The sequence below is a fragment of the Mizuhopecten yessoensis genome, unplaced genomic scaffold (assembly GCF_002113885.1).
Source record: "Mizuhopecten yessoensis strain PY_sf001 unplaced genomic scaffold, ASM211388v2 scaffold11075, whole genome shotgun sequence".
NCBI classification, from domain to species: Eukaryota; Metazoa; Mollusca; class Bivalvia; order Pectinida; family Pectinidae; genus Mizuhopecten; species Mizuhopecten yessoensis.
The window spans coordinates 1-111953 of NW_018408867.1; the positions used below are offsets into that span (position 1 = coordinate 1).

The following is a 111953-nucleotide window of genomic DNA, read 5'->3' on the forward strand; positions in this document are numbered from 1 at the left end:
TCCTAAGGGAATCATCACTTACTTATGATCTGTCCTGGTGTTCCTTTCAAACCTCTAAAATGAAATAGCGATTTTTTTTTGAGTACATGAATGTTAAAAACGCACGATGTAGTGATCTTGAAAAAGTACAAAGAAACTAATAAGACAACAAAAATATTCAACAATGGGTTTTTATCAACTGTTTTACAGCCAAGTCTTCAATCATAAAGGCTGGTATGTCACTGCACAGCTATTTCAACATTATTATGTTCAATTAGAAGAAAATAATAATAGAATCCATCCCTGATATGAGGTATGGATAAGGTAATTCAAACCCAAGGGATAAAATATTGAGCAGGAGACCCAAGGCTTTGCCGAAGGTCTTTTGCTCAATATTTTATCTCATGGGTTAGAATTACCTTTTCTCACACCTCAGACAGAGATATCCCACGTCATACCCCATGCTTGACTTTTCTATCTTGTCCAATCTGTCTTGTACCTTTACGTGACATTTCGTGACCTTTTTACACTGCGATGTATTTATCTGCATGTTAAGTGCTTGAAATAGACAATTTGCATTATCAATGTTCTGTTTTGTCGTTATATGTATGGTTTCGACGTTGCAAGATATTTGATGTTGTAGATAAAATATAATCAACACTGTGAAATACGTTGTAATCTATGTAAGGACGGACTACGTTTTTACGTGGAAGCATACAAATGTAGCTTAAGTAGTGAAGAGGTCATCATCACTTGAGGCCCAAGGTGGGATATTTGTAGTTTTTAGAAAAATTGATTATTTTTTTTCGAATTGAAAGGTGCGAGAAAAAATTCTATTACCTGTAACTGAGCAAGATCAGGATATCTCAGTCTCGGGCTAAGATTTTGTAACATCCCAACCTCAGCTTACGCCTCGATTAGGATTTGTTACAGAATCTTAACCCTCGACTGAGATAACCTGATCTCGCTCAGTTACAGGTTAATAGATTTTATTAATCCATACCATTCATCAGGGATGGATTCTATTTCTTGCTTATAACATAAACCTGAAAAACAGCTGATCTTCTAGTAAACCTGTAAACTGTCCACACAATTCTCATTTGCATATGAAGCCTTGATGGCAATTGTTAATGACGTCAATGACCCTGACTGACCCCAAAACATCATAAAATGACGTCACGAACAGTAGCGTGACCCCGTAAGACTATTATAATTCCCTGCCGGCCTGCGCATGTAAGCGATCCAGACCCGTGGGTCGAATAGAGTTTTCCAACACCGCCGGAAATCACAGTCTAGTATGCAAGAATAATAATTGTCACCTTATAAAAATAGTGGAATGTTGTGAATTACATTTGGATTAACCTGCTTTCCAGACGGATTTACTGTAGTTTTTGACTTGTTGTTAGAAAACAATTAAGTGTTTTGCGTAAAAATCATGTTTAAATGCACAACTATCAAATCAGTCCGATACTTACACCATTGGCTTCTCTAGTTTACCACCAAGGGCACTGACAATTTCTCCCAGTGTGCATTCAAGTCTACCAAGGAAGTCCTACATGTCATGTTAAAAAAAAAGAAAAATCAACAGGTTCAATTAGAATAGTTTCACACTGAACCAATCCTTTACATGTTAAATTTCACAGTAAATAGTGCTTTTTTTTAGATAGTTTAAAAGTGATATTAACTCACTCACCCCTGAAGACACATTTGAACTCTTCCAATTCAAAGGTTGGAAAAGGGCATTATGAAATTTCAGGGGTGAATTTGTTAAAGTGACAATTACGATAGGCATGCTTTACTTTCATTGATGATAAACACTTACATGTGCATCTAATCTCTGACTCGGGGAATCAACATCATAGCTGAAATATTATTGAACACAAATTATATAATATACGTTATCATTGAATACATATTATATTATACATTCATGATTGTATACATCAATAACTACACACTGTATTACATTCAATGTGATTAAATATACAGTATGTACTCTACAGTGTGATTTATTGTACAGTATATCACATACAATCATTGAAATAATTTAAGTACACAGTTTATTAGATACACTACACAGATGTATCAATAAATGTTTACAAAATTATTTTTGAAATACCAATTCTTTGAATGACCCAAATCCTTGGATAAGCTTGAATTTTCGGTCATCTTTTTTTTTAATCTGAAGCCTACTACTGTCATAAATTTCTATATATAAAACATTTCTCATCAACTCTTAGCATCCTTACGTTTTTGTCAATCTGAATTAAGTTTGTTAGACATTAGCACATAATTTTCAAAAACCCATTTTTTGCTTTTACAGACATAATGGTTTAATTAATATGGCACCAAAAAGAACCAGAAAATAAGACCAGAAATAACTCATACATACACTTCAAATTTCAGCTTTTGACTTTCTTCAAAGAAATAGTTCATAGTGAACTTCTTCACGAATTGTGGATTAAGGCAATTCTTCACCATTTCACTTCTTCCAAACTGAAAAATAATTGAAGCATTTTGATTACTTTTTTGCTCTGTAAAAGATGTGCATTGATTAGGTTGCCTTACAAGCGTCAGCTGTAGGGAATTTCCCTTTAGCTCAGCAGTAGAGTATCGGGCTGGAGAGCCAAGGGTCGCGGGTTCGATCCCAAGCAACGGCACTACCTTATCACTATTCCTCGTCCTATTACAAACCGGTGCTGTTGACCCTCCCCGATCAAGGTAGGAGAATCCTTGAAGGGAGCCCAAGAACCTGGGTTGGTGTTTGAAAATAGGGGGGAATAGTGTAAAAAATAATTTCCCTTTAGCTTAGCAGTAGAGCATCGGACTGGAGAGCCAAGGGATGCGGGTTCGAGCCCCAGCGACTGCACCATCTTTATCACTATTCCTCGTCCTACTAAATATATAGCTACACTTCAGTAAATATAATGTCAGCCTTTCATCGAAATATGTTGCGTTCTTATAATCTGCGAGGTGAATTTTTCATCCGTGGTAAATTTCATTTATGCAACTACATTGCAGAATTTTATCTTACCTCATAATATGAACTTGTTCGGACATCTTTCGTGGAAAGAACGACAATTGGATCTGATTTTGAGAAGGCATCTTTGTCCCTCAGGTTTCTGGAAAAAAAATGGTTACAAATCATCTGTAAAATATTAAACGTTTATATCAATAATATTATATACAGAATGTACATGATCACAATGGTCACTTCTGATTTGATTATTACACGGTCGGACAAGAGTTGTTTGATTCAAGAAAAAGAAACAGACCAGTAGCATGAGTGTCTTAGCTTTTCATGCCTAGAAATCAAATACATGTATGTGGTAATTATAATAAAGCGTGAATCTCATGATCAGCTGTTTACATGCTTTGATCCATGGTTGATGTAAAATCCCAATCCAAATACTTTTCAAGCTTTTATGGTGATAGGGTGGGGATTTCAACTGTTTCCAAGTTATATTGACCCATGGATGAAGCTCCAATGGGTCGAGCTTGATCCCTTGCCAATCCTGTTATATGATTGTATTCCTCTCTTAGAGTGTGGATCACAACTATTTTTAAGGAATTCATTGAAAATCAAGGATGTGTGAATTATCAGTATCTCTCAACTGCCATTTTAATTGGGTTTCAAATTTAATATGACAAGATTTATATAATATGAACCCAAACTGGCCTCTAGTTTGGAGTTATCTGCTTGTATGTATGCCCTTTCTCTAGGCACGAGAGCATAAACTATGTCCAATGTGGGTTCTTCAAGCACAATACCTGTCAGAAAGTAGATTACTTTTAATATTTAAAAAAATGGCATTATACCTATTTTGATAATTTGACGTCACTTGATGATGATGTTAATACATTAGTGTAAAAGCGATTTTTATTATTTTAACAATTCCTGCTACCGTGGTTATATTTTTGTAAAGGGTATTCCCCTGATTACGTTAGTTTATAGTAATGCTTATATAAATATGAGAATGGAAATGGGAAATATAATCCCTGTTTTGTATAAAAAAAATATATCATGGATACTTTTCATTATCAACACAAACCTCTACAAAGTGAAAAACCTCATAATTCTTTAAGTTACATCTAATGATCTATGATAAGACATTCTGTCCTCCGAGGACACTCATTCTTCCCAAATATGCATTTTTATCGACGTATTTCGGTACTTTGTACTGTTACGATCGACCTTAAATTTTGCACACACCTAGATAAATGAACAATATTTAGAAATCAGAAGAAAAAAGTGAAATAAATCTTATAACGAATTCGCGGGGGCGCAAAAACCTCCGAGGACACTCCGAGGACACTCATTACTCGGAGGACACTCATTAGGGTGACCGCTGTCAATAACCATCATATGACATATCCCAACCAGCCACCTTAAAAGACGTTACGTTTGGACCCCGATTTATGGTCATAAACGCTATGTACGTTATTTATGAAGTATCATTTAGCAATAAATATAATAAACAAATATACATACTTGCAAGCAACGCTGATTTCCACTTGTGAAGATGGAGCAACGGCGGTTCCTGGTTGGAAGGAAGCCATATTTTTTTCTGAATCATACAAACGCTTTGAGCGTACACTATAATAGAAGAAAACGGAAACAGGAAACAAATCTCCTGAATGGTACATATATATAGCTTCTGTTATTTAAGGAATGATTTTTATTTTTTCAACATTTATGAGGTCATAACAACAATGGGTTTATGGACATATTGAATGAATCGCGTTAGCGATTCATGTAAAATATGTCCAAAAACCCATTGTTGTTATGACCTCATAAATGTTGAAAAAATAAATATCATTCCTTATATTTACATTGACGAATCCTTTCAGTGGATCGATATAACAACGAATAAAACAAATAAACAGGGTTTGTTCCTGCTTATACACGGGTGCAACGCAGTGGCGAGAACAGTGTTTTTTCGCGGGGAAATGTGACACTATCGTGAGAGATCTTAGCAACCGTCAACAACAATAACACAACAAAATGTAGTTCCATATTCAATGTTTATTTGTAGCACAGGACACGTGAATACGTGGATATTTCACAAAGCACAGTTCAATAATATTTTAAGATGTAAGAATTAAGCATCTAGGTCGGTCGTTCCGAGTGAGTAGTTTTTGTAGTGTATTACTACGCAGTGTGATCAGGTTACTATCAGTTCCCACGTGCTGAGATTCTATGAACACCTGTGTTATGCATTTATGAATGTAATTTTTGTCAATGGGTCTAAGCATACAGAATGTAAATATTCACTTGTATTTTTCGCAATATTCTTGTGATTCGCTGAGCTAAATGGGTAATATACAGTATTTATTTGTATGTAAATTATATATGATGAGTTTATATTTCAGTTTCCCAATCTTATATTTACCTTTTAAATTACGTTACGTTTTCCTTTGCTAGCCTCTTTAACTGTATTAAACTACCAGAAAAGTGATAGATTAACAGTCCTTCGAACAGACGAAGAGAAGCACGCCTCTCCGTGGTTATAAACTGAACAAAACAACACACTGTTCTGTCCAACAAAACTGGCATCCTGAAAACCAAAAGAGCGACAGACAAGATTTTTGCATGCATTCTACTACCAAACATTTTCATACCGTAGAACCATATATTGAACCACAGGGTCACGGTTCAATTTATCAATTCATATCTGAAATATGTAGAGTAAACAAGGAGACCTCAGATATAAATTGATTAATTGAACCGTGCCCCTGTGACTGAACAGATCTAACTGACCTCCTCTAATTTGTACTTTCATCTTTTAGTTGAAACGATAGATAAAGGGAAAAGTTCATAAGTAAACCGGAAATTTTCCCACATCCTGATACAAACTTAAATAGTTAAATATATCATCAGATGAATTCAAAAATATTTTTGTTATGTATTTTTCATTAATGATTCTAGTAGATTTAAAAGGATGGGGCGGCGTATCTTGACCCCGATTTAATTTATTTTTAGCACTGATTATAACTGCTATAAAAGTGTGTACTTTTGTTTTTAATTGATAATTCAGGATAATTGAGGGATTATACGCCTGGAAACAGCCCCAGATCACAAGAAGATACCGCATAACCTAATCGAGAGATCACTATTGATTTAGGAGATATCAACAATAAATATGTCTCGCATCAGCAAATCTAAATGGGATATCTCTATAAAATTAAGATGATGAGCTTATGCATATCGTAATCGGAAACCCCAATATGGCATCGCCTTGACTACATCTAATTTATAACAATTCTTTATACATTGTAATTTCATTACTAAACAAAGAAAGATAACTCTGTCTAGCTTACCCTGTATCTTTTTCGTTTCAGAATTCCTGAAAAATTCTTTGCCATTGACATAACTGAAAATAATTTTAGCATAATAAAATCGGGATCCAGTACTGTACCCTAGATTCCGAATACGCAATACATAACATCGATTATTGGTAGTCGCTATGGAAATCTATGGTTTATCATAATGGATAATAACAGCCAAATTTATTTGTGTAAACCGCACTAACATTTTATCACCATTTGCGACCACATACAGTACATACACAGGTTAATGTGGAGGCAACGGTGTATTTGTGTACAAGTATAACACTATCTACAATTCATAACAAAGGCAGTTACGCTCCAAGAACCACAGTGAATAGTCAGAGCTATTCGTAAATTCGTGGGGTTATCTAATCTAATGACTTTTCATAGCATTATTTGAGTGTTATATTAAATAAATATTTCTGCGTTTTTCATCTAAACTCTATGGTTAATTATGGCGAATAAAAACAGCAAAGTGTATTATACCGTACAAGCGCAAACAATCCCTGTCTTATTACAGATATGCATATGCTAATCAGCAGCAATAATTATCAATCATTCATGCTTTATATATTACATATTTTTAAACAATAATTTTAACAGTCCATATAGCTACAGGGCATTATTTTCGCACTGTAACAGTCTAGAACTTTATATAATGGTATATGGCTTACAGAGTTGTCGCCCTTGTACTTATCGCCCTTGTACTGTATCATAATGCACTATGGGTAATAAAGCATGTCGATTCATAGCTATCTAGTCAGTCATACGCTATTACACGCAGCGGCACGTACACGCGTTGTGGATTTGTTGGTCGACACGAATAACGCTAGGAAATATCAGGGTTGTGACAATGGGGAACCAGCAGTGGACATTGCGTATAACGCGGGGTATACTAGAAAAACGAGAAATTTACTGGGAAACCAGACTTGTTATCCTTGCCACAGGGAACTGAGAATTTGTTACTGTGTTCAGAGTAATTTTACATGTTTTAGGGGTTTAGATGGACTTTCGGTAAAAATGACACACCAATGATTATATATTTGCCCTAAAACATGTAAAATTACTCTGAACACATTTAGGTCCAGACATAGCTAACAAATTATCAGAATGAGATCCCTGTGCTCCTAGCCGACGGCAAGCACTCAAACACACTTTTCCACAGATGGTATTACGTTGGTGCCTGAATAGGGTTCCAATTACTCTAAATATTTCTAATATGTGTACATTAGATACACGATTAGATATCACTGTACAACGATGTACTTACTAGTGCTGATGTCACCGAAGAAATAACTTCCTTATAATAAACAGTACTTTTGATTTCCCGCCAGATTTGTGCAATATCCCTACAGACACTCAAATAAATCGGGTTAGACGTGACGTCAATGCAGCAGACAACATCTGGCGCTATTCTCTGCGTGACGGTCACGTGATAGTGTCTTAGCATGTCCTATGGATGAATCATTCGCCGTATTTGACGTGTAATACTGTGTTCACGCTTATCAGAAATAAAATAAAGAAATTGTACTATACAAAATATATGAGCGTAACCAGATGAGTATGGACCGCAACCTATCGGTACTTCTAGTATTTGTTCTCATCAATCAAAGGCGTAACTGGAAATATATGAACTGTATTTGTTTATGGTGGGCTCGTTGAATCTGTCAGTTTATGCTGATTGTACCTCCTGCTTCACGACTTCGCAAAACAAAAGGCAAAATACTTCAGCATGCTAAATTTGATATTCTCGTACATCATTTAAAACCTAGTTTGATGTACAAAGCACCAATAATTGATTTTTGCTACTGCCGATTATAATGTATGTAGTAAGAAAGAGGTTTAATTATTCTCATGTGTTTGACGTATACGTTAGCGGCATAAATGAAAACAGTCTATCAAGAAGAAGAATTTCGTATATACCCATTGAAATATTAACTATTCGCTATACTTAATGTAATATCATTTAAAAAAACACCCAGCTACACAAGGTATTATGTAATCATTACTGATAAGCCTTTTTTTTTCTATGATAATATCAATGCTTAAATTCTTTTCATTATTAACCATTTTTTTCGCCTAATTTTACTTTTATCATTTTGTATTTATTTTTATTTACAGTTATTTGAAGGTATAAATTGTCATTTTATGGTCAATCTCATTTAAACATTTGTCATCATACAGAGTTATTATTCCATGTTTTACGGATTTCTACATGGTTTGGTAGTATATATGTGTAACACAAGAGATACATCTCGGCCAGACCGGGACTCGATCCCGGGACCTCCGAACTCTAGACAGACTACCTAACACAGCCCCCGGGACCTCCCGGCGAACTCTAAACAGACTACCTAACACAGCCCCCGGGACCTCCGAACTCTAGACAGACTACCTAACACAGCCCCGGGACCTCCAAACTCTAGACAGACTACCTAACACAGCCCGCGGGACCGCCGAACTCTAGACAGACTACCTAACACAGCCCGCGGGACCTCCGAACTCTAGGCAGACTACCTAACACAGCCCCCGGGACCTTCCAACTCTAGACAGACTACCTAACACAGCCCACGGGACCTCCGAACTCTAGACAGACTACCCTACCTAACACAGCCCTCGGGATCGCCGAACTCTATACAGACTACCTAACACAGCCCCGGGACCTCCAAACTCTAGACAGACTACCTAACACAGCCCGCGGGACCGCCGAACTCTAGACAGACTACCTATCACAGCCCCCGGGACCTCCGAACTCTATACAGACTACCTAACACAGCCCCGGGACCTCCAAACTCTAGACAGACTACCTAACACAGCCCGCGGGACATCCGAACTCTAGACAGACTACCTAACACAGCCCCGGGACCTCCAAACTCTAGACAGACTACCTAACACAGCCCCCGGGCCCTCCCGGCGAACTCTAAACAGACTACCTAACACAGCCCCCGGGACCTTCCAACTCTAGACAGACTACCTAACACAGCCCCGGGACCTCCAAACTCTAGACAGACTACCTAACACAGCCCCCCGGGACCTCCCTGTGAATTCTAGACAGACTACCTAACACAGCCCCCGGGACTTCCGACCTCTAGACAGACTACCTAACACAGCCCCCGGGACTTCCGACCTCTAGACAGACTACCTAACACAGCCCCCCGGGCCCTCCCAGTGAATTCTAGACAGACTACCTAACCCAGCCCCCAGGACCTCAGAATTCTAGACAGACTACCTAACACAGCCCCCGGGACTTCCGAACTCTAGACAGACTACCTAACACAGCCGATATATCTAGTACCGCTATATTCCTCCATCCTTCCCTGACGACACCACTCTTTATAACCCAGGGTCGGGTTTTCCCTTGCCAAGAATACACACAGCACTGGAAATAAGAGTTGGTCACAGGATCCATTGTAAGAGGAAAGGGAACCAGATTCATTCGAGTACTAGATGAACCGATAGAGCTACCCAGTCCCCGGTGATAAACACAGTCCAGTTTCACTTACTTCCATCAATTGCAGCTAATACGGGACCCTGATCACGCTACGTTTCACGGGATTACTTACAATAATGGGAAGGTATCGCTTACCATCCCCCCCCTCCCGACAAGTTGTTAAATCGGTCTCCGAAGCTTAACTTTACCAGCATGTACAAGCTGCGTTTTTTAAGAAGGCATAACAAAGTCGTTTCTCATGTGCTTCAGATTATTAGCTATAAAGCCTACAAACTATACATGTTGTGTCGTCAGTCAGAAACTTACTATTATCTGTGCACCAGTTTTAAAATGAAGGCACATGTAAGTTTCACACTGTATTTCAAATGGAAGATTAATATTTCTTTTTTTAAATACAAAGATGTTCAAATATGGATCCAATGGGTACCGTGAATAATGAGCCTTTTTCCTACGATGGCCGAAGGGGCCAATCACATTTTCGTTCTGTACCACGGTACACTATTTTGTGACCGAGAGTGGCCACTGATAGCAAATGACTGAAAATGACCTTGAGCTAAAAATTTCCGGTTAAAAAATATTACGGACTAACGCCGTGGAACGTGAGGTCTGGTGAAATTTGAGACTTATTTTGTACTCCTGATATGGTTTATAACAATACAAAAAACCTATTTACTTAACAGCTATATTATTCGCTCGTGATGCTGTGTTAATTAGGGTGCTACCGTGTGACCCAAACACGTAAGGGTCGGTTTCATATCGTGTTACTATCATGAAATTTCCGAATGCCGAGCATTCCACACTCTGGTTGGGTACAAAGGTCACTGCACTGTAGAGCAAGCGTGTACCACAGAAGTGTAACGCGGTACAGAAACAAACAATACAATCGTAGAGCAAGCGTGTACCACAGAAGTGTAACGCGGTAAAGAAACAAACAATACAATTGTAGAGCAAGCGTGTACCACAGAAGTGCAACGCGGTACAGAAACAAACGATACAATTGTAGAGCAAGCGTGTAACACAGAAGTGTAACGCGGTACAGAAACAAACGATACAATTGTAGAGCAAGCGTGTAACACAGAAGTGTAACGCGGTACAGAAACAAACGATACAATTGTAGAGCAAGCGTGTACCACAGACGTGTAACGCGGTACAGAAACAAACAATACAATCGTAGAGCAAGCGTGTACCACAGAAGTGTAACGCGGTAAAGAAACAAACAATACAATTGTAGAGCAAGCGTGTCCCACAGAAGTGTAACGCGGTACAGAAACAACCAATACAATTGTAGAGCAAGCGTGTACCACAGACGTGTAACGCGGTACAGAAACAAACGATACAATTGTAGAGCAAGCGTGTACCACAGAAGAGTAACGCGGTACAGAAACGAAGTATAAAGGCTTCATTTGACTAAGAAACCTTATTTTTTTCACAGGTCAATGTCCAATGTATTAATACAGAGAATCCATCATTCTCTATATATTGTGTATTGTGTATATATATTATGTATTGATGGGCCTAAGGTAACAATACAAAAAACCTATTTACTTAACAGCTATATTATTCGCTCGTGATGCTGTGTTAATTAGGGTGCTACCGTGTGACCCAAACACGTAAGGGTCGGTTTCATATCGTGTTACTATTATGAAATTTCCGAATGCCGAGCATTCCACACTCTGGTTGGGTACAAAGGTCACTTCACTGTAGAGCAAGCGTGTACCACAGAAGTGTAACGCGGTCCAGAAACAAACAATACAATTGTAGAGCAAGCGTGTACCACAGAAGAGTAACGCGGTACAGAAACGAAGTATAAAGGCTTCATTTGACTAAGAAACCTTATTTTTTTCACATGTCAATGTCCAATGTATTAATACAGAGAATCCATCATTCTCTATATATTGTGTATTGTGTATATATATTATGTATTGATGGGCCTAAGGTAACAATACAAAAAACCTATTTACTTAACAGCTATATTATTCGCTCGTGATGCTGTGTTAATTAGGGTGCTACCGTGTGACCCAAACACGTAAGGGTCGGTTTCATATCGTGTTACTATCATGAAATTTCAGAATGCCGAGCATTCCACACTCTGGTTGGGTACTAAGGTCACTGCACTGTAGAGCAAGCGTGTACCACAGAAGTGTAACGCGGTCCAGAAACAAACAATACAATTGTAGAGCAAGCGTGTCCCACAGAAGTGTAACGCGGTACAGAAACAACCAATACAATTGTAGAGCAAGCGTGTACCACAGACGTGTAACGCGGTACAGAAACAAACGATACAATTGTAGAGCAAGCGTGTACCACAGACGTGTAACGCGGTACAGAAACAAACAATACAATCGTAGAGCAAGCGTGTACCACAGAAGTGTAACGCGGTACAGAAACGAAGTATAAAGGCTTCATTTGACTAAGAAACCTTATTTTTTTCACATGTCAATGTCCAATGTATTAATACAGAGAATCCATCATTCTCTATATATTGTGTATTGTGTATATATATTATGTATTGATGGGCCTAAGGCCTAAAGTTTGAATGAAACTTGAAACTTGAAACACAAAAGTGTACCGGGGAACAGATATGAAGTAAACATGCTTCAAATGTGCCTGGCTGCCTTTTGCCGTCCTCGTTTTCACTTTTCACACACTTTCCCAGATATAGACACCTATAATTACTGATATTGAAGTAATATCTGAGCCAGCTACGCTACTTTTGTTTGTTTGTGGTAGAATACAATGATCTATTCAATCGCATGCTTTGGAGACGTATTGGTCTCGCCTTTATCAACTCTTTCTGGCCATGGGTTTACAATTTCAAAGAGAGCAATTTCATAGTAATAATCTTTCTGAAACCATCATTGATATAACACGAAGTAGTGTATAAGTACCTAAATACGACGAAGTGACAAGACATACAAGGTATGCGTTTCTCAAGGATCTTGTACAAGACACTGCATCAGTATAGTTTTATCAAATTTCCATTCACCAAGAACTTCCCTGACGTAATACTATGATAGGGAACATATGATAAATGCCTGGTAATATGGGCAAATGATGAATTCAGTAATCATATGTTTTAATCCATCCAGTAGATATGAGGTCATCAACTATTCTTTGAAATTCGTAAACAGAGTTCCTGTTTTAACTAGTGGGGTGGAGATTATGTATCTAATAAGAGGTATGGATTGTCAACATTTTCAACGTTTTTAGTTTTATTGAATGTTTCACTTTTTGTTATAGAAATATACGTTTCTAAAAAACCCAGAATCAAAGCATTAAAAGAACGTTAAAAAACCGAACGACTACAGCATCGGTTTCTTTCCCCGCTATCATGTGAAATAATAATTTCGTAACAATACAAAACAAATAGACATCTTTGCTAAGCATTTTGACCAAATCCGACACAACTGCACAGAAAAATTGCTCACATGAGTCAAACATTCCTTATCACAACGAACCGAAACAGTTGTGCCAACAGGCAAACAATCTGGAGTGCGTCAATCAGGAAGATTCAAGAATATTCGCAGACGACTGCACACTATACATAAAACAACCTAATAACGATAGTACACACAAACTGCTAGACAACCTGTACGTTCATCTGTAATTATTTATGTCATCTTCGTAGTAACCAACCAGTAGTGTTTGTATTACATGCCTTTATTGCTGCATATCTGTAAAAAAAAAAAAAATAAGAAATAAAAAATAACGATAGTTTTAGTGTAATTGATAACATGGTACTAACTCACTTTAGGTGAACGATCTTACAGGGGCATGACAATCAATTAATGTGTATAAGATTGGACTCTTTCATGAGAGAGTATTATCATACGTTTTGGTTCAACTTCGGTTAGAATAATCCCTCAACGATGGAATATGTACTGATAATACCCTCAACATATCGGGAGAGGTTCAAACTTGTTAAATACATGGACGGGAGGATGAGAAGAAATTAAAGCTTGACAAAATGGAATGATCCCTTCGAAACTATAATATAATATTTCAGGAGAGTAACGTTTTAGTGTAGGACAAGTTCAAATATTAATTGTTGTTTTTTCCGCTTTCGGCTTTAAAAAAAGAAAAGAAAATAATTTACACGAGGAGAGAAAAACATTTCTTAATAAGCATTTTTTTCTCTCTCTCACAAATATGATATAATCCTATTAGTGCTTATTTAAAACAGAGTTTATTATAAAAATAAAAGTAAGTAAAGAAAGCGGAAACACAAATGTTTCTTTTTGTGTGTAAAGATGTTAAAAAATACGTCATTAACCCGGAACGTTACAGGGATCTATATTTAGAACGTCACTAGTAGGGTCAAATGAATTTTATTTAGAACGTTGGTATTTGGGTAATTGCATACTTGTGTAGATGCCAACAATTTTCTATCCGTGAACGATCCTAGATCCTATGCCTGATCAAGGAAACCAGACTATATTCTTTAGTGTAGATATATTAAGGGCAGTAAACTTCGTAGTGTTCGCAAGATATATTAATTGGCTGATAACAACGATGTACGTACTGAGTAATTCCTTCAGCGCTCATTTCTCACGTCTCTTTGACAATGGTTAACTTCATTAAATATACAAACTACATCTAACTGAGAAAGAGTTTTTACTTTTTCTTAAAATGTGTTAATCAATGTGTTAAGTTATGAAGCGTGGTTTCGGACAAAGAGAGGTTTTATCGGCAAAAGACAGTATAAATATTTGAGTACAAATGATACAGTTATGATAACAAAGCAGAAAATAAATAATCCAACACAGGTAGATGTTAATTTTTGATAAGCAGTGGTATTGAAAGTTTGCACTATATGGGATAGGCAAGAGTTGTAGAGGAGTTATTATACTGACAAACAAACACATAAAATGTGCCTTATTAAGAAAATAAGATCAATGTGATGAGATTTGACATAGAAGATACTCTTGTCTTATTGATGAATAACTATTATTTTCACGATATGGTTAAATAATGTCCACTCGTTGTACACATTCATAAAAATTAAAAAAAGTCACTTCTAGAGTGAAACATAACTGTTATTATCAAAAAAGCAAGCTTATAACGTCACGTCCTTTAAAAATGATGAAGCCCATCCCCCGCTTATGTGTATTTATTTTGCTGCAGATCTATTCAATTACGAAATAAAACATAACAATAGTCTTAGTAATGTTGAAACATCGCATGTACATATTGTACAATATTCTACGTAGTCCGAAGTAAATAAATTATGTATAAATGTACGTGTATCTTACAAAATGACATACTATATACTCAATTATAGCATTCCGTTTGTGCATGAAAATTGTACACTTAATTAATGACAAGCCATACATAACAGTCATAAATATACATGTATAAACAAAAGTGGTAATTGACAAAAACCATTTGCCTCATTATCTGATCCTTTGAGAGGCACGTGATAAGTCTACATTCAAGGCAATATGATATAAGTATACACAGGAATTCCATGGTATTATGTTTCGCCTGTCCCCGCCGCTTTGATCATTAACTACATCAGTTTGAGAAACGGAGCTAAACACAAACACTTTATACTGCTGNTCCCCCTCCCTCTCCCCTCCCCTCCCTTCCCCGACAATGGCGAAACTTCAGTCGTTCTATACCTACACTACACAAAATATAAAACAAGCGTTTTTAAAATTTTAAATTCTGCCATTTAAACTTTTAGAATTTAAACCCGAAGTATCGATTGGACATTTTAAATTCCAACATAAGACAAACTTTTAAGGTTAACTCACGGGTCCTTATTTTCAAATAGAAAATAGACAGATTCGAATTCGAATTACATTAGAATTTGAATGATTTAAAAAAAAAATGAAATGAACAGTTTAGCTATTTTACACAAATAATGGTCCGGTAATGTCCATCATTCAAAGCAGACATTAAGATGCACTACTAATAAGTCAAGTCTAGTTGGTCTAGGACTTGAACTTTCGAGACACAACACAACACAACACACAGCTAAACGCAAAATATCAATATGGATGCTGAAATTGTCACTGAACTATGGAATGTAGACCACATTCAGTATCTGATACATTAGAATGGTGGAAAAAATGCTGAACGTCAGAGACCTCTGTCGCAGACTAGACAACCCTCCATCACAAAATACTCCCAAAAACAATAAACGAAAAAACAAAAATCTAGCATACATATTCATAATAATAAAACATAAATATAATAATATGTGTAATTTTTATGTGTAAAAGTTAACGTGTAAATATCTGTTTATATTTATATACGTGTATCTATAAAAATACATAAATTTGATTTTAGTTCAATGTTTTAGTATACAGTTAAAGTATGGGGTTGAGGGATATAGCAAGTTTCAGGTGTCCCGAGACCAGGTCTATTTCCCGAGGCGAACCAGGTCTATTTCCCGAGGCGAAGCCGAGGGAAATAGGCATGGTCAAGGGACACCAGAAACTTGCTACATGCCTCAACCCCATACTTTAACCGGTTTATTATACCGATACACACTGGAGAGATAGTTTTATCTAGAAAATATTTGTAAACCATAAGCTGTATAAGCTTCACGTCCCAACTACCCTTTTGATGGCAATGAAGCCAAATGCTTCCGAGTTCGGTAGCAAGCTCCGCCCAACTCGCCCGTCACTGCCGAGTTCGGTAACAAGCTTCGCCCATGCCACCTCTCGCCTGATTGGCTCGGCGGAAACACCCGATTGTAGGTGTGTTTTAGTTCCCAGACTAACACACAGGACTAAAACACACTCATGCAAAAGTGGGGATATATTCGATTTAACCAATTACTTTTATATAGAGTAAATAAAGTAGAGGTGTAATAATTAATGTTAAATGATTTAGTAAATACAGATGAAAGCATTGTTATTCCCAGTGTCATTTCACCAGATGAGTGGTCCAAAATAACAAACTGGGATTAATTCTGAAATCACTGTGTAGTTAAACCAGGGGCGGAATCATCTATAATGATCTGTAAAAGATAGGTATGCCATGGATTTATGAGACAATATGAGCAATTTGAAAATAGTGTTGATTTCGGTAGACTGTAGGTAATGAAAAGTCAAAACAAATTATTTTTGTGCTTTCATTTTCGGCTCCAGAAGAAATGAAGACGTAAGCAAAACTTTTCAATTTGCAAATTTATTTTTCAGATGTATATATTGTAGTTTACATACCAATGCTTTTTTGGAATTAATAAACAAAACACCCATATTGTTTGGCCTAAGGATGCTAACACTGAAGTCGGTGGCCCGGAACATTTCAAGGATCTTTATTTAGAACGTCACTATTTGGGTCATTGATAGAGCGTCATCATTTAAATCATTTTTACCTTGATAAGGACGCCCATTATTTTGTCTATATATGTCTAGGACAGGTATATAAATGACAATACACTGTCTACGTATAGGAACATAAAGATCAACTACTTGATAGTCACGCCACGGCTCTCGTTCTTCGTTACTTCAGCAGCTCATTGTGTGTGAAATTACCGTTGAATTTTTTTAAACGAACATCGTTAAAAACGAATCTCATTTGATGTGAATTCCAAATTGATAAGGGCTATAAAGTTCTTTAAATAAAGCATTAAATTTAAACGACCATGTAAGTCACTTTAAGCTTCTTGCAATAAGTTCTTTTACTTAATGGAATGTAGCTTTTTTACAGGTTGTTTATTCGGAAAAATGGTTCATCATTAGGTGACACATAGATATCTTCTTTTATGGACAAAAGAAAATTTGTTTTATTTTATGGATAGTTACTGATTCTAACATGTGATTATAATACGTAGAGTAAACAACACTTATTCTGTTATAGCCTGCGGTGTACATAAAGTAATATATCTAACTTAGTCTAGGCTATATCATCCATTTAACCTAACCTATGATTGTTATACGTAGGGTAATGCATTTGTTTATCTAGCGTTTGCTTTTCGTGTAATTGTTTTAGTTTTCTAAACCTAGCACATGGATAAACCTAAATGTCTATCTCTAGCGTGTGAGTTTTACGCACAGAGTGATTTTTGTATATAGAGCAGTTCAATTATCTAAATCTAGGGTGTGCGTTTTGTACACAGAGTGATTTAATTACATGATTTAGCCTGTGATTCTGTATACAGAGTAAATAAATGATCTGATTTTAGTCTGTGATCTTTGGACGTTTAGCAATATAAAGAATAATGATTTATTTAAAAAAATAAATAAACGGATATTGGTCTATCGACGCAATGTATCATAGTGTCCGATCAAACGAAGTAGGTTTGATATTTGGTTTAAATAAAAGTAAATTATATTTATGTGTGTGTGTGTGTGTGTGTTAGTGTGTGTGCGGTGTGTTAGTGTGTGTGTGTGTGTGTGTGGGGTTCAGACCCCCTGACCTTTGAACCCGCCACGCGATGTAGTTAACTACCAAAATGATTTTTTTCTAAGTACGGTAACACTTTGTCTAGTTGTCGTGACCGACAAGCCAAGCTTGTATTTGCGGCGTAGCCGGTCCCAAGTCTTTGTATATGGAGAAATGATGGGGAGTAATGCGTCCCTCTGACATCCGTCTCTGCCCTCCGCCTACACACTTAACACCTCCACAAGTTCCCAGGGTCGTGTGTACGGTATAACTGGGATAAGGATATAAAACCATCATTATCAATCGTCAATCACGGTCTTTTCTTGAATTTTGTTTTTCCGAATCATCTTTCAGGGCATATGGAAATTTTTATGTTGAATCATTTGGATAATTTCGACTAACATTCAATATGAGACCACCTGTTGCCTAATTTTAGAAACACAATTCCTGACATAAATCAGATACATCGTCTCTAGCAGGCAGGTATCATCATGGCGACAATCTCATCTGTCGCTATGACTGGCGTTACCTAAAAGATAGTCTGCTTTAACTTACGTTATGATTTTATCCGTAGAAAGAGGGTTACAAGTTATGTAGTGTGAAACTCTGTCGGAAATGTCTTCGCATTATTCACAATATAAAATATAAGGTAATACAATTGAGCGGCTGTGAATACAGATAGCTGCACACTACCCAATGTTGTAAGCATAACATTGCATTTCAGCAAGAGAAAATATGGTCGTGCAATATACGTGTACTGTCTACAACAGCATTAGATGTACCATAAGCAGTGCAGCCACTCTCATCTTTAAAACTAAAATATTCACATTTGCTCGGCATCTTTCCATCTTTTATAGATGTGTAACTAATCTACTCTTTGAATGTGTGTGGAAATACTACGATCAATGCTTTCATACTAAATCTATTTCTCTTTAAATATATACATCATTGTCAATATGAAATGTACTATTTACCTTTTTCTCTCTGACTTGTATATTTACCTATTGGAGCGTTCTTCTATAGACTTGCCTGTTGTTCAATCCATTGGTTATTGAAAAATAAAATTTGTTGAAATGAAATAATATAACATGTTTCAATACAATAATATGTATCTTTAACGTTGATTCTTTAATTAATAATTTTCATTTTCTAACAATATACATTAGTGGTCTACCTAATTTATAACACACAAGCGTATATCACAACACCTTACACCATTTTGCATGCTTTTTACAAGTATTAAGTCTCTGCTCCCCGCACCTTTTTAAAAGTCCCACACTTTACTTCCACACCTAATATACAACCAATATAAATGTCAAAAATTCGGAAAGATGGACTCACATAAAAAATAAGGCAATTATCTGTTGACATAGTATATGAGATATGCCCCGGACAAAGGGACGTACTGACAGTGAGACTGATGGACGGAAGTTTTTTTTTTAGATCTCCTACATTAACTTTGGCTAAAGTCCAATTGTCTCTGATAATGAATAGGTCTGCGTTATAATGATACCTCTCCCGAGAAAAATCTGATTTTGAAACAGAAAGTTCGTTTTGGTAAAACTATCGGTGTGTACGTTTTTCTATATTTATCGAATCGCTTTTTCTAAACCGAAAATTATAGTAGGGGATATTTTGATATCTAATACTATGGCACATAAATTATGCCAGGAAAACTATTCCTATATGTATTAAGTCTTACCATTAGGTCTTGCGACTCAAAACTTACCCTTTAAAGTTTAGTTTCAGTTTAGGAGGGATTTTTTTATTGGTTATACACTAAAACAAATACAATGTGAGAATGCAATTTGACATAAAATGTCTTGAACTAAAGGGAAATTAAAGCAATATAGCAATATTTCAGCAAAACGTCTACAGATCGACCGCTCATTAATTGCTCCGAAAGAAAAAAAACTAGGAAGAAAGGGCACTAAGATTATCGCCGCAAAGAATGAATAATTTTGTGTGTGCCATGCAAAACAGCAGTTTCTGCAACGCGATCTCTTACAGAATACTGCGTTCTGCACGGCGAGATTACCCAGTCACATTCAGTCAAAGAATCAAATGCCGTGCTATTAATGCGGCCTGTTCGATTGATAAATTTTTTAAATGTATTCATGTAAGGCAAGGTAAACCTTGTTAATCGTTTATATTTAAAACATCAAACTATTTTATATAATATCATCCTTTTATTATATTGTGAGACTGACTGAGTAAAAATTCCGCTAAATGTCACGAAAAGGTACAAGACAGATCGGACGAGGTAGAAAAATCTAACATGGGATATGACTTTGAATATCTCTGTCTGAGGTGCGAGAATAAACAGTGTCCCCTCTTCTGACCGATTTATTTCTGTTTTCATATGTGGCTGAATTTATTGATAAGCTTATCAGGACTGGTAACAAAAACCTAGCCAAGTTCTTTATTTTTACATTGAAACATATCAACGATATGCAATCTTTAAATAACATAGAAACTAACACCTCGATCGTATATACCCTCCTGTGATTGAAATCAAGGACATAACAGACTCTTCTACTTCCGTCGCGTTCCTCGATCTTACAAAATGACAACAAAGGGGAGGTTTACTACTAAGCTGTACGATAAGCTAGACGATTTCGTAGTTCCTATCGTGAATATTCCCTTTCTTGATAGTAACATCACTGTTCCTCCTACCTACGGTGTTTATATGTCGCAGTTGATTCAGTGCTCAAGAGGTTGCTCCGAGTATCATGTCGTCCGTGGTAGCTGTCGACTGCTGACGGACAAACTTACAACACAAGGTTCCCAAATACGCAGGTTGCCGCAGACTATTGACACGTGTTATGGTCGCCATTAGGATTTCGCAGAGAAATATGAAGGTCGATGTATATTATTGTACTGATTATAGTGGGCCTTGTGGTTTTGTTGTCTCCTCCCGAGTTCTCGATGTAAGGATGTGACATTACTTGGATTCGTCTTAGATTTAAATGACAGGTATCGTCGAGGAAGCAGAAGACGTTTACCCTTCCTGACACCTGGTCCTAATCCCTTATTACTTTTCAGAGGACCCCATGTAAATCTCTTCCTGTGTTAGTTTATGCCCGCGTTTTATCGATTTTGAGTTCGAATTCCCTTGTTTATCTCTTTATCCGTGTTTAATAAATCGAAACAAGGAATACATATCAATTATATTAAAAACCACAGAAAATTAGCCGACCAAATCAGCATTGTATCAACAGGTTCGCAATTTAAATACAGAACTATGCCATATTTTACAGTATAGTTTTTGCTTATATTGTCGAGTGACTCGAGGTCATTACTTGCTTTGTCATGGACCGGAAATTGTCAATCATGTGGGTAATGTAATACGAAATATAAAACCTTGACGGTTGTCGCAGCTACAATTGCTATTGTGTTACGGTTTGATGGTTACTTATAACATTAAAAAAAGACAACTGTAAGAGTTCGCCCCTGCTCCCCTTACCTTCACAAAATCTTTGATCGTTTAAAAAATATTTATTTTGAAATAGTTCATACAACAACCGCAATAAGATCATTGGGAATTAGGACAAATATATATAACGTTTCTTTAGGCACACGATAGTAGTGTAATAATACAGATAGAACCGTTCTGCGTGTAGCACTGCACTAGATCCCTAATGAGTTTCTTTATGAAGCCCGTTTCTTCTCCATTCAGTGTTATTCATCCATTTACCTCTGGTATTGTTAAAGTTAATGAGTGATTGTAGTGTCTTTGCAAATGTTATAAATTATTTGGGTTAATGAATTATGGCAAATATCAATGCGTAACATTCTATAAAAGAAAAAATAAGGTTGAATATCTAGGATATATATCAGGAGAATGTTTATAAAATGGCAGAAACCCCACGACCAATTCATAATTGTTGGGATAAGAGCACATCTCGTTTTTTGTGGACCCAAAGCTCAACATAATGTGGTATTTTGAACAATAAACGCCAAACATACATTACAACATTGTTCTTTCTTCTCTTTTTGTCTCTAGATTTTTTCTATAAATGAGTTGGGCATTCAGAGGAATAGGACCTTCAATTATGAAAGCATTGCTGATTTAGGAAATAGCGGATACAAATTATTGTTCATTGTTGACGAATTGTTCAAAAGTCATTGAATGCTAAAAACAAACTGAATCGTGCTTCAGATGAATTTATAAATGACAGTATTGACGTAGCATGTTGTCTGTTATCTGAGGCACTACGGGGCAGGTTTAAAGACACATTGCATCACATACACTTCTAGATACTTCAGAGAACATTTTCATATATTTAAGATTTCATGACCTTGGTTGTGTTTTACACACACTGACAGTGGGCACATCAAAGTTGGCTTAATACCAAAATTGATCTTTATGTATTCTATTGTGTGTGTTAATAGTACAAGTCATAATGAAGACCTCTTAAATGTATCTTACAAGGCATTCTCATAAAGTATTCACTAATTTAAAATGTTATCCTAACAACTTTTTGCTGATTTAATGATTTAAAACGGATGTCCTATCATATTACACAAACACATTTTATACTCACTGTAGGGGAGAGGTGTGATTAATATTTGGTTCAAATTGACCGAGATTTATACATTCGTGCCTTTCGGTTGGATGCTAACCGGAAGTTATATAATGACATTGACAAATGACTTCCTGTATCATGCGACTGCTTTATATATATAATGAGACTGATATACTCTGTGACTGCTGTGGCGAACACAATGTATACCAAGTGACTGACATATAAAGTGACTTTTTTGACTTACACACAATGTATACAGTGTGACTGATATACCAGTGACTTTGTAACTAATAATGTATACAATTCGACTGATATACCAGTGACTGTTGTGACGAACACACTGTATATAATGTGATTGATATACCAGTGACTGTTGTGACGAACACACTGTGTATAATGTGACTGATATGCCAGTGACTGTTATGACTAACACACTGTATGCAATGTGACTGATATACCAGTGACTGTTGTGCTAACACAATGTGACTGATATACCAGTGACTATTGTGACTTACACAGTGTGACTGATATACCATTGACTATTGTGACTAACACAATGTATATAATGTGACCTATAAATTCCATACAACAAGAGATTAATATGGTGAAATATATGAGACTAATACAATGCGTAAAACATATAACTGAATCAATACATAAGTGTGACTAACATAATGTCTATTATGTAACAATATTTACTTGGAACTGATACATTGTATACACTATGACTAATACAATGTTTTCTATGTGACCAATACAATATATACAATGTAACTGATACAATTTGAATTAAGTGACTGATACAATGTTTCAATGTGACTAATAAATCTGTACGCGCTGCTCGTCTAAATGTTAAGCTGTGGTGCCGCTTACGTACATCTGATACAAGTCGGGATTAACACATTTCGAGTGCTGCTCGTCTACATATTTTAGCGTAAGTGCCGCTTACATACATTGAATAGAAGTGGGGATTTACAGAATTCGGGAGATGCTCATTTTAGCCGTTTACGGGCGGTGTGCTCATACAGACACAGTGTCGCATACATACACAATCCATTTACAGTCTAGCTGTTGAAGTGTGATGATGCGTGGTTTAACAGGTAATATACTTTTATTGTTTTATGATATCTATTTGATATAAGAATGGTACTGTTTTTGTGTTACGTTACTGTTACGTACTTAGATACCCGATTGGGAAAAATATTTAATCCATTATTAGAATAAAACCTCGGAGTCTGTATAGCCATGTGCAACGTATATCATATTTATCGAAATCAAATAATGTCATTAATTTGATAAACAATATAAATTTTAATAAAAATGACGTTATAAGTGGAGAAGTATGATAATTTTTATTAATTAATGAAGTCAATTAGTCACCCATTATTGTTCGTTGTTTATTGATACTTTAATAGCAGATAAGTTAACATCATCGTATATATTTAAAAGATTATGGCGTCTTCACAATCGCCATTTGTTCTCATTATTTCGGAGTTTGTGATAAATGTTAGGCCTTAAGTGTGCCAAATTGACGGAAATTTCAAAAAGCACACCATTCGAATAAATTGTTATGAAAATTTTGATGTCTTTCAGTTTTCCTCTAACACGGATATTATGCACCAGTAGTTCAAACGTTATATATCAGCTGTATTCTTACAACTGAACGTTTCCTGCATAACAGGTTACTTGTTACATGCATAGTTTGTTGGTGTTTTTTACTGACTTTTGTCACATCTCATTTCCATGTGTAGAATGTATATATATTCTTACACATCAAAGTGCCATCTGTAGAATGTGAGGTTATGATAGAACTGTAACAATACAGATGTATATCATGTAAGAAAAAAATGAAATCTTCGGGATTGGACTCTTGTCGTTCCGTTCCCTGTTAAAGTACGTTTCATTGTATATCTTTACCGGGCATCTGTGTTGTATTACTTTATTGTTAGAATGTTGATTGCTTTGTCCGAAAACAATCTGGCAAAAGCCACAAAAAATGATCAGTGTTAGTAGCTGGGGTTTATTGATGTGTAGGCGAACTTTACAGGAGAGGGGTCTGGGGGCTGGCTGCCTAAGCCGCCAGGGTGTCCGGGGCACATCAATAGCAGGCAGGCGCGTAGCTGTCTCTACGCTAGTACAGGGTGTCCGGGGCACATCAATAGCAGGCAGGCGCGTAGCTGTCTCTACGCTAGTACAGGGTGTCCGGGGCACATCAATAGCAGGCAGGCGCGTAGCTGTCGCTACGCTAGTACAGGGTGTCAATTTGTGCGTTCTGGTTGCTCACAGATAAGGTCTGCACATACATACATCGGGATGATGCTGTCATGATATGACATGAAATTGAGGTTAGCTTGGAGACCAATCTGATAAATGAAGGGGTATATTGGGGGACCAAAATCTACAAATGACCTATTTTTGACAAAAAGATATGTTATTTGCCTAAAAACTTACAGCTTAAGTTGCACATCGTTGATAAGAAATTCCCTGTGACCTTGTTATATATCAGCTTAATCATGTGAACGATTCTCACTTTGTTGTGCGTAAAACACATTTGAACGAAGTTAGTATGGGATGGGGGTTAGTTTCCTTGTAAATTCATAATTACTACGTTTTTGGCACAAAATCCATACAACAACTGTTTTCTTTTATTTATACAACCATCGACTTTCAGATATGTAAAACCAAAATGAAAGAAATATATCTGAAGACTCGCTTTTTGATATACAACATGTCAGTATGCTTTAATCTACATGGCTGTAAAAGTTTTTTTCTGTCATTGCGTGGAGTCAATTCCAATTTATTTATAGAGCAATAATAAAGGATTGAAATAAATGGATACATTGGCTAACATCATATGATGTATTACCACACCCTGACACACACCTAACCTATTAACTTCGGCACGGAGCTCCAGATATCTGTGAATAGAATTGTCTTCATACATGTAATGTACTTGCCTCTTAGTCCGGTATGTAGTAGTTGACACATTCAATACCTGGCAATTGGACTTATATTGTATTATGAGATACTTTTATTGATACTCACTTGTTTGCTATCCAATTTAGTACTCCTTGAAACAGTCTTTAAAGTACAATATATGTAATACTTGTATAGCTGAACTATAGCTTAACTACCAGACAATTACATTCTACTTACAGTTATAAGGACCTCTACCAATATAAATATATTAAGTGTGTGTCAGAGGTGGTGATATATCCTATTGTGTCAGCTAAAATTTCAGTCAAAACTTTTATACTTTTATGTGTATTAATTTATTTTAATTATATTTATACCACTGTAGACTGTTTTAAACCTGAGGAAAGCACTGGCAGAAATAAAATTAGTATCCTTATTACCATAACGTAGCGTTTTATACTTAAAATATATATCAAATAAGTTACTACTAACGTATTCAGATACATTTAATTATTGTTGTCTTACGTATCTGAAAGTAGGATGCAAGTCTAAATTTTATTGTGTGTTTAGCCACAAAATGGAGAGAACCGTTGACATGATTAAGCCGATAAATAAAAAGTTCTGGGTAACTTACTTATCAGCTATGTGCTACTTTTGCGGTCATTTTTTTATCATTTGCAGCTTAAGTGTTACACAATACATCAAAATAACATAGGAAGTTTAAAGAAAAGCAACGTGTGCTTTTGTCAAAAAGAGGCCATTTCTAATTTCCGCCCCCAATTTCCGCCCTCATATCTCAGAATGGTCTTCAAGCTGACTGTAATTTCATGTTATATCATGACGGAATAACCCGGATAATAAGGTATGTAGATAGCCACCAGAAGGCCCAAATCGGCACCCATCCTTTTCAAACAGAAAAAAAAACCAAACAAAAACACGTGTTTTGTACCCTTCTGGTTCCACACCAATGCCCTGCCCTCTGGAGCCGCCCTTAAATGAATCCATTTCGAAATAGGGCTAGTTATGCGTCTAGTAGGGACTCAGGTGATAATCCTCCCTCCATAAAAACTGATTCTAAGGGTTGTTATATACTGATCAGTGTCAGAATGAGTTTAATAAATCCAATAAGACATGGACACTCATGTAAGATCCTCTGTTTAGTCAGATATTGATGTGTTAATCTAACATGTTTTTCTTATGAAACTTTCAAATTTAGAATGCCTCCTAATGGGGTTATTACTTTTGTATATTCATGTCAAGATGGCTTAGTAAGTGACTGCGTCTGCTGTCTTTCATAAAAAAGCCAATGTGTGGTTAAAAACCACGTAACTGTGTCACTTATCGCCTTTTATATAGAATAAATTGTCGTGTACATGAAATGTAAGCTTTTCTTTTTAGCCATTTTCTTTTTTGAGTATAGGAGAATTAACGTATCTTTTTATTTATTATTGTGGTTAAATAGTGTATCGGATATCTAACATACATATACATCGGTAACAATTGCTGCTTTTACAAGTTTGTGAAGGGTCGGAAACACTTCATGTATGCTATACCTGAATACAGAGACCCAATTATACTTTTCGATGATGTGAAGAATATGTCACATCCCACAATATATTAGTTAATTACGTAATTCAATTCGCGCATCAAGTGGTTCATAAGGCGTCCAAGAGAGGCTTCCACTTATGTCGGTCGGAGGCCTGTCACGTGTTTCCTGGTCAGGCAACGTGTCTACATGTTCATTCAAGGTCAATCGACCTTTGTTATTCCCGCGTTTATGATACTTAGTATGTAATAATTCGGTATGATTTAGTAATTCAAATCGATCGGCATGCTTAGACGTCATCAAAACAGGATAACACGTATACATGTAATAAATTGGCTCAAAAAAGGCAATAAAGTCATCATAGACAGAACATATAACTTCCTTCCGGTTAATGTTACTGTCACTCGACCTCCATGTAGATCTATCTAAACGAGACACCACAAACCACATTCAGCAGAGACCCATAAATATTTGTGGAGGCAAAGTGTCAAGAAATGTAACACCAGCTATTTAGCACGTTCAATTCGTACGTAAGGAAAGCCATAGTATGATAACACAAATTGTTTAGACAGCTTTAGATATTGCTTAATAAAAAAAGTAGCAATGTTCTACCAATTCACATTGTTTACATAAAAAGCAACAAATGTTTATGGCATGTCGACTATGATCTCATATAATGTACAAACGATACCGATATATCATATAGCGTTCATTTGTATTACACTAGAATTGGGAGACTGTATACCAGGTAAGCACACCGTGTCTGACATTCCATTGGTCCAAAACTAAGGCAAATACTTTTTAATGTACGAAAGACTCGTTAGTGTATTGTGTACAACACAGGTTTTAAGGTCCTTTATAAAATCATCGAAGGAAGTGTTCTTCCTGTCCTTACATATATTATGTTAAAGTCGAAATAAGAGGTCAAACCTCAATTCATGTCTGAAACTTCACAGACAAATGTATCTTGCTGCACTGTGCTTCGCGTACCACTTTACTATTTGTACACCGAGATCAAAATCACAGCAAAAAGTCAAACAACTTTGGCAGGGCTGAAAATATTTTGATGAGGATGAATCATGACCAGAAAATATGTCACATATCACTGCCAGGCCTGAAACCTCATTATCCCTTCAAGGCGCCATATTTTGGTCGAGAATTAACACTTTTAGCAACTGAATGTTATTTAGATAAATAACAAAATGCATTATAGTAACTCATAAACTACTGAATTCATTGTGTGATTCTTACCTTCCATGTGTCTTTAGCGTCAGGATCATCAAGGAGTCAAAAGTCAAATAAGTCTTCTCTTGTCCTTGTCCTTGAATAATTATCATCAGTAATTGGATTATTTGCTTTTGCAATTACACTATAAAAAAAGCTATTAAATGATTTAAAAGTATTTTCAAGTATGTTGTCATCACGTTTACAGACAGCTCTGTGTGTTCTAACTAGGCGTATGAGTTTCTTAGTGTATCAAATTGTCCTTAATAGTTGTGACTTTTGACATGAAAATCAATTTTATATAATATTGTTTATGTTATATAGATTGAAGAAAGCTTTTACCAAGAAATTTTGCAAAAATAAACATAGCAAGTACATTGCCTATTTAACATATGAAAACGGTTAACGAAAAATTCGATGAAATTTATAAAAACAGATTGAGCAGTTAGAAAAGAAAACGAATCTACACTTTATAATGCGGAGTGTCACTGTTCATATGCTAATGCATGTGTATGTGTGTTTGGTTTACGTGTAGGTAAACAAATATGAATTTAAATCACAAAAAGTAAAAAACAAACCACAGAACTTCTACACCCACAGCTGATACATCAATACACAATTTCTAAGTATAATTAATTATTGTCAGGGGAAAGGGTCAAAGATTTTGGCAACATGTCAGTATACCTTAATGTACTTTGCTGTAAAAACTTCATCTAAATTATGTCTTAAATTATACATATGTTGTGGTATACAGAAAGCAAATCACCCCAAGAGGCCCTGACATGGTTTCTAAATATTTTTATTTTTTTTTAAATTTTCTACACACAAATGTTTATATTTGACATTTTTTGAATGCTTGGTATTAAAATGAAAATAATAAAATGACGTTGATGATCTCCTCTGCCTAAAATCCACATTATGTAGTTGTCCTATTAATATTTTTTTCGTGAACTCTCAAAACGTATTAAGATAGTATTGCTTAGTTTTAAACTTTGATTTCTTCATATAAAACATATCGTACATCATATATACAGGATTGAACATAAATGACAAAGAAACAGAAACTGTTACCTTATATCATGAAACAAATATTAACAACTATAGCTACAGAGATGGGCCTGTAAGCAATTGTGATTTACACGGCGTAGGCATGACAAGAGACACCAGGATTAATGACAAGTGTAGGCTAATACAACCAGATCGAAGAGACCAATCCACGTTCGTTTCACTGCACAGACACAATAATGAAAGCATTGTTAGGTTTCCGTGTTGTTCACTAATTTTGGAAATATATAAATATCATAAAAAAATAGAATAACTTTTGCGTCAGAAATTTTTTATATGATCCTTTGAAATCCTGTGTGATGTTTTGTTTGCAGTTATTAGTCGTATATCAAGAAAAAGTCTGACCCGATCTCAGATTTGTGAGCTTGTATATCTATATTTAGGTACGGGTCAACAGTCACGTTACTTTATAAATAGAAACACCCCATAGTAAACGTGTATGCTATTTTAAGATTTTGGAAATTCCCATGTTTTCGCGTCCTTTTCATTGGTAGTCGCCATTTAAATCGACGTCGAGGCTACGTTATATCAATTGTTTCTTCATAAACAAACACTGGATTAAGGAATATCATAAACAAACGATGTTGTTTAGAAAAGGTGAGTTTCGTTTATGATAATCGCATTATTTCTTGATTTCAAAATTAAACATATTATAGTTAAATGACTTTGTAAATAAATACATAATTTAGGTTTGTAAAATCATATAATTAAATGCTATATTCTAAGGTATAAAGGTAATATTAATTTGAAGCAGTTTTAAAATACATGAACTAATCTAAATTAATATATCGGTGAATTTAATGACAACAATTTAGGCGGCAATTGAATACTTAAATATTGTAATACATAGTATATCATAATTTCGATAAAAATATGCCTCTTGAAATAAATGAACAAGATGCAAACAAACTAAACGAACCTAAAACAAATCTGCGCTTTTCAGAATTTAACCGTCAGAATGTAATATATTAAATATTAAAACTTCTGAAATTATTTCCATTTAATATTATTTATAAGAATGCATTTAAATATTTCAAGCACCCGTTTAAAGCACAGTAGGAAATATAAACATGTGTAATTATCTATTGTTACTAAATGGACATGACATTTTCTGTTGAAAAATATCCCTATTTTGATAGATAAGAGCACTTTGTGTTTTAAAATTAATTATGATATCAAAAATATAAAATAAAAAATGTTCAATAAAGTATATGCATGTATTTTATTAATTTTATTTCTAAATAGTCATTAATGGATTAAACGGCATTACATAAAGAAAGGATCAGAATTAATAATACAATGAGAATGATGTTTTTCATAATATGAAAGCTATGGTTCTTAACTATAGAGCTAACGAAAAGTGCAATAATGATCACTTAGTGATCACTTATTTTCCGTAGCATAAGTACATTATTATCGATCGACGATGCAAGGTCTATGAATCTGACACCGTTCAAAAAGCTTTTCAACGATTTCGGTAAAATAACCATTAAGAAAAACGCGTACATTTTGTTTAGATTGTTTATGTAATTCGATTACGTACAGACAGAGTGATATTACAGTGTATCAATATATACATTTAAATGTTTACACTTTTGACTGATTGAGAAAATCAAACCATACACTACCCAGTACATACTAGAAAATTAAACATATTATAGTTAAATGACTTTGTAAATAAATACATAATTTAGGTTTGTAAAATCATATAATTAAATGCTATATTTTAAGGTATAAAGGTAATATTAATTTGAAGCAGTTTTAAAATACATGAACTAATCTAAATTCATATATCGGTGAATTTAATGACAACAATTTAGGCGGCAATTGAATTCTTAAACATTGTAATTCATAGTATATCATAATTTCGATAAAAATATGCCTCTTGAAATAAATGAACAAGATGCAAACAAACTAAACGAACCAAAAACAAATCTGCGCTTTTCAGAGTTTAACCGTCAGAATGTAATATATTAAATATTAAAACTTTAATATTATTTATAAGAATGCATTTATATATTTCAAGCACCCGTTTAAAGCACAGTAGAAAATATAAACATGTGTAATTATCTATTGTTACTAAATAGACATGACATTTTCTGTTGAAAAGTATCCCAATTTTGATAGATAAAAGCACTTAGTGTTTTAAAATTAATTATGATATCAAAAATATAAAATAAAAAATGTTCAATAAAGTATATGCATGTATTTTATTAATTTTATTTCTAAATAGTCATTAATGGATTAAACGGCAATACATAAAGAAAGGATCAGAATTAATAATAAAATGAGAATGATGTTTTTCATAATATGAAAGCTATGATTCTTAACTATAGAGCTAACGATAAGTGCAATAATGATCACTTAGTGATCACTTATTTTCCGTAGCATAAGTACATTATTATCGATCGACGATGTAAGGTCTAGGAATCTGACACAGTTCAAAAAGCTTTTCAACGATTTCGGTAAAATAACCATTAAGAAAAACGCGTACATTTTGTTTAGATTGTTTATGTAATTCGATTACGTACAGACAGAGTGATATAACAGTGTATCAATATATACATTTAAATGTTTACACTTTTGACTGATTGAGAAAATCAAACCACACACTACCCAGTACATACTAGAAAATTAAACATATTATAGTTAAATGACTTTGTAAATAAATACATAATTTAGGTTTGTAAAATCATATAATTAAATGCTATATTTTAAGGTATAAAGGTAATATTAATTTGAAGCAGTTTTAAAATACATGAACTAATCTAAATTCATATATCGGTGAATTTAATGACAACAATTTAGGCGGCAATTGAATTCTTAAACATTGTAATTCATAGTATATCATAATTTCGATAAAAATATGCCTCTTGAAATAAATGAACAAGATGCAAACAAACTAAACGAACCAAAAACAAATCTGCGCTTTTCAGGGTTTAACCGTCAGAATGTAATATATTAAATATTAAAACTTTAATATTATTTATAAGAATGCATTTATATATTTCAAGCACCCGTTTAAAGCACAGTAGAAAATATAAACATGTGTAATTATCTATTGTTACTAAATAGACATGACATTTTCTGTTGAAAAGTATCCCAATTTTGATAGATAAAAGCACTTAGGGTTTTAAAATTAATTATGATACTAATAATAAAATATAAAAAAAAATGTTCAATAAAGTATATGCATGTATTTTATTAATTTCATTTCTAAATAGTCATTAATGGATTAAACGGCATTACATAAAGAAAGGGTCAGAATTAATACATAACAATATATAAATACAATATAATACAATGAAAATGATGTTTTTCATAATATGAAAGCTATGATTCTTAACTATAGAGCAAACGAAAAGTGCAATAATTATCACTCAGTGATCACTTATTTTCCGTAGCATAAACACACTATTATCGATCGACGATGTAAGGTTTAGGAATTTGACACAGTTCGACCCTAGTGTATCAATTCCTGTCCAAGTTTTAAGAATCAACGACCAATTGCAGAGTAAATCGCCTGATGTTAAAACGTTATATTGTTTTGTTTAAAATAGAGCAAGATAAAGACAAGATGGAAGGTTCTTTATCAAATCGAATCTCAAGCACGTTTTTCTCTTAGTTTTATATAATTATTGTTGTAAATTAAATTATGGTATTAATAGATTTCAAAGACAAACGACAATTACAAAATAGATTGATAGACTGTTTAATATGCATATATAAATCAATAATTAATGAATATATGTCGTGTGGAATATAGTGTGATATAAGGTATAATCAAGAAATACATATTATAAAGTGTGTGTTTTATAACGTAAATGTTGTGATTCTACTATAAATCTTGTTATTTTTATTTAAAACAATGTTCTTTAGCTTATTCGATAATGGTTATTAATATTCTATATTGTGTGATTACATGAGATTACCAATGCTTCAAATATTGACGACACATCCAAAGATTTACAAAATAAATCATTAGAATGATTAGGAATTTATAAAAATCAGGATTTTTAATACATCTTTCATGTTTCCAAGCATGAATATATTTCGAACTTTAATTGACAGTGACCCATACATCTTTAAAACATATAGTATATGTATACGGGCCATTCATATTTCAGGTAGCTACTGTGTGGCAGGTTCTTACGCACACAAAAGAAAACATGATGTAGCACGGCATTTAGTCTGTTATTTTAAGCTATGGTTCACTAGATCTAAATAGAACAACGCCAAATGTCTTAGATATTTCAGGATACAATAATTCCTCGTTAAGCAGCTTAATAAATGACTGTTGAATTTATAGGAGTATTGCAAAGGAACTCAGGAATATGAGATACCATTCCTACTGCATATAGTTAGTTGTGCAATTTTTCTCATATGAATTTAACCATTAACATGCTGATTTATTTACGGCACATCAAAAACTAAACAAATAAATACCCGATCCATGGAAGTTAATTTGAAAGATGATCACATAAAAATATCTACTTTAGAATTAAAATTTGAGTTTGTAAGGGTTAGTTCATTAACAGATTAATTTTGTATTTTCTCTTCGTTTGAATCAGGCAACAAGAAGAAAACGCTTGCTGGAGGAGGACCAGGTGAGCGTTTTTTTTCTTTCCCTTTTTTCTTTTTTATTTGTTTGGGAGTGTGTAATGGAGGCCGGGAGTTGAAAGGATGTGAAGGGGATGATCAGGTGGGATGGGGAATGTAGGGTTATTTAACCTTAGCTTGTTTAGACAAGGGACCGCTGTATAATAAGAAAATGAGGGGAAAATTGTGACGTTACCACTAACAAAAGCTGCTGTTAATATTCATCACGGCCCACTGATTTATTCCTCTAATATATCAGTTTTATTTTCTCTGTAAACAAATATTTTATATCAAGGCGTTAAACGGTCAAAGGAACTGGTTTCAAATGCGAATCAATTTATTATTTTGGCTACTATCGAGTTAACTAATACAAGTATCTCATATCCGTTCCTAAGTGCCGTGTTTGTGCTTTATTGCTGATCACTTGTGATTACACTTGTGATCGTTTCACACGATGTATAATAATTGTTTACCGACATATCGAGCTTACTGCACTCGTGATTACCCTTGTGATCGTTTCACACGATGTATAATTATTGTTTACCGACATATCGAGCTTACTGCACTCGCGATTACACTTGTGATCGTTTCACACGATGTATAATAATTGTTCACTGACATATCGAGCTTACTGCCCTCGTGATTACCATTGTGATCGTTTCACACGATGAATAATAATTGTTCACTGACATATCGAACTGACTGCACTCGTGATTACACTTGTGATCGTTTCACACGATGTATAATAATTGTTCACTGACATATCGAGCTTACTGCACTCGTGATTACACTTGTGATCGTTTCACACGATGAATAATAATTGTTCACTGACATATCGAACTTACTGCACTCGTGATTACACTTGTGATCGTTTCACACGATGTATAATAACTGTTCACTGACATACCGAGCCTACTGTGTATCTATTGGAGACATCGTCACTAGCGAACTACCATATGGCACAATTTTTTTAAAAATGTTATTGACAAATTACGTATAATAAGGAAATGAGGGACGAAATTATGGCGTTACCTTATGGGTATGGTGTTTCAGCGTTTTTCCTGTTTTTCCTATTTACAATAAATATCTATGGTTGATAGAATTTAACATTAAATCATGCTTAAAGTACTAATATTAAATTAATGTTTGGGAATAGCAGTCGTGTATTAAGCTGTTTTATGTACTACGATTAACTAAATTGGTGTGTAGGCACTTGGCTTGAAACAAAAATTAAATCATTTGTTTGTTACAAATAATTAAAATAAGGAAAGCAATACTACAATATAATTTCACACAAAACTGATAAATAACTAGTTTATTTCGATGTAAATACTAAGTTATAAATTTTTACTTTATGTAAAAGTTTAAACTAAACTAGATGCCGGATGTTGGGTAGAGATTATCAGCGGGTTAAAACTGTTCTACATGTACCCAGGACAGGTGTCAGTATATATTTGTAGACTTCAGAAACATAGGACACGGTTTCTTTTCTGTTGAGGTAATTAGTTACTCCCAACAAGAAGGGCGTCCTGTGATGTCCATTGATAATAAGAAACTATACCAAAAAGGAAATTTACACATGCGAGGTCATAAAGTCAATTTGGCTGTCAGTGGGAACATTATCGGCTGTGTACGGTAGGGTGAGAGAGTTAAGGATGAATGATTTTGTTGAGACATTAGTCAAATAATGTAGTTTCTGTCGAGTCATAATTTTGGTATCTGAATACATTCAATTAAATAAGCATAGAAAATCTTTAAATATGCGAACTTATCGCTTTTTATTTGTCTGGATCTCAACAATAGACTTGGATTTCCTTAAGGCAAAGGGAGAAATAGTATTTATACGGGAAACAGTGACAAATCTTCAAAATCATTTTCCATCCGTACACATTACGGAATTTAACCATTTTTTTTTAACGCGTCCTTGGGCCAAGTGACTCAGTGTTGTATAAAAGGAAGGTGTGGAGGCAAAGGGGCAAGGGGAACAAAGGGACAAAGGGGGTTTGGGTAGTCTTAAAAATGAAATAGAGAAAATATTTAAAATCCGCCTCCTTCCGTACAGATGAAGGGATTTAATATAACTTTGATCTTAAGCGGCCCCTTCCATATGGATTGTTTTTTTTTTTTATCAAATTTGATCTAAAGCATCCTTCGACCAAGGGGACTTGATAATTTAAATGCGGATGATTATACCTCCCTAGTGACAGAGGGGATTAATCCAGTAGAATAGTTTTGAATACAATTTGATCTAGAACACAATCAGAATTTAAATTTGTCCGGGGATCCGTTTGCATCCCAGGGGTGGGCTCTAAAGAATTAGTTAGTAACTAAGAAACATTCGCCATCCACAATCTATAACCATATATACAATTGCTGGGTATGTAGAGATGAATGCACTGTTGGCACCAGAATTTGTGGAGTCCATTCTCATCCCAAAACGAGGCCCTATAGCGTAAGCGGTAAAACGGAAAAATGGAACACTTGAGACTCTAACTACATATTCACATATGAATATTATGATAGAGGTACATCCATATTTCCAGGATTTACCCTTCCGTTTTTTTGTCCCCTCCTATGTCGTAACACGGAAACGGATATTATCACCTGTTTATGATAGCTTTTACAATTGCTTGCATTAAATATAATGAAGATATGAATACAGATAATCCTATCGAATTTGCACTGGAATCTAGCATTGTCTCTAAATTCCTGGTTCATTACATGGAACCTGGTTCATTACATGGAAACGGATTAAATTTAACCTATAACTATATTAACAGTTGATAGACATAAGGAGAAGGACACACTCTTGCTATCTGGATTGCCTCAAGGGTTTGGCTCTGCCTCTGGAGATTTGGTCTCTTGGTTAAAACATGAAAATACTTATGATCTCAAGCTGTAACCATTTATACAATTGCTAGGCATGGACATTAGAATGCACTTATTCTGCCATAACGGACCAAGATATCATTCAATACCCCGGATACATAATTTCTAAATCATAACCTTGAAACGGATGTGATGACCACCCCAAATCCATATGTACAGTTGTCTTGCATGAAGACTAAAACATTAACATGATCATGCAACTAGAATTTACTGAGGTATTTAGTTATGCCTTTGGTTATTTAATCCCAGGATGAGGGCCATAAAATGGAAATATTCGAGATACTCACCCTGTAAACAAATATGTGTTTGCTTGGCATGAAGCGATAGACACACTTATACTACCAGAATTAGCACAGAGGTCTGGCCCAAAACTCGAGATTTAGTTCCTGAGTCATCGCCATATACAAATATATACAGATCAAAACCATCTCATATGACGCGAATGATCGTTCTTAGTATCATCATTCTTATACACGATATAATTAAATAGGCATGAGTAAAACAATCCTATTATTACAGGGGAATCTGTACTGACCCCAGCGGATGTTGCTCCACAAGCGATGGGTTTTCCAGAGGAAACGGATCATGTATGGGCCGTCAAAAAGAAAGGTAAACACTTATGCATTCACAATAAAAATGGAGAAATATACAAATAAGGCTTGATATGAATTTAAGGTATTTATTAAACAACGTAAAATGTTTTCGAGAATTGTGTATTACATAATATTGCATACATTACAATGACTTGAACCTAACTGTAAATAAATGCTATTTTATATGAATAAACGACATTCAAGTGAAATAAAATAAAACACTAAAGTAATAATAAAGTTTGTCTGATCGAGATTTAAGATAGGTGTGCTTTTAGAAAAGAACTATATTATATGATGGTGTCTATTGCAGCATTAAATTCAATGTCTCCTTATTTTTCAGGAAAATGGTCAAAAAGATACAACAAAAGTAGGACTTTGGTTATAAAAGCCAACATTGTCACTATGAAAAAAGGAGAGAAAAACAAAATGGAAGTTGACCTTTCAACTTGTGTGACGCCTTTCTTTAATGACAAAGACTGCAAAGTTACCATCAAGGGAAACAAAACGTGTCAGGTAATACATACTGTATCAACACTCATCAGCTTATCTAATAGGGAAAACGAAAAATAACGTTTTATTAATTCTAAAATACAACTGTACGGAGTAAATAATCAACAACGTTATGATCACATTTTTATTACTTTGTTACAGTTCCAAATGGAGAGGAAACAATACCAGGAGCTTAAGGCTTTTGTAGGTAAGACCAACTTTTATACAAGTTCTGTTTAAAAATAACAGTTTAAGAAAAACGTGTTCAATTAAGCATTTTTAACAGAAAAGAATGCTTTTGTAAATACCTCTAAAAACTTTATGGTTCAAATAAGATTTTCTTCGTCGATAACATATTTTGTTGATTGAATCATATAATAACCAAGTATTATATTTTAAATCAGTTTATACATCTAGAAGAGTCTCTTTTTACAGAAATGATCTCGAAACAGGGCAATACACCATATGCTCCTGTAAAGGGAAAGGTGAGTGTAACACAAAATGCTATCTATTCATGAAGATACATGAATAATGAAAATGATCTAAAGACGAAACAGAAACAAAATATCCTTGAACCAGGAACCTAGTAAATACATGTGTTCAATTCACTTTAAATCATTTTCAACTTATCCTCAAGCCTGATTTGCTGACGGCATTTGACCCTAAGAATGATAAAAAGCACGTTTTTGATTATGCAGTCCCTTCAAAAAAAAAAAAACACCCACAAAACCATTACATGTTCTGTAACATTTTGTTCTGTTTAATAGCCATTATAGAAAATACATTTCTCTCGTTGTAATTGCAGGAACCTACACCAGCAACCACTGTTCGGCATCTCGAATCCAACATCCAGGACGTCGCTGAGCAGGAAAGTAAGTCTGCCCTTATTTCTTCGTCCTTCCGTCAACTTTTTTCCTTCCTTCGAAGAACATCTTGTATAATGAAAGACACATGGCTCCTTTGTTTGGCCAGTACCTAGGATGAAGTACGGTAGTGTCCTCATATAAATAATGACATTGTCCTACATCCGAAGTCGTAAGTGGAAATATGTTAAAAACTTCAAGCAAGATTTTCTAAAAAATCAGAGGGTCTAGCGTAATGAAATGATATGTGGTCAGTAGTGCAATTTCGTTTTCTAACATATGATTTTCAGTTTAAAGATCAACTTTCAGTGCTGGCCAGGGTGAAGGTTAACATTGGCAATATTGGGTGATAAGCTTCAAAAGTGTTTTGCTTAAGTGTCATATGACCCAGGGTTCTGATATTTGTCTAGTAGGTACCTGGCATAAAATAACATTGAATTACTTTCAGAGTCACCAAGTTCTGATATGTTAAACTTTTTCAAGCGTCTTTTTCTCAACTGCCAGCATGAAGTGTAGATCAGCATTGCGAATGTTTGACTTTTGATGTATTTTGTTCAGATTACAGGTCAATTTTGATTGCCTGTCATGATGAAATGTTAATATTGGCTATAATGGTTGAAACGCTTTAAGGATGAGGTTCTTTAGTTTCATAAGGTCCAGGTTCTTTGAATTTTTGCCTTCAGTTATTTGGGAGGGAGTGCTTTATATCCTTATGTCAAAAGTAGTCATAGTATGTTTTCAAGGTCATTTGGGCCAAAAAAATAAATAATGATACTAAGGTGCATCATGTAAACAAGTAATACATACAATTTTCTTTGGCATTTGGCCAAAATTTGGAAACGATTGGGATCCCGTCATATGACCATTACTTTGCTTTTTAGGAATGAGAAAAAAGAACACTAATATTCTATCAGGATCTGGTCTCACCTTCTGGACATATTCTTAGGTTACAACATAGAGCCGATTGAGATCCCTATAACCATTTTATCATCCACATGGATCTCAACTTTCATGAATCTTAGATTCAAAGAGACGGAGTCATAAATATTAACACTTCTACTTTTTATGAGAATGTTTTGTCATCAACGCTTAATCATCTATTCGAGCGGTACAGACCTCTTGACAACTTGTGCTTGTTTCTTTCATTTGTTCAGTTTCATGTTTGTTGAATTAACAATTGTATAATGGAGGAAGATTCAATCCTTTTTGTTTTCGTGCCCCCATTATGTTTTGATCAAAACAACTACATAGTTTATTTTAGAGGCTCGGTTGAATATGTGAAATCGTTTAAAAAATATTGTTAATTAAAAAACGCTTTCTCTTTCTTATAGAACTAATACTTCCTTTTTAATTTGCATTTTATTGAATAGTGAGCCAGCTTGTTGAAGCAGAATCAACGGAAAAGAAGTTATTGACTTTCCAACGATTGACAGATGACAATGCATATTTGGAAAGTAATATTGAGTTTACGTTAGTACTGGCTGAAGATATTATCAGCCGCGAACTATTTTGGGAGATCGCACCAATTGAAGACATATATAAGCAAAGTAGACAACTCTCCATAAAGTACATCCAAGACGAGAAAGTCGTGAAACCTGAAGACGTTGCTTTCAAACCTGACGAGAAAGTCGTGAAACCTGAAGACAATGCTGCCGAATCTGACGCGATATTCATGAAACCTGAAGTCGTTGCTTTTGAACCTGAGGAGAAAGCCGTGAAAAATGAAGACGTTGCTTCAGAACCTGACGAGAAAGCAGTGAAACCTGAAAACGTTGCTTTCAAACCTGACGAGAAAGCCATGAAACCTGAAGACGTTGCTTTCATATCTGACGAGAAAGTCGTGAAACCTGAAGACGTTGCTTTCAAACCTGACGAGAAAGCCGTGAAACTTGAAAACAATGCTGCCGAATCTGACGCGATATTCGTGAAACCTGAAGTCGTTGCTTTTGAACCTGAGGAAAAAGCAATGAAACCTGAAGTCGTTGCTTCGGAATCTGACGAGATAGTCATGAAAAATGAAGACGTTGCTTCAGAACCTGACGAGAAAGCCGTGAAACCTGGAGCCGTTGCTTTCGAACCTGACGAGAAAGTCGTAAAACCTGAAAGCGTTTCTACCAAATCTGAGGATATAGCCATGGGACCTAGAGAGAATGCTACTGAACCTTACGATAACGCAATAAAACGTGTTGAAAAATCCGTTGTCAACGAAGATTTGGCTGTAACTGCCACAATATCTAAAAAAGAAAAGAGAGGACTCAAAGGCTTTCCTAAAGTTCAAGCAAAACTACGAACATTTAAAGGTATGATATTCAATAAAACGAATGGAAAATATAAGTCCTTAGGGAAGGAAACGTCATTGATAAAAAAGGAAAGCATTGAAGTGTCGAAGATTCCAGATGTGAAATTACAACGTGGCAACTCGACAGGTTCAGGTGAAGATGAAACACCACAAAAAAATGAAGAAGATCTGATAGACGAAGCAACCACAGGAGGAGGAGAAACAGACCCGAAAGGAGAGTTAATCCTGGTAGGGGTTGGAGGAGATCCAACAGAGGAACTAACCTCAGCAGGATGTGAAGGTGACCTTAAGGAATTAATCCTTGGGGATGGTGGCATTCGGACAGAGGAATCGACTTCAGTGGAAGATAGAAGAGAGCTGGCTGAGGTATCAACTGTCACACATAACACAATATGTAAATCAGATTCGCGTCACAGTGTAACGAAGAAACCCAAATCATTTAAGAAAACAATAACTTCTGCGAAAAAAATTGTCATAGAGGGAATTTGTGCCGTACGAGATTCATGCAAGAAGACTCTAAAAAAAGCGGTCGAAATCTGGAAAAAGATAACAGTCAATTCCGCAAAACACACCTTTGAGAATTCATCAGAAACAGAGGTCAAGTGCTTTGAAGTAGAAGCAGATGTACCCACAGAAGTATGGAAGGACAAAAGACCGATTGAAGCACCTAGTTCTTCAATCATATCTTGTCGAAATGGCAAAGAATACCCTATGCTCAAAAAAGCAATTTTTGTAAGTACATTATTCTTTCTTTTGTTCTAAGCATTAAAAGCATTTTTCTGTAACAGCAATGTCACACGCATACACTCTGGAAAATAAAATAAATGGTCACTGTTAACAAAATATAAATCTTAACCGTACTTTCTGATTTGAGTTATAATTAACTGATATGTATGTATATATATATATATTCGATGCCTTTTACCAGGCTACGACATTGTGTTTCTGGATCAAGCCCGTCAGCGGGTACAACTTCACTGCTGAGTCGAGCAACAACGACTGGTATATCTATCTTTGTGTACCGGCAGTGATTGGTTATGTGATCCTATGGCTGGGAGAAAATCATGCTCGTCTCGTGTTGGAGTTCCTCACAGAACAACGTAAGCTATTTTCTTCATCACTATAAAAGTATGTTGTAACTCTATAAAAACAAGATCTCTACAAAACTGTTAATTCGTGTTTAGGATACTTAACGGATCAACAAGTGATTGTCTTGATTTTGAACAATTATCGTAATTGTTATTTACAGTTGGACGTTTTTTCATCAACGGGGGGAGGCGTGCTCCTTGGGTCGAAGGTGAGTGGGCACTGTAGATAGAATGATGTTTAATGATATTTCGATATTTACACTAGAATATCAATCAGGAAGGTATGGAAAGCAATGAACTCATTCATATATAAGGAGAAATACTGGCAAGTATGTGGTACATCAATACTATTTGCTACATCAATTCTATAGCTGAAAATATAAAAAATAATACAATAACGGACATATCAGCATTTACCAAGGAATGCGTTCCTGTTTAATTGCAAAGAGGTTAACGCACACAAAAAAGCCTAAACCTTCATACTAGAACGTAGCATATGCATAACTGTTAACAAAACAGCCCTACAATCTAAAACCTTATACACGTTTGATTAAATAATAGAAATAACGTTATCTTCAATATGGAGATGTACGGTGCTATATACTGTACATTTATCAGTATGTTTTCATTATCTTACACTGCATTGTTTTTTTCTAAATGAAGTACGCCAGACGTCAATAAGTCGGCAGTATTTCATATCTGAATTCAGTGATGTAAGCTATATTTTGTCACACTTTGCTGCAGTTCAACACGATGGCATTCACCTTGCTGCACAGATTGAAGTCTTGGAACGTGAGTAGTGTATTTATGTCTGTTTATTTACTCATCATTTCATGAAGCTTTGTGCTTGATTCGTTACCATCAGCATAAAGGTAATAACTGGTTTTCTTTCACGTATTTCTAGCGTGTATTGACTATGAGCTATTTTTTGAATAATAATAATAATGTTAATAATTCGAGGTTCTTATATACCGCTTTATCACAACTTAGTTAATAAGTCGTCTCCAAATGGTTCACAAATTATTATTGAAATCTGAATTCAGCGAAGTAAGTCATGTCTTTGTCACATTTTGCTGCAGTTCAACACGATGGCATTCACCTTGCTGCACAGATTGTAGTCTTGGAACGTGAGTAGTGCATTTATGTCTGTTTATTTACTCATCATTTCATAAAACTCTGTGCCCGATTCGTTACCATCAGCAAATAAGTAATAACTGGTTTTCTTTCACGTATTTCGAGCGAGTATTGACCATTTTTTAATAAAAATAATAATATTAATAATTCGAGGTCCTTATTTACCGCTTTATTACAACCTAGTTCGTACGTCGTCTCAAATGTAGGGCCTTTGCAACCAGTCAATAGCTTTTTTAACTCCCTTGGGAGCATATGGCCGGTCTGCCATTTCGGCGCTCACAGATAGCATTCAACAATTCTAGCACTGTCAATCCACGTACTTATTTACAGCTGAGTACACTGGAAAAAGCGGAGTAAAGTATCTTGCTCAAAGATACATACAAGTACCGTGACTCGAACCCGCAACCCTTCGGTCACGAGCCCGGTGTTTTTATAGAAAATAATGCAATAAGTAAATCTTAAGCATTAAATGCCGTTGAGATTTTTCCAATAAACATACAAGGGATGTTTAAGTGCACAACAAGTATAGGGGAGACCTTGTATTTTTACAAATATGATTCTATTTATCATATATCTGATATTGTATATAATTTATTTGTTGTTGGTACAGCTCCAATCGAGCGCTTTATCTTGCCTATAGAAGAGGAGCAGGCACCTACAGCTGACAACGAAGAGCTGGTGATCCGCAACTAGTAGTTGAACGAGTAAGTATAAATACTTGCTTGCTATGTGGCCTTAACAATATAATCATTTCATAATTGTTAAAGATAAAGAAAATTCTTCTAAAATAAAAATGATTAATGCAGATAATTCGAAATGGTATAAATAGCCTGTTATGCTTCTCCATTAATGACATTGTCTTTTTTGTTTGCTGGCATTCAGTTATCAAAGTCAAATAAATTATTTCATTTATTTTACAGTGTAAGAGCTAACGAGTGACTTGACAAGAATAGACCTGATTGAAATCGACCTTTGCTGGTAAAAACATTTGATTTTTATATAAGGACATTATTTTGTTTTAATCAAATGTTTGCTGTTTGAAGTGCGTACATTTAATATTTTGATATTTGACATTTTTGATATTTAATATTTTGATATTTGTCATGTTATGTGAAACTCTTCAAACCAAATAGAGAATATGTATTTTGGATATTACGCATAGGATTTGAGTTTGGAAAGCCTTTTATCGAATTGGATAAGCACATATATGATGATATTCATTTTCTCTATCATTATTTATGTCTTTTATCTTTTGAACTTTTTTGTACGTTGATTTTTTACTCCTCCACATGCCCTAACTTCTTTCACTACGATTATATAACGTCATATACCTCAGTCTGTGTTAGCATTAAGGTTAAGGGAACAAATAGCATTTATTTTCGCATTTGCAAATAGTAGCCTTAAAAGAGGAGAAATCATCTTATTAATCTAAAAAAGGGGTGCCGGATTGCATGTTTTTGCAGAGATTTCCGTACTCATTTTCAGCACAAGTTCCGTGGTCAGTTATAAAGGCTTACGTGACACGATCAGGCCAGTTCTTAACTTGCGAAACGTTCTCAGTTCTCAAACTCAGATCTGGATTCTGGGGTAAATATCAAATATAACCGCAATAAATCACTTAGCTTGAAAAAGTGAATGTGCGAAAATTAAAAATATATACAACTGAAATGTTAAAATTGAAAATAAAAAAAATCATCAAGTGTCCATATAAGAACGTACATGTGAGGAGGATTCAGGATTCCTCAAAATTGTATGACCAGGAAAATCACTCTTATCACAAAATCCCGAGTCAAATTCGACGTCTCAACCAACACTGTCCGCACATGTAGCTATTGCTGAGTCACCGACAAAAAAACTTAGTTTTGTGCAAACACTATACAGGGAATCCACAATAATAATAAATACCCATTCCCATATGAAATCATTGCTCTGACGTGTGAGTCTAGCCATGTGTGAAATGTAACACCGTACTTCATGTACGTGATAAGGGCAGCAGCTTAATTTTTCCTTCCAAGAGGTTAGTGCCTCCACATAGCTGAGACATACCATAAAGTACGATTCCTTCCTGTATAGTCATTCCAGTCTGAACCACCGAAAGGAACATGGCATATCACTTCCCATCAGCAATTAATAAAACCGGTCTAGATATTTGAAAAAAACCACTGTACATATATGTTTTAAACCTTCCTTCTTAAAATGTAATTGCTACGCTTTGTGACTTATCGAAACTATTGAACTAAAAAGGTCCCCAAAGTAAATTGAATGGCAAGAACAAAATTCGTGATTTGGGATTTATTATTTACCGACAGACAGACATCTGGTTTCTAACTCGAATGAAGTTGACAAAAGTAACAGATATTTAGATATTTGCAACGTAACCATAGCCCTAGCATTTTTTGTGATTACATTTGTTTCTGTTTCCTTAATTTGTTTATTGTGTAAAAGCATTATTTCCAAATATGCCAAACCATTCTTTATGTGAAAACGACGGTATTTAATGTATCATGATATCAAATTTAATATTTGTGTTCTGAGCTTACTGGAAAAAAAAATAAATTATCCTGACAATGACAGATATCGCTGAAGTAGTACATATATTGGTCAAACGTTTGTCTAGTTAACCCGACCTTACTTCGACCTATTTCTTTTTTACCACCTCAAAAATGCAAACACTGAGAAGTCTTTAAATAACCATCAATTAAACTGTATATGACGATTGCTTACACAACGACAGTGTTTTAGTTAAACCAATTCAATATTACAATTATGCACTCAACGCCTGAATTGTTTTATATTTTGATATGTTGTTTAACTCGAAAATAACAATGGGATAAAGATAAAAAATAAATATTATAAAAAACATCTGTCGTTAAAGGACGTATAACACCTTAAGAGATGTACCTTTGCACTGTTTCTAGAATTGAATATTTTGAACATAAATTTGAGAATAATTGTATATTTATGAATTTTAGATTAAACAACAAATGAAACTTATTAATTTGCAGTTGTAAAAGAAACCATGTTATGTAACATTTGAGAAATATTTTAAAAATTAGATAAGGTATACATGTTCAGATTTGATTAACTATTAAGCAAGTGATACATAATATGAATAATCTGAGTTGTTTTGATTAGAAAGCAGGTATGCTGATTTTTTTTCTATTTTCCCCAGTTCCATTTAACCTATAGGTCATGACAAATTTAGTACAAATATGCATTTACTGGTGGTAAAAATAGTTTAATGTTACAAATGACTGATTTGTTACCTCGACTGATTTCTATTCCTCTTCTAAATTACAAGTGACATTTAAATTTCAAAGCCAAATACAAATTTCTCAACAGATAATGTTTAGACAAGAAAGCTTAAATTGCCAGGAAGTTCAATCTGCTGTCGGTGGGTATAAATACATTCCACACTTTTTTTTGTCAGTATACAACACTTAGTCAAGTCATCGCGCAAACCTTGATAATCAACTTGTGTGTATCCTAGAGCTTCAGAAAGCAGGTTATACGTCTTTAGCTGTCCATCATTGGTACTGAAATTAGGAAAAATCCATCAAAAACTAACTTCGGAATATTTCATATCAGAGTTCCTCAACTTATAACTTACAGATTGAGCATGATTTAATGTTGCACGGATAAATTTCACTCAGAAATATCATTTCTTGCGGGAACCTTGTATTCAGATATGAATATCATCTAGATAACTTAGTTATGAAATACAGTACAGAAATAACACACTGACTGCTCGAGCAAATAACGAGCGACTGAATTGTTAAACATAGTACTATGATTCCACAAATACTGGATTGTACACTAAAAAGATTGCTTCCAGAAATTATGCGCCAAAAGAGAGTTAACTGCGTGCAAAACCATGTAAGAAACAGAAGCTAAAACAAATAATAAAAATAAATTTAATTGATTGCCATCACTCTAATGATCATATTTATCTTGTAAGTTGATATATTTCCACCGTGTTTGAAGTCAATAATAGTGATATATTTTTAGAAATTATTGTCACCGCTCAAATTGCAAGCATTAGTATAACTTGAACGAGTTCGTGTTCATACCGCTGCACTCAAGGTGCAAAATGTTTATCATTTTCTAAGACTGTACACAATTTTTAAGCATGATAGTTACTTTTACTTACGAGTAAGCGCTTTAAAGTGTTTAATTCAATAATATTTCAACTATTAGTCATCATTTTGGTGATTTCATTTCCCGTTAAATGCCAATAAAAGGCTGTGCAAATGCTAGACAAATGCTACATACTGAGTTTAACAAAAAAAATCAGGGTCACTGAAAGAACTATTTCCCGGAAATTTATGTTATTGCTATAGTAACTTTACATTACTGAGATTATCCATCAAATTTGATACAGGTGTTATTTATGATGCTTACTCCAAGAAACTCATATTCTGAGGTCAATGTATTCTAACACACAAGAAACTACATACAAATATTAAGACTTTTACAATATTTTCGAAAATATCTGGCATCGCTGTCGTGGAGTAATTTTCTAAAGGATGTGCTCAATACTTATTCTTTTTCAGAAGTTATCGATTTGTTATCAAAAATGTGCTATCCGTCAAATACTTTCTGTTGGTTTGAAGAGTTTAGTTAACATTATTGTATTTGAAAATATGTGTAAATCAAAAATGATATCCATGATATTTATGTGTAGGTTGTATCAAATTGTTGCAGTATCGAGTTACGGTTACATACTGTTTGTAAAATAAGTTATCCGGAAGAACGTTTGATCCCGTCGCAATCTTCATTGAAGAAAACAGTGAGATGCTCCACTCAAACACAGAGTCCATGGTGTGCTGTACACATTACATTGTAATATATGCATTTAAAATGGTTATATCAGGACCTCACACCAACTGAAATTTGGTAAATTGTTTGTATATTTAAAGAAACCCATACCACTTCAAATACGGTGTGACTTGCTCAGCTTGGCGATAGTGATATCGAAATTGTATCCAAAACTCACAAAAACCGATTCTCCCGCTCAATATTTGGCATTGTAAATAAATAGTTTCCAATTTTCGACAGACCAAGTTCTTACAATTCATTTGTTCATTTCGGCAGGACTTAATATATTTTAATATTACATCTTCCGAAAAAAATATATCTTTCCCCTCTTACTTGAGTAGAATACAAAACTCCAAAAAACCCAACTTTGACCTGCTCGCTGATCATTACAGTATTTAGAGTAATTCAGCGGTTACTAGCTCTAATATAAATTCTGAATATCCCAATAGTTTGCTGTAAGTTTTAGCTATCAGAGTGTTATCTGTTTTGACGAATTGATATCAATATGTTCAGGTTATAAAAGTGCATTTCAAGCATAAAACTACAATGGCGTAATCAAACAGTTTTGTTCGCTTTAAAATACCATGTTATAAATACTGCTTATTTTACCGCATTTCCAAAAAGTGGGCGAAGTCTTAAGTGAAGAAATTATTATAAGTTATAATAGCTGCCCGACACAGGTAAATATGGACGCATCCCTGTCTTTTTACGAAAACATTGGCTCAAGTAACTACCTCGCCCTCTTTTCACCATTTTACACATCTCATTTACCAACTCACATTTATTTGCAACATCATTCTTTAACGTCATGACTAAAATGGTAGTTGAAAAAGTACAATTTATTTGTTAAATAAACGACATATAGCCTCCTGTTGCGTGAACATCATGCATGAACGGATCAAGGTACAGTGGGCGGAAGTTCAGGTGCCCGACAAAATATGTTTCCCCGCCCTCTTAATGCTGACACTGTAATACTTTATTTTAGTTGTTACATCATCAATTTTCGTTGAATTTACATAAACAGATTTTTTATTCGACAGCAAGGCTAGTGATACCGTTTATAAGAACACTTATCCTAAAATAAAATCCAACTACTATCAGCAGCATATTGGCAAATGATTCAGCAAAATAATGTTTAGTGACAAGTCCTGAGACAAATATCGGACATAATTATACGCGGCAACACATACCTATTTGTGTTTGCTGCAGTTTAAGCTGACAGTGGTTTGTGCTTTTCCCATTGGGATGCTGTCTATAAACACGTTTTTGATCTAACAGTTGAGCGGTGAACCTTGCGTTTTTTTTTGAATGAATAGAGCGACGGGATCCGATGTACCCCGACAACCTTTTACAAACATTACGTTTACTGTAACTAGTTGTTGATGCACATTTTGATACCAATGTGTCGCACAACCAGTTAAAGTTGGTCGTCAGGTCTTCCTCGTGTGAAGTGCTTTAATGCACTTAAGTGGTGTGCCAGGAGACACGGAGTCGACTCCCGATGTTCGGGGTGACTAATTACAAGGATACTGCATTGAGTGTAGCAAAACTACTTTTGGAAAAGCTTTACAATAACTTTAAGGTTACTTATGTTGTTGCATTTGTGTATATGAAATAGGCGTTTCTCCTCCGGTAGATCAGTTGGATCATCCTATTGCCTATTAACAAAAGTCAGGTTCATTCTTTTTATTTATTCTCAACGCACAAAGAAAACGCAATTACTTTATTCCAGGAGACCCCGAAACGTTTCACAGTATGTCTTTCTTTCTGAATGATTAAGGTTTTTTTTTGTTAGATTCTGTCAGTTATTTTTCTGAATGAGATTATTTGATTGAGATATTGAAAGCAAACGTTTTAAATCAAATTATTTGACAAATACTTACAGATTATTTAAATTAAACGGTGTTTGTAGCCAACACGTTTTTATTTTAAACGTTAATTTCTAAAATGCAACGAAAATTTTGTACATGTGTTGCTTTGTTTAAATGGTTCTTCAATATGTACGATTTGGGTACTTTACAAAAGAGAAATATATATAAATTGCGATATATAAACCACATTGAATTAATTAACATTTTTTTTTATTAACGCTTGGCAAATGCTTTGTAGATTACATAAAAAGATAAATAGACATTGTCCATTGATTATCAATTCAACCGATTTAATTAGTTCATAAGAAATTTTATGAACTCAAAATGAAAGAAGTTTAAAAAAATGCAAAATACACTATAATAAAATTAAGTCGAATGCAATTTTCATTTCCTTTTGTAAGTTAATAGTATATGCTTAAACCATAATCACAACAAGTTTATCAAACTAAAATGAAAAAGGATCAATAAATTTTCGGCTGTCACTTGTGAGTTTGATCTAGATTATGTATATCGTATTTTTATGTAGGACAAGGTTTTATCGCAAATCCTGTTTTGGGTGTTATGCTACGAGTTTGGCACTGTTAAAAAATAACGACGTTTTCATTGTGCACTTTAAAAAAGTCGAAATCCTGAAAATAGAACTTACTTAGAAATTGCGTTAATCCAACTAATCTCACTGATGAGGAACGGTATTGACACATCATGCACATATAACAGCAGCATCAGACACTTCAAAGACTTGACTTAAAGATGTACCGTAAACAAATTAGCTACGCTCACTGTGGGATCAATATCGCTGTCATAGGTGTGCTGGATCATACGCTAGTAAATACATTCTGTAACGACTAATAACACACGCATGGCTCGATAAGGTACATGTAAGATCGTTTTGATAAAAATATCAGTTTCAGTTATTGATAAGATAATTAATATAATTAAATTTCAGAATTAATTTTAGCACTTTTATATAAAAAACCCTGAGATATTACATCCAAACAAATATTTTGAAATACTTTATCTTCTGATATATGAAATAAATGCAGTCAGGAATTATTTATACAGACATTATGTCAAAAATACCATGTTCAATTTTTTCACATACAAGATGATAACAGATTACATTATACTTATATCATAATCGAAATATCTATTGCAGCATATTATATTACACATACACATTACCATCAATAAAATGGACAAAGAAACAAGTAAAAAGACTGTCTTAATATTTGAGCAGAGCTTTTATTTAACAATTTATAACCAATTAGATTTGCCTACTATGAGAAAGCAATAACTAGCACAGAGTTTTTCGTTGTTGGGTAACGAAAGTGACATTAACTTCTTAAAAGCGCGTTATAGCATGATTTTTTTACAAGAATGAGCAGATGTCAGCGAAGCGTATACCATGTACAGCTGCAATGAAACATATTTATGATTGATCTTATCACATTGAAAACTTTTGAATTACAACTGCCAAGCTCACGGTTTACAGCTACAAATGTAGTAGAAATATTTTTAATACTACTTGACCGTGAACATAACAAAAACTTGGTTTACATATTACCATCAGTAAAAACTATATATCAGATTAATGTGAGGACATATTTAGGCTTGTCCTAAAAGTATTATTAAGTGGCAGTAAATCAATTAAAAAAAAATCTGCATTTTCCTCCAGCACACTTTCTTGTTTTAAACAGTATGTAATGATACTGGAAATTGACACATGTTAGCAAAATATCCCGATTTCAGATGTACTGTAAGTTTAATAAATGCTTAAAAAACAGTTTATATTTCTATAATTAGTTAAATAAACATAAAACTCGTGAAGTTTAATGAAAGGCGAGTCACAGCCTAAAAACAATTTTGTTTTGAAAAATCAGGAGACAGTATGTAAATATCCTTCTAAGCTCAAAGTCTATACAAATAAGAAGTAAATGCCAGGCTAACATTAAATTGGTGCTACTGGGCAATAAACATTAATTTCAACATCAGTTTATATTTTAGAAATAAAATATTGCTTCTACTTAATATAAAAAACCTTAACCGTTTGCTCCTAATCGAATTAATTGTAATTAGTTTAAAGGCGAGTTACAGCCTGTTAAAACACACAGCGTGAAGCAAACGTCCAATCGTTAAATTCAAAACAATATATATATAATATAAACGATATCACATTTAAACATTCTTATTACATCTGAAAAGCTCATGCATACAAAGAAATATATCGAAACAATGGGTAAGATTTTTTAATTCAATTTCAGTGGAATTTCGGCGATCTAGACACGATTGTTCTGAAACAAATAAAAAGCATTGAATCTTTTACTGATATTATTTAAACCTAATGTATTTCAGGTTTTGGATTTTAGGGTTCAGTCAGTTGTCCATCTTACATCGTTTAGGTGATTTAAATGTACATCACCGGCGTTGTAAGCATTCAAACCAGTTATTAGAAAAGTTCTTCCTCTCCGGTGTTCCTTGTAAGATTACACCACTGTCATATGAGGTAGTTGATACATTGTACCATTGTAAACATTCGAGCGTAACGTCAAATTACAGAAGATATACATATATACATGTCCTGTAACGTAATTAATAAAATGTGGGCATGCAAGACATTGAGATGTATTTGCAAGAAACATTCTACACGGCTTAGATCATCATAGAAATAAAACAAGCAATACAGTTTAATTGGTTCTATGAATTTGTTGTCACATAAATAAACTTTGCTACTCGAGACATTTGTTGTACAGATAAAAAGGTTAACATGACATAAAATTCGAGATGATATTCAAAATGGATGGCAAGTTGGAGCCAAAGTTTTATACTAAATAAACTCGTATCGTAAAAACATGATATTTTCTTTTTATTTATTTTTTTATCTGAATTCAAATAAGTAAGATCGTAACTGATTGCTGATTTTTTTTATACTTCATTGATTTAAAGCTGATTTTCAAACGTCTTAACATGCACACGCATGCGTACTTGACAAAGCAAACTCATCCGAGACTCCTAAGTCGACAAGTTTTCTATTGCCTGATAATTTTACGATCATTTAACGACGAACGTTACGTTACATTACCGACATGATAGAATAGAGAATAATATATTCTCACACAGTTAGATACGAAGTGTAAATATGTATAATATAAGTATGTTGTAACGAAGTATGTATTCAGAAAAAATGTTTGGTAATCCTGGATATTATGATACCGTCAAATCACAGCCCCGTAAATGGAAACAGAAAACATTTTTTTTTTTTTTTAAATGAAAATATTTATGCACTGCCATGTAGTCCGGACTACTTTATAAAGGATTCTGTGTGCGTTGGTCGTTGTACGCATCAAGAAAGAGACTTATCCGGATTTATGTTATACGGATTAACGGATTTCCACTGTTTTTATATTAACATCTGCCTTACCCATTATTGGTATATAGAACATTCACATAAAATTAAAGCATTGAGCAGGAAATGTCAAAATACTTTTACACTTACAGGATAGACAGGCACACATACATGCTCGCTTATAACAAGGCAAATGTTGATGGTTATATATACACAACATTGCAAATATCACGCTATTTCCAGATATACAATAAGTAACAATTAATCTAAACATCTCTTGCTGTTTCGAATACCATAACTTATCACCTTCAAAGTTTATAGTTCTTCGCAATAATATATCTATAATATATCATCAAAAAGCTAGAAATTAAGGCATTTCAAACAACAGAAGCCTGTGCAGTGTTTACCTGAAAATTATGAATTACTTATCATTTTCAGACTTTTGTATGATCTAGCACACCAATATATGCGAAATAATAATCATATTAATCAGAGATATTATTTCGCTTTATACCAATATGTAAGTTTGTGACTTTTCACATTACAACACCTTCAACTTCATCAAGGAAAAACATCAACGACCTAATGAAATACGCTTATGAAAATTTGACAATCAATTCCATTTCAGATTTATTAAAATTATATTTTAAAGAAAATCATATATCTAAAACAAATTCAGGTAAAAATTATTTTTCAGCTGAATACTCAGATAAAACATTTGTTGATCGCGGGTAAATTAAGTACACGAAGTCAATGTCCTTTTGTCATACTTATCATACTTAATTTACATATATTCATCGACTCACAGGGTTGGCTACAATTCAGATATTGCTCATAATCTATTTGTTTCTTCTCTCTCTCTCTCTTCTCTCACTCACTCTGATCACATTATACACATTGTTGTTTATACATATTTATTTTTGTATTTTGTTTTTATCTGAGTTTGTTTGTTTAAATTACTCTTATGGTTTATTTCAAAACACATTATTATCGACGTCAGTTATTTTGTTAACCTGTAACTAAAGGTTGGTTTAAATTGAAATGACGATATTTAGATATATGGCTTATATTTTAAAGAAGTGAGGTAAAGAATCAAAGAAAGACGTTTTCTAAAAACAATATCAGTAAAAGCAAAATTTTAAGTATACTTTGTTGAATTTAATAATTTGGCATACATTTGGCAATTATAAAGGTTATAAAAAAGAATATGACAAATCAAAAATATTTGGTAGTCAGGTTAATTGAATGACAAAACTAAAAAATTCCAAGAATGATATTTAAGAAACATGGTAAGCGGTTCTTTCGTAATCGTATTATGTTCCTTAAAGAGTGTACATATAGCTTTTTCTAGCTGAATTATTTTACACTTATACATTTGATATTTACATTAAATAAATCAAAATATCAATCATCTGCCCAATACCACCTCACATATTTGCATTATTTTCCCAGAAACTCATTTCTTATTTCAGATATACTTGTTTTTTATATTTTCTTTCGTTTTGTGACTACTACCTCTAGTTAAGGGAAAAAGACATTGACTTCTTACTGTACTTGAATGTTATTATCATGCAGATTATATTTAGTTTGAAACCAGGTAATCGCGTGAGATTATTTTTTGATAACTAGGAAGTATTCAAAAAGTGCAATGTACAAAACGAGAAAGCGTTATTGAAGACGTTTTGAAAATATGTTGCAATATATGTTTTAATATGCTCGTCAAAATTTTGTGGTTTTAGTCAATATTTTTTTAGTCATTGATATACATGATGAAGATTTCAAAAATGATGTTCACTCTTTGATGGTTAGTTTGTTGCAAGTTTATTGTAGGTTATATGAGTTATCAGAGTTTGAGATTGTGCAAAAATAGCATATACATATATACGTACGTAGTTTAGAGTTGCACATATTGGACGGCATGCTTGATATATTCGTAGATAGATTAGTACAATTTAGTATGTACACTAGCTATACAAGGTATATTTCATTTGTACAGCCGAAGAGTTGGAACACTTCTTTAAGGTGCAGGGTATTACAAATTGAAAGCATTCCAATCAAAAAGGGACCACATTCTTCATGTATAACGTCACATCTCTGTTAAGTTGTGTTTATGAGCTGATGTAGGTGTGTGGTGTATTTATTCCCTTCTATCAAAACCCACCGATATTGTAAAACTATATATGTCAAGTTTTATTATCATATGATATTTCATAAACGTGCCTTCTTATCTTATGTAACCATGACTGACTGAATATAAAGAAAGAATACTCAACTCTTGACCTGACATGGTGCAGTCAAATTGACACAAAAACATTTTACAGGTACATTGTATATCCCATTTCATATGTGTCATTGATAAATGTGTATGTACGTTTTACGTTTTTTAGTTGCACCGATGACAAAATATCAATTTGAAAGTGACTCATGTCAAATTTAGCAGATCAACAATTTTACATAATATTTTTGTACCACTTTAAGCATTAGTGAAAAAGTTGAAGTATAGCTAAACATACATTTGATTATTGTTTCCTTAATTTTTTATAGCATGCATGATGTTTCTCAAAAGACGGAAACACAACCATATCAAATATTGGTTAAAAGACTAGTTTTCTATATTTAATAACTTTATCATTATTTTTCTTATTTTTTCTTTTGTTTTTGTTTTGAAAAGCAAACCTTTGCGATCTAATTATATTATATTATCATGTACAGCAACAGCCGTCAACGGTTTCAAAAAGTGTATTTACATCACCATGCAACAAACAGTGGAAAACAAACTCAAAGACACTTTAGTCATTCTCACAGAACTGAATTGTTGCCGTACAATTTGTTTTATTAACAAAAGCGTCAGGAAAACCAACGTAGAAAGAAAACAAATGTGTCATTAGTTATAAAGTATTTTAAAAGTGAACAACAGCCGCTGAATAGAGAAAAGACGATTTTAATTCGTTGATTCAAGATATGTACTATTTGACTTTCCGCATACGCTTTGATCATATCAAATGGTATTCATTAATTGATGTTGTTTAAAAATTTAAAATTTTCATAAAAGAGATAAAATGTACATGAAATGGAAAAAACAAAAATCTGTCACGCTAATACTTATTATTAATGCGAAAATGTTGTCAACCTTAATACTATGTTTTATAAAGTTTAAATAACCAATATTATAACAGCTTGTCAATGCAGTTGTTGAAAATGGACCCGAAGCTTGAATACATGATGCGAAGTAGTAATTCTCCACTGTATAATGTCACTTATTTTTCAAAATATCTATTATTAATTTCTTTATTACACGCGTTAGGAAGTTTTTAATGGGATAAATGCAACATTTTATGAAAATAACCAAATTAGTTCCTATTTGATTGAAATGAGATTCGAAAAATCCTTTTGACACAAATTCATGAAACAATCTTCAACCGAATCTACTCAATTTAAAAGTGAGCTTCATAATATAGGTAGATATAAAATATTCTTATAGTCTGGATATATAGTGTAACATGCATTCCTTTCCTTTAACCCTTTTCATCCTAAATACATTTTATTGGGAAAATTATTTAAGGGGAGGGGAGGGTTGGGGGTGTAATACGTGATTTGCAGTACAGGATGCGATTCTCTGGCACACCGTGAAAAGTTGTAAGATCGCAAGTCACTGGCGTGGACTTGAAACCCCGTAAACTTGGCCTGCTGCACATCAGATAGTTCCGCCAATTCAAATACTATACACATTTATGGGTAAAGTTAATTTAAATTATTTGCATTCAGGATGAAACTGGTAAACTGTATAATATGTTGGTCTCGTAGTGAATATGGTGAATGGCATTGAAACACAAGTGTAAGTGGCAGTTTTAACTCGGTCACGAACATCACGCTTCGTAAAAATATGCAAGAATGCTAACCAAAGGAATATATACAGTTAATGGTTCCTGTTTGATTGTTTTAATTAAAAACATCCAATCTTTAAACAATTAACTAAACAAAAAACGTGTCATGCGCATGAGATATGATTATTTCAGCTTTATAGTGCATACATTCTTCCTGGTGTCATGTTTATAATATCAAGCATTACAAACATTCTAATCCGCTATCATAAAGATAAATCACACAAGTGATAACTGCTTTCGATGCAGACACCTAAACATCTAGATAATTCGTTATCCTGGAAATCTTGTCGCTTTTTTGTGCTTTTTCACGGCCATTCAACAATGCACCATCTTGGGCTAATCGAAAAAAGAAATAAAACGAAATGTTACATTTTATATCTTATGACTGATTTAGAAAAGTAGACAAAAATCTTGGCATTGACATATATATATGTATACATTATCATAAATTGTTTTAAGGGCCTAGATATCGATGTATACATCCTCCTCAACACCAACCTATTATCACTTGAACTTAAAACAAGCATTAAATCACATAGGAATAGAATCTCGTTATTTCGAAAGTTCAATATCTCGTTTACTTCAAAATAGAAAAAAAAGTTATTAGGTTCTATAGCTTTTTATCTTTTTCATAGTTTAACTAGTATTGAGCTGCTAATGACCCCAAACTATTGTTATAGCTTGCTTCATTGACAGTTCTTTACCAATAAATTCTCCTTCATGTATTTCATTTCTAGATCAATGGCATTATAAGGAATATTACAATCCTTGTTAAATGATTGCGAAAATATATTTAGATGACTTGTAATGTTTAGAAAATGTCAAATTGGAAATAGACTACATGATATGTAGCAGACAAGGAAGAAATATACCTGTAGAAGGTGACTTGAATGGAAGCGGGATGGGGGAGGGGTTAAAGGGGGAGGCAGATGAACAATGAATGATTCAAGGGTTGTCTTATTGGGACGGGTGTTTGAATGTAGATGGATGGTGTCAGCTGATTGTATGGGTGTATGGTTAAACTGGTGAACTAATGAATGGGTGAATGCATTCATGAGAAAATCAGTGAGTGTTCGGGATGATTGATTGAATTATTGTATCGGTGAATGAATAGATTGATGCGGATAAATGTTATATGATTGATTAGATGTGAGAGTTAAATCAAGATATGAATGGATTTGTTAGTGAATAGATTAATGAATGAATGAATATGCACGGATGAATGATGAAGTGTTCAGGTTGTAGACATGTTGTATATATAAACGACTAATTTTTTGACACGTGACTGATGATATTGACAGCTACCTTCATTGCAAATTTTCGTCATTCAGAGAATCTTTTTTAGCAATTAATTCAAAATTAAATGTGCAAATTTTGTATCAATTGGCGATATAATCATTCGTAAGGTATTATGTAATAACTCATATTTGTCCTGTGCATTTATTTTTGGCATTCAAATTGTTTTGATAATTTTTTTCCCAATGATATGTCATTGACCATATACGTTTTTTTCTGATGAATTTATTTAGTTGATCTACATAATTTAACACGACAAATTGACCTGTTAAATGATATATGAGTAACGGCGCGATAGATATGGATGAATAAAATGTAGATAGGAATCAGTGTGAATGGAATCAGCTGGCCTGTTAGTCGTGAAATAGTGTTATAGCTTTTGTCTGGTATGTGTAATAAATGTGTGGTTGGAAGTATTGATAGCTGCACTAATCAGGCTAAGAAAAAAAATACTTTTTACATAAAACAAATGAAAAAGTAAATCAAATAATTACATATATAAATAAATAATGAATAAATGAATATATAAGTAGATATATATGAAAATAAATAAATAAATGAATAAATGAATAAATAGATAAATAGATAAATATTAATGAAAAAATGATCGGTGATAAAAACCAGATGGTCTAGTGATGTAAGCGTTTTATACTTTATTCATGGCACCAACCTGTTTTCTGTCAAATTTAAGAACATATTGTGCCACCAACGAACGTAGTGATAATCAACAGGTTTAATCACGATAGACGCAGACAAATGACGTTGAAAGCCAGGTCACTAAAAGACTTATCGAGATAATTTTCAAAATGCAAATAGAAAAAGAGCAAATATACATCTTGTTTAAGTAAATATGAATAGACATGACCATCAATATTCTTGCTAGATATAGGATTTTTAGTGAAAATTTCGGATTTATACACTTGACCATTCAAATGTTATAATATGGTGTGATATTTGCACTGTTTTAATGCCAGTGCCAATGATAAATGATATTATATATCTGTTTATATCTCGGTAAAGTTAGACGAAAATAAATGTGGGACCTAATTGAGTAAAGGCATGATAGAAAAAGGACAAGTGAAGTAATTGTTTATCGTAAGAATTTTAAGATATTTTAAAATAAAACAGAAACGTCATTGGAGTACAGCTGTAATGGAATATAAAACTCGTCAACTCATTAATATATACGTATCTTAAATAAGACATTTTTCTTAATCATGTACACGTAGCATTAAATTATAAGTTGAAGTGGCTATTTTCAGTTTCAATGGGGACAATATAAACTTGATAACTGGTAAAATCATTTTCGCAGTGTTTCTTGGCTAAAAATGTCTGTTGTCATTGTTAAATCGTGAATGAAACATTCCATGGAAATGCTCCTCATGCAAATTTAAGCCTGGGTAAGGTTTATTATAACTCAATGAAACGGTTTATCAATTTGATTAGTATGAACAATGCAATCAGTAAATTTGTTAAAATACTTGACATCATTATCAATGTTTCCAATATATGGAGTAAAGGACCAGTCTATAGGCTAAGTCCCTGGCGTAAGTTCTGAGTACACTCGTAAACGAAGCCTTTTGACAGCTCCTTACTCATCATAAAATCTATAAATACGTTAATATTTTAAGTTATGTTCTAGCTGTTTTTATACCAGTTCCTTTGCCTTTATTTCGATCAATATAAGTGTTATGATTTTAAGCATTACAAACCGAAAGAGTGAAATCAAGTTCTTCAGTAATATCATATTCTTCACAAACATACATAGGCATCAAAATAATAAGTAACAATTGTATGATAAGCATCTACAATAAATCCGCTTTAAGTATTAAAAAATACATTTAAAAACGTTTCCACGCACAATTTAGATATTTATATTTACATTCATATGTAACATTGTGTGTAGCGAGTGAATGATCTGTGAAAGAGTATGTGTGTGCGGAGGTCTAACGAATGATTGCATACCAATATTTTGTAATGGAGATTAGGGTCATCATAAGGACAAAGTCTGTATTTTGTTTTAATATTTCATTTATAAATCGTATGGAAAATAACTGTAATGGAGAATTGATGTAAGATTTTTACAATCATTAAATGTTTTCAATAATTTAATAATTACCAAATAACTGATGTATGTAAAAAAAACTATGCATACGGCCTTTATCAATATACCGGTAACATGTTTTTCTAAATTATCAATTGTTGGTTAAAAAAACCTCTTTGTTAGAAAAGATTTAAAGCTCAACTAATAAATACGTAAATATCACCGTTAAATATTAAAGAAGATCCTACATACATTTGCTTTGTGATCAACTCAATGTCTTTTGCAAAATATTGGTACGGTGATATTAAAACATTCAGTTTTCAATTTCCGCTTTCAGGTTTCGAATCATTTTATGTGCGAGTGTGTGGTCCTAAGGGGAAGTAAGGGAAATTATAATCATCCCATATTTCATCTGCATATTTTATAAAAGGGAAAAAAAGATCCATTCATCTCCCCTTCTATAAAACGATTTCTTCACTTGTGCTCGTTACTTGGCGGATCATCACTTTCTCATCCCTGTTACTCGATATGCTAGTCCGTCGCAAGGTGATTGATCAACACCACAGCCATAGTTATGCTAAAATAGTTCTCTTTATTTCTATTTATTAACACATCAGTTGCATACTTTCTTTCATTCAAAATAAGAACCTCTACATAGACCAAGTCCCTAGTGAAGATTCTGAATTTAACCGTAAACAATGCCTACTTACAGCTGCTTGTTTGACATAGGGTATGTCCGATATCGAACTAAACCTGTGTATGCATAATTATTTTCAAATAATATTTTTAGTGAAAATAGCATCTGATGCTTCTGATTGATAAGGGAACAGCTTATTTACAACAAATTCTGATAAACCTTATCAATAACTGTGCACCTCTGATAAGACCAATGCGTTATTACTGCGAAAATATGCAGTCTTGTATTATCAGGTCAACAAGCAAATATCAGTTAGGAATACATACCTCCAATTAAGAACCAGTATATAGGCAAAGTCCCTGGCGAAGGTTCTGAATATACCCGTAAACGATGCCTAGGCACAGCTTCTTTTTTGGGAGATGTATTGTAGGTGATATTATCTTATTATTTCAAATACTCTGATTAGATAGTATACCCTTATTTTGATGAAGGACCAGTTCATAGCCTAAGTCATTGGTGTAAATTCTAATTATAGCAGTCTAACTTTTCTGCGAGTTGTATTCATGACCAGATTTGACTGTGCAAATACGGTTTTAAAAATAAGTGAATTCCAACCCAGTTCTCCTGATGTGCTTTATTCTTCTGCTTTTATCATACAAAGACAACGTGAGAGTTCATTAGGCTGGTATTTCCATTACGTGTATTATAGTCGTTTTTTAAAATTATTGGTTAAACTGAGGGTATTCTCTTTTCGTCCTATATTTACGTCGCCTGTCTGCTTTTACTCTGTTCTATATCATTATTGAATATCGTCACTGATATCAACATTTTTATTCCGATCTTGTTCTACTGTTTTCTAGTTTTCACATTTATCTGGAATTCATCTGCCTTGTTTTCGGAAACACTGATCTTCTATTTTTAAATGTTTAGCTTTTATTTTGCCGAAAAAAATATAACTAATGCATTTTTATTTCAATTCGATCCCACTTAGAATAAATCGAAATTACATGTAAGAAGCTTAAATAAAAAAAAGAAATAACCAATTCTTAAAAAGACATATCTTGTCGTTGTTAACGATAATAACCTTTTTGTACTGTCCATTTAGCATCAGTACATGGCAAGATCGATATTTTCTTATTGATTCTTGATAATTTTCTTATTTTCACAAACCCGTTACTACGATTTCCTTGGCGATAAAATGGAAATGTTTCAATCTCTTTTATATCTAGTAATAGTTAAAATATCGACCATTATTAAATATTTTCCTTTGTGCATAACATCTTTATCAAAGCATAGTAACAGTGTAAGCAAATTGATATATTTATTTAAGGTTTCCGTTTTGTTTATTGATATTTGAGTGTTTGCATTTGAATCAACCCCCCCATATAATTTTCGACTGAAACATCTAACGAATGTCAGTTGCATAAACAATGTAATCCTTATCCACATTTCAGCAACAATTTATTAACAGGATAAAAACATCAATATGACACGCTGATAAAATGTTTTCTTTATTTATAAGGTCATTATAGATCCAGTTGCGATTAAGAAAATATATAAGCTCATTAATTTGTTACATCACGTTTAGGGCTGAACAAATTCAAAAACAATAATGCGAAATGGATATTCGGAAAAAAAATGAGTAAACCTATCGTGATATCTAGTATTAAGTGACTTATTTTAAAAAGCGACGGGACCATTTTCAATATACTTGCATCTATGAATCATTAACGGTTTATTTGTATTTTTAAATCCGTGGTTATCATTTTTCATAGCTTTAATTAATATTCGATGTTACATTAAGAAAAGTAAGCACAACACATTTAAGCATTTTGCCCCCATTTTACATGATCTGATGCAGGGTAATTTGCCTGTGATGATATTTGATAACGCAAGCTGACAATAAAATTAGAAATTATCAAGTACGGGATGCTCGTAAATAAAAAGACATTTATAACACATTTTATTTTCCGAAAATTCCTTAATTACTTTTCTCCCTAAACTTTTATATTATCGTTAAACCTATACCTTAAAATTTATTAAATTTAGAAAGGCTATTATATCAAATATAACAGATATTGTGAGATTTGTTTTAAAACAAGAACAAATCTATCCTGAAGATAAGGTTTGATGACTGCAAGATAACGATGGATTTGTGTTTGATCTTTAATACAGAGAGCATCTTCAAGAAAAAGAATCAGGTAGGTTGTTATTTAATACAGAAAATAGACACCAGATCACGACAGATCACTTTTCTATATTTTGCACAAACACTCTTGTTCACGGTTAAGTTCACTCCATAGCTACTACCTAAGTTGTTCACATCACAATGAACGTGTTGGTATTTGAAATCTGTTTGTTTACTTTCTTATAATCATGAATGCATGATAGTTAAGATTTTTTCTTTTGAGTTATCAAACACAAAACGTTTTTTTTAAATTAATACATTCAGGCGAACGAAACGGAAAATTTTAGTTCTGTGTTAATGACATGTCTGCAAAAAGATAGTTTTACCATTGTTTGTTGGAAACGATTTAATCTTCAGGTAAGTGTTAATATACGCATAACTGCCCTCTTTACAGGCAACTTTTTCAAACCAAATTTTAACATAATTTAAGTGTCCAAATGAGGTATCTATAAAATGTGTTGTTAACCCAAATTAAGTGACTTGAAATATTTCACATGAAACGTTGTCTTTATGCCATTTGTTTAAATTTTTCTGCAACAGGTATATGTAAACTATGTAATGACGGGGCGTTCTCCATCTTTCCATCGTCAACTTCTGCTTAAAATTAGTCCAACATCATTTCTATAACCCCAAATGAACTTCACAATACTCATATGTTTTGAAAAACATTAAACAACCTCTTTCCAGAACCTACAAGGCCTAGAGTCATATTATATTACCTATTGCTTGATCAGATGAAGGCTATCAATATTGTCAAAATGACTTATCACAATACATGTCCAAGGTAACAGTGATCAAATGTTATTTTTCGAACGTTTCAGAATCGCATATATACATAATGCTGACTCATTAAATAATAGATGAGGGATACAGGCCTATTGAACGTCTTGCCTTGTATATAGTTATTTCTGTCAGTGTCTAAACAAGGCAAGGAATGATCATCTTATTTTCTTTGTAATTCAGGGTTTTTTTTGTGAACAAATTTGATAAAAAAAGTTGTTGTACATGTTTCCATCATATATGTTTCTTGCATTTTCTAGCAATTATTCATTTAAAACAAATTCTCTCATCAGATTACACGGGAGATATGTAAATTATCAGAATAATTCATGGAATGGGATATACGTGTGCATAGTTATTTTTGACCTTTGGAATTATTTCAGACGGACACATGACAAGTGCACACACTAAGGAAAACGAATGAGACTTATTGAAATAACAATACTCTTACTACATCAACATACATTTTACAGTATGGTGGTATGTGTGACCTGTGGTCTATCATACATCCTGTTGTAAGTTGAAAACCAAAACACTACTGAATTAGACAATGCAACCATTTACGTAAAATGTAACATCGCTCAGATTGAATTCGCGGTTAAAACCATGGTTACATAGTATATCAAATTCTTGTATCATGTTCAAGCGAAGATGCACAGCTCGTCACGCGCCAGGAAACAGCTCTGATTGTATTTAAGTATTCAACAGGTTAACAGAGACGTAGCGTTTATAAGTGTTTACATCATTCCAACACATATTCAGGCAGGATTTCCTTTTTCGCTGTATGATTTAATATACAATTTTTATAATTTCTGTTTTCACCGCCAGTTTTGGTTTTTATAAAGAGGGTTCTAATGTTTATAATGAGTGAGATGTTATATTTTCTTAAAAGGAATATACATTTTATAACTTAGTTTTGTTTTGATAATGTAGAAACATTCCGTGTTGAAGGTATGAAAATATTCCATTTGACTTTCCAAACTATTGATAAATCCTAACTGTTTTTTCCATCGTTAAGCTTTTGAATATCGATTTTGATTGTCGACTACGAAATATTTAAATGGTTCCATAAAATGTCAGATAGTTTTATCAATTGTGTGATACCCTTGTCTAAACTAACTCTATGTTGTGTGCTGTGTTAATTATGATGGTTTGCTTCATGCTTATTTTTCAGTTAATTTAATATACCAGTTTCCAACGCAGATTCTAGATTTTATGTTTTCATTACATTCATATGTTAGATGTAGTCTTAACTAGTGACACAAAAAGCCTCAAAAATAAAATAAAATAAATAAATAATGAGTGTCAAAGGAATGATGTCATATAAAGGGTACATTTGACACATAATTCGCGATTCAATGGGTGTCAATTAAATATTGTTTGTTTTAATGGCATTAAGTAGTTCTATGACACTCATTGACATTTAATGTGTTATGAGAGGAAAAATATATGATTGCACTTTATTAGAAATATTAAAAAATAATTGCTGTCGGGGAATTTTCTTTTATATAGTCGGCGATGCGACGACATTAATGCCTAATACCTAACAGATTATTTTGAACTATCGGCAGTATCCTAATTATCTTAAAAGAGAAGTGGGAAAAACAGAAGGGAAGGTAACTCGCCCCTTACAGTACGTCATTCTTTATCGCCTATATTGTAGTAACACTTGTATACACTGCCTTTAACAAATATTACACTTTAATTGTAATAAATTGCATTGAAAAAATAAGAAATTGTTTGTGTTTTCGATGTTTTTATTATTGTTTTTGTACTATGACAAATTCTAAATTGTGAATGAAAGAGAAGTAAAGTGAATTTCGTTTCTTTCCTACAGTAAATAAATCTCGATTGAGGTAAAATTAAAAATGCCAAATTAACCAAATATCACCATCTGATAGCATGTTTTATATCTTATACATGACAGTTCCAAGTGAAACCTCCTTCATTCGGATATTTTTTCACTATTCTGATTATTCTTTTTTTCTTTAAATAGCATTTTTAACCTCACAGATTCTAAGAGGCTCAATTAAAGCGAGTTCACTTTACTAAAGCTCTTATTTTAGACATTGCGTGACATTCACATCAGATAATATTCGAAGAATTATCTAATATTTAAAAGATGTTACGTACGTTTCCTGTGAAATATCAATGAAACATTTGACTGTAGATAGCATATTTAATGAATAGATTATTACTGATTCACTCAGCTTGTCTTGAATACCAATCTCCTCGATTTATTCCTGTAATTACCTTTTAAAAGTAGGCTTACTTGGTAAATCATGCTTGTGTTTCAGCTGCAATATTCCTTTGAAAAATGTTTCCATGGATGCGTGACGTTATCATAACGTATGTCATTGAGATAGAATTCTAACTCGAAATCTCACGCCAGACGAGTTGGCAAGTTCTTTGATGAGGTTATATGATAGCTACAGAAGGTCAAGGTTCAACACGATATTTTCACGACTAATAAATGAGCTGTCATTCAATACCGGAACTCGCCTATTTTCAGACGATTTTAAAGACGATTTCAAATACATTTTTCAGGAAACAAACCTACAGTATCTCTTTGTCATTGGTATCTTGTAACTTAGCACTCGCCGATGAAAACCTGACACAGGTTACGTCCATTTTCAATCTTCCCCTCTCTGTGCCTCCAATGTTAAGTACAACGAAGCAGACAGGTGTCTTTAGTGTAACATCTGGTTTTGAAAACAACTAACTTGTAAACAGGATATCTCGAATTACCAATCATGCTTAGCATATTAATAGACAAGGTCGGAACTGATAAACCATAAATGGTAATTTTTAAGAATTTTAAAACGTATCCTTTCATTATTCATTGCAAAGTGGTGCATTGCATTCTCTGGGTACTTCGGTTTTCTCCCAAACTACGTGGTGCATTGCATTGGGCGCTAACATTCGGGCCTACAAGAGTGATTCATATAAGTAGAAATACCTTGTTTCCTTATTATGGTAAAATAAGTTTATGTTTTACATTATTCATTGCAGTGGCAATCGTTTCATGCATAGTTTCATATATTTTTAGAAAAATGTTTTCGTAAATAATTTTGTTATTTAAACATGTTAAAAACTTTAAACAGCAATTTCTCTATTACCATTTAATATATCCTTTGTGAACTATAACAGGGGCCACAATAAAAGAGAAAGATGTTTTCATAACATGTAAAAGATCTACAAAGCTATATGGATATCTTTCGATGTTATAATTTTGGTGATATATTGTTGTCAGCATGCAAATTGGCGCATTGGAATACATTATAAATAGTTGATGTTTCCATTGTAAATAAATTCAAGAACATTCCATAGATGTTAAACCGTTAATAATATTAACTTGTTTATTTAGAAAAATCAAGAAAGAAATATATTTGGTATTATTTAAGAATAAATTGCATATTTGATACATACTATTAACGGTTCCTGGATTTTCAGTGTTTACCTTTATTCAAGATTAAAATGTCGGTTTGCAACGCAGAAGGCAAGCCTTTCATTTAACAAATGAAGCCCGATAACTTAACGAGTAGATAATATAAATTTACTGTAGCTTAGCTGTTACAGCGAATAAAACATAATGCATGCTAAATAAGTTAACATTTTTTTAATATAATTTTGCGCGTAATTTGACAAAAAAACGGTTATTTATAGCTCAATTGTAATAGAGACACAACAACACTGCAACATAATCTATAGTATTTGATTATTATTTATATTTATATATGATGAGATATAAATAAATGTTGTTTATCAAAACAAGTCCTTTCTGGTTAATAAATGTGTCTATGATATATGCAATGTAACCAGGCAATCGTTCAATGAATAACACAAAGAAATGTAACAGACCTATATACGAGCCCCGGACTTCTTATCTTTAGATGGATGTTCTACACAACTTAACTATTGGGTCAACGACTTTCTACCAAGACCAGTTCCGGTTCACCAGCAAAATGTGGAATATTCGGTCATATTTTACAAGCAGCGACCGACAGGGTCGACAACAAATATCGAGATTGGAGACTGAAATCAGGAGGGGCAGGGACGCAAATGACTCATTCTAGGAGTTGTCTAAAAACCGATATGCAAAAAAACACAGGCTTATGTTGTTTAAGATATTATGTTTTAATTATAAGCTTTCAGTTCAATCTTCCTCGATGATGCAGAAGACGTCGACCATTTAGAAACACCCAATCCCATTCTTTTTGGAACACATATTCTTATTCTCCTCGATTTTTTCCATGGTCTTCATGTAAAACTTTCCTTTGCTCATATTTCTTTCAAGTTTTATGTTTGCATTTTGATTTTGGTAACATCTTGTTATTTTTATTTGCTTTTCGAAACATTGAATGTATTTAATTTGTTAAGAAAAGAATAACAAGAAAAGCCATGTATTCAGATTCATGGAAAAGGAAGGAAAGTTTTATTGTACACAAAAATAGTTGACACATCATGATATTCACCACAATGTTCATGTTCCATTTAGAAGAATCAGACACCAGTTACTTTCTTATTGATTATAATGTTTATTAAAAATATAAGTAAAGACACCTCATTAAAAGTCCAATCATAAGTTATAACGGAATCATCTTTATAATTAAAAAATATATTGAAATCTTCATTTTAAAGTTTGGAAAATCTAGTGTTGTGATCTCGCTTCTTTAACGGAACATAATGAAGGATACAAGACATAAATATTCAGTCAAATATAGTTACAGGTTTAAACAGACAATATATATGTGTATACATGTACATTAAAGTATAACCATCACCATTGAACTTAATACGATAAAAGATGTAGAAAGTGAAAAATATGGCAATCGGAAAATATGTTTGATTAGTCATGTACGGAAGACTTTTAACCATATTTTATTTGAAAAAAACACAAGTTTCCATTGACCACAGGATTTAAATTTTCTCCACTATGGACCATAATGGACTCATCCATATCAATGCATGGTAGAGTCTTCTAAAGATACATAGGGGTGAAAGGGTTAATTTTCTCCAGTTTCTCAAAGCTCTTAGCCATTTACCCACAACTACCAACTCAGGTGTTATTTACAAATATTGACATTAAAAATAAAAAAGATAAACAAAAAAACAACGAAAAACGTTAGTGTTGTAAAGTTGCAACAAATAAACCTGTTAAACTACACATTTGTATTAACTATACTCATTTATACCCTGGTACATTATCTTACTTCAATATATTAAATATGGTTATACCTAGTCAAGATAACAAACAATTATGTTCATCAAAGTTGATAGAAAGGTAGCAACTGGATAGGTTTAACTCTATGATTATCCTTCATCAGAAAATCATGAGTGTGTACACAGGGGGTTAATAGAATGTTCGTGTCCTTAGAACTCAGGATCTTAATTTGAATCTAATTCAGTTATACTTTATTCACAATTCAAACCTACAAACTCAGGCTCTCAAGTTGAAATAAAAGTATAAATGTCTTATTTTTGTTTTCATAAATTAATATTATTTATAGCGACAATGTATATACATGTATGTATAAAACGAAAACATTACAGGATTAATTTGAAAATGAAATATATACAGAATATCAGTGAAATATTGTGACTCATTTCCCTATTTCCTCAATGAAAGATTTTACATCATCGATAAATGATACATGTATATGGCACCTCACTGCAATTTGAATTCCTGTTCTACAAGAGTGTGATGGACATCTCATAAAATTGTCTTGTATATATTCTGAATGATTATCTCGACTTTATTAAATAAATAGTGCTGCATTTAAAATACACAAAAATAACCAAATTGATAACACTCACACGATTCGAAAAATATATCGCAGGTGTATTGGGTACGGTAGCATATAACCTTAAACACTTATTAATTGGAAACGAAATTTACATTGAATGGAAAATTACCATTTAAAAAAATGACAAGCAAAACATAGTTAATATATATTCACAAAAATAATTACGATATGCTGCTGTTATCGTTTATCCCCTAGTTTAGTATGTATTCGAACGTTAATTATTGTTAAAAATCATCTTGAAGACGAAGGGTCAAGTGAAATAGTAGAAAAAAATATTTTAATAAATATAGTGAGAAAATCTATAATTGTAGTTATATATATATATATAGTATGATAATTTGATGTATCTGCTTAATCTTTTTAATATATGTAAATTCGAAATGATACAAAACTTTGGTTACGAAGATATAAAAAAGGTTGTTCATTATTCAGAATCACGTGTAAGCATGGTTAACTTACATTTCAAAAATTAAAAAAACAAAACAAACAAAAAACCAAACCCAAACCCAATAACATGATATCCCCTACAATAGTTATCTTCTACTTAGTGGAATCACACACCAGCTACTTCCATTTGATGGCAACGTTAAGTTGGAAATTTACGTAAAAAGTTAATGCATACATGAATATTTCATAAAATATGTTTGCAAAAAGATTAATTACAATCTATATTTGGATCAATAATACTTGTGATTTTGGAATATGATGGTATCCTTTTTAAATCTGATAAATAACTATTTTGTTAACCTAACGTGATGTATTTAATGGGACATAATAGAAAAAGCCATATTTACCTAGTTAAATATTTACGAGTTAAAAAGACCAGTCTAGTGTTTATACAAGAATGTGAAAATGAATCCGTCACAAGTGAGTTAAACACAACAAAATATTTAGAAAATCGAAAAATAAGGTACTCTGACAAAGTGTGTTTGCATTATTATGAGCTGTAGATGCTAAACAATTAAATAATCTAGATAAAAATAAAGTTCCTTAAATCTTAGGACTTTAACTTAAACTAAACTCTGAAAACGTTTTCACTGATTTGCACCTTGGTAATCAGGTGTATAAATTGAAACTAAAGATATAATGACATGGAATGTTTAAAAGATAAACAAATATTACGTGACTCTTCATTATGTACATTTAATATGTGCAAAAACTTATATTTCGCAAAATTATGCCCTCTCTTCCTCTCTTCCTCCCTTCATCCCTCCTCCACTCACACACCTTTATTAAATCTCACTATACTCTCGTCCTGGTACATGATCTTTTTTCTGTTATTTACCTTTGCATATAATTGATTATGATAACAACTACAAACATGTACAAATATAAACAATGCTCATCAAAATAGAAAGAAAAAATAATATTTAAACAACTTTGCGATTTTTTTGCCACCAAACCTCAGACAATCGTGACTTTTAATGCGCGTGTTAAAGGTTTTGCATGAAGTACATGTGAATTGTATTTAGAACTCAGGATCCTCATTAGAATCGGATCTAAACATACTTAAAACACTTACAAAATCAGGCGCTGAAAATTAACATTTCGATATCATTTAAAGTGATAATGGTAGATGGAAAACATAACAGGATATATTTCATAATAAAGTAAATACAGGGTATTCAGGAAATCATTCATCACATTTTTCATATTATTCAACTTCCTCATTGACCTTCATGCTTACACTTTTAAACTGTAGGTCACAAACGAATTTCTATGCACAATTTTAAAGAATAGAAGGTACCTTACTGCGATTTGCAGCTCTTTTCTAAAGAGTGTTGAACAGCACAAAAAACTCGCTTTTTGGGGTTCTGCATAATGATTTTGGACGTTGTTCAATAATTAATGCTCCATTCTCAAAATACGAAAAAACAACAACACCTGTGCAATTCCGAACTTTTTGATAAGGATGATAATATGTTTTGAGGGAATCAACTCTAAATTTGAATAAAAGGATCATTGTGCAAGGTATCATATCATCTCAAACTTTTATACCTGCATTACAGTTCCGTTTTTTACATCTATCAGTTAGAAATATGACGAATTATACTAATTTAATTAAATGGATTAATCGAGTCAATACACATTTATATAGATGATAATAAGTATATATTGTTTCGACGTAATAAAGAATTTCGAAACTGCTTAGAAAATGTGGCTTCAGTCATGAAATTGAACGGATGCCATTTTGGTTTGGTCGTTTAAATTATTGGCTTCACGTTATTGTTGTTGTGCTTGAGATGTTGTTCATTGTTCACAAATTAATTCATATAAGTTTTATTTGATCTACAAACATTAGATCATATCAATATAATGACAGTACATTTTAAGTCATCATGGGGTCGAAATAACAATAAAGTGTAATAAAGTAACATTTTTAGGCAAACAGTAAACCATGTAAATGTATATAAACCTTATCTAGTTATTAGAGACATGTATACATGTTTAAACCAGTCAATCAACCACTACCTACTTAGTTTGTTTCCTTTCCTCACGGAATTCGGATCCAAGATAATGGACTATGTACATTACTGCGATACTCAAATATATCTGGATTTGAGTTTTGTTTCGAATGTATAGGTACCTAAGATAATCATATTTACATTATTATATATTCATTTGAACTAAAGACCAAATAAAAAAATGAAATATATCTTTTAAGTTTCCTTAGCACTCAAGAGCTTTATTTAACCACAACATGGATGATTTGTTCGAAATTTGTTCTACTAACTAGATTGTCAAAATATCAATATGTATGATTTGGATATAATATAACGTAAGTCTTAAAAAACAGTAAGCAATTCATTTAGATAAAACCCAATACGTAGTTTGTTTCATACATACATTATAATTACAATAAACACCTACAAAAATATTTAACATTTTGGGGGGAATTAACCGTTGACTTTTGTTCAATTTATTTTAAAAAACTACACCTATATGCAATGCTCAACTAAGTAACTAAATTTAAAAAAAAGTGATGTCGAAAAGATTTTTTTTACGAATCATCACCAACATTTTAAAAAAACACCGAATATAATGAATGAAATACACTCAGGAATTCAAAACAAAATTTCAGTTTAGTAAAATAAGAGGCGAATTTTGATGACGTATACATTTAAATCTTTTAAAAAGGATTGTTTTTATTTTTCCTAGATTATATAGGTCAAATATGAAATGACAGTAATATAACTTTGAAATATCATTAAAATACGAGAACATACACGTTATACATTTTAAAGGAAAAAGAATAGAAAAAATATATATCATCAATAATTCAAATCACCACTGAGTGTTCCTCCTGGAATGTTACTCCCTAAAAACACGAATGTAAAATAAATACCATCCTTGTGACATGTTGTAAACATATCAATTTTTATATTAAAAAAAATCATATAATAATACTTTAACAAATTCTGTTGAAAATCAAGCGATAGATATAACAGGCTATCATATATATGTAAATATCTAGTAATCTTCAAACTACGTCCAATATTTTTTTACATATCCCCGATAGAACTTCCACAACTACATTTTGTGTTTTTCTTTTTTAAATCTTAAATTATCCCAAAAATATTGTCAATGCTAGAATCTCTGCTATTGTTCGTCATTACCTTATAATGGAATATTAAGCAAGCAATTTTTGTTTTATTAAATGATTACAGCAATTACAACCACGCCATAATAGATGGATACATATTTACCACCCTTCTGTCTTACATGGACTTATTTTATTCTGAAACAAGCTTTGTAGAGAAATAAACTATCATCAACATCGTAAAAAAATATCTTTTCTTAAATCGTTGCGACTGCAATGCAATACTTATTGTACCTTTATTCACCATCGCATTGCGACTACTTTTCTTACTTTAACGGTAGAAAGTCCCTTATGATGGTATGGTCACTCAAAATCTCAAATCCCTGATCAGACCACAATGAAAACATCTGAATTAAGGTAAGCAATTTTGAAATTTTCAAATTGAACATAAGTTATTACACTGGTATATAGCGACGATGAGTAAATGAGACATTAAGGCTAATGTTTTAATAAATATTAACATGTCAATCTCGTTTGCCACCATACTGATTGCTACAAAATGACACAGGATCTAAAGTTCAGTCATATTCCTATATCATACGATGCTGGATACTCCAGGGGTTACGCTCACTTTTGCTCTCTGCACCCCTGGGATATTTTATAGCACAATTGTATGCTCAGTTTGCGCTTGTTAATAAGACAAGAAGACTGGCAGTCGCGTAACGTAAAAAATGACTGCCTTTGAAGTCTTTGTGTCGCTCCTTTGTAAGTTTCAAAGGACAAGTATCAGCCTAGCGATTGGTCAGGTTTTTTGTTTACCTGAGAACTATCAAACAGCCATCTTCGAGCCTTCAATTTTGCTATGACATATTCCAGGGGTGCAGAGGACGAAAGTGAGCGTAACCCTGTAGATTCGAGGATGATGCCATACGGGGTTCTCTATTAATGACTGTGGAGAAGCATACCGGCCACAAATCAAGAGAGATATGGCCATGTGAAACCAAATTCCAAAATTATGTATTTTAACAAATTGTAAACCAGAAAACAAAGACTAAGTGACTTCGATTGATTAATGAGCTGTACTTGACATACCAATTCATAGTACTCTGTGGTAGTTAGACGTTAAACAAATTGTTAATGAATAGTTCTATAATGTTTATAGCACGCCTATAATTTACATAACAACGCTTTATATTACGAAAAGACACTTTATGTAAGGTTTAATTCTTTATCAAGACCATAAGGCCATGATTGTACATTTGAATACCGGTAAATGATGTTATCAAAGCATTTTGCTAAGATGGTTATGGTTTCTCAAAGCCGTAACCGTCTTGGTGTTGAAGCCAGTATGCATCGCGATAGCTAATGATAGAGAAGCTTAAATCTGCACGACCTAGGTATACAAATGAACTTTAGATAACATGTCATATCATGTCTTTCAATTGGGTCACAAAAGAGACTGGCATGTTATAATGCCGGTAAAAATTTCCAAAACGTAAGGGAGATAACTCTGCTTGTTAAAAATTCAACGTGTCAAAGAAATCGACACAAATCTTACTATGGTAACGATGTTAAATATTTTTCATATTAACGTTTTTGTTCTATAAAATTGTGACGCATCCTTTATTCACAATAAATATTACAATATATGTTGTGGTCAGATCGTTAAGCGAAGTGAAGTAAAATGTGTATGCATTACGTTGCTAGTACACTAGGCCTTGATACAGATATCTTTTCTGCTTTGTACCAATGCTATCAATCATATTCTATCTGTTTTTATCACGGTGTGTAGGATATTAATATAAGTTACTAAAAGAAAAAGATATGTTTGGATCCAGGATAACAATGTTGATATTGCCGAAAGGAATTATATAGGTTCTCCTTATATACAAAATGATGGAGCGTCTTTTTAAAGCTGTAATAATTCGATGAAGAAAGCCAATCAAAGTTTACCTTACGGCACTCTATGCAACTCTTTTTATATTACATTAACAGTACTTCAAGTCAAAATATTAATAAAAAAACTATGTCTTAATGTTTGGATTTATGATATAGCAGAAACCGGAAATGCGCATACAAAGGCTCATATTATAACAAATGTGCATCTCTTGGCTGCATCATAAATTATATATTTAAACTAGTATTTCATATATGAACAAGGTCAGAATTAAATCCAACTTCTAGAGTACGGACAGCAACCTATACTGATAGTCCACCAGAAGAACTAGAACACTGACAGGTCAGTAAGGGCCCCGTCTTGTGGCAATATATCCCCCATTATCATCAAGAAGTAATCTGTCCATATAGCTGAGCTTGACGTTAGATATTTGGACTTCAAAAAGCATGGAAGCAAAATATCTATTTTACATGAACTATGATGTGAGTCTTGTTTCCTTCCACCTTCATCTTTGCTGGGTTAACAGAAATGTAAATAGCGGTGCAATACTCATTTGTTAGCTTTGATTTATTTTATTTCACCTTAAATACCTCACACATCAAGAGCCAGGGTCGAAGTCAGAGATCTACTTTGTCTTTGACCTTTGGAATCAAATGACCTTGACCTTTAACCCAGTGACCCTGATCTTTGGTCAGTTGACTTTTTCTTTAATTCCGACACTTTGCTTCATAATATCACAACAAAATGTTCATCAGTGAAAAATACAAAACTTGACCTTGACCTTGAACCTTTGGACACCGTAACCTAGACCTCTGGTAATTTGACTCCGTGTTAAGTTCTGAACAACTTTGCTTCATAATAACAATATACAATATTTGACCTTGAAATTGACCCAGTGAACTTCACGTTCAGTAAGTTGACTCCTTGTTAAATTCCAAACAACTTTGCTTCATAATGATATAACAAAATGTTCACCAGTGAAAAGGCACAAAATTTAACTTTGACCTTTGACCCAGTAACCTTGACCTTTGGTCAAATGACTCCTTGTTTAATTCCGACCAACATTACTTCAAAGTGTCATAACGAAATGTTCACCACTCCGAACAACTTTGCTTCATAATGATATAACAAAATGTTCACCAGTGAAAAGATACAAAATTAGACCTTGACCTTTGTTCAATTGACTCGTTGTTTAATTCTGACCATTATTGCCTCAAAATTTAACCTTCACCTTCTACCCAGTGACTTTGAACTTTGATCAATTGACTCCTTGTTTAATTTTGACCAACATTGCTTCAAAGTGTCATAACAAAATGTTACAAAAGATACAAAATTTAACTTTGACCTTTGACCCAATGACTTTGGACTTTGGTTAGTTGACTTTTTGTTTAATTCTGACAACATTGCTTCATAGTGTCATAACAAAATGTTCATCAGTGAAAAGATACAAAATTTGACCTTGACCTTTGAACAAGTGATCTTGACCTTTGGCCAGTTGACTCTTTGTTAAATTCCGACCAACTTTGCTTCATAATGTCATAAAATGCTCATTAGTGAAAAGCTACAAAATCTGACATTGACCTTTGACCCAATGACCTTGACATCCGACACGATGACCTTGACCTTTGGTCAGTTGACTCCTTGTCTAATTTTGATCAACTTTGCTTCATCATGTAATAACAAAATGTTCATCCGTGAAAAGATGCAAAATTTGACCTTGACCTTTGAACCTTATGACCTTGACCTTTGACCTTGACTTTCTACTTATTGTGTCTCTTTGTTTAATTCCGATCAACTTTGCTTCATAATGTCATAAAATTCTCATTAGTGAAAATCTACAAAATTTGACCTTAACCTTTAACCAAGTGACATTGACTTTTAACCCGATGATTTTGACCTTTGGTCAGTTGACTCCTTGTTTCATCATGTTATAACAAAATGTTCCTTAGTGAAAAGATGCAAAATTTGACCTTGACCTTTGAACCTAATGAACTTGACCCTTGACCTTTGACTTTTACCTCAGAGTGTATTTTTGTAAACTGAACATCTTGAACAGTTTCATGTAAATCGGTAAAAAAATACAAAAGGTATCAGCCAGGGACAGACAGATAGGGTGATTACTATAGGGACCCGTATTTCCGATACGGAGCCCTTATAAATCACCTGATGGCCAATAATGAATTATTGAACTTAGATAATGAGAATCATTTCTGCCAATAGATTTGTCGACATCGACTTCAACCTCTATGTGCTTAACATGTTATAACATAACGTTATTGAGGTCTGCTCGCACAGATATGATTTGTTTTGTTTGTAGGTATGTCGCTTTAATGAATCTCATGTTTTGCCTGTCAAGGTAAATGAGGCCGCCTCTTTAACATGCTGCATATTGCAGTAGTAGGTATGTAAATTTGATTCAACTTTGTAAAAAGTTGTTTGATTGTTTTTTTACGTTTACCTTTCCTTGATATGATATTTGCCTGGTATAACACATCATTAGGTTTAGTTTTACTTGGTACAAAATGAGTGCACGCCAAGTGTACTTGTCATACAATCTATGGAGGGTGTACACAGGTATCATTTAGAATTTGGAACTAACGTTAAGGACCTTCGGGATTTATGAACTATTTTTTCTTGGAGTATTGTTAAGATAATCAAATATTACTTTTCGAAATATTTAAGCAGTAGCAACCTATAATTTGAATATTTGAAAACACTAAATAACTTAACACTATGATACGGAAACGATGGGCAAATGGGGCTATACTGAGCATAAATAAGAAAGAGCTGAGCGTATGCTCAAAATGTATGTCCTAGGTCATTCATAAGTACTCATTATCATTTTGAATTATTTGCTCACTCCATATTTCCGTCGCAAAACGCTGGTCTTTAAATAATTATTAACTGAAACAACAACACAAGTTTGTTTTAAGAGAAAACTGAACATGACGAAACTCTAGTAGTCACTCAGAACCTAAAATGTTGTTATCTGTGTCGCCATTAAATGAATATGCTCATTTGCTGTTTTTAGATTTCCCCGAAAAATGTTCGGATTTTAGCTGTAAGTAGGACCGAGTTAGATCTATCAGTTACGCTATCAGTGAAATTAACGTTAAGAGAAGATTTCAGCATTATGCGGAAGTCATTGGTCATTTTGTTAACAACTATACCGATATAACGTCTCTCTTAGAGGTCTGAGTACACAATATCTACTCCAGTTTCTATTTTCTTAATTTAAACTGACTTCGCGAAATGACCCGTATTCCATGCACAATTTTCCTTATGTCGTTTCAGCTATCAATGAACAATACTAAATTTTGTTTGGCGATTGATTAGAAGCACCAAAATGAATACCGAGTATCATCTGTATATGGCAATAATCCTATTTCGGTTCACATCTCCTCTGTTGACGCATAATCAAACTTTAAAATCATATATATATATTATCGAATCAAATTAAAATCCAATATATAGGCAAAGTCCCTAGCATAGGTTGTGAATATACTCGTAAACGATGCCGACTTACTGCTTCTTGATTTAAATACTTGTGATTTCGACTTTTTTTTATAATGCATTTAGCAAGGTTTTTTTTATATTTATATTCTTTGATAATAATACTCTTGTAACGTTTCATTTATCGTACAATTTTCCGACGATACATTTATTCTTTTGATTTTTCCTAGCAGGCTTTTAAATGATTTTCAGATATTTTCCTCTAAATCCGAATCCATTTCCTCCGATAAAAAATCGCACTTGTGGTTTCTATGTTTATCCATTTTTGATGAAATGAAGGTTTTGTTAAGCTTTTGATCGTCTTGCACTTAACGAATGAAGATTGTCTCAGGCCGCTTAACGGCCAATGATATACATATACGTATTCAGTATTTGTCTGAACCTTGTCACAACATAGTGTATTTTGAAGTAGAAAACGTACAAGATATTTTGTTTGGAGGTGTATGAATTCAACACAATGGTATATTTTGTAGTTTACGGAAACAAACAAAACCTTCGCCAGAGACTTTGCCTACTTACTGGTTCTTTATTTGATTATCTTAATAAGATTATTTGAAGCACCACCAGATTTTAACCTGTTTATTACTATACCATTTTTCTGATGTGTTGATTTAATGGATAAATGATGATAATCAATATTATATACGTTTGATCATCTGCATTCCCCCCTTTAACCCCACCCGCAACCCGATTTCATTCAAGTCACCTTCTACAGATATAGTTCTCTCCTGTCTGCTACATACCATGTAGTCTGAACGTGCAAACAAATGACAAGAACTAATTCCAATTCAACATATTCTATACATTTTAAGACATCTAAATATAATTACTCAATCATTTAACAAGGATTTTAAAATTCCTAATAATTACCTTGATCTAGAAATGAAAAAGGAGAAGTGCAGGAACATCATGTATTGGTGATGCAGTTATCGTTGAAGCAAGCTATGACAATATATTGGGGTCACCAGCAGCTTAATGAACAACATAACACGAGGTGAGATATGAAAAAGATACACAGCTATAGAACATAATTCTTTTTTTTCTATTTTGAAGTAAACAAGATATTGAACTTTCGTAATAACGAGATTTTATTCCTATGTGATTTAATGGTTGTTTTAAGTTCAAGTGATAATAGGTTGGTATTGAGGAGAATTTATACATTGATGTGTAGGCCCTACCAACAATTTATGATAATATACATACCTAAATATATATATGGAAGTACCAAAATATATACATACTTTTGTTAATTAATCATACGATATAAGCTTGTAACATTTCGTTTTATTCCTTTTTTCGATTAGCCCAAGATTTCCAGGATTACAGGGTAATTAGATTTAAAGGTGTCTGTATCGAAAGCAATTATCGCTTTTGTGATTTATATCTATGATAGAGGATTGGGATGTTTGTAATGCTTGATATAATCAACATGACATGTTTCTAATGTTTGATATTGAAAACATGACACCAGGAGGAATATATGCGCGTAAACAGGTGAACATAATGTGCATGTCCGCACTATAAACCTGAAACAATAATATCTCATTCATATTACACGTTTTTTGTAAATTATTTTAAGATTGAAATGTTTTTATATAAAAAGAATAAAACAGGAAGCATTTACTGTATATATTAATTTGGTTAGCATTCTTGCATAATTCTATGAGGTATGACGTTCATGAGCGAGTAAAATTGTACTTGCACTTGTGTTTCACGGCCACTCACCATATTCATTCCAAGACCAACATATAATACACAGTTAACCAATTTTGTCCTGAATGTTATTATTCAACTTAAGCTTACCAATAAATATTTTTAGTATTCAAATTGGCGGAACTATCTGATTTGCAGCAGGCCAAGTTTACGGGGTTTCAAGTCCACGCCAGTGACTTGCGATCTTACAACTTTTCACAGTGTGCCAGAGGATCACATTCTGTACTGCAAATCACGTATTACCACAACCCAATCATCCCCTTCCCCTTCCCTTAAATCACTTCCCCACTAAAAAGCATTGAGGATGAAAAGGGTCAAAAGAAAGGAATGCATGTTACAGTATATATCCAGACTATAAGTATAAAATTTTGAATATTTTATATCTACCTATATTATGAAGCTTACTTTTAAAATAAGTAGATTTGGTTGAAGATTGTTTCATGAATGTGAGCCAAAAGGATATTTTCGAATCTGATTTCAACAAAAACGGAACTAGTTTGGTTATTTACACAAAACTTTAAAACTTTGAATTTCCCCCCTGTAATTGGTAATGTTAATTCACTTTTTGAAGCCGTTGGCAACTGTTGCTCTATATGGAAATAATATAATTTGATCGCAAAAGTTTGCTTTTCAAAACAAAACAAGAAACAAAGAAAAAAGAAAAATAATGATAAAGTTAGTAAATATAGAAAGCTAGTCATTTATCTCATATTTTTTATAGTTGTGTAGCCGACTCTTGAAAAACAATATGCATGCTATAACCGTTTAAGGAGATAATAATCAAATGTGTGTCAAAGTGTACTTCAACTTGTTCACTAATGATATATTTATTATGCAGGAGAACATTATTATGTCAAATTGTTGATCTGCTATTTGACCTTAACCGTGCAACTGTCTATTACACATCGACAAGAATCCCCACCTGACCCGCCCACCCTATCCAACGAGCCCTCCTTTGCCATGTCTTCAACTCCATATATCACTATCTAACCTGTGTTCTAATCCATCTAACATAATTAACATATCATCACTTTTGTCATGAGAAATACAAAAACCTATCAAAAAAGACTACGTAAGCCGAAAAGGGAGAAATCATTCTCACCTATACGGTCCGAAGAAAAGTTTAATACTACTTTGGGGGGAATTCCCAGACTTGGTAAAATAGACAGATCGTACTTATGGAATGTCTTTTAATGAAGTTGCTTGGACTGAATGTTTTTCAACTAATATAACAAAACAAGGAAAATAATGTTACAATATGACTGTCAGATACGTTAAAATACAATTTTAAGAGAGGTCGCATTCCTAATGTCGATGAAACAAGAAGCCGTAAGTAGGCATCGTTTACGGGTATATTCAGAAACTTCGCCAGGGACTTTGCCTACATACTGCCTATTTATATGGTTATCTTAATTAGAATATTTGAAGCACCGACAGAGAACGGGATTTTAACCTGAATATAGATATAACATTTCTTTGATGTATTAATATTATGTATAAATGATGATATTCTAAATCATATACGTTTGATCATCTTCATTTCCCATGTAACCCCCTCCACTCTCATGCCGCTTCCATTCATTTCACCTCTACAGGTATATTTCTGCCTTGTCTTCTACATAATATGTAGTTTGAACGTTCAAAACAAAGGACAGGAACTATTTTCAATTTGAATTTTCTAAACACTATAAGACATCTAAATATATTTACGCAATCATTTAACAAGGGTTTTAATATTCCTAATAATGACATTGATCTAGAATTGAAATAGGAGAAGTGCAGGAACATCATGTATTGGTAATGAACGGATCAATGAAGCAAGCTATTACAATATATTGGGGTCACCAGCAGCTTAATGTACAACATAACACGAGGTGAGATATGAAAAAATTAACAGCTTTAGAATCTTATAACTTTTTTTTTTTTTGAAGTAAACGAGTTATTGAACATTCGTAATAATGAGAACCTATTCCTATATGATTCAACGCATGTTTTAAGTTGAAGTGATACTAGGATGCTGATTAGGAGAATGTATACATAGATATTTAGGCACTCACAACAATTTATGATAATAAACATATTTATATGTAATGCCAACATAAATATATACTTTTGTAAATCAATCATACGATATCAATTTGTATAATTTCGTTTTATTCCTTTTCTCGATTAACCCAACATATTGCATCGTTGATAGGCCGTGAAAAAGCAAAAGAAAGCGACAAGATTTCCAGGATTAAGAGTTATCTAGACGTTTAGGTGTCTGTATCGAAAGCAGTTACAACTTGTGTGATTCATGTTGATGATAGCGGATTTGAATGTTTCTGATGTTTGATATTATAAACATGACACCAGAAAGAATATATACGCGTGAATGGTTGAACATAATTTGCATGTACTAGTGTCCGCACTATAAAGCTAAACAGTAATATCTCATTCGTATTATTCGTTTTTTGTAAAAAAAATAAGGATTGGAACGTTTTTATTTGAAAAGAACTATACAGGAAACATTAACTGTATATATTAATTTGTTTAGCATTCTTGCATAATTTTACGAGTAAAAACTACTACTTGCACTTGTGTTTCATGGTCATTCACCATATTCACTCCTAGACCAACATAGTATGCAAAGTTTACCAATTTCATCCTCAATGATATACTTCAAAACTTAATTACCAATACATGTGTATATCATTCTAATTGGCAGAACGTTCTGATTTGCAGCAGGCCAAGTTTACGGGGTTTCAAGTCCACGCCAGTGACTTGCGATCTTACAACTTTTCACGGTGTGCCAGAGGATCGCATCCTGTACTGCAAATCACGTATTACCACCACCCAACCCTCCCCTCCCCTTCAATCATGTTCCCACTAAAATGCATTGATGATAAAAAGGGTTCAAAGAAAGCAATACATACTACTGTTTATATTCTGACTATAAGTATAATTCTTTTTAATATTTTATATCTACCTATATTATGAAGCTCAGTTTTAAAATAAGTAGATTCTGTCGAAGTCTGTTTCCCGAATTTAAGTCAAAAGGATTTTTCGAATCTGATTTCAATCAAAAAAGAACTAATTTGGTTATTTTCATAAAATGTTGCATTCCTCCCATTTAATAGTTGTTAACGCGTGTAATAATGAAAACGATTATATATATTTTGGAAAATAAGAAACATTATGCAATGAAGAATTTCTACTTTTCATCATATATTCAAGCTTGGGGTCCATTTTCAACAACTGTATTGACAAGCTTTTATAAAATTTGGTTATTTAAACTTTATAAAACATAATACCAAGTTTGACAACGTTTTCGCATTAATGATAAATACTAGTATGACAGATTGCTATTTTTGTCAATTCATGTACATTTCATCCCATTTATGAACATTTCCAATTTTTAAACAACAGAAATTTATCGATACGATTTGATATGATCAGAGCGCATGTGGAAAGTGAAATAGTACCTATCGTAAATTAACGAATTGTAAATCGTGTTTTCTATATTCGGCGGCTGTTGTTCAATTTTAAAATACTTTATAACTTATTACACATTGTTTTCCTTCTACGTTGGTGTTCTTTACACTTTTGTTTATAAAACAAATTGTACGGCCAGAAGTCAGTTCTGTGATTATGACTAAAGTGCCTATGAATGCACTGTCTGTTGGTAATGCTGATGCACTGTTTGAAGCTGTTGACAGCTGTTGCTCTATATGAGAATATTGTATTTTGATCTCAAAAGTTTGCTTTTCAAAACAAAACAAAAACAAAGAAAAAAGAAAAATAATGATAAAGTTATTTGATATAGAAAGCTAGTCATTTATCTCATATTTGATATAGTTGTGTAGCCGACTCTTGAAAAACAATATGCATGCTATCACCGTTTAAGGAGATAATAATCAAATGTGTGTCAATGTGTACTTCAACTTGTTCACTAATGATATATATACATTATGCAGGAGAACATTATTATGTAAAATTGTTGATCTGCTATTTGACCTCAACCGTGCAACTGTCTATTACACATCGACATGAATCCCCACCTGACTCGCCCACCCTATGCACCCGAGTCCTCCTTTGTCATGTCCATAGCCTTTGTATTCAACTCCATTTATCACTATCTGACCTGTGTTCTACTCCATCTAACATAATTAACGCATCACCACTTTCGTCATAAGAAATACGAAAACCTATCAAAAAGACTACTTAAGCCGGAAAGGGAGAAATCATTCTCACCTATACGGTCCGAAGAAAAGTAAAGTTTAATATTTCTTTGGGTGGAATTCCCAGACTTTGGTAAATAGATAGATGGTACTTATGGAATGTTTTTTAATAAAGTCGCTTGGACTGAATGTTTTTCAACTAATATAACAAAACAAGGAAAATAATGTTACAAGATGACTGTCAGATACGTTAAAATACAACTTTAAGAGAGGTCGCATTCCTAATGTCGATGAAACAAGAAGCCGTAAGTAGGAATCGTTTACGGGTATATTCAGAAACTTCGCCAGGGACTTTGCCTATATACTTGTTCTTTACTTGATAAACACAAAACAACACTAAATGAACCGAGTACACCTCCCAGAAAATTTAACCTGATATAATAAGAACTTTCGATAGTGAGCCTATGTACTTGTCCTCCGTCAGAAATACGGTATACTATATATAATCAGAGTATTTGAAATGATAAGAAAACATCATTTTCAACAAATCTTTCAAACAAGAAACTGTAACTAGGCATCGTTTACGGGTATATTCAGAACCTTCGCCAGGGACTTTGCCTACATACTGCCTATTTATATGATTATCTTAATTAGAATATTTGAAGCACCGACAGAGAATGGGATTTTAACCTGAATATAGATATACCATTTCTTTGATGTATTAATATTATGTATAAATGATGATATTCTAAATCATATACGTTTGATCCTTTTCATTTCCCATTTAACCCCCCCCCCCCTCTCATGCCGCTTCCATTCATTTCACCTCTACAGGTATATTTCTGCCTTGTCTTCTACATAATATGTAGTTTGAACGTTCAAAACAAAGGACAGGAACTATTTTCAATTTGAATTTTCTAAACACTATAAGACATCTAAATATATTTACGCAATCATTTAACAAGGGTTTTAATATTCCTAATAATGACATTGATCTAGAATTGAAATAGGAGAAGTGCAGGAACATCATGTATTGGTAATGAACGGATCAATGAAGCAAGCTATTACAATATATTGGGGTCACCAGCAGCTCAATGTACAACATAACACGAGGTGAGATATGAAAAAGATACACAGCTTTAGAATCTTATAACCTTTTTTTCTATTTTGAAGTAAACGAGTTATTGAATATTCGTAATAATGAGATTCTATTCCTATATANCTTAATGTACAACATAACACGAGGTGAGATATGAAAAAATTAACAGCTATAGAATCTTATAACTTTTTGTTTCTATTTTGAAGTAAACGAGTTATTGAACATTCGTAATAATGAGATTCTATTCCTATATGATTTAATGCTTGTTTTAAGTTGAAGTGATAATATGATGCTGATTAGGAGAATGTATACATAGATATTTAGGCACTCACAACAATTTATGATAATAAACATATCTATATGTAATGCCAACATAAATATATACTTTTGTAAATCAATAATACGATATCAACTTGTATAATTTCGTTTTATTCCTTTGCTCGATTAACCCAGTATATTGCATCGTTGATAGGCCGTGAAAAAGCAAAAGAAAGCGACAAGATTTCCAGGATTAAGAGTTATCTAGACGTTTAGGTGTCTGTATCGAAAGCAGTTACAACTTGTGTGATTCATGTTGTGATAGCGGATTTGAATGTTTCTGATGTTTGATATTATAAACATGACACCAGGAAGAATATATGCGGGTGAATGGTTGAACATAATTTGCATGTATTAGTGTCCGCACTATAAAGCTAAACAGTAATATCTCATTCGTATTATTCGTTTTTTTGTAAATTATTTAAGGATTGGAACGTTTTTATTCGAAAAGAACTATACAGGAAACATTAACTGTATATATTAATTTATTTAGCATTCTTGCATAATTTTACGAGTAAAAACTACTACTTGCACTTGTGTTTCATGGTCATTCACCATATTCACTCCTAGACCAACATAGTATGTACAGTTTACCAATTTCATCCTCAATGATATACTTCAAAACTTAATTACCAATACATGTGTATATCATTCTAATTGGCAGAACGTTCTGATTTGCAGCAGGCCAAGTTTACGGGGTTTCAAGTCCACGCCAGTGACTTGCGATCTTACAACTTTTCACGGTGTGCCAGAGGATCGCATCCTGTACTGCAAATCACGTATTACCACCACCCAACCCTCCCCTCCCCTTCAATCATGTTCCCACTAAAATGCATTGAGGATAAAAAGGGTTCAAAGAAAGCAATACATGCTGCTGTTTATATTCTGACTATAAGTATAATTCTTTTTAATATTTTATATCTACCTATATTATGAAGCTCAGTTTTAAAATAAGTAGATTCTGTCGAAGTCTGTTTCCCGAATTTAAGTCAAAAGGATTTTTCGAATCTGATTTCAATCAAAAAAGAACTAATTTGGTTATTTTCATAAAATGTTGCATTCCTCCCATTAAATAGTTGTTAACGCGTGTAATAATGAAAACGATGATATATATTTTGGAAAATAAAAAACATTATACAGTGAAGAATTTCAACTTCGCATCATGTATTCAAGCTTGGGGTCCATTTTCAACAACTGTATTGACAAGCTGTTATAAAATTTGGTTATTTAAACTTTATAAAACATAATACCAAGTTTGACAACTTTTTCGCATTAATGTTAAATACTAGTATGACAGATTGCTGTTTTTGTCAATTCATGTACATTTCATCCCATTTATGAACATTTCCAATTTTTAAACAACAGAAATTTATCGATACGATTTGATATGATCAGAGCGCATGTGGAAAGTGAAATAGTACCTATCGTAAATTAACGAATTGTAAATCGTGTTTTCTATATTCGGCGGCTGTTGTTCAATTTTAAAATACTTTATAACTTATTACACATTGTTTTCCTTCTACGTTGGTGTTCTTTACACTTTTGCTAATAAAACAAATTGTACGGCCAGAAGTCAGTTCTGTGATTATGACTAAAGTGCCTATGAATGCACTGTCTGTTGGTAATGCTGATGCACTGTTTGAAGCTGTTGACAGCTGTTGCTCTATATGAGAATATTGTATTTTGATCTCAAAAGTTTGCTTTTCAAAAAAAAACAAAACAAAAAGAAAAAAAAAGATAAAGTTATTTGATATAGAAAGCTAGTCATTTATCTCATATTTGATATAGTTGTGTAGCCGACTCTTGAAAAACAATATGCATGCTATCACCGTTTAAGGAGATAATAATCAAATGTGTGTCAATGTGTACTTCAACTTGTTCACTAATGATATATATACATTATGCAGGAGAACATTATTATGTAAAATTGTTGATCTGTTATTTGACCTCAACCGTTCAACTGTCTATTACACATCGACATGAATCTCCCACCTGCCCCGCCCACCCTATCCTCCTGTTTTTATCCCCCTATGCCATGTCTACAGTATTTGTATTCAACACGATATATCACTGACATTTGTCGCTATCCGTCCAAGGTAATATATCAACACCTCACCACTTACATCAAGAGAAATACGAAAACTTATCTATTAACACTACTTAAGGCGGAAAGGGAGAAACCGTTGTCACCAATACAGACCGAAGAAATGTTAAGTTTAGTACTACTTTTGGGGGAATTCTCAGACTAGGTAATATATATTGATGGTACTTATGGAAAAGTTTTTATTTAAGTTACTTGGACTGAACGTTTTTTACCTAATATAACAAAACAAGGAAAATGCTGTTACAACATGACTGCCAAGTACGTTTACATTAAAGCAATTTTAACAGAGGGTGCTTTCCAATTGCCAATCAAATAAGAAGCTGTAACTAGGCATCGCGTATGGGGTTAGTCAGAACCTTCTTTAGGAACTTTGCCTAGGAACTGCTTCTACATTTGATAAACACAAAACATCACTGAGGTGAACCGTATTTGTACAGTAAAACCTGGTCATAAATAGATACCTCTCAGGAAATTTAGACTGCTGCAATCATAATTTACGCTAGTGACTTATGCACCATGTACTGGTCTTTCGTCAGAATAAGGGTATACTATATAATCCGAGTATTTGATATAATAAGATAATATCACCTACAACACATCTTTCAAACAAGAAGCTGTAACTAAGCATCGTTTACATGTATATTTAGAACCTTCGCCAGGAGCTTTGCCTATATACTGGTTCTTAATTTGAGGTATGTGTTCCTAACAGTGAGATTTTCTTTTTGATCTGATAATACAAGACTTCATATTTTCGCTGTAAATAATGCATCAGACTAATCAGAGAGAATGCAACTATTTAAATGGTTTATCAGAATGTTTTTTTAATAATCTTTTCACTTCTTAATAAAAAGTATCAGATGTTATTGCCGGCTAAGCAAGGAGCTGTAAATAGACTTTGTTAAGGAGTTTACTCAGAACTAACGCAAGGGACTTCTATACTTGTCCTTCACTAATAATATTATCTTACGAAAGACATTTAGTACCAGAGGTTTTAATTCGATATTTTAATTCGATATCTATGTCAAACAAGAAGCTGTAACTAGGCGTCGTTTACTGTTACTTTCAGAACCATCGTCAGGGACTTAACCTATATACAGGTTTTTTATTTGATTATCTTAATTAGATTATCTAAAGCACCAAAAGAGAACTGGATTTTAACCTGAATATGATTATAACATTTTACCTATTGTCAATACTAACTTAAAGAATGTGAAGTAAGACCAATTGCAAGGATGATTACGTGACACTCAATATTGATTTTTATGCTTAATTGTGATAAATCGTCCAGTAAAATCAAATTCTGTTCATTTTTAGCTGAAACGATATGACACAATTTTGTATGGAATACGGGTAATTTCGCATCAGTTTAAATTAAAGGAAACGAAACTAAAGTAAGTCCTAGAGTAGGCACTGTGTACTGAGAGCCTCCACCAGTGACGTTATCTCGGTACACTTGTAAACAAAATGACCATCAACTGTCTTCTGCCAAATACTGAATACAATGGTAATTAATTTTCGTGACTAAGGTTTTATAATTTCGAAAACTGTATAAAAATCATTTTAAATAAGACTGTACTTTCTGTCAGGTATCTTTAGAACCTTCGCCTGGGTCTTTACCTATGTACTGGTTCTTTATTTGAGGGTAGATAGCGACGTTTCAATTAGGCTGATTACTGCGTGTAATTCTGCGTCAATATCAAAGTGGATACGTTTTAACGTGACCTGCTTTAATATCTTCTGTTACACTAGTAACTACTCTTTTGTGACAGGAGCAAATACTCATATTTGACAAAAAATAACCACTTTTTGTGTGACACAAGAATCTACTCAGTATCTACAAATGCAGCTATTAACTATCTATTAACATTACTAAGTACTCCTGTGTGACACAGGTCAAGTGCAAATGTATAAAAGTCAGTTTTAGCATCCCTTTATAGTTATTGTGTTTTGCTCAAGTCATGATATGAGTTTTCCTTCTTTGTAAAAATTTCATCTTTGAAACTTGTTTAAGTCATTAACATGTTTGCTTAACTTTTTTTGTGGGAATATTTCGATTTTTTTTATAAAACACAAGTATTGGTATTTTAATTGACTAGTTAAAATCGCCGTGTTAGGTTTTTGTATTTACACAAACAAAGGCAAAAAAACTGCTTGATACCCAATGACAGACTGCGCTAAATAATATGTTTTCTACGGATGTTGTCAAATTATCACTCGTTCGACATCGAAATTTTATACAAGCAGGTTACACCCCCTTTCTCGCGCAATTATTTATCAAACCATACATAATTTATAAAACCGTATACTGTGTAAATTTCGTCGGAAATTGATACTGTAGGAGAAGCGTTTTTAAAAATTGGATGTTTTTACTGTGGTCCTCAATTTTCTGTGTTTTATCAAAATAAAGCAGAACATTCAATAAGTGATCTAAAAGCGACATATCACATAAACAAAATAGATCATTTTCAATCAAGATATCACAAATTACTGAAGTTGGTAAAATGGGGTTTACAAGTTTTAAAAAATATTTGTGTCATGAATCTGGATAGGATGACTTTTATCGGCTGTGTTAAAATAAAGATAAACATTTACATAACGACTAGGGCCTTTAAGGGTAATTTCCGGCCTCATCAGGGATTTATAATTCGTTGTTATATTCGTTATATGGATTAAATGAAGTACGCAAATATGAAATTTCAAGTTCAATCGACAACTGGTTTTGGAGATATGGCATTTCAAAGAGAGACATAAACCCGCATTTTCATAATAAAATGCGTGAATATCGTCTATTGTGATATATTTGGTTGAAACTGGCCATTGATAAGAAGGAAATTAACAAAAAAAATATATATATTTGACTTTTTTAAACATTATTATACCAGTGTTCATGCGTAGAAAGGACATTTTTGTCTGTCATATGCGTGGGCTTTCATTTCTGCATACTAACTGTAAAAAACACACCATATTTTGGCTATTTCTGCATAGCAAAACTATCCATTTCTTGGCTTTTCTTCATCAACATCAAACTTTATAAATAGGCGCTTCCTCACTTTGTATTTAAGTGATTATAAGAGACAATTTACTCTGCTGGTAGATAATTCATTCCCGGGGATGACTGTTTGTTTCCGGAAATGTCGGAAAAGGTTTATATGAAATACTATTTAATGGGAATATTATTTGTTGTGTCAAAATGATGTAGCATTCTTATGTTAGGGAAAGGTTTGTAACCACCTTTCCTCTTGCACTGTAATTTGTTTTATGTTTCGGAGCACTTTTTAGATGTGTATTTTCAATATTTCGACTTGAAATACCATTGATGAGTTGTCTTAACCTTACCGATTACCGTACTGTTCAGCAACAGCTTTGGCTTTCTACATCAAAATATTCAATTTTCAAATAGCTGTTTTCTTCTTCGTTTTTTTAATATTTTAAATCAAATTAATACAAATTTGATATCAAATGCATTGATGAAAAACAACGAATTTAAAGCCTAGTTACTGATTCCATTTTATAGATTTATATTATTAAATGAGAAACAAAAAAAATCAGATTTAAAAATGAGCTTTAGTTTACGCGCAGATAGACAACATAAACTGTACACTATTATAAATCATTCGAATTTATCCTACATGAATACGGGTTATAATATATACCGGTTATGCAAGTATACTTATAACACGTATCAACATGAAGTATCTGTGTAGATACGGGTTTTATATTAAACATACATATAAATGGGTAAAAATGACATTAACTGTCCGACTTGCCGTTTATGACGTACGGAGACGGGTTCAATATATATCTGACAATACAGGTTTGTGACTTATCATTTTATAATGGTAAAAATAATACTTAATTATGATGGTCGTCAGATTTGAAATACAACCAATATACACCAGGAAAATGTTCTTGTTCAACTGATATAGGTCTATAGCGAGTCCATGTGAGACCGAGGTTACCGGTACATTATATATCACATCTAGTAAGCTGTTTTTTTCCTAAGTTATGTCTGTTCCATGTATCCGACTTACTTATTTTTCAAAATCTTTGAAATCTATAAATCTAATAAATTCAATTGAAATAGGTTTAAAGAGTTACATCAGCATGAGTGCCATGCCCTCTAGCTTTGCAAAAACGTTTTGGTATATAGTATTAAAAATAAAAAATAAATAGGAGATAAAAGTTTAAGATCAAACATTCCTTTCCCTTATTTCAAAGTATACATTTCCTTATAGTTTATACATGTTTCTTACACTTTCATTCTTACTGGTTTAAGGATGTACACCTCTGAGAAGTCAAACATATCCTGTATCAAACTTTTTTCTGATATGCATTTTTTGAAAAAAGGAGTTAATGGCATAGTAGAAAATGAACCAAAAAATCACATGTCCGTGTGCTCGTTTTTTTGCTATGATTAGTCAAAGATACTTCTTTACCATGATATGTGATTTTAGGTGATTTTTTTGTTTTGACCAATTTATTTGCAGAAAAAAATCATATTTTCCAAATTTATATCAGATAAGTATGAATTTTTTCAGAATTGATACAAATAGTCTTTTCTTTTACATTATAGAAGTAAAATTTCTTAATCTTATTTGTTTTATCTCAGAAAAGCGATTTAAGTTACCCCAATCCTCCTTTTTAATGAAAAATAAATCACCAATCTTTGTAGATTTAACGCTTGATATAAAAAGTTCTGCTTTTAAGCTATTTTTAACATTTAATGAATCATAAGAAAATGTGTTTCTCTTTCTTAAACAGACACAAAATTGGGGGGTCCGTATACTCCTATTTGTCCTATGATTTTTTGTGTTATTTTTCACTTTTTGGGGGGTTAAAAATTGAAGTGCTTCAGTTACACTAAGCATGTAAAAATTACCAATAAATTGTATAATTTTCAACTTTGTTGCAAACTTTTTATCATATTTTACATATTGAAGTTGAAAAGCAAAAAAACCCGAATTGCTATAAGTAAAAATGGCGACACAATGACGGTTTAAGTGAGCAATCAAGTGTCAAAAAGGTGAAATTTTGGTCTTTCGTAATGCGCAAGAAATACACATTTTTTAAAATGGGTGTTTGCTACAAAAAATGATCAAGGCTTTTTAAATATTACAAAAAGCTGTTACATGATATCAAAACGAGACTTGAAGAGTACACCCTTAATGCTTACATGTTCTGAAACAAACAAAACCACATTGCCTTCGTCTGAAATAGCAAACCACGCTATACATTCAGGCATTGAGTTAAGATTTCGATTTATGATCATCTTCACTGATGCACATGAAATGGGTATTTAGGAACGATATTTTCATATTGTATAGACTATACCAAATTTTGCATTTACAGACCTGATATTTTATGGAAAAAAATAAATAAAAAGTAACTTATAAACTAAGGATTGCTATCCTTGAATGTTTGAAACTGACATTTTTTATTTCCTTCTACGAAATCACTTAAAATTGAATCATTTCAGGCTTTATAACGAAGAAAAACAATTAGCAATGTGATTTTGTCTATTTATCGTTCTTTAGTATATCAAACAAATAATGTGTCCAAAATGAGAGTCTGGTTGTTAAAAACTACTCCCAAAGCAGAAAATTGTTTGACTTGATACCATTCTTGCATCGTAAAATCTTTCTGGATCATTTATTATATCAGTGATATGGTGATGTAGACCATAGCGCTCTATTTCCTGAAGTGCGGAATAGTTTCCAACTGATATTATCCCTTTTGATTCAAGCATTTCGAGAAAATCGATAATATTTTTACATTCCTTTAATTCTGTTGGATACAAATAGATACTTAAGAAATTTCGGAAAAGGTCAAATTCATTTGACGATATCGGTATAAAATTATAGATTTCATGATATACCCAACGATGGATTTTTCTCGCCTGAAAGAAAATAGTACTTATATTTAGGAAAAACAAGTAAGAGTCTGTACATATATATGTGTGTGATCTAATTTCTGATAAAGCAATAATTAGTCTGCAGCAAGATTGGACATATAATGAATTGTTGACTATTCTATAATTGTAGCACTTACCCCCTCTTTTGCAATAATACATCGATGGAGGTATATATGAGGGAAACGTTATTAAAATGTAAAGTATTAACAAAACTAAACTAAAATTTAGTTTAATATTCATATTATTGATCAGTTACATGTACTTTTCAGAAAGTGCTTTAACATTAATGAAATAGTTTTAAAGTCTTTATGCTATCTTGATTGCTGTGATGTTTGCCATGTTTCAACCAATCAAATGCCAGACACTCCTGAGAAGCATTTATGGATCTTACTTTCAGTTCAGTATTTTTATACTGTCGTAGATAAATGTGCTAGCACGTAATTTTTCCACTTAAAGATATTGGTTTCTATTTTATTTTGTGTCCAAAAGAAAGACGAAACTTTAAGAGATATGCATCCCTTCGTTACTGTTCCAGATGTTGAATATTATTTAACTTACCCGATACAGATCTCTTCGTTGTGTTGGAGTAGCTTCACCTATTTTTTAAAAGCAAAGTTTATTCACAATATATTCATCTGCAGAAAGTATTTTTTATTAACGAAGATTATAAAAAGTAACCTTTAAGACCCAAGACACGTCTTCTAAAACAGAACGTTTCAGTAGCGGTACTGACAAAAACAGAACTATGATCAAAGATACTGATGCTGCACATCAAATAGGTTTGGATTACTCCCTTTTTGTTCACCACAAAAATGCAGTTTCAAAAGCATTCAGTCATTTTAAACTAAAACAAATGAGATCCACATTTAAATAAAGGAAAAAAGGATGGTCGACTCATCCAGGAAAAGACAAAATTATTGGCGATCAATGCTTCAAGAACATATGGCGATCCAAGCGTTATGTACTTCAAGCATACAATGTAAAATAACACAAAAATAAAAGGATGATAATGTATGCTATGAATAAAAAAAGGTAGAAAAACCAGGCAAAAATATCAATATTTACAAAGAAAAACAGCAAATTGAGGAGGTATCACACAAGAATTGCTCCAGAAATACAAGCGTGTTTTGCACAGTATGTGGCTCTCGTTGTGAAGTCTCTTGGCAATTTTAGGAGAGTATATCCCTCAGCAGTGATCTGAGATAAAATCACGATGCTCTTGGCTATGTGGAAAAATTAACTAAGGTCAAGCATGACGAACGTTAAAGTCAGTACAGGTACAAGCTTGTCAAGTAGACAGCTCTGGTTAATTATTGTATATAGAGAAACTTTCGACTAGTCAAATAATTGCCCTTGACTAGTAAAATCTATTTCCGCCCAGTGTAAATTTGCCCTTCACCTTCAATTAATATATAGGGTAAACTGTGTACTAATATTCACTGGCATGAACAATTTGCCCTTATTGTGGAGGGCCAAAATGGTGAAAATTAAACTGTAGCGAACATTTCCCGGTATACAATAATTCATTGATCAGCACAACGGATGCATCCAGAAAGTCTTGCTCTCTGTAACAGGCTTTGGAGTAAATGCTTATTTCGGCATAATGTGTAAACCATCTACACGGGTAATGCTGGTATGTTATAACCGAGGAATAAAAGACCAACTCAAGTTTTGTTACTGTAGTTAAATATCAAAATAAAATGTATCTAATGAAAATTAACTTACTTTCTTCGACCGACGATTTCTTTGGTACTTGGATTGGGTTAGAAGCTGGATGTTCAGCAGGAATATCTGTAATAATAAGATAAAGATTAAGAAAAGTATTGAAGCTCGATCAATTTTTTTTGTTTGAATTGTGAGTGCAACTCTATTCTCTATTTTGATTATTACATGTACATTTCTGTTATCAATAACTAGTTTAACTTCTCTGAAAACTTACCAACAGCAGATTTGGCATTCATAAAGTAGTAAATGCAAAGTCCAGTCACAGAAACCGACATGATTGAAATACACTTTACAGCACAGGAGGAGTTCTGAAACAATTTATAGTGTATATAACTATTTAAAAAAATGTAAGATTTCAAGCATTTACTATATTAAGATTCATTCATTAAAGATATAATAAAACATAAACTAAAATATTTCTCACTAGAACACTGACAGCCTAGTAAGGTCCCTGTCTTGTGGCAATATATCCCCCATAGTCATCAAGAAGCAATCTGCCCATATAGCTGAGCTTGACGTTTGACATTTGGACTTCCAAAAGAATCGCAAGGAAGCAAAATATACATTTTACATGTACTATGATGGGAGTCTTGTTTCCTTCCCCCTCCATATTTGCTGGGCTAACAGAAATGTAAATACCGGTGCAATACTCATTTGTGAACTTTGATTTGTTTTATTTCACCTTAAATACCTCCTACATCAAGAGCCAGGGTCAAAGTCAGAGATCCACTTTGTCTTTGACCTTTAGACCCAAATAACCTTGACCATTAACCTAGTTACCCTGAACTTTCGTCAGTTGACTGATTCTTTCATTCCGACCAACTTTGCTTCTTGATATCATAACAAAATGTTCATCAGTGAAAAATACAAAACTTGACCTTGACCCTTTGGACCCCGTAACCTGGACCTAAGGTCAGTTGACTCTGTGTTAAGTTGCTTCATAATGTCATAACAAAATGTTCATCAGGAAAAAGGTACAAAAAATTTAACCTTGACCTTTGACCCAATGACCTTGGGTCAGTTGACTCCTTGTTTAATTCTGATCAACTTTGCTTCATCATGTCATAACAAAATGTTTATCAGTGAAAAGATGCAAATTTGACTTTGACCTTCGAATCTAATGACCTTGACCTTTGACATCGACTTTTTACCTCAGTGTGTCCTTTTGTTTGATTCCGAACAACTTCGCTTCATAATGTCATAGCCAAATGTTCACCAGTGAAAAGCTACAAAATTTGACCTTGACCCCTGACCCGATGACCTTGACCTTTGGTCAGTTGACTCCTTGTTTAATTCTGATCAACTTTGCTTCATAATATCATTACAAAATGTTCATCAGTGAAAATATGGAAAATTTGACTTTGACCTTTGAACCTAATGACCTTGACCTTTGACCTTGATTTTTTACCTCAATGTGTATTTTTGTGAATTGAACATCTTGACCATGTTTCATGTACATCGGTCAATAAATACCAAAGTTATCAGCCAGGAACAGAATTTGTGGACGGACAGACAGAAAGAGAGATTACTATAGGGCACCCGTATCTCCGATACGGGGCCCTAACTAGATTGATATTATATACTCCCAAAACGACTGTTTCGTGAATAAAAATAAATCAATATTTACCAGAAATGTATATACAATCACACCATAAATAGCTATTGTCCACATCCTTGTCTTCAATGGATCATCCTTTCAACAAAAAAAGTCAACGGCAAGCTTACAGTTTTTAATTTATTTTAGTATTCCTAAATTATTCCAAAATTCCAAGTATGTCTTCGGTTGTTTACAAATAATGATCGAACAGGTCTTTAATTTCGCAATGAAACTTTTTAAGTGTAACACACGTGCACGTGGCAGCATGCATACATTTTGACTCTTTTTATTTACAGTAATACATGTCAGAAGATGAAATTTACAATGCGAAATATACAAAAGTTATCTTTTGCTCGTTTTACCTTTGGTATTTGTTTGTTTTTGTTTTTGAAGTAAGAGTAATATTTCCAGATGTAATAAATACTTATTTATCATTTAGATAAAGAATAAGTCAGTTAAACATAATTTTTGTGGGCTGCTCGATATGTTGGAAGATAATGGGATACACACCAAATATGATTACATTTCCCCTGTCAGCATGATACTAAACAGTCAAATAAAATAAGTATGATTTATATACACCATTACGAAAGTATAAGCCACGAACACCTGTGGAATTAATGACAGTGTTTTTAAATGCTAATTGTGTCTCTGGAATTAAAGTTTTATGAAGGCCAGTTAACTTCTTAGCGTAGGCAAGAACATAAATATCTTATAAGATCATATCACAGCGGATCATTATAAATATATCTTACATTTACAGCGGGTTTGTCGGCTTTTACATGCTTTCCTCGCTCTGCATCTGAACATGTTGCAGGGTCCTGAATAAGAATAATATTTATAAATTACCAAGCGGAACTGATACAAAAATATTTTGATGAGTCTTAAAAATATTGGTTCATGTCCCATTGGCAGGACAAATACAGGTCAAGTAAATATGATTATTATCGAGCTTTTGATGACGCTGTTTTGTTATTATTTTTTTTTTAGTACAAATCATGATTTGTTTGCTATTTTTGTTATTTTTGTTTAATGTGTTACTGTAATTTATTACTACGATGCGTTTGTCGCTATCCCTCGATTTATTCTATGAATTGAAAATCGAATGATCCATGGCGTTTTCTAGTGTCAGATAAAAAAGATAATATGTGAATCATAAGTATCATATCATTATAAAACATGTAGTTTAGATATTGACATACTTTCGCTTGTGTTTTTGAGTCACTTGCATACGTTTCCTGGTTTCGGGATGATGGTGCTGGAACCTTAATGAGGATATTGATATATGATTATATAAATGTTTAATGCAAACATGCAGAAAACATCTTACAAACACGTTGTATTATTAAAATTTAGTTCCTGAATCAGACTATTAAATTAAATAGAGAAGTCTGGTTGTGAAAATTCTAATGCTAAAACCTTTATTCATAAACTGAAAGCGAAATATGATTAATAACACTTTATATCAATATAGTTTCCTTAATCTAAAATGATAACACTTAGGTGTGAAACTTATAACAGAAATAGTATGATTGTTTTTAATCTTACCAAAGTCCTCCATTGACGTCTTCTATTCTTTCTTTGCTTTTTCACTTTAGTCTTTACTTTAACCAGCTTGCATTCTGTTTGTAATTCCTGGATTTTGGATTAAAAATATTAATTTAATTTTTACTTTATTGTATTAAATTGTTTACAAAAACATTATACTCAGTATAATTTCATCGAAAAAATATGTAAAATTGTATATGTATTTTCGTGTATAACCGTAGCTTGTTAACATACTGGAACAGGGCGTTCGTATACCCTCAACAATTGTATTGCTAATTATTGGGGGATTGTTTACCTAATACTACGAAGCGTCGGTGAAAGATGATGTTTTGATTTGCTTACTGTTTGTATGATTGCTTTCATATATCAGAACTGAATTTAAGATATTCATATACATATAACTCACATTTGATTGTGGTGTTCGATCACTTCCATGTTTGTTCCGTTTGGCGGTTGGGTCTGGGCCATCGTCCTTGAATGAGAACTTTTTTTTTTTAGTGACAGCAAACACATTTTGACGAGGGCTAAATGATCAATATTGATTGCAACACTTAAATCATCTAAAAATAATAAAAGAATTAGAGAGGGTGAATTTTATAGTTCCAACATAGTATCAAAATGTATTCAGACGATCTTTTTTTGAGCTTTAGATATATATTGTAATAACAATGATAAAATAGAATATCGTATAAACGAGCTTCATAATATATACCAAATTTTCTCGAATTCTTTTATTCCTTTTTCGCTCTTCCATTTCTTTAGGAATTTGGCTTTGTGTGAAGATAGTTGTGCCGCTGTTTTCACCTCCATCGATTTTCTCACCAAGCTGGTAGTCTAAGGGTGGTTCCTGTTATACCAAAACAAAAACATTGTTAATCATTCCAAAAAGCAAATGGGGTATATAACATGGTAAGGAGAAAATAACAACAAAGTATGTTTGATTTTTATGTACACAATAAACGTTCGATTGAAATATTTTATAAACTTATACGTTAATGATAATTGCTTAATGTTGTCGCATCTGATCTTCATAAAAAACTACATTTTGGTGACTGTTTATTGATACATATTGTTTTGAGATGATAAAAGTCATTTTGTTATTTTAATGTAAATCAATATATTTTCGGTGAAGAAAGTAAAAGTAGAAATAACATACGTTTTAAAAGCACATCTGTCATATACAGTCTACAACAGTGTGTAGTTATGGAAAAAATCCATCAAACCGTAAGGCAAAGAATTAAGCATTAAATGCTTTCTTTGGAAAGTTATTGTCCTACAATTCTCACTGGTTAACGCGTTATGACTAATTTGTCTGCAATCATGTGAGAATTATAGGACAATAAATTCCCAAAGAAGGCAGTTTAATACTTATATTACCGTTTTTAATTGATTTTTTTCTTATATTTCCAACTTGTTATCGCATTTCAAAGTCAAATTTCGCGCTGTCTGTCAATGGGACCTGTTCTTGTGACGTCACGAGAACACGCGACCGTTCCCGGCAAAAAATTGAAGTTTGTAGAAATAAACATAAAATCATCGATTTAATTTCAATTATTTAATCAATATTTTCGACCGTGAAGATATTCACCTTTTACACAACATAACTACATAGTAATACGCTTAATATAGTGATGTCGGTCAAAACGAAGTCATTTAGTCACGAAGTTACGAACATATCACTACACCAATGGGAATTATGTGAGAAATATGATCTGATATCTTTTTATTTTGTTTGGTAAGGTTCTGTACAATGTAGTGGCAATGCAGAGCAAATGGGAAGATTGATGCATAGGTAATTCTTATGAGGTTAGTAACGAAAACTGTTACCTCATAATTTCCTGATCCATTTTGATGATAATTGTTTGTTTTTCCTGGAACGTCATCTTCGTTTGTTGTTTCGACTGTACATACTTTTGATAATTCTTCATTTGGTTTACAAACGCGTGTCTCCTGTATTATGATAGAGTTTATAATGGTTACTTTCCAATTATATTTTACAAATGGTATTGAAATGTTCTAAATATGTAATAATTAGTTTGTATTCAAATCAGACTCAAAATTTATGTACTTCAAATTAACATTAGTATTTGATCGACATTTGGAAGATCATGACACGAAGTCCGTAAAATGAATATTCAACTTTTATCCCGGATTCAAAAACTTCCTTTTTACCTCAGAGATAAGCTCCTGATGGTGATCGTTCTGTGACAATGAAGAACTGTATTCAGGGGTGGCTTCATTTAGGTCCATTGGCTCAACTTGTACCTGACATAAATTGTATATAAGTCATGAACATATCGTTATAACATAATACAGTATACTTATGACGACAGCTATTATCTGCAAAGCATATCATACATTTCATAACTTAATAAACTATGTTTAAAGAGCATTACCAGACTAGGGTTTAATAATATTCTTATCAATTTCTACAAAGTATGACTCCTTGATACTACCAAATGCTGTTTATTTTACTTACCAATGAAATGTACGGGATTCGCATTGCAAACATGAAATTATGTCTATTATTAATACGTGGTTCCTTCTTCATATTTCTAATATCTATGTTACATGACAAGATGATTGACTTTAATGATGGACTGTAAGTCCCCGAGGAACACAGTTTTAAGCATTCGAAAATAATAATTAAAGGATGCACAGAGTTTGAAATGAAGTCCAAATACAAAGTACACAATGACCAAAGTATTATGTCCAGATAATGCTGGTACTAACCTCACTGATTCTTAAGACAGGTTTCTTGCAATGCTCTGACTCTGGGGAAGAGATTTGATGGGCATATCCTATATCATCTTCTTCCTTGTCCAATGTTCCCTCTGTGGCCTGAAAATAAGATGATTTATTACAATTACGAAAAAAAGTATTAAAACATATACTAACATTTATTTGTACTCGTTAAAATATTTATAAATGAAAATAACTGAAACAAACATCGATGTCGTACTGAGGTGAATATCTAATTTATAAATTAACTTAAATCAATTCATTTTTTAAAGTATGATCTATTAAGTGATCTAATGCACGTCAATTACAAATGACTAACAAATACACATGTTCCTATATAGACATTAATAATCACCTGATTTTCACTATTGGGGCCTTTATTAAGTTCTTCTAGTACTTCCATGGCTTCAGGTATCTGAAAAGAACATGTTAGTTAAAAATCTATTAATTGTTTTAGCAACACAAAAAGAATCGCCACTTTACAATGAGAGAAGTATTTTTTTTCCAAGAATAATTCCAACTGGTAGTTAAAGAACTTTCTTAAACCAACAAACTAATAATGTTTACATTTCGATACACACCAACGTAGGATACATGTTTGTCTCTTTGCGAAATGAAGCATTCCTAGTATAAGAACAATGAGAACAAGATACCTGACGGGACTGTTAAAGGATGGTATTGAAAATATAACAGTGCACACAAACTTACACTACAGATTGATTAGTTATGCTTTGCATCATATGAATCTTTGTTGAAATATTTCAGTATAATCAACTTAAATAGATAAATGTCATTTTTTTGGACAAACTTGATATCATTTGTCCTGGCAAGTAACATGCCTAATTCCACACGAGTGTATAAAAAATATTTTTAACATATTGCGCTCCTGTGACCAAGAGAGTGAACAGAAAATAATAAAAGAAGCAATATAAATCAAACCGTAATTTGAACTAAAAATCTATTAACATGGGGCAAATATACGAACAAAGAAATCAATTACAATTCGATTTAAAATAAAAGTACAAGGTAAATAAGAGTACGTGATCCAAACTGCTAAGCGTTTCTTGTTCCATCGACGACACCCGACTGGTAAATCTAAGACCAATCTTAGTACAGTTATATTCTCAAAAGAGAAAACAGGTTAGTTGCAAAAATAAACCACTTATAGGCATGATTAAAATCCATATATTCTTTTCCGAGAAAGCATTTTTAAAGTATACAAAAACATAATTGACTCCTTTGATGTTAAAACAAATCAATATGATAAGCAAGTGATATGCTCAAAATGATTACCCTTAGCGCTTAAGGTATTTTAAAAAGAATTTCACGTTTTTAATCACGCTCTTGAAATGGTTATTCATTTGAACAAACATAGTAGCCCTCTTCCCTTGCAACAAGCAAAATATTAATGAGCTTTATGGACCGTCAGGAGTAGTCACTACAGGGACAGTTGAGGCCGGACGTTCGGTCGCAGCGCAATGGTAGTTGAGTCAATTTAAAAAAAAAAATATATCACCTGATGCTCCGTAACTGTCTCATTGTCAGACCACTCATTGTCTTCGTTTAGTTCAGTGCCTTCCGGTATCTAGAAAAAATAAACCTTATATGCAAATAAGCTTATCGTTACATTGAAACAGATGGATGCATATTGTATTTAATCATTGTGGTTTTGCTTCAAAATGCCCTGGCTTTTACCAAATAAGTAGATAATCGTCCAAAACTAATATACAAATCAAGATGTTGTTGCAAAACATTTAACTAAGTTGGAAATATGAAGAGAGAGCCAAATAAGAGGTCAAAGTGTCAAATGTATACATTAGCCGGAAATACGTTCCTTTTTCAACATGGCATGTTTTCTTACAGCACAGTCAGAATCAATAGTGACATCTTCTCTGAGGATTTGTCTAGATACAGTGTGTTCTGTCCAATTTTCTGTCGTTGCAGAGTTGATGGCAGTTTCAAACATCTAAAAAGGAAGATTGGCAATAATTATGCAAACGGAAAAATTAAAATACTACTTTATGTATTAGTTTGAATGTCCAAGACTTTAATCTTATCATTGATAAAAAAAAGTATGTTTTATATGATGATACGTTAACAATAAAAAGCAAACATACCTGTAGTTTTTCTTTATTGTATTCCTGTGTATTCTGAGAAATATCTGTCACGTCAGGACTGCAATACTGTTCATGTGTAAGAGCAAAGAATGATTATAGATATATTCATTTATATCTATGTAAGTTTTCAATGCTTATAGCACGTCATTAAACATAATAATAACATCGCTTTTGTTTTATTTTCAAATACTCAAAAGTTAGTTTTTTCCAACACGCCAACATGAACATAACAAATCCTATGAAGCATGCTAGTTTAATACCTACACTATATATTTATTAGATTTTAATCTCGTAAAAAAAGTAAGAATTTATAAAAACGCAGCGTTTAGTTAGAATAAGTGTATGTTTCGTGGCTACAACAGCCTTCTTTATAGGAGCCACAGTGGTATCCAAAGTAACAACTATGACGTTATAATAATGTTAACATAAACACATTTGTCAAAAAAAACCAAAACATTTCGTGCTAATTTATCATAAAGGGTGGCAAAGTGTGGAACTAACCGTTGTTTTGATTTTGATACTTGAAAATTATATTGATTATGAAATACTTCTTGTAATGTGGAATCGTTTATGAAAATCGCAATTCGGTACAATATTATAATCCGAGATTTCCGATGTTACGCTAGTGTGATGGGAGTGAGTTCCGGGAGTAATCTCCCTCGTCCTGCTTGTATTGTAACTGTTTAGTTTTATTTGATTGGATTTAGTTTATGCTCTTCTTCTTATGGGTTGCTAAACAAGGACCAGGAAGTTAAACTATGTTGTCACACTGCTTGGTTAATGGTATACCATTGATAATATCAAAATGTAAGGTTAACTAGAAATTATTAGCAAGAAAACATTTAAACTAACCGGAGCAATCTTATTCCTTCTGTTTCCTCTTCGTTGAGACTTTTCCTTTGTCTGCATATTTACATCTTTTCGCAACCGCCATCCTTGTATAGAAAATAAAACATTTCGATGAAAGAATCTTAAAGCAATGGCAGTGCTTATGTTGACTTATAAATATATGATTTGAACTATTACACTAGAGGCGTAACAGTTTAGAAAAAAAATGGAAAAAATACGTACCAATGCTCTTCGAATAAAAGCGCTTGATCAATTTCGCAGTCTCATGTCTTATACTTTCCTTTTTTGGATTGCTGAAAGGAAAATAATACAATTTAAATTAGAATGCATATAAGTTAATTCCAGTTGTTTATTTATTCAATTTGTGTCTGTCTCTTTGTGTTTAACAAAACAAGTGTACGTCTTAAGAATGTATCTTACTGATTTGTATTATCTTCAAACAAAGGTTCATTTTAATACATAAGGAAACAAAACCTATTTGTATATAGTTAAAATCAAACTTTATATAAATCATCATAAAACAGGCAAATATTTTGTTCATAAGAAAGTATTAGGTTTTAACCGAGGGTCTACGCTTCGTGATTCTACACATCTCAAAGTATATTTATACGTTCCCAAAGTAATGAAAAAATATACATGGAAACAACATAGAATAACGTTGGCAATACCTTTTCGACATTGTCCCTGGAAAACAGTGTTCGTTTAACCCACAGTTTTAGCAATACTACACAGGTTTTAAGGTAGTGATTATTCCAGATAAGATAAGCATTCAAAATGCTACATATTGTATGTCGCATTTAACTCAATATGACACAAAGTTCCTTCCAACACTGTTTAAAGACCATTTAGAAAATAAAACTTTTGGATATTTTTCTCAATAAAACGGATGTTATAACACATTAGAAAGCCGTTGATTTTTTAAGACACACAAACTAAATCTAAAATATAAGAACATATATTTCAGATTGTTTGTTGTATTCTGTATAACAGTTTACATGATGGAACTTTTTCGTTTTACAATCTGAAAATGAGAACAATTTTTTCCTGAAAGTTTATCTGAATATGCAATTGAAATAAAAATATTTTACAATAGTGTGTTATTTGGTTGATTAATAGCAATTAACAAAAACATTCATTTTAATTTTCTTTTGCAGAAGTATGTTAAACTATGTAAAAGGTAAACAAAAAGTAAATGTATATGAATTTTACTCACCTTTCATACATGATCCTGACTGTTCTAGCAAAACTTTGACACCGAGTGGTTTTACGTCCGCTTCACTACCGAGTAGTTCAGTTATCCAACAGGCGATATATGTTCGTTGATCCAGTTTATATATTGAGTGTGAAATGCAAAGAGCATGCGCAAATGATTAAAACATTGAGCTGTTGGTTCTGTACGGGGTTAAGCAGGCTTCCACGTTAGCCAGATATAATGATATGCTAGTTGGTTAGATAATATTCTTTAAATAGATTTCGTAGAACTACAGGACCAACAAAAATAGAACCAAGGCAATACAATTGCTCACTTACAAATAAGGCATGCTTAAACATTGCATTAAATGAATATTATTGTATCTATGTGCGCGGTTCCATGACCTGGAAAATAATTTTCACAAAACCGAGGCCCGTTGTGCTTTTGATATTATTGATTAAACCCGTGGTTTAGACGGTAATAATAATAGCATGCATGAATCATGTAGTGTTGCTTATTTTCCCCCTTAAACTCTAGTTGCAACAACCGATGCCGTTGAGTAGGCACTAAAAAACGAACATTTATATTTACATGTATTACTTGCTTCACGGTATACGGAAGACCAAACTTCAAACTACATGCGAGCGTTTACGTGTCTCTACACACCATTTCTGCTATACGGCTTCATTTTGAACATTTTTTCCACCTATTTTACTGTTTGGTCAAATTGAAGCATAAACAAGAAAGTAAATAAACAAGGCATTATCTTTTTTCGGGTACATCCGTGAAATAGAAAATGTATCACAATGTCCATTCACCGGTATCTTAATGAGATATGCTTCATTTGCAGAGCACTAATAAAAAAGTGATGAAAAGTTGTTTCGCTCTGCAATAGTCTGTGAAATGATATCTTTATCTATTATTCGATAAAATCGTTTTTTAATTAAAAATACTCAATCAAATATTACAACTTTAGTTTCTAACAGTTGAAATTAGCAACCTTCCCTCATAGCTTTAAATTGCTCAACAGTGGTAATGGTAATGCGTTGGCTAGCGAATATAAAGCTGTCTCTGCTCTGTTCGTGCCGTGACATTCATCGAGAATACAGATATAGAAATGAGGTAGTTAGAAGTGTTTACCTGGTCTAACATTACGTCGGCTCCGCCTATTAAGATACGAAGTAAAAACAAGACATAGTATGCAAGGGTCAAGTATTTATCTAAGGGGCAATGCATACACATTGAGAGCTAAGCAAACTTGTCCGATGTCATTCATGTAATGCGCGACATCAGACAAGGCAAATTCTACCTTTTTCGCTGTTAAATCTAAAATCTATTGTAATTATACACGCTGCCAGTAATTTTTTTCTAAAATATCAAACAGGTATTTTGTAAAGGTGAACAGTGATTACTATTTGATGATAATATATGAAAATTTCCATCCAGTTATGTCAATAATTATTTAATGACTAAATGAAAATTTACATTGCGTTATATCAATATATTGTTGATAATTGTCGATGTTTCGACATGTGACAGGTAGGTCTATGAATGGTAACCATACAAATAGACTTCAAAGTTACTTCAAAACTAAAACGCTAACTACACACCATACATTTCATAATAAGGGCGCCGGATGTTGATACAAGACTTCTTTATCAGGGATGGTTAACACATATTTCGAAAAAAAATGATGTACCAAGTAACAATTTTGATTAAATGATATTTTGGTCATTTCGGTTCTACCAAGCACTATGTTGATTTTAAAATTATGGTTATAAGGGTGAAAACCAATAATCTTGTGCTTTTATTGGTTTGAACCTACATCAGAATGGAATAGCCATGTTAAAACCAATTTAAGTGCTGTTATGTATCTTCATCCGTTTAATGTATAATTTCCCGAAAATGCTGAAAATTAAGGGGGAAAAAAAGAGTTCCACTGGACGTTTATGGCCATCTAAACTCAAAGAACGGACACACGTTTGATAGGTGCCATATTTAATCAGATTGAAAAGGTACAATATCATATGTGCTCCGCTTTTCATAGAACAAATGTATTGTTTTGTATAAGTTGTGTCTAGCTGCGTGAATTCTAATTGTTGGTGTTTATATAACAATCGAAAGTTCGATGAATACAATCAATGATTGTAATGATAGGTTCCAGGTTCTAATAATCCTTTTTTCACAACAAGAAGTACATTAATTTTTAAGTGCAAAAGACACCCTAGATGCCAGCATAAAGGTCACTGTGAAAATAAACGACCCTAATAAGATATTTATGCTATAATAATTTATCATACGTATATCTATTCATGGTTGTTTGGGCTTACGCATTATTAAACATTTACTTTATACACAACCAATATACGTTTTAAACCAGTAACCTAACCGATACGCTCTCTATCGATAGGCAAAACGTCTCGGGTCGTCACAACTGGTGTACAGGTAAACATTACATATCACACACTTAGTCATAGCTTAACGAATGAGTTACTCGGTTTTGAAACGTTTCGACAAACGTATAAAGTGAATAAAGTATTTATCAGTATTTCCAAACTGATCAATCTTATAAAAGATGTGGTATCAAGCATGTTTCTGGGAGAGCATGTGTGACGTATGACGACGGATGAAATAGATCACTTAGGAGGAAATCTCATTAAGCAATAATTCAGAATTATTTGTGTGGTTTCAATGCGTACACTATATTGTGGGTTGTTTCTTCATTAATCAATCAAATATCACTCATAATGTTTTAAAGTTTCATGGAAATAAGATTCACGAGAGGTTAAGTTGTATTAAGCATAAATCCTTGTATGGGTTAGTAGTGCGTACTATTGACATCGGAGCAGTGGTATGACCTTGGTTATTTTTAAAAATTGGGTAGGTGTACAGAGTGTAGGCTATTTAAGGTATAAATATATATATAACCATGTAATCTATACTATCTATAGATGACACCAATATCCTGAAAACTTTCGTTTTTAAGTGTTTGATAATACTTGAATATTTATCAGTTATAAAATCGATGATAAACGTTAAGTACTAGAGATCCTGCCAGACAGATAATACAACCAGAGAGATTGTCCGATGTCAATATAAATTATATATATGGAGGCCCCTGGTAGGACACACCTTCTCCTCGAGATTATATTGTAGTACGCTGCGATTTTGTTAGTCGGTCAAAGATAATGTTTTTCAGTGAAACAGCAAACACATCGCAAGTAGGACCCAGGGCTTCAAAACATGACCATGCTCTATTTTTATGCGTTATTCGAATTATAATGGCGACTGGTTTACTGTGTATTGTGATTATCTAAGTTTCTAGTAATTCTTTCTGCTACATATCATACTATGGCACTAGATTTTATTGACTTTCTATATGTCAATAGGATTGAATATCAGGCTAGGCCTATTAAGTCCTTTCCAAACTAACTGCTTTTTCAATTATCGTCAGTTGGTAAGATAGTTAAACATAAAATTGTCTTTCTTAATTTGACGAAAGCTCCCCACTGGTCACAATAAACGACATAAAGAACAATATCTGTATGAAGATGCAACTATTGTGTATGCCAAATTACAAAATTATTTCAAAAGCTTGTTGTGTGATTTGCTCTCACATTCAGGTAGAACTCGCATCAAAACGAGCACTAGGGAACAGCGGCTCATTATCGACCCAATACCAGCGTTTTGATATGTTACACAAATATTGCCTTCACCGACTTTAAGCGACGGCGAGCGGACTCTTGGACTTGATTGCATACAACATTTGTGGGTTTTACGAAAGTCGATAAATAAACAACTGTATATTACAACTTATGTTTGTAACAGTTGAAAGTAGCAAACTTTCTCTCATCGTTTTTACATTACTCAAAATTAGTAATGGTAGTGTGTCGTCATTTAATGTGGTTACAATTCTATAATCTACACATGTCTGAACTTGTGGCGCTTGACAATTTTTACCTGTTCTGATATAACGTCAGCTCTACCTATTAAGATAAGTAGCAAAAGCAAGACATAGTATGCAAGAGTCGAGTATTTATTAAAGGGGTCATGTATACGAATTGAGAGCTAGGCAAGCTTGTCCGATGTTATGCATGTAAGGTATATTTTACATTTGTTTTAGTTCAATCTAAAATTTGTTTTACATGATGTATCAAACAGGTATTGTGTATACAGTGATTACTGTTTTATGATTGCTATATACAAATTTACATTGCGGAAACAGGACACACTTTCCGTGTTAATTTTGTTGTTAACTCCGTGTGAGGAGGGTTTGTACGAGTGTAAAAAGTGAGGTAAAAAAAGAAGAAATAACAGTAAATGAGTGTGAAAAAGTGGGAGAGAAAAAATGAACAAGTGTTGAATTGTGAAGAGAGAAAATTGAACGTGTTTCACGTATTGTGGGTTGTAGCTGGGGCAGCCCATCTCCAGACAACCCACGAATGATGTATGCATGCCTGGGTTATTAAATGTATATATACAAAAAAAAAAAAAAAATCCATTGCGCAATATCAAATTTTCTTGAATAACTAAATGAAAATATCCATTGCACTTTTTATGATTGTCTATGTTTTGACATGCGACAGATATGTCAATGATTGGAAACCATACAAATATATACTAAAATTACTTCAAAACTAAGATACTAACAACACACCGTACATTTCATAATAAGGGCACCGGAGGTGGATACATGATAACTTTATCTGGACTCAATATTTCCCTCAAACATAAATCACAAAGAAAAGTTAAAACTATATTTCTAACGTAACAAATAAAGGAGCAAGTAGCAATTTTGATTTAATGATTTTGGCAATTTCGGTTCTATCCAGCACTACCACTGGCTTAACATCATTAAACGAGATATCACTCTTAAATTGAAAAAGTTTAATGGACATCAAATTCACGCTAAATTAAGTTTAATATCCTCATATGGGTAGATAGTGCGCACTATTAATATCCAAACAGTGGTATGACCTTGGGAAACGTTTAAAATAGGTGGGATGTACAGAGTATAGATCATTAAAGGTATAAATATAACCATGCAATAAATACTGTTTATAGATGATGTCATCATTTTACCATTTTACTGAAAAAATCCGTTTTTAAGTGTTTGGTGATAAGTTAGTACTTATAAGTTATAAAATCGATGATACATGTTAAGTAAGAGTGACCCTGACAGCCATATAATACTACCAGAGTTTGTCCGATGTCAATATACATATGGCAGCCCCTTGGTAGGACACAACTCCTCCTCGCGATTATATTGTAGTACGCTGCGATTTTGTCAGTCGGTCAAAGATAATATTTTTCAGTGACACAACTACCAAATCACAAGTAGGACTCGGGGCTTCAAAACATGACCAATGCTTTATTTTTATGCGTTATTCGAATTATAATGGCGACTGGTTTACTGTGTATTGTAAGTATCTAAGTTTCCAGTAGTCCTTTTCTGCTACTATGACACTTGTTTGTTTACTGCTTTTTAAATTTCAAAAGATTTTATTGACTTTTTTATTTGTCAATATGATTGAATATCAGGCTAGGCCTATTAAGTCCTTTCCAGACTAACTGCTTTTTCAATTATCGTCAGTTGTTTACATAGATAAACATAAAATTGCCTTTCTTAAATAAATTGACGAAAGCTCCTCAGAGTTTCTTTTATTTGGTCACAACAACAGCAACAACAACAACAACATGAAAACAATATCTGTATTAAGATGCAATTTTTGTTTGTGCTAAATTACAATTATTTCAATAGCTTGTTGTGTGATTTGCTCTCACATTCAGGTAGAGCTCGCATATAAATTCACGAGTCAGGGTTCTCCCCAGAATTTTTTTAAGCTGATATGTTTCATTTGCAACGAACATTCAAGACGGACATGCTAATATAATACCTTATAATAACTTATAAAACCTAAGGGGGGG

At 33.1% G+C, this 111953-nt stretch overlaps 3 protein-coding genes across 4 annotated transcripts; 1 reads left to right on the forward strand and 2 right to left on the reverse strand.

The window, feature by feature from the left end:
- Positions 1-14: 14 nt before the first annotated feature.
- Positions 15-4607, reverse strand: LOC110465417 (copine-8-like). Its single transcript, XM_021521207.1, has 6 exons — positions 4472-4607; positions 3014-3101; positions 2372-2475; positions 1802-1841; positions 1455-1531; positions 15-54 (listed from the first exon to the last, which is right to left on the reverse strand). Exons 1-6 carry the CDS (start codon positions 4537-4539, stop codon positions 15-17), a joined length of 417 nt encoding a protein of 138 aa, XP_021376882.1. The 5' UTR covers positions 4540-4607.
- An 863-nt stretch (positions 4608-5470) lies between these two features.
- On the reverse strand, positions 5471-104909 carry LOC110465419. Its single transcript, XM_021521211.1, has 19 exons — positions 104837-104909; positions 103985-104050; positions 103729-103833; positions 103384-103452; positions 102223-102282; positions 101859-101966; positions 101298-101390; positions 100953-101075; positions 99838-99972; positions 99532-99597; positions 99126-99212; positions 98780-98842; positions 98333-98398; positions 97608-97673; positions 96195-96288; positions 95981-96046; positions 94814-94851; positions 13347-13431; positions 5471-5537 (listed from the first exon to the last, which is right to left on the reverse strand). Exons 1-18 carry the CDS (start codon positions 104891-104893, stop codon positions 13408-13410), a joined length of 1386 nt encoding a protein of 461 aa, XP_021376886.1. The 5' UTR covers positions 104894-104909; the 3' UTR covers positions 5471-5537; positions 13347-13407.
- LOC110465418 lies at positions 23703-65913 on the forward strand. Of its 2 annotated transcripts, none has more exons than XM_021521208.1 (15): positions 23703-23726; positions 33949-33984; positions 37385-37474; positions 37799-37971; positions 38110-38155; positions 38383-38432; positions 38753-38819; positions 40181-41841; positions 42038-42209; positions 42359-42406; positions 42942-42989; positions 43277-43324; positions 43942-44035; positions 44252-44309; positions 63400-65913. In XM_021521208.1, exons 1-13 carry the CDS (start codon positions 23708-23710, stop codon positions 44022-44024), a joined length of 2541 nt encoding a protein of 846 aa, XP_021376883.1. In that variant the 5' UTR covers positions 23703-23707; the 3' UTR covers positions 44025-44035; positions 44252-44309; positions 63400-65913. The 2 variants fall into 2 exon arrangements, with proteins under 2 accessions (XP_021376883.1, XP_021376885.1); XM_021521210.1 differs by lacking the exon at positions 23703-23726 and adding an exon at positions 29879-29974.
- Positions 104910-111953: the final 7044 nt, after the last annotated feature.

Bases quoted from the DNA above. Each gene is read 5' to 3' on its own strand.
- LOC110465419 (XM_021521211.1), bottom strand. From the start codon at position 104,893: ATGCAGACAAAGGAAAAGTCTCAACGAAGAGGAAACAGAAGGAATAAG. The intron at 102,283-103,383 runs GTGATATATTTT...TGTTCTTTTCAG, and splicing joins AGACAGTTACGGAGCATCAG to ATACCTGAAGCCATGGAAGT. The intron at 98,399-98,779 runs GTATGTCAATAT...ATTCTTATTCAG, and splicing joins ACTCAAAAACACAAGCGAAA to GACCCTGCAACATGTTCAGA.
- LOC110465418 (XM_021521208.1), top strand. The intron at 42,407-42,941 runs GTGAGTGGGCAC...ACTTTGCTGCAG, and splicing joins GCGTGCTCCTTGGGTCGAAG to TTCAACACGATGGCATTCAC. The intron at 42,990-43,276 runs GTGAGTAGTGTA...ATTTTGCTGCAG, and splicing joins ACAGATTGAAGTCTTGGAAC to TTCAACACGATGGCATTCAC.
- LOC110465417 (XM_021521207.1), bottom strand. From the start codon at position 4,539: ATGGCTTCCTTCCAACCAGGAACCGCCGTTGCTCCATCTTCACAAGTG. The intron at 3,102-4,471 runs GTATGTATATTT...TTTTTTTTCCAG, and splicing joins GAAATCAGCGTTGCTTGCAA to AAACCTGAGGGACAAAGATG. The intron at 2,476-3,013 runs GTAAGATAAAAT...ATTATTTTTCAG, and splicing joins GAACAAGTTCATATTATGAG to TTTGGAAGAAGTGAAATGGT.